A 132777-nucleotide genomic window follows, 5' to 3' on the forward strand; every position below is an offset into this window, starting at 1 on the left:
CGATGTTTGCTCTACGCCATTCATCAGGTATCTGACCGTGATCTAAGGAAAGCTGGAACATCCTTGTCAGATATGGGGCTATGGACTCTGCACTTTGCTTCAGGATGAACGCTGGAATCTCATCGGGTCCAGTAGCTTTGTATGGGCGTAGTCCCTGTAGTAGTTTCAATATTCCCCTCTCGTTAATGGTTATGCTGTCCATAGTAGGGAAGGGGCTAGGTCCTAGATCGGGTAGAGTACTCAAGTCCTCTTGCGTGTAGACAGATTGGAACTGCTCATTCAGAATCGAGGCTTTGCTGGCAGTATCGCTACGGAGGAAGCCGTCTTTGGACTTCAGTGTCACAATCTGGGATGAATCCTGCTTCCTATTTTTAATATAAGTCCAAATCCGTTTAGGATTGGTACGCAGGTCATCGCTGACGACATCCTCCAAATAAGCTGTGTGTGCCCTCCTGGATTCTCTCTGTAGTTGCCCTTTGAGTGCCTTGTATCGCTTGTTGTCTTTTGAGTCTTTACTGCGCTTAGCACGTTTGTAGGCTTTCTGTTTCCTGTTGCTTAGGCGTCTTAACTCAGAGGTCATCCACGGGTGGGTATGTTTAGCCAGAGTACGTCGAGATGGTACATGATGTTTTACAGCTCCTAATATAAGATCCTTAATGTACCCCCACATGCTGTTGACATCTTCAAAGTCGGTATGTGTGAAGGTATCTAATTGACTCTCGAGCTCGTCTCTAATGCCGTTGGTATTGGCTTTCTTCCACAGATAGATGGTTCTCCTTTTTGGCCGTGGTCGAGATATGTGTGTTGTGAAGTCTAGGAGTACCACATCGTGATCGCTGTTTCCAAGTGGTGGGATGGTCTTACATCGACTAAGTTGTCCGGGATGGGATGTTAATAATAGATCCAAGATGTTCTCTCCTCTGGTCGGGATATCTACTACTTGCTGCAGGTTTAGGTCGGCAGTCATCTGCATGAAGGCGTTATTTATTTCCCTTGATGTTTGGGAGCCATTGATTACATATTTATCCCAGTCGATGTCTGGCAGGTTGAAATCACCTCCTAGTATAAAGATGTTATTCTTGTGTTGAGAGCGCAGCTCACTTATATTGTGTATAACTTTATCTGTTGTATGCTGATCTTGCCTATTTGGTGGACGGTAGAGGCATGATAAAATCATTTTCTTTCGAGGGCTTATGTTGATGCTGCCCGAAATAAGTTCCGAGTCCCCACTGGTGTGAAGGTGATTCAGGCCGAGTTCAGTTGTAGCAGCTATAAGAACCCCACCGTGTGCATCCCCTTCGCGGTCTCTACGTATTACATCATACCCAAGTTCAGGAGGGAATACCTCAGATGTACATATCTTATCACTCAGCCAAGTCTCAGTCCCAAGGATAACATCGGGTTTCGTTGATTCAATCATGACTTGGAGATCGTTGCGTTTGTTTTTGACACTCTGAAAGTTGGTAACAAGAATACGTAGGTTCTGCCGTGTGTTCCCTCGTTGTTGTTGTTTTGGCTGCTTTGTTGGTGGTTGGGGGGATGATGTTGCCATAGGTTCCCCGATGCTGGTATCTGATAAGCTGCTGTAGTTTGGATCTGCGTTGCTAGCATCTCTTGTAGACAAAACTGAAAAGGTGTTGCTATCAGCAGAGTCAATTAAATCAAACAATACAGTAGAGTGATTTGGGGCATTACAAACTACACAGTACCATGAGACAGACTTGTTGGATAGGAATAAATATTCCTCTGAATCTACCCATGTGCAGGGCGCATGGTACCAATGATTGCATTCATCACATGCAATGGCTCTTTGTCCCCAGTCGCACGGTTTATCGCATATAGGACACATATAGCTTGAGTTAGAGGGGCCGGGGTTTGTTTCTACGCCTCCAATCACTAATAGCATAGATAGAAAGTCTGAGGTATTACAAACCACACATGGCTGGAATTTCCTCTGTCGCGATGTGTTTATATGCCAATAGTAAATACAGGTGTTTGCACAGATCTGACTGGACTGTTGGAGGGAGAATGAAAATTCCTCAGACACATAGATGTTTTGTGTCTTGCGTGGGTAGTGTATAGTTTTACTTACCACAAAAGTCATAAAACATATAGTAAACAAAAGGTGTTTCATTGTGGTTAGTCTACATTTGCCGCTCAACCGGAAGTAGAAATATTCAATTGTCAATAATAAGCTTAGCTGTAAAAAAGCCCAAAATTAGTGGATCCATGATTTCCCATGACGATGGAGTGAAGAAAGTTAATATTAGGAAGTCCCAATTGTTCCTCACAAATCCAGGCTTGTGGGATCAGTCAGAAAATGTGAAATTTTATAAAATTTCAAGAGAGCTGAGAAGAAGCGTCCTGTTTTACCGAGCATGCGCAATGTACTCTCCAAAATGCTGGCCTTTTTTTTCGTATTAGCAAAATTTAACACCTTCAAAAACAAAACATAGCGTATGTATGTCAAACTGATAAAAAGTCGATTTTTTGTGTGAATATGAGGGAGTAATCAAACATTTTCACAGAAATATTAATTCAAACAAAAGGGGATTCCAAAATGGCGCCGCTCGAGGTAAGACGCGTCGAGTGAGGGAGCGTGGAGCGGCCGAGCTGACAAGTTTTTATAGGACTGAAACATGGTCAAATTGTGAATTCAGACTTGCTCAGGGCGGATACATGCAGTGGTTTCCTTATTTGAAATCTAGGAGTGGTATTTTTAAGGAATTAGATCGAAACGATAGTGCAGTGAGTAAAATCTATTTATAGCCTGTAGATCTACATGAGTACTATTGACAAATATTTTAAGATGCCTTCTACTGGTGTTACTACTCGTAAAGGTTCTACTCCAGCTACTAGCAAATCTCCAAAAGACAGTCAAAAGGATAGCCACAAGGGAATTCTTTCCTCTGAGTCTTCTCCAAAACGTACGCAGGAAAATCCCATGCAAATAACAATGGATTCAATTCAAACACAGCTGACCGAGATTAACAACGAACTCAAAAAGACAATAAAGGTTAGTGATATTCAAACAGTCGTGAGAAGTGTTGTAGAAGAATTATTTAGTAGTTACCAAGAAAAGTTTGAGAAGAAATTGAACGATGAAGTCGTAAAACTCAGAGAAGAGAATGAGAAACTACATCAAGAAAACAAAGATTTGCAGAAAGAAATTAGGGAACACGAAGAAGTATTAAACGACTTGCATAACAGAACGGAAGAAAACGAATGGATGACAAGGTCAGCAATGTCAAAAGCAAATTTCAATGAACAATATTCGAGGAAGAATAACTTAAAAATTCATGGTTTACCAGAGAAGAAAGGGGAAGAACCCTTACAGGTTGTGAATGAAGTGCTCGAGGGAGTGGGCGAACAGATTAAAGAAGATGACGTTTTAGCAATCCATAGGATTCCAGGAAAAAAAGACCAACATCGGCCAATTATAATAAATCTTAAAACCATGGAAGCCAAAGTAAAGGTCATGAAGAAGCGATCGGACATTAAAGAACTAGAGTTACAGAATGATGTCAAGGTCAAAGTAACGGATGACGTGACACAAGAGAATGCAGCCCTTATAATAAGACTCCTGCAGGACCACAGAATATCCGCGGCATGGTACTTTAATGGGTACATTTACGGAGAATGCGGGAAACGAAGAATCAAATTCGATTTATACGATGATATTGACAAGAAAATACGGAAAAGATGAGGCGATTCGGACTTGGTTCTTTAGTTAGTCGTGGACGCATGTATATCCGGTGAAATAAATTGGACATGTCACTGTCAGTGTCACTGTGATGACAACGAAAACAAGGTATAAGTAACATTAAACTTGTCAACTTGTGAGCCATCCAGGAATTATGCAAATATTTTTGTTTGTTTGTCTGTGTTTGTCTTTGTGTGAAAGATGTATGTATGTTTGTTTGTTGGAAAAGAAATTATATTCCGATCGAAAATGCCTTGAACGTACAATTTTGTTTTTAGACAATATTTACTTGTCAAAGCATAGTTATAGATTGTGTAATACAGGTGGCTACGGAATAGTGAAATGAGTTTTAATATTTTAACATTTAATTGTAGAGGGCTTGGGGGAATAGAAAAGAGGAGAGACGTGCTTAACTATTTAAAACAGAAAAATTTCTCAATTACTTTTTTACAAGATACTCATTTTACTCTTGATGATTACTCACAAGTTAGATCTCTTTGGGGCTATGATGTTTACATATCACCTGGTCAGTCAAATTCTAGAGGCGTCGCAATTTTGTTCAACAATAATTTTGAATATAAAATACTAAATGAACAAAAAGATAAAGAAGGTAACTTGCTTGTTCTGGAGATTAATGTATTTAATAAATATGATATTTTATTAGTAAATGTATATGGACCGAATAATGATGATCCAAAATTTTTCCAATCAGTATCTGACATAATTTCAAATTTTCAAGGAGAATTTGTAATTTGGGGTGGAGATTTTAACCTTGTACAAGATGCAAATTTAGATTACTTTAATTATAATAATGTAAATAATAAAAAGGCAAGGGAAACAGTTCTGAATATGAAAGTTGTGCATGGTTTGACCGACCCTTGGAGAGTGAAATATGAACAACGTAAAAGGTATACTTGGTTTAAAACCAATCCTCTTAAAAAAGCTAGACTTGATTTTTTCCTATTATCTAACGAACTTTTTGCGTTAATAGATAACGTTGATATTATACCTGGGTATAAGTCTGACCACTCAATGGTTTCTATAGAAATTAAATTGACCAAATTTGAAAAGGGAAAAGGATTTTGGAAGTTTAACAATTCCTTACTCAGGGATCAGTCTTATGTAAACATTGTAAAAAATACTATACGAAAAGTAAAGGAACAATATGCTGTCTCTCCGTATAATCCAGTATGTATACATAAAATTGAAAATCAGGAATTATCTCTACTCATAGATGATCAATTATTTTTTGAGCAACTTTTGATGAGTATAAGAGGTGCTACAATTCAATATTGTTCTATAAAAAAGAAATTAAAAAATGAAAAAATTAATTTACTTGAAAACGAAATAAAATATTTAGAATCACTGAGAAATATTAATAGCTCAACAGAAATTGTAGAAAAATTAAATGCTGCCCAAAATAGTTTAGAAGAAATAAGAAAAGAATATATAAAAGGGCTTTTTGTTAGAACAAAACTTAAGTGGATTGAACAGGGTGAAAAACCAACAAGATATTTTCTTAGTTTAGAAAGAAGAAATTTTATTAATAAAACTGTGAACCAACTCATGCACAGCAATGGTAATATTATTACTTCACAGGAAGAAATTTTATCAGAAATTGAGAAATTTTATAAGAACCTATACTCTTGCTTTGATAATAAATTACAAGATGTGAATCTAGAACATATAATTAATAAAGATGATATTAGGGTTCTGGATGACAACATGTGCAATAATTTAGAAGGATGTATAACATATAAAGAAGCCCTATCTGCGTTAAAAAAAATGAATAATGATAAAAGTCCAGGTAGTGATGGCTTTACAGTTGAATTTTTTAAATTTTTTTGGAAGGATCTTGGAAGCTTTCTTATCAGATCAATAAATTTTGGATTTAATGAGGGAGAATTATCCATAACTCAGAAACAAGGAATTATTTCTATATTACCGAAAGGTGATAAACCAAGAGAATTCCTTTCAAATTGGCGACCAATATCACTTCTTAATACTACATATAAAATTGCTTCATCATGTATAGCAAATAGGATTAAAAACGTTCTCAACTATTTAATTCATGACAATCAAAAGGGCTTTCTTAGAGATAGATTTATTGGGGAAAATACACGAATGATCTATGATGTAATTAATGCCACATATGAAAACCATATTCCTGGTATGATATTACTAATAGATTTTGAAAAAGCATTTGACTCCATATCATGGAAATTTATGTACAATACGTTGCAATTTTTTAATTTTGGCCCTGACCTTATTAAATGGGTTTCAGTACTATATAATAAAGCTAAATTATGTGTTATTCAAAATGGCATTTTTTCTAAATTTTTTGAGATCGGTAGGGGGTGTCGTCAGGGTGACCCGATATCTCCTTACTTATTTAACCTTTGTGTAGAAATTCTAGGACATATGATACGACAAAATAAAAATATCAAAGGCATTAAAATAGGGAAGGAAAAAGTCTGTCTACTACAATATGCAGATGACACAGTTCTTTTTTTGGATGGATCAGAAAAGAGTTTAAAAAGTGCACTTGATCTTCTTTTTCAATTCTCAAAATTCTCTGGATTAAAGCCTAATATTTCAAAAACAAAAGCAGTTTGGATTGGATCTAAAATTAAAACAGAAAATACTTTATGTAGTGATACAGGATTAAAATGGACAACTGAACCATTTACTGTTCTAGGCATAACATACACTGCAAATCTTGAAAAGATGGAAGAGCTTAATTTTGATAATAAATTTAAACTTATTCAGAAAGAAATAAATCATTGGTCTAAAAGAAATATTTCACCTTTAGGAAAAATAACGGTAGTAAAAAGTTTGCTTTTATCAAAGTTTACACACTTATTTATTTGTCTTCCGAAACCAAGTGTGCAGTGGATACAGCAGCTAGAAAAAACTCTGTATAAATTCATATGGGGAAATAAAAATGACAAAATATCCCGAAAGACGTTACAGTTAGACTTTGAGAAAGGTGGATGTAGAATGACTAATATAGAAACATTTATTAAATCCCTAAAACTAACATGGATTAGAAGAATATTTACAAATAATTCAAACTGGATAAACATTTTCTCTGAAATTACTGGTTGTAATATTAATAAACTTTGTCAGGTTGGATCTGAATATTGTAAACAAAGGGCAAAAATCATACAAAATATTTTTTGGAAAGAAACTTTGCTTTATTTTGCTGAATTTTTAGAAAGTTTTAATTTTCATGATGTAGATATATTGTTAGAACCATTGTGGTATAATAATAAGATAAAGATTCAAAATAAATGTGTATTTTATAAGACATTGTATGAAAAAGGGTTCCATGTAGTACATGATATATTTGATACAGAAGGCAATTTTATTAGTTATGAAAGTATCACAAATGATTATTTAGTTAAGTTGCCATTCACTACTTATGAGGGACTAAAGCAAGCAGTTTTATACTCATGGCCAAATGTCAAACAATTGTCAAAAACTAATTATGGTAAACCATACCAACCTGAATTTTTAAAAATACTTTGTCAGAATAAAAAAGGATCCAGAAATATTTATGATCATTTAATGTCTAAAATACAGCACAGACCTATTTGTGAAAACAAATGGGCTATTGATTTAAAGTTGGAATCTGATTTTATGTGGAAACATATTTATACAAACTTGAAATACTTAACTAAAGATTCAGCACTGATATGGTTCAATTATAGAATTATTCATAGAATTTTAGGTACAAATAAATACTTACACTTGTCTAAAATTAAAGATTCTCCACTTTGTTCAATATGTGAACAAGAACCAGAAACAATTAAACATTTATTTTTTTACTGTCCACAGGTTTCTGTGGTTTGGCTGGCACTGTCAGATTGGATTTTTCAAAAGTCTGGTAAAAGAATTGAATTTGATGTAAAGAAAAAGATCATGCAGCTATAAACTTGATTATTCTGTTAGTGAAGAAATATTTATTTCAACAATCCAGAAACAACTCTTGTATTGTTTTCAAAGATATTTTGAGAGTTTTATATAATTACTATACTTTAGAAGAAAAGTTGTCAGAAAATATTTTTTATAAAAAAAGATGGTCCAATTGGAAATGTCTATTTAATGTGTCAAATTTTGAAAATGTTCTTGACTAATTATTGTTAATACACTTAGTGTCTTCTTTTCCAACATGTATGAAAGGATGTGTGAAAGGTTTTGTATATTTGTGTGTTTGTTATGAAAATAAATTAAAAAAAAAAAAAAAAAAAAAAATTACTTCAAACAAAAGATTAAATTAGACAAAAAATACAATAAAATATATCCATTTAAATTTAAGTCGGCATTTGTGATTTGTTTAACATTGTCTTACTTTCAGATGAACTTTATAACATATTTTCTCTCTCTAATACCAGCCTAAAATGTGTGTGAAAACTCGACACGGATAGTTAATGATTATTACTTTCAGCATATCTAATTACGCCATTCACATCTGCTTTATATTATGTTTATTTAAGGACAATAGGCCAGTTATTTATTTTACTCCTATTTCTGCAACCTAAAAGTACCCGAACTTTAAAAGAAACTTTTGAAAAGTATCAAAATACATCTACGGTGCAATATAACTGATGCACGATGTACGACATAAAACCATTAGTAATGTAAACCGTCATGTGATCTTTTGTACCTAGGCCTTTTGGATAGCGTTTGATGTCAAGTGCTTTTATCTAAATCAATTATAACAATATCTTTTTTTTTTTAAAGTAGACCTAATTTTACACAATCCTCTTTTTCTTATATGAATGTTGCAGATTTTTTGTTTTAAGAAAGAAAAAAAAAACATTAGCCTGTAATACCTAGTCAGACAAAAGCAGACTGTTATAAAAAAAAAAAAAAAAAAGATATCATTGAATGCGCTCAAGAAATCTATTCTATTCACTCTCACTTATCTCTCGAAGCCATGTAAAAAATTCTTTAAAATGTAAATGCAAGATAACTACTTTTTATATAATCTAATCAGTCGTATTTTTTTGTTTTAAATAAAAAGTCCTGGAAACTGAGTAACGCATACTAGCCTTCAGTTTGCAAAACAAGACTGAAATAAATTCACTGTTGAGTATATTGTTGTCGACGACCTAAAGATTCAAGGTCACTTCTCAAAGGTCAGCGTTATTAGGCAATATGACCTTGAAAACTGCAATGTAAATGTTCGCAAAATTGTTTATATAAACTGGCATTTCGACTTTAACGCATACAACTTATTATGTAATAACTCCAATGTAAATTACAGGTGAAATAAATGTAAACTAGTGCTAATTGTAACGGGGACCGTTACAGATGTTCCCCAAACGCTCCCCAACTCCCTTTTGGTGCCATATTCCCTGTTATCTCTATTAAATAAGAAATACTTTATGGAATTTAGACAATCCAGGTCTTCCAAGAAAAATACAAAATATATTAAAAAAATAGGCATTGCACGCGTGTTCATGTGCGTAACGACCATATTATCTTGTCTACACTATCTTAAATTTTAATAATATCAAAGCATTTAATCCAAAAGTATTAAAAAATGCACTCATTCGAGTGTATTTTTTATTTTACTCATTTCACGTGCAAGCACGTGCATAATGACTACACCTTCTTGTAGGAGTCCCTTATATTTATCCAAGTTCTAAATCTCATCCTGTTTCGTTGAAAAACAAGAGAGTTATAGCCATTTGAAGTTTCAGCCAATCAGATTGCAGCACACGTGCATGCGCGTGATTTCATGAATATTTTCTATATCATATTTTAGGATATCGTAATGCATGACTATGTTTTAAATTTCAAAGCATTTCGTCAAAACACAAAGGAGATATAGCCATTTAAAGTTTTAGCCAATCAGATTACAGCACGTGCGCATGCGCATGCTTTTATTAAAATTTTAATATATCATGCTGTAGATCTTCATAATGTAGGACCATGTTCAAAATTTCAAAAGATTATGACAAGAAACAAGAAAGATATTGAGACTTTAGTTTCAGCCAATCAGAGCGAAGCGCACGTGCATGCGCGTGAGATCTTGCTATTTTGACCATGCCATCTTGTCTATACTACTAATGTATCCTTACATTATGAGTTTCAAAGCATTTTATCAAAAAATAGAAAAGTTCCGACTATATCTATTATATTGGTTATTTGAAGTGTTGCACGTGCGCGCTCTTGCAAGCACGTGCGCGCAAAATGACCTTGATTCCGCAAATCTGCATAACATGTCTACTTACCCTAAAAAGGTTTTACCTACCTCGGACGAACAGTTTACAAGATCATTCCCGGACAAAAAAGTACCCAGGAAGAAGAAGAAAAATAATAATAATAATAATAATAACTAGTGCTAATTGTAACGGGGACCGTTACAGATGTTCCCCAAACGCTCCCCAACTCCCTTTTGGTGCCATATTCCCTATTATCTCTATTAAATAAGAAATACTTTATGGAATTTAGACTTAATCAAGGTCTTCCAAGAAAAATACAAAATATATTTAAAAATAGGCATTGCACGCGTGTTCATGTGCGTTACGACCATATTATCTTGTCTACACTATCTTAAATTTTAATAATATCAAAGCATTTAATCCAAAAGTATTAAAAAATGCACTCATTCGAGTGTATTTTTTTTATTTTACTCATTTCACGTGCACGCACGTGCAAGCACGTGCATAATGACTACACCTTCTTGTAGGAGTCCCTTATATTTATCCAAGTTCTAAATCTCATCCTGTTTGGTTGAAAAACATGAGAGTTATAGCCATTTGAAGTTTCAGCCAATCAGATTGCAGCACACGTGCATGCGCGTGATTTTATGAATATTTTCTATATCATATTTTAGGATATCGTAATGCATGACTATGTTTTAAATTTCAAAGCATTTCGTCAAAAAACAAAGGAGATATAGCCATTTAAAATTTTAGCCAATCAGATTACAGCACGTGCGCATGCGCATGCTTTTATTAAAATTTTAATATATCATGCTGTAGATCTTCATAATGTAGGACCATGTTCAAAATTTCAAAAGATTATGACAAGAAACAAGAAAGATATTGAGACTTTAGTTTCAGCCAATCAGAGCAAAGCGCACGTGCATGCGCGTGAGATCTTGCTATTTTGACCATGCCATCTTGTCTATACTACTAATGTATCCTTACATTATGAGTTTCAAAGCATTTTATCAAAAAATAGAAAAGTTCCGACTATATCTATTATATTGGTTATTTCAAGTGTTGCACGTGCGCGCTCTTGCAAGCACGTGCGCGCAAAATGACCTTGATTCCGCAAATCTGCATAACATGTCTACTTACCCTAAAAAGGTTTTACCTACCTCGGACGAACAGTTTACAAGATCATTCCCGGACAAAAAAGTACCCAGGAAGAAGAAGAAAAATAATAATAATAATAATAATAATAATAATAAGAAACAGAGTAAAAACAATATGTTCCCCAACTTCGTTTGGGGAACATAATAATAATAAGAAACAGAGTAAAAACAATATGTTCCCCAACTTCGTTTGGGGAACATAATTACCAGTGAAATAAATATTAATTAAGAATATTTCATTTATTTCCTTATATTTTAACACATGTTGAATATTCCATGTACGAGTGAATAGGTCTGCTAGTGACGTAATACGCATATTATGAACGATAACTCACGTTCGACTACCTGTACATTGTACTATCTAGCGTTAACCACATTTTTAATCAATAAAAAGTTGAAAGCATGCCAAAAACATCAGTGGAACCAGGTGCCAAGAACAAGCAAACATCCTATCTCGACAGGTCACATCTACCTTAATTCTTTGTTTTCTTTATTTTTCTTAATTGTGTATACAAAAAGTACTCTGTTGACAATTCAGAAATGAAAAAAATGTTAATCAAGTCGGTCTAAATTCAATCCAGTGACAAGATGCAATATATTGCAAACAAGGTTATTGTATTAAATAAATAGCATCAGTGGGGTAGTTTTGTTTCTGTCGTTTCCTTTTATGTTAATTATATTATAGATATTGACTTCGTAATGTTTTGATATTTACAGTCAACTTGTTAAAACAAAACAACATTGGATATTAAAGTAGGATTTTTTTTTCTTCAATCGTAAAAGGTTTTTTAATACTTGTAGCCTTTTGGGAATTTTTAAAATAATCATAGGGATTGTTGACTTACATTTTATATGCTAGTTACAACTTGAATATGCGGCAGTACAACGCAGCATTGTTAAGGCTTGAAAAAGAGGGCGGGGCCTAATTTATACGGGTAAAGTTTACTGTGACGTCACACAAAATATGACTTTTATGTATTTTTTCATAATACCTGAAAATGAAATAATTTGCAACTTTTAAATATTAGCATAATAAACAACAATAAAACTTATCAATGCATTAAAAAAACTTGCTAGATAAATCCCATGTAGCTGGTTATAAAGAAAGCACTGATCGCGATGAACTTGTAAACATGACGTTATTTTGGTAAAAATGACGTATTTCATGTGCTGTGAGAGGCATTAAGGAATTTTTTAACAATGAAAAATGCGTTTTATTATTAAATGGAATATCATTTACAGGTTTTAAATAGTCGATTAATACCAATTTATATCCTTTGTTTAGTATGATTATTCATTAACTATCAAGAGAATGTATTTTATTAATTGTGTCGTGTTTTTATGTACAGGTTACGTATATTTTACATATCGATATGAAAATAAATATCATAAAATTGTACTTTCGCAAGGGCATAAACTGAATAGATCTTAACCATTTTTTTAATATAGGTAAAGGATATTTTTCTTAATTTGAAAAGTGCTGCTGCTTTCTTTAAATCGAGGGCGTGATTTTATAAGTACGCAGAATATTTGGTAAAAGGCAAACATATTTCGACATAGGCTTATTTACCTGAAAATTTAACTATTAAAACGCGAATTCTAATCAAAGCAGCAGCACTTTTCATAAACTACAAAGTATGCAGAAACAATTAATAGCTTGAATTTTTAATTTCAACTAGGGTATGCCCTTGCGATATAGAAATTTGTAAATGACCTACATTCAGTACACGAACTATGCATTCATCACCTGACTGTCCATTGATGGGACCAAACTTCATACTATTAGTTACACAGTCAGTTAGTGACCTAATACGGATTCATACAGGGTGTGAAATGGGCGAGGCGAAGCCGAGTCCCAATACGGATTTCCATTTCACACCCTGTATGAATCCGTATTAGGTCACTAACTGACTGTAACGAATTTATCCCGCTGAAGACCTTTTTTTTCAATATAAAAAAAATATTTGTGCATATTATGAAAATATTTATTTTAATCCAATAACAATCAACATAAAATATCGTTTCGGTAACAAGAAATTTAACTAAACTACCTACGTTATCCGTTTCTTTGCCGCCATTTTTATTTACAATAACAACGCTTCGAACGGAATCGCGTGCCCGATTTTCATATTACGCCTTGACGGAGACGTAATATGGAAACGGAGACGTAATACGGAAAATTTCAGGGCGTCATGTGATTAGCTTTTATCCAATCAGTAATCGACAAATTTGTCTGAAGCGGGATAAAGTACAGAGTGGGTTATACTATGCTATTTCCATAAGTATTTAAGTTCTGTGATAATAAAACAGATTAATTAAAATAAATTCAGTTTTAAAACATCCCCCCCTTTTTTTGCACGTCTATTTTCCGTTGATTTCTCATAGTAGGCCTTAACAGTGCTGCGAACATGAAATGTGAAACCTTGAATATGGCACAAGTGATGAAAACTTGTTTTGTTTAAAATCTCATACATGTGGAGTGGTGCATATAAATAGAGAGTCAATGAAGAAAAGATTTCCGAACTGATAATAGATTAGAGATCAGCATATCAAAACATTGATGAATAATTTATTGAAAGAGAGAAAAAAAGTCGTTATGCTTTTCTGACCAAGTTATTACCTGACCAAGTTACAACTTATTACCAGGAGGGTTAGGGTGCAGTGTGTCATGTCGCCTGTCATGAAACCCAGTCTCCGGTCTACTTCACTTGATACGCTGATCGGGTGCTCCTCATATCCAGACAATCTTGTATCCTTTGATACCAAATATGTTTCACCCAGTAAAATGGAAAAAGGTGAAGTACAAAATATTACTTTTAGACTAAATGGATTTTAGAAATATGTCCTGATAAAAGAAATAAAAGGGACTGTGAAATTCGAAATAGACCAGAAACGGTTGACAAATTGGGATCGACGGGAAGTTTTTATTTCTTTATTAAAACGTTAATATTACATTAAGTTTATATAAATACAGAAAGCAAAATCTACGAACAATTAATAAGTTGTGACAATGGGGATAGCTGCGTTTTGTTTAAAATTAATTGTATTCGTACATTTGCACTATGCATTTTCTTCCGTCTATAGAAATTGTGGCGGAATTCTTCGTTCAGAAAAAGGAATTATACAATCTCCGAATTTCCCAAAAGAATTTCCTACGCCTATCCGTTGTGAATGGGTGATCCATAACCAAAAGACACCCGTAACGTTGATTCACTTCACTCAGTTTTATTTAACAAATTATTTCACCGTTCAGTTCTTTCAGGAATACACGAATTCTGAAAACTACCGGAATGAATCCAAAATGGAGATAATGAACGCTTATCACGACGTTTATTCTCTGGAAATACGGGCACCGTTTGTCGTCCTGCGATTCGGGGTGTATCAAATGGGAGACATTAATATCCGAGTTCTTGAGCACATGATTGATGTGTATGGTTTTAACATAACATATGAATTCGTAGAAAAGGGTGCATCTTCAGAAAAAGTCACATGTACTGCTTACCATTGCTCCTATCTTGGTAGTTGCTTGGCCTCTGCCGATTTTTCGGAATACAGATGTCATTGTGCAGAGAATTTCTTTGGTGAGTTCTGTCAATATGGACCGGACTGTAACCCCTTGACGAAAACCAATCGCTGCCAAAATGGAGGAATATGCAGGTAATTGGGATGTATATTTATTTTTTTATTTCCAGGGATGATGTTCTAAACGTTTTCTCATCTTAAATTTTCCTACCCTATTTATAACTTATTTTTTTTCTGTATTAATTAAAATTATCCAACTACTGATATTTCTTTTACACACAAGTATTTTCACCATTAGATATCATCATATGTTCAGCGTGTAATTTAAATGACTAACAAAAGCAGTTTATAACTTGTGGAAATATATATAATTAAATGGGATAATTTTTACATAAAGAATTCATTACCTGTAACACAGTTTTTCTCCATAGTTCATCTTTTCTCATATCTGAGTCAGTAAGGATGAAATGAACTCTGTCTTATCTGCACCTGAAAAGTGAATCTCTAATTAGGTAGCCACATTTAATTATCTCGAAGGTAAAAGTTTACGTCAAATGTAGGCTAAATGCGAAACAACATGTCATTCAAAAAAGCTTGGGTTCAAAAAGTAAGCTAAGATCTTTCAACTTTATTTTGTAGACAGAAGTTCAATGTATATCAGTGCTAAATCCCCATCAAAGTTATAGTGTGTATGCTTTTCCGATTAAAATAGAACTGTTTCCCCAAAATTCAGTATATTTTATTTCTGCAAATTTTAATAATGTGTAATCATGAAATTAATAGGTATCATTAGTCTTTAAACAATAAATACATCCAACCTGTGTTTTATCTAACCAATATGTTTCACTTTCTCACTGGATATAGAGGGGGGCCAGTCCAACCCCCTTTTTGTGTTCAAAATATATGATCTACGTATGAACAATTTCTAAAACGAGGTAAATTATTGTCATTGTATCGACCATAGAACTTACGAAATGATGACTTTAAACGAGACTGTTGATATTCTTGTTTCATCAACTTGTTTGTCAATAATTTACCTCGTCTTTCATATCGTTCAATGAGATATGTAGAGCCGACACATAATAAGGGTCATAATAATTATCCATTTGTACACGTCTCTTTCTTTTTATGATTTTTTCACTGTATGATTAGAACACAAAGGAGAGACAAATGTTAAAAGAGGTGTTCAAAACATTAAAATAGCTCTTTTCCATGTTCAAAATTTTCTATTTCTTTAAATATAATAAAAAATTTCTTTTTTAAAGCTACTTGAATGGGTCCTTAAATTATGTGTGTGAATGTCCATACGGATATACTGGGGAATGGTGTGAAGTCAAACAAGATGGTATGTAAATTTTATTATACATGTATACATGTATGTAAATGCAGATACAATATATATATATATATATATATATATATATATATATATATATATATATATATATATATATATAAAGAAAAATGCTATGTTCTAAATGCCCAGCTGATCAAAATTGATCTATATACATGTATTTTTATTAAATTTTAAACTTTAACATTCATTCCTTTTAAAATTTATGAAAATAACAATGATTTTTCTCCTTTGTGAAATCCTGGTCTTTCCCAGAAGTCATATACGGAATTCTTAATTCAACAAAAAAAAAGATCACGCAGAGGGGAAGTTGTTTTATATCAATAATTGAAACATATATGTACTTTAATTAATACAAACTTAGATTGATTTAAAAAAATACAAATTATTTCTCCCTTGAGATAAACCATAACAAAACTTAAATAATAGCTGTTTCTTTCAAATAACCAATCCATTATGGTTAAAAAATTCTATCAGAATTTGAAAAAATCCAGGTACAGGCTATTGTAATTCTCAGATGACAATATTAATTGGATCTTATTGAGCAATCTAAATATTTTTAAAGGTGTATAAGGTATATATGAATAAAATAGAATATATTCATGAATGGAAAGGGTAAGATAACGAACAGCGGTCGATATCATAAAAACTACAAACAATTATACAATTCCAATACAATTCAATACAAACAGGTCATACAGACCCTAAAAAATTCCATAGGTGGGATCAAGTGCCTATAGGGGGAGGGAGCATCCTCTGTCTACCTGTCATACCCGACCTAGGTTTTATGTAAAGAACAAGTAGACATTCATTCCTTCATTTATTCGCTCAAAAAACATATGAACGGAACATTCTGTAGTCAAATCTAGTACAAAATCAAACGCCTCACAATTTGCATAAAACAAGTTGGCCAAAATACGACAATATATTTTAAAATGTACTGATTTCCTTTAAGACAGTGCAAATCAATATAATCAATATATTTCAGGGAGAGATTTTTTTAAGTTGCAAGAGCTTGTAACCAATCCCATTGTATAAATTATACAATAAAATATGTTCAAAACAAATCAATATAAGAAAAATAGAATAAGTCATGAGAAAATAAGATTATTTTTCTTGTATTACATAATTTAATTTAAAAACGAACTTTATTCGATTACAAGAAATATGAAAACCTGGATTTAATACAATAGAGAGTACACTACTTTTTTGTTTAGAATGCTACTTCCTAGCATGTGATCAAATTTGTGTGGAAATACTTCCAGGGAAAATGGGTTGTGGCTGTCAGGACGGATATCGCCTGAACACTGATGGACAAACGTGTTCAGTTGAAGGTATCTTTTATTTATTTTTTTTTAAACAGTCAAGACTTAGTGATTTTTTTGTTATCGGGATGAAGGAATAAGACTGCTGTAGGTATAAATTGTCTTATATACTGCGCATGTCAATTAGATGTTTTACATGTGAAAAACATACGATTTAATTTTTTGGTATGTTTCCAACTTTCTTTCTTAAAATATTCATAACATAAAAAAATATACTTTAAGGCAAAGAAATCAATAATTTACAAAGTTGTCGCCTGGTACTTTTATCTATGCTATTTGCACCTAAGGGATGTTTATTGAAATAACAAATTAAGAATCAAATGAAAATGTACCGAAGCATTAATTTTTATTTGATATACTTTGCTCTCACTTGCAATATGTTATGAGATCTTAATATGTTATTTATTATTTAATATAAATGCAAACTGTTTGAAAAAAACTCAATGCTAAATATAAAATAAGATTGTGTACCTAAAGGCCTTTAATCTGTTCGCGTAAAAAGAATTGCAGAAACATACATTTAGAATTTTAATCTCTCGTAACATTTAAATTAGGAAAACTTGTCCTGTTGTGTAACGATTATATATTTAACAAACTGTACATAAATATATTACAGAAAAAGTGATTGTAAATATACATATCGAATGGAGAAACCAATCGCCCAACGAATCAGCAAATATTAAAAGTGATATTTTTTCTTATGTAAGTATTTCATATCCCTTGTTTGAATTCAGTATCGAGTTAATTCTATGGTATGTTTAAATTACTTTGTACACCAATTGCTGGGAATCTAGGCCGGCCTTTTTAAGATATATTTCACTACTGATTGTCCTGTCTACTGAGCAATACAAAGGATTACGACGTGCATAACCGGTCAACAGGTGATGCTTACTCCCCCTAGGCACCTTACCCGAACTCTGTAATTCCTGGCAACTTTGAATTTTTGTATCTTTTCATTGAGATGGATGATGTTTTTTTTTTTAACATTATTTCCCGATCATGATAGGGAGCACACGGCGGGTGTTACCGGTCGGCAGCGGATGCTCACTCTTTCATGGCACTTGATCCCATCTCTGATGTTTTAGAGGTTGTTTGCTCTGCTCCAGATTTGTGTTGACTTTTGAGCTTGAATACTATTTGTTATCGCAATTTCATTCTTTACTTTTTTCGATTCAGTCGATGAAGATTAACACTAGGACTGAACCACAGTGCGTTGAAATAATGCATCTTCATCCTTACTCTTCCTTTTTAAAATTTTTTTTATTGCAGATTTCAAATCAACTACGTCGGTACAAAATTAAAAGCATGAACAATTTTACCAAAGAAACTCAAAGGTGAAATTGTTTTTCATTTTAATTTCAGTCATTATCATGAGCTTTGTAATATATCTGAAAAATTGTCATGATTTTGAATTATTTATCTTTGTTGATCACTTCCATAACACAAATCCATTTAACTGATTGTATTAAAAAAATCAATCAAAATTCTTTTATTTTCCTTAAAGACCTGTAAAAATAAATACGATTTCCTGTTTCTAATTATAACGATCAGAGAAAAATGTATTCTTTCTTTATTATAGATCAGGAGGCATCCAAATGGCAGAATTTACTTTTATGATAGAAATTGGTGACAAGAATAAAACGATGGACGTAATTAACAGACTTCGAAATAAGTTACCCAAAGAGGAAAATAGGAATACATTAACTTATTCAATAAAAGAAGGTAAATTGTACTTCGTTTTAAAAGCTTACATGATTTTGCTTTTATTACTTAAAACTCACAAAGATGCATATTGTAGATATAAAGAATATTTGTGTAAATTTATTTCTCTAGTGAGCTCTGAAAATGTTCAGAATTATAGATATTTCTCGAAAAAATTACATACCATTCCTAAAATGAATTTGTTTCTCTCTGAAGAATTGCAAATCGTTGACATGGTAACAGGGAATGGTGGAGGAGGGTATGAAGCTTACACAAATGAAAATCAGTTTCTAACAATATCATGCATTGTAAAGGGAGATAATTCCACCAGATTCAGATGGTACAAGGATGGCATGCTAGTAGACTTTTCAATCTCTCCTCGTAGTGCCTACCATAGAGTGTTTATGTCCAGTACAGAAGGAATTATACGTTCGGTGTTATATTTTGCTCAAGTAAAAAAATATGACGAAGGTAAGTAAGTATATAAATAGCTTTTGAAAGACGTGAATTTAGCAGGAGTTCTTTCCCGTTGGCCACTTCATTGGATGTTAACTAGCATGCTCAGAACCAATTTTAACGTTATTATACTGACCATTTAGGTGTTAAAAAATATAATTATATTTTTTAATAATGAATATAAATTTGTTTAAGCCTCTTTTGTTTCCTTTTTTTATATTGTAAAGATGGCTTACAATATATATTTGCTGCACGTTTCGTTTTGTTTGCGAGTTAATTAAAGTTAGTAGATCACTTGCAGCAGGTTGACCTCCAAGATGGCGGTTTATGGGAATAACTCTGTGCGTGGGAAATACATCATACAAAGTTATCTTTATCTGTAAATATATGCAGTTGTTACCTAAGACATTCTTGTCAACTCGATATAAGTATGACAATTAAGCATTGTTTGTACATTCCTGATTTATACCAAATCAGAAAATAAATAGGGATTTTATTGAATCAGATATAACTCATTTTAGAAGCTTAGAATAGCACTACTATTTCTTCCATAAATTTTTGCTCGATCTCGTCGTCTTGGAAATTTTTATAAAAGGCATGTTACACAGAAAACGTATTACTCTGTTTTTATTCCCCCAAAATAGGATACTTCACTTGTGTAGCTGCTGCTGATACAACAGAAAAACGTCGTTCTACATACGTAGCTGTTCAGTCGACTCCTCTGATCTATGTACCAAAAACAGAGCTAGTAAAATCACCTAATGCCTCAGTTCGAATTCCATGCTTTTCCATCAACGAGCCATACAACTCATTTCTATACAAATGGTTTGAGAATGGAGTTCCAATAAAATGGCATACACCTAACCGCATACCAGAAACGCTGTTACCAGCTGGGAGTCAGCTGGTTGCTAAAGGAATTACGAAAAACACAAAATTTACATGCCAGGTGACGAACCGAGTAGGAGAGAGAAATGTAACAATACATGTCTTTATCGCCAAAGGTAAAGTTTTCAATCATTTAAAGACCAAGAGTAAAAGAATGTGAACTCCAAAGTTGCATTCCTTTGGATTTCATTATTAATACATCACCAACGAAAAAGTTCAGGGGTTGAATTGAGGGTGACAATTATTGGTCCAGCTACACGTTTGTCTGTAGAAGTCCTTGCAACTGACTTGGACAATCATAATGAAACTTAACAGTATTAATATTCACCAAGTTTAGTTTGCAAGCAAGATTTTAAATTCACAAAAAGGCACCGATTGCACTGAAACAGAGACTGTATGAAATCCCGATTTTTCTTTTTAAAAAGATTGAAACTCTTAAAGCTTTTTCTTTCATTAGTGATATTCCACAATCACGTAAATTTCATATAGCATGAATGTCTTATAGCAGTGTTGCCATGGTTAAAAAAATTTCAAAGAAATACTTTCAAAATGCTACTTTTCCTACAAATTTGGTCTGATTTCAATATAACTTGGTATACAAGAAGACTTTACTATTAATACTCTTTATCAATGTTTGATTTCAACGAACGATGTCTCCATGATTCTAAAAGAATAAAAATGTCTGTGAAATACTTTCAAAAAGCTACTCCTTCTACAGTTTTGGCCTATTTTCATAAAGCCTGCACACATGTAGACTCTAAGGAGTTATATAAATGTTTGCATGAGTCCGTCTCCTTAATTATTTTATGAAGAACTTTAAATCAACAACTATAGACATTTTCTCAATATTTATTAATATGTGCGTTGTATATTTGATAAACACTTATCTGAATGCCAAGGCCGATGGCATAAAGGACAAGACAAATATAAGTTTATATATTGAATAATAAATAAATTAATTTTAAAGATTCAGTTACCTAGAAGACTAAAATTGCAAATAAATCATTACATTGTGTGAGACCATTCACACCTACAATCAATTAAAAATATTTTTACAAAAGACAACCTACAATGTAATTTAATTGTATAAAATGGAACGATTATGAAAGCCTAGAAAAATAATACGTTTTATTGTTAACAGACATACGTCTAATACATTTTTTTGTGTTTCTAGACATACATCTCGTTTGTCCATCAGAAATTTACATAGATATTCTGTGGCCGGAAACTGAGAAAGATCATTTTACAAAACAGAGCTGTCCTCCCAAATTCGGTGGTATTGTTTTCTTTTTCTAAAATTTATATATTCCCTCAAAACAACTGTACATTTATTTTGGGAAATATTGAAACCTTTTGAAGCCCTTTCCAGTTATAGGTAATGACACTGCTGCACTTTCATATAGTTTGATTTTTTCTTAAATATTCGGTTTTATTCTTAGTTCAATAATTATTTTTAGGTTTTGCAGAACGCTCCTGTATTTATGACAATAGCAGTAAAATATGTAGATGGACGGAACCAAATCTCCTTAATTGCCAATCCAATGAATTGATTCAAATTTATGACAAGGTATAGTGAAAATTGAGATGAAATAGAGCATTTTTATGTCACTATTTATTGAGAAACATACTTTATCATATCAAGCTTATCCATGTCAATATGTGGATAAATATATTGCATACATTTTTAGGTGGAAGTACTACGTCAAGGATATCGTTCGACAACGATCACGAAGATTCTAAAAGAACTACACCTCTTTGCTCAAATTCAGAATGCGACAATAAATGTCGGTGATGCCGAGCTTCTAACAAGTGTTTTACGTCGGATTTTGGAGTATATGTGGGCTTTTCCAAAAGTAGCCACAACTGATGAAAGAATTTCATTCGAAGTGAGTAAGTTGAAGAAGGGAAACCTTTATACGTTAATATCCATTTATTGTAAACTTTACCTTGCATAATTGAAATTGTTTTAACAAAAGGTGTATTTTTTCTCAGGATATCATCAATATAATGGATCGTCTACTGACGGTAACGAAGGATTTGTCATCGAATATAAAAAAGGTACTAATGAGAAAATTACAGTTCTGAGTAGAAAAGATTAAAAAAATCTATTTGTAGAGTATTAGTATCTTTATAAAGTTTTCAACTCACTGCAAAAAGACAAGATAAAAAAGATAATAAAATATTGTTCTTCCTTTTACAGAGATTGACCCTTGGAATAAATATTTTAAATATTTCTGCTTTTTTCGCCCGAAAATTCTTTAAACAATTGTTCCATGTGGAGATTGGGGATGGAATCATAACAGAAAATATTGGTAGGGCATTGAAACCTTTTACCTTGCCGTTACCTGACATTTAATCCTGTATAATTGTTTATGATTTATCTTGTTTTCAGACTTTCAGGAACTTGGAAGCCAAAGAAGCAAGTCTATCGTATCAAACAAAGGTTACGTACAATAGACTGTTATTAATAAAATTGTTTTTATGACAATTAAATGCATGCTTGTATATTTCATCAAATTTTTTTTCTCTCTGTAAATAGGTGTGACTTTGACGTCATTTAGATTCCGAAATCTAGAAAGTCACCTGTCTGCACAATCTTCCTTAAAGTACGTTTACTGAAAAAAATATATACTATCAAAAATTATCCTCTTTGTTGCTTAAATTGTTAGAAATGAATATTAATTCATACTTTATGAGAAGACAAAAATAAATCAACATATAAAAGTCATTAGAATTTGATTTTAATGTACGACAAGTAGATGATATATTTCAAATTAATACAATCTTTTGAACAAAAGAATATGCAAATAAGAAATTAATGTCCACTTTGGCAATTAAACTATTCCAATTTTATCAACGACTGAATTCTATATTCATGTTGTCGTAAAATAGAATTCCAGGCATGAGTTTTATATCTGATATTGAAGCTGTGTACACTGAACAAAGCTTATCATCAGCATTATACCAGCGTTTGGATATTGTTTCAGCAAATATATCAATGAATATTGTAAGTTTATGATTGTAATGCGATTAAAAAAATTCTTGAAATCTATTTTAAAACTTAAATTCCATCAAAACGAGTTATCCAATTGCATGTATTCTTTTATATCTGCATTCTAAAAATAATAAAATTGATAATTTTAAGGGAAAACAGAGTGATATAAAGGAATATGCTTGTTTTTCATGGGAAAGAAATAAAAGGTAAGTTATTTTCGACAAACTATTAAGTAGACTTGAAAAAAAACCCTTAAATTTGAATAATTTAATGGAGAATAATGTAATTCATTTGTGTATTGACTAGGCAGCCTCAAAAATATTCGTGGAGAAATAATAGCTGCTCAATAGTTTCTATTGCGACAGAAGCTGTCACGTGTCAATGCGATCTTCCAGTACTATTAACCATAGCTGGACTTGTACCTAATACGACAGTGCGTATTTTGGGGGATTATAAAATTTCATCAGTTGCTCATATGACATTTTAAAACGTGACTTCATTTCTGTTACGTATTAGTTGATCAATCTTAAATGATAAGAGTCATTATTTCTTAATACAAACCCAATTTTTCAGATACCTTTCGACAAATCGTCGAGTCAGACATCATTGGTTGTTATTTTGAGTCACGTGATCTCAATATTTGGATTACTTGTCTGCATTTTCATCTTCGCAAGAAATTGGAGGTAATAAATGTGCAAGGTTAATATTAATATATTTGACGAAGTTCATGCAAGTTATATAACTAGTTATGAAAAGATCTTTGACGAAATATCATATATGTTATGCAAATAAATAATATGCATATCCATAAATATAAATACTGTATAATGATTAATAAAAACTATATTAAATAATTTTTTTTAAAACTATAAGGAGGACAGGACAAAAGAATAATCATCCTAATCTGAATTTAGAAAATTGTTTAGTAAATAATCTGATATTACCATTTCTTCTAAATAAGAAGAGGTTGATATAATTTTCTATGGACTTAACACAATTTTGTGACATATTTTTATAGATACTTAATTGGTGAACATTATGTCTTTTACCTGAGTTTCAACATTGTCTTGTTCCTGAACAATATTGTTTTCCTAATGTGCCACGTGGGCATGGAAAATAAGGTAAAATCGATTCACATTATTTCAATCTTGAGGGAGAGTAAAAAATAAAAGTTGCGTTTAAAAAAAATCACTGTCTTATGTATCACGTATCATTAAAAATAATGCTTATTAAAATGTAACCATGGTTTTAAATAAGTTTTTAATGCTTCAATTTATTGACAAAATAGATTTTACATGTTTTACAGCCAATGTAGTTAATCATTAAATTGTATTTATTTCTTTCCTTAATCATCTTATCACTAAAAACAGCATTATGGTACCTTGATACTTTACTTTAAAAAATAACTAGATTAATTTAAATATTAATTTTCTTTATAAAGGATTTAAAGAGTTATGAAAATAAAATCTGTAGAGAGGATAGCTTAGGATAAGTATTTGGTTTTAAAAGTAATGTTTCCTTTTTATATAAAAAAAAATGATGTCATTGATAAATGGATCAATTGAAAACAACAGTCTGGAATTTCATAGTAAAAATACTTTATTAAGTGACATGATCAGAAATTTAAAACTTTGATTTCCAATAGAAAAAAATACCAGTACTTCAAATTTAAAAAAAAAAACAAAAACAAAAACCAAAAAAAATAACATTTGATTTCAGTGTTCTTTAATTTACAATGCTTGAAAACTAAATTTTTATGTTTGCTTTGCTACAAATTTGTATTGTTTCAATACACTTTTGCAGTTGAGTAAAACTACTGCATGTTTGTTTAACTTGTAACCTTTCTACATCCTATACAAAAAAAATTAACAATACTAGTAGTTAATGGTTTGTTTATAAATTTTATTTTGTTACTGAAAAAAATAATGAACACATCGTTTCATATAGAAAGAACAAGGAAATCAGTAAAATTTTAATTTTTTAATTCAATTTATTCTTCGATTTTCTTCATTTGTAGATTCTTTGGTTAATTGGTGAAATTGCAGCTTATTTCTTTTACATATCAGCATTTTCATTTGTATTGTTGGAAATATTCCACTTTTTCATCTTGACATCAACTTCAAAAGAATATAAAGCCGAGAAAAGATGTTCTAGATTCATAATCATTGGCTTGGGTAAGTTTCTATAATTTATATTAGTGAGTATTATGGATATCAGTCAATATTTACATTTGCTGTGTTTTTCTAGTGAGTCAACTGTGAAATTGATTAGAATACCATATTTGTGAAAACTCATGCATAGAAATGTACACGGAAAAAACTCGCGCTAATATGCCGTCACAATGAGGCTGCAAAGGCGTAAATGAAAATTTAATAATGTAGGACAGAGAGAAATTCAAACATTGAGTAAATATTTAGCTCTACCTGTCGGAGACCAGAAGAGCTTATGCGATGGTTTGAACATATTTTATTGTTCAAATACTCTACAAATGATTTGAACACAAGTTCTAACAACTTACAAGGTTCTCACCATAAAATGTTACAACTGTCAATGTCTATACGTAGGAAAAAAGGAAAGAAAAATATTGATATACAAACATGTTTGCTTAAAAAATAACACATTCGTTACACATGATAAATATATAACTATCTGGAGTGTAAGTGTTTGGCTGTAATAATTAATTAAATCTACCAGAATCTCTTATTTATGTTTGAACTGAATGAAAAATATATATTTATTGATTTCCACATTTTGTGACTCATTTCCCCACAAAAGTAAGTTTTTTCATTCATTCATTCTTTATTTCCTCCATTTTGAGATTTGAACTACAACACATCAATTACAACATATATACATCAATGAGAATTAATAAAAAAAAAAAAAATAAACAATCAATAATATTCAATTTAATATTTGGTTTAGTAAGACACAATAGATTTCTTATTTGTGGTTCTCTATCATGTTGGTACTCATTGCAAACAAAGAAAAATTATATGCCGATTGGGTCTTCTGGTGTACCACATGAACAATTAGGACTCTCGATAATGTTTCTTTTTAAAGATCATAATTTAAAATGCAATCGTGTCGTAGTTTAGTATGTATGATGTTAAATCGTCTATTATCATGGGAGAAATAAGAAGGGGGGTCTGCTGGGTTTTTATATATGTTGTTTTTAAAGCTTCTAAAGGATATGCTGTTTCTAGTGGTAATACTCAAACTATTCCATTGGTTTATTGTATCAGGAACAAAAGATTTCTTAAATATTTCAAGTCTACATCTAGGAATAGTGTAGTCCTCTCTATTGCGCGTGTCGTACTTTGATTCATTACTTCTTGTTGAGGGAAAAATCGGGTACCAAGCTGTGATGTACTTTAAACATAGTATTTAGTTTTGCTACTTTTCGCCTATTTGCAAGAGGTTTCCATCCTGTTTCTAAATATAATGCATCCCTTGAAGCGATGATTGATAATCCTGTAATTATTCTCGCAGCATAAAGCTGCACCTTTTCTAACTTTTCAACATCTTGTAAAGAACACCGATCAAAAACTACAGAACAATATTCAAGTCGTGGTCTAATAAAAGTTATGTACATTTTAGATAAAGTGCTTCTACCAATATTGTATTTCAGCTTTTTTAGGAGACCTAATCTTTGGTAAGCCTGTTTAACTATATTGTCTATATGATCAGACCGATTAAGATTTTGGCTCAAAAGTAATCCTAGATGCTTATGAGAGGTTATGTATTCTAGTTTACATCGTTGAAATTGTAATTTAGGAAGATGATAATTGGATTTTAATGTGAAGAATAATGCTTTTGTTTTGGATGGGTTAAATTTCATAAGCCATTTGGAAGACCACTTATCAAGAATATCTAAATCATTATTTAAAGTATATTCAATAGTAGCAACATTAAAAGAGGAACTTTGCAACGAGTTGTCATCTGCAAACAATCTACACAATGAAATCGTGTTTTCTGACACATCTTTCACGTAAATAAAGAAAAGTAAAGGACCAAGAACTGATCCTGTGGTACACCAGCGTTAATGTTTCTACTAGACAAAAAATATCTTTGTACATGACTTTCTGCCTTCTATTACATAAATAACTCTCAAGCCAGGTGAGAATATTTCCACATAAACCGTATGTCTTTATTTTAAAAAGTAAACCCTTATGCCACACTATGTCGAACGCTTTGGACAAATTGATTGGACAGATCACAAAATACCATGCAACAAAATTTTCCTTCATCGATATTCTTAATTATAGTGTGATAAGTTTCAAGTAATTGATAAACAGTTGAGTGACCTGGCAAAAAAACCTGCTTGAAATTTATAAAATAAATTATTCTGATGAAAGTACCGGTAATTGTACACATGTTTAAAAACAATGCTTTCCATGATTTTGCTAACACAGCTCAACAACGATACCGGTCTGTAATTAGTCGCTATAGAAGGATTATCTTTTTTAAACAAAGGTAATACATGAGCGACTTTCCATTTTTCTGGGAATACATTTTCTGCCAGCGACTTATTAAATGACCAACATAGCGGTTTACACACAGAATAAATAGTAGATTTTAACATCTTGTGGCTTATTGCATCAGTACCTATTGCTTTATTAACAGGGATTATTGATATTATATCGACAACTTCTTGCTCAGTAATTAAATTAATATATCGCTTAGTGTGTCATTGCATAGGTAATACTCTTCTGGTAATTGTTTATTGCTAGCGCTCTCGAGCGCTAGCAACTACGTTAGTCCAAATTCCTTGAATACGCATGCTCGGCTTTACCGTCGTGCATTCTGGGAAACCTGTGAAAACTACTATAGATAGACCGTACGATAACAATTTCGATGTATCATGTTGTAGTATTAAATAACTATGTTTATTTATTGTGTAGCTTACACTTTAAAGAAAACTACGTATTTGTAATGCTTAAAATTTTCCGGGTTTTTTTCTGACGGAAAAGCCCGAGTCATTATCTGATTGTTCTAAACAAAGACATGGGAGGGTTTGTTTTTTGTTGTTTTTGTTTTTTTACATCTAAGCACAACGAAAGATAGACTCTAATTTCTGATTGGTCAATTCAGATTTTACAAATTCCAGAAACAAGAATTTACACTAAAAATAACGAATAAATCCAGTACTTATATAAAAATAATCTGATGTGTCTAGTTTCTTTACACCTTCTGGTAGTACTAGATTATTTGTAATGATTAGAACAATCTCATTTGTGTTCTCATTTTCTCTCTCCGGAATTCCAGAAAATTTCAAACAGGTTTTTCTGGAGTATTGTTCCAAATCATCAAGACGAGACTCTAGATCTGATGTTTTAATCTTAAGTTTATTTACTTTAGTTGATAATTCCTCGAGAATACAATTTTTTATTTCGAGTTTTTCCAGTATAATGCTTGTAGCCTGTTTAAGAAGCTCTTTGTTACCAGATATGTTGTCTAACAGGTTACTAAGCTCAACCAGATCTTGTGATAGGTCGGAATCTGAGTTTGAGCCAGGTCTGAATCTTTTTGATGACTTAGGTTTTTGTGATGACTGTTGAGTTGAGAACGGGAGAGAAACAAGAGGATCAGAATGAGTATTTCGAACATTAGATGATTTGCCACCTCTACTGCCTCTATTGCCCCTGTTTAAATTTAATGTGCGATAGTAATGTGTCCGTCGTCCATCCGTCTAGCTGTGTGACCATCTGTTTGCCTGTCTGTAAACATTTTTTTCAAAATGCTACACTATACTTCTCTTACAGTTTTGGTCTGATTTCAGTGAAACATATGGAGATAACGAACAGTATTCACAATCAAAGTCCATTGATTGATTGATTGTATATTGTTTAACGTCGAGTCGGCAATATTTCAGCCATATTTCGGCGGAAAATCAAAACTCTATAAAACAATACAAAATAGGAGCATATAACTAAGCACACAAGTAGACTACACTAATTTTTTGTATCGGTTTTTGATTTCGATGAACGGTGCTGCCGTGGTTATAAAGAAATTTCTGTGAAAATACTTTCAAGATGCTATTTCTCCTACAGTTTTCGTCTGATTTCAATATAACTTGGCACACAAGTAGACTACACTAAGATACATGATTCTATTTATCGGGTTTTGATATCGATGAACGGTGTTGCCTGGTAACTAAAAATAGAAATTCCTGTGAAATACTTTCAAAATGCTACTCCTGCTACAGGTTTAGACTACACTGATATTCATAATTGTCTTTTTTTAAAATTTTGATGAATGATGTTGCCATGCTAGCTAAAATTGAAAATTCTGTTAAATTTTATTAAAAGCTACTCCTACATTTGTAGTCTTATTGAAATTTTGCCACAAAAAGAGACTTAAGGTAGGATTCTTCTCACATTTCTTATATTTAAAAATTGATGAAATTTTCACAGAATCAAGAGGACAATATCACTAAGTGATGGTATCAGTGAGATTAAATTTGACCGTTTAATATTAGAGGCAAGGTCAGGTCAAGGTCATTACCTTTTTCCTGGACATTAAGAATAAAAAATTACTGTTTCCATTCATACGATCCCTACTTGTAATTCAAAAGATTGAATGTTTTTCTACTACCATATAGAGCCTAATAGATGATATTACCAAATTGACATGGATAATTTAAATAAAATGGATATTTGCTAATCCGAATTTCCTCTACTTTTCTTAAATTTTTAGGATTTATTAGTTATTCTTATATGCTTCCTATATTTAACTTTTTCCAATTTTCACATATAGTAAAGTTGTCACATAAAGGTACAAAATGATACAAAAACTAAAAGTTTTGATCGTTTATTAAGAGAGAAATAACACTTTTCACAGATTTTTGGCTCAAATCTGTACTTACATTTGAAGCATTTAAAAGCCAACATAGTTCTAGCATGTGTGAAAAATCTTATTTATTTGATATATTTTGAAACTTTATTCTCTTAATATTAGTTTAACTTAAGTTTGAAAATTTCGTCTAGTCTTTGATTGCGTAAAAATTATAACTAAATTCAATGTTCTATAATAATTTTGAGAGGCAGAAAAGAAGATAATTTCATACGCCACCATTCCGCCAAAAATATAGTCCCTGCAAACGCAGTTTACCATTTCTATTTAAAGTTGTATAATTGTGATGAGTAAAGAAAAATATGGTCTTTTAAATCTCATATCTAAATATATAAGACATATAAACAAATGTACTTTGAATATTCCATCTAGTCAGAAACCAGAGAAGAATCCTACCTTAATCAAGGATCATTATTCAACTTATTGCCTTTGTAAAGTTTCAAGTCCCAACAGCTACGTTTCTCTTCCTTTATTATAAGTACAAACCAATAGAGCTACAGTCTGTCTCGAAAGAGACTTCTAGCCGATGTTTTCAGACAAGTAAAATGTAAAAATTATCAGTTTGTAAATAATGACCTATCAATCAGTCTGAAAAAAAATCAGCATTTGACATCTTGATAAATTGTATTTGCTGACACGACCATATCGACCATAGAACTCACAAATGATGACTTTAAACGAGCGTTTATTCTTGCATCATCAACTTGTTTTATCAATAATTAACCTCGTTTTAGAAATTGTTCATACGTAGAACATGTTCTTCCGTATCGAATCAACTGAGAGATAAAAACTCTGTAGGCAGGTGGCAAAGATATTATTACTCCAAAGTAAGGGAAGTCGACGATTGAAAAGTTAAAGTCACCACGTTTATCATAAACCTTTATTGTTAGGTAATCATTAACCCTCTTTTCAAGCAGAAGATCCAAATATGAAACAGATGTGTCAGACTCAGTGTTAATCACACAGTCTTGCACGTAGGTACGTCGCTAGCGCGCTTCATGAAGTATACCTACGTGACAAGTTTGATTTAGACACCAATAACTCACAAAAAAACTTAAAAACATTCCTTAAATGAACTAAGAACAAATTTATACAGAAACTCCGTGGATATTTGTTCTTTGAATGACATCTTGACATGTCATCAATAGGAAAATATTTAATGATAATCTTAACAAAATAAAAAAAAAAGGAAAGTACCGAACAGTGACAAACCTCGTAAAGTCCAAAAATATATGAAGAGGGCATAAAACATGGACCCCTGGAAATTCCTTAGGTGGGATCAGGTGCCTAGGAGGAGTAAGCATCCCCTGTTGACCAGTCAAACCCGTCATGAGCCCTATGTATTGATCAGGTACACAGAACCACTCTGAGGTGTCTTTTATTTCATGCTGAATATATCAAATCGACATACCGGTATATGCCTGGAAAACTCCTTATCAATCTTATTCATTTGGGTTTATTTGATTATATACCGTTAAAGAATGGGTATGAGGGAAATACTACATGTAGTAGCATAGTTATGATTTCCCGAGTGAGGAAACATGTCCCTGATGAAACTACTGGACTTGAGATCCCCTGATATTCTGATATTTTTCTGAAAATTTCCCGACAACCTCTGTACATTTACTGTATATTACTGTACTTACCTCTGAATAACACAGTACATTACGGTACATCACGGTACAGAAGCACAGGATTTCATGTGACCTCCCTGAACTTTACACTTCGCTCTTTCTGTACATCATTGTACTTCACTATATTTCACAGTATGCAATCACAGACTGCTTTCCACTGTACATCACAGGTTTCATCTGGACAGATTACTGTACTTTACATTAGCTGTTATTCTCATAATCCCCATACTGTACATCACAGTACATCAAAACACTCTACAGTATATTTTTTGAATACTGTAGATCACTAAATATTCGCGACACCTTATTTTCGCGAGATAGTCATTGCCTCCTTATAAGCGAGATAAAATTTTCACGAATTGTGGTGATTGCTTTATATAATCCATAGGAATACTAATATACGCGAGAATCATATTTTCGCGAGCACTCTGCCTCGCGTAATTACGCGAAAATAAAGTTCTCGCGAATAAAAAGTGATTTACAGTACTAGTAAACAAACAGTCTTACTCCAGAACGTCATTTCCTGAAAGGTTTGTATCCTAAATAATATTTGTTTTAAAAACAAACCATGTTTTAATTCATATTTTGCTTTAGAATAATCCTGAAAGAATTTTTTTTTTCAAAATGATAAGAATATCCTTGATTCCATGTAAACTTGAAAATGCTGTTTTAAAATTTTCTTTATGTTTTCCTTTTTAAATTATTACTATTAATTCTCCAAATGCCATTGCATGTTTTCAGTACTGCATTTTTAGCTCTACTGGTCAGAGAACAGAAGAGCTTATGCGATAGTAAGGTGTCGTCGTCCGTCCGTCTACCTGTCTGTAAACAATTTTTCAAAATGCTACTCATCCTATAGCTTTGGTCTGATTTTAATATAACTTGGCACACAAGTAGAATACACTAAGATACATAAAATAGTGCATTGGTTTTTGATTTCGTTGAACGGTGTTGCCATGGTTACTAAAAATAGAATTTTCTGTGAAATTCCTTTAAAATGCTACTTCTTCTACAGATCTGTTTTGATTTCAATATAACTTGGCACACAAGTAGACTACACTAAGATACATAAAATAGTGCATCGGTTTTTGATTTTGATGAACGGTGTTACCGTGGTTACTAAAAATAGAATTTTCTGTGAAATTCCTTTAAAATGCTACTCCTCCTACAGTTTTGGTCAGATTTCAATATAACTTGGCACACAAGTAGACTACACTGAGATAAATAATTCTGTGTATCGGTTTTTGATTTCGATGAACGGTGTTGCCGTTGTTACTAAAAATAGAAATTTTTGTGAAAATCATTCAAAATGCGACTCCTCCTACAGTTTTGGTCAGATTTCAATATAACTTGGCACACAAGTAGACTATACTGAAATACATAATTCTGTACATCGGTTTTTGATTTCGATGAATGGTGTTGCCGTTGTTACTAAAAATAGAAAAAAATTGTGAAAGTCATTCAAAATGCTACTCCTCCTACAGTTTTAAACTGATTTCAATATAAGTTGGCACACAAGTAGACTACACAAAGATACATAATTTTGTATAGCGGTTTTTGATTTCAAAGAACGGTGTTGCCGTTGTTACTAAAAATAGAAATTTCTATGAAAAACATTCAAAATGCTACTCCTCCTACAGTTTTGGTCTGATTTCAATATAACTTGGCACACAAGTAGACTACACAAAGATACATAATGTTGTGTATCGGTTTTGGTCATTATTCTATTTATTGCTTTTGTAAAGTTTTATATCCCAACTGCTACTTTCTCTTTCTTTATTATAAGTACAAACCAGTAGAGCTTCAGTCTCGACAGAGACTTCTGGTTTTATTCACAGGGAAACTGAATAAGACAGTACATTGACCATGCAATGTTATGATTTGGATTTCTGATTTACAATCAATGCAACGTATTTTCATTTTGACTTATTATCTAATACACGTGACTGTGTACTTTTATTATGAAAAACCACTTGAAGAAACAGATCCTTAATCTCCAGAAAACTTTTAAGATTTTCTTTTTCCACTTCTACTCTGAAGGCCAGAAGCGTATATTTTTTGACATTCTCACTTCTGAACAGTGACTGTACAGTGCTTGGTCAGAGAAATATACAGTGCTTAGGCAGAGTGGATAATAGAGTTTATCAGAGATTTTTCAGAATATCGGGAAATAGTCCAGTAGTTTGAGGAGAATCATGAATTTGCTATTTGCTGAGCACCCACTCCATAACTGTTTAATTATATTTAAAACAATCTAAGAAGATTTATAAACCATATATTCAGTCATTTTAGACAATTGAAAGGTATTTTAATTAACACAAAAAAGTCTACATGAAGCAAACATTTTGTAAGATATCCAATGCATCAATACCGAAGACAAAAATAACTTTACAAAGATTTTTTCCATGAATTCATCGTACTCTTCATAATTTATGGTTCACCTAGACAGAAAACTATCACAGTCCTCTCCTTTGGCCTTTTGAACCCTTTTGTTAAATCCCGTAGTCATACCCATTTTATAACTGTTTACTATTGATTATGATATACATTGGTAAATTACGTAAATGATGATTTGTATAGTGTTAAGACTGATGAACTCGTTCTGCTAAGATTGATGACCTCTTACTTATTTTAGGCCGTATCTAAAAATGTAACTGAGATGGGACCAATGACCTTTATGTCCCTATTTCAAACTAAATTTCTGTTCATATAAAGTACAGTAATGAGAAGAATAGAATACGTTGAACCCTAAAATTTCTTACATTTCGTAGGCCTCGGAAACGATTGGGGTTAGGACGAGGCGAACCTCATAACCTCAAGAATAAGAATCCATTTTAGCAGGTCAATGTAAAGGTCCATAATATGCACAAAAAGCACTATTCCACACTTTTCATACCAATTACTGTCATATGTGTATATACTGTAATATACTGTCATATATTTATAAACAAAGAAAATGAAGAATAATTAATCAAATCTTTAAAATAACAGATTTAACATAAAACATGAAAATTGATCTCAACAAGACCAAATAAAATCTATCTCTTGGATAAATGTTGTTGTAATCATATTTCTTAGTGTCAGATTATGTGGAATGGAAATTTTCCCCAACCCCCGATGTTTATGATCTTCTGGAAGTATGTGTCAATCTATTTTTTTTTTAAAAACATACAAAACTGATTTTGGGGGAATTTTTCTAGATAGAGCAGATTGAGTATTCACTGATTGAATCGAACATATATATAAACGAAACCTGGTTTTGACTTTTGTAATTTTGAAATTGAACGAAATGAAAAAAAAATGGAAATAAACATTATGAATATGAGTAATACAAGCATTCTATCTGTATCACTCACAAGTCAGTGCATTAAAAGAAATGTCGATCAAACAGGAAGTCCATTAGAAGTAGCGGTTTCACCGGAAGATGACTGATTACACAGGAGCAATAGACCTTGGCAAAATTCTATTTGGGGACCCAAACTTGGGGCAACAATATAATACCAACATTTTTAAAGCCGTACATAAGTTGATAAAAGTTCGAAAAGATTTTTATATATATCTTTTACAACCCCTTCCTTCTTTCTTCTCTTCTTGCACTCCTTTCTCATTCCTCTGCACTTTGATTTTGCATTGAACATTTGTTGGTTGTAAATCACATGTATATGTTTTTGTTATTCTGTTTGCGTTGGAGAGGACAATCTAAGTTGGAATAACATATGTCCAATCCCATTGATTATGTTTCAATTACATGTAGATATGTTAAATTCATATCAAATCATTTTCGCCAAGCAAATTACTTAAACGGCGTATTAGTTGTTACTATTTACTCTTGCTGCTAAGTGCAGGGAACGAAAAAGCGAAGAAAGGGTTAAATACCACGAAAGCTTGGAAAACATACACTGTACATGTATAACAAAAGTAGTCTCCTTTGTTTTGAGATTGGAAATACGTTTATCCAAATCGTTGCCTTCTGTCGTCTTCCATGAATTTGAAATGAAAAAACAATTAACTCACAACTCGTAAGAAAAACTGTATCTTGTCAAAATCAGAAATGATAGGAAATCATTACATAATTTTATGTAATCTAACGTGGTTGTTCAAAAGATACACACTCTCTCTATCTCTCTCTATCTTGCGTTTTCTATATCTCTAATGAAAATCCCATTTATTTTTAACGAAAGTCTGTAATTGTACGTGTTATCTTTCAGGAATCCCAATGATTTTGACCGTTTTCTTCTCAACTACTTCGACTGTTTTTCCCAAGTTTCCATCTGATGAAAAATTAATGATGTAAGTTTTCTTTAGACTTAGTTACTGTTCTGGAATTCATTTTTTAAAAAATCATTTTATACTTATAAAGGTAGGTTTTATTCATAAACTACATTTTCTACGGGTTTTTCATTTTTACCGATCATTACAAGAAGCACACGGTTGGTGTTTCCAGTCACAGGGAATGTTTACTCCTTCATGGGACCAGGTTCACCCTATGATGTTTTGAGACCCCCTTGTAAGCTCTGCTCCCCCTCTGCATTGCCTTAATGGAGTTTTTAGCTGACATAACGAATATACATGTTCGTTATCTTCATATTTCCTCAGAGTATAACGCATTCTAGATATAAAATAATTGTTATTTAACTTTTTCAGTTGTTGGATCTCAAAATCAGCCTGGCAGTTTTATGTCTTTATGCTACCAGTGACATTTATAATTATGGTAAGTTTTTCTTGCTAATTTGCATCTGAATTTTGAGGGTTATTCGATTTATCGTAATCAGGATTTACATGCACCCTGTTATCAAAGTTTAGAGCGTCCAGTTTCTCTAACGCAATTCCTCGTATTTTTTTTTCAAGCGCAAGAAAAGAACTTGAAAGAGACTTGCATTTTTAGCAAGACAAAAAGAATTTATTTTCAAATATAATACTTTGACGTCAAATGTCTTATTACCAATCCAGAGGCATTATTTTCGAAGAGTATTTTTCATTTATGGCTCAATTAATTCCACTGACGTCGCTTCGTACTTCTCCACTTCTAAAATTAATTGGATTTCACTTTTTGCGTCATTTTATGTTTCAAACACACGTTACCTATGTCTTCCTTAATACATTATTAAAAAAACAAATATTAATCAGATGCCTGTATGATAAACACAAAGAGCGGATAATATATAGCAAATATTTTCAATTAATGTAAAATATTTCTTCTATGAACAGGCTTTCCTTGTTTTCACTGCCGTAGTATGGAGAATCCGTGTTAAACTAACAGAAGAAAGCGAAGTTCTGTTCAAGAGACGATTGAGGTGTGTACCTAGAATTTTACCATGATATGTGGTTAAGGCTACTTCTCAGTCCCAAACATTCTTTATAAATATGTTTTATCCTTTAGAATACGTTTAAAATTAATAATGTTTTTTTTGGTCATTTTCAGATTTATTTTCTTGAAGTCCTTGATATTGATGTCACTAACTCTGACAGAGGCAGTACTAGGAATGGACTTGGCCAATGATAATTTGTCTCAGATTGCTCTCTACTTCACATCCAAGATTTGTCTGGTAAGTTACCCGTCATCCAACAATAACACGTATAAGTGCGTGCATACATTTAAAATGGTTTATTCCCACTTAGCCAACATTTTGAAAAAACCTATTCCCACATAGCCAACATTTTGATTTTTACACCTGAGTGACCAATAGGCTATAGTCTGTTTTCAGGTATGAGTATATATGGATAACTTGAGAATTAATACTATCATTGAAATGTGTAAAAATACATATTAAATCGAAATTAAAATTTTAATTAATATATTTTAAAATCAGAGTAATAAAATTAAAGTTCCAGAATTTTTTTGTAAATATTGTAAAATCTGCAATTTTTAAAAAATTAAATATTGATAAAATTATAAAATTAATTTTATAAGAAATGAAGTATTTAATGATGAAACAAAAAAGAAAAGTGAGAGAATTTTGAATATTCTAATATAATTAACATTTGAGATTAGAAATATTATTCTATCTGAGTATGTAATATTTGATCATGGTAATTTATGAATACAGTAATCAAAGCTGATGCAATGTGATTTATTATCTGATAAAGACACCAGCTTAAATATTCATTTTATTTGTATAGTTTTACTCTACTATGGAAAATGCCCAAAAATTATTAAATAATTTTGGGGCATTTTCTAGGGCTGTGTATTGAACAAAATATTTCGATACGATACGATACAATATTTTTTAAAGCGATATGCGATATATTGGATTATAGAAACAGTTAATCAAAAAAGGCTTATGAATCATTTAAAGCATGAATTTTATAAAAATTAAGTGTTTTATTACCCATTTTAAAGTTCTTGTCTCATTGTCATTACAAAATAACACTTCAAATTAAAACTTTTAATGACTGTAAAATCAACAATAAAATAAATTTTTCTATGTATTTTGTAATAATTATAAAAAGTGTGTTATTTTCTTAATAATTATCAGTGATTATATAATTATTGATCAGTTTTGATATAGAAAGGTGAAATATAATCTTTGGTGATTAAAATTCCCATATTTTTCGAAACGATATGATTCTTGAATATCGATACGTATCGATGTATCGATATACTGATACAGCCCTAGCATTTTCCATAGTAGAGCAAAACTATACAAATAAAATGAATATTTTAATATGAATTAAAAAATTATAAAATGAATCAATTAAAAATACATGTATCAATGTTTGTACATTTTAAAATAGGCATGTTGCAGCATATTTTGTCTTTTTCATTTTTAAAACAATAAAAGAAGGTACTCTATACAATCTAAATATAACCAATGAATTATGCATTTTTATTTTATAAGAATTATACCTAAATCTACATGTTTATATGGCATATCTGAGCTAAAATATGAAAAGGGATTAAGTGTAAATATACAAGTGTAAATATACATGGTAAAATTAATCTGATATATGTTTAAATTCAAATTTTCACCAATTTTGAACTTGTAAAACCTAGCGTTTCTAGAGTTTAATTGACATAAATTTTTTCTCCTCTCTAAATGTAAAGTCGACAAATAAATGGGTTATTGTTAAAAATCCTTGATATCTTTACTTTGAAATGTGCATGATTATGTAATTTACAAAATAACCCTATCTTTACATAAAATAATCAGAAAGTTTTTTTTTTTAATTTTGATTATCTGATGTAACTGTTCTTAAATAAATACATCAAATTAAAATAGACATAAATTAATAAATATTTTATTCATCTTAAAACAGACTATAGCCTACCTGTAATTAATTTCTTTTGTTCTCCTCCTGTACCCCATTCACACTTAGCCAGCACAGATTTACCTGTGTTTTACCTGTATTTTTTCAAAATGTTGGCTAAGTGGGAAGACACCTTTAAAATACTTTTTCCCTGGCAGAATAGTAGAAGAACATGAAATGGAAATAACAGTATATTTGACCTTATTTTCTGATTTCAATATGGAATATTTATTTGCGCTGAATATAAATGTGCAAAAAGGAATCCGATTATATTTTTTTTATTTCAGGTTGGTTATATATATCTCATACGATGCGTTTGGGAGAGCAAGGTTTGGGAAAAATCTGTATTCAGATTATCTTAATGATTATAAACTGTGTTTTAATTAGAAACTTATAATCCATAGTTACTAAAAAAAACTAGTCCATATCTACTTAAACTAGTATAATGTGTATTTTGCTCCAGAAATAACAAAAATGGATATATTCTAAATTTTACAGATCATACACTGTACGCCACGTTGTTTCTCAACAGAACGAAATCTACTAAATGTAAGTTAGCACTAGACCTCGGAATTTCAGGTGTTGTATACTATAGCTGTATGAGCGTGAGATAAAGAGATGAATTTTATTCTGTAGTGAGATTAAATACACAAGTTCTCCCCCCACACCCCTATGCTGATTTGTTATTTCCCTTGGCTGAATTAGTCTAAATATCAACTCCCGAAAATAACGTTATTTACGAGCACTAGTAAGACAGTAAATTACCCAAGTTTTCCTAGTATATAAAGTGTAAATACAAACTTATTGGGACACTACTGAAACAAGCTTTGTTTTCTAGTAAATTTAGCATTACTGAGGTATCCCTCCACCCTTCTCGGTTCCTACAAGCCTGCGGGCCCGTTTTACAACAGAACTTAAGACTAAAACCAAAAACATCAGATGATTGTAAAATTTTGCAAAATTAATAATTCTCTTTGAAATTGTTTGTGTAAAAATATCTTACCACATTCCTTTTAAGAAGTTTAAAATAATTTTCGATATAAAGTTTATTAAAAAGTTATATGAAGAATTAAATTTGGTCTTAAGTCGTAAGTTCTTTTGTAAAAAGGGATCAAGATCCAAAAGTGTGGGTGCTTTTCGTCTGGTAGAAATTATCAGTCGAGAACATTGACTCCTAAATGGTTATTTAGAGTGTTCCGAAGGGCAATGTTTTCCCAAACTTTTAATCTTCTCAGATAGTCGACTATCTAGCCCAATCAGAATACACGTTTGTAAAAATATTCTAATATAAATTATTATATATTTTGAACAATCGTCGTAAACAAATGCACCTTATGCTCAAATAAACTTTTTACCACAGAATGTATAACTTGAACATTCAATTTTGCAATAATGTTTTTGTTTTAAATTATATATGAAAACATCTCTGACTACAGTTATATTTTTTCATACAGAGTATTCGGCAGAAGAAGTGGTTTAAAGGTAAATTATACATGTATTTACCTACATGAACAATTTCCATTTTCTACATAAAACTCTTTCTGAACACTTCATACATGAAACATAGCTATGTTAAATTCTCAATCATCCCATCACTGTTCAAGGTCTTTTCTTATCTGAGGATAAAAAGTATCGATCCGAAATGGAAGCAAGGAGATACTACGACGAAGTGAACAGAGCGAAGTACACGAGAGAAAAGAAAAAGGAGTTATCTTTTCTGTTAGGAAGTTCCAATTCCAATTCCAGATGTGAAAAAAGACAAAATGGCGCGGACAATAACGGTACCGGAAGTAGTAGAACGACAGATACATCCATGGACACTAACATTACTGATGTAAACTCCGATAGAGAAGATAATAACGAAAGCAAAGAAAATACAAGAAATAATGTTGAGGCTCAAAATAGGGAATTAACAATAGAGGGTGTCTTTTCTAGTCATAAATTACCAATGGAGAGCGCATCCAAAAAAGCAGAGGAGAGGACTTTGAACTCAGACCTTACTATATTGGAAACGGTAGAAGTCACAGCTTTAATACATTACATTGACAAAAATGTTGATGTGATTTAAATTGATTGATAATTTATATAATTCATTTACTACTGAATATATAGTATATATTGCATTAATTTTTCTACATACATGTATATATTTCTTTAGTACGCGTTATTACGGTAAAACCTGCAAGCAATTAGGTGGAAATTGGGGCAGACTGATATACAGATGGATGGAGCTCAACAGACGAACGGACAGACGCGTTACTTCTCCAGTTTCACTGGTAGGGGGCTAATCAGTTAACCTCATCGCTCTCTTTAAAAATTCTACCTTAAATCATTGAACATGCTTTTCATTAAAGTGTTAAAAAATACATTTGCATATATTCTATATTTGAAAAAAAATGTCTGTACTGGTGTCCATTTAGAGAATTGTTTCTTAACATCAACAGGCACCCCTAAGTAAACCTTAGCATGTTTCAAAACAAGAATGATCATAAGCACATTTAATTACATGTACTAATCAAGTGAATTAAGGCTAGGTATAGGCGTTTCTATGCAAATTGGCCCATAAAAATGCGTAATTTGTGTATTTTTAAAAAATATATTTATCGCGTTAAAATTCACATGGATTGTTTCAACGCTTTTAAAAACCCCTTTAAGATTAATAGATATATGGCACGTTGATCGATAAAAAATACTAAAAATTAAGTACATTAAGAAAAATATAAGTTAAATTACAAGATAAGCTTATTATCTTCCATGCCAGTGCCAGACGTGTAAATATAGTCAAGTAAGAAGTAAATAACTGCTGCACTTTAAGAAAAATCTAACCAAATTCTTTGATCATGATTTTTGCTCATCTCGTTTCCATGCATTTAAAAACCGCTTTAAGAATAATAAACATTTATAACACGTTGACAAAAAGATTCTTAAAATTGTTTTAGTGAAGTATTAGTTGATGTATACTTATTGTCTTCCATGGCAGTACCATACGAGTAAATATTAACATTTTAATTTCAATTCGAACCAAAAAGGCTAAAATTTTAACCTGAAGTAAACTTGAACAATCAAAAAATAAGAAGTTAAAACAATCGAGGCTAAAGTTGGGGATTAAATATTGTGTTGTATTTTGGACAACAAAGTACATATAAATAATACATTTTATCTCTGATATTCTATTGTTTTATAGATAAATGTATGTACATGACCTACTCAAACCACCGCTCTTCATGTATATTTGTATTTTTCATAGTTGCTTTGACCTGCAGGCTACTATCAAAATGTTGAACTGACTCTACACTTAGGGTAGAACTTGAGAAAACGGACTTTGTAGTGGAAGCTTTTAAAAATAAAGTGACATTATGAAACATGTAATGAAGACCATTATGTTCAAAGTGAGGAAATTAAAACAAAAATTTATATTATTATATTGACAGCAGTTTTTTTTCAATAAAAATGTAACTTGTTAATTGACTTACCTTGTCATTGGTCATTTATTAAATTATTTTTAAAAAAGCAAAAAACAACTACAATATCTCTGAAATGATATAAAAAAAGATGCTTGAATTTCTGATTAACAATATCTATGTATTTCAGGAGACCACTTCTTCCAAAAATCTTTTTGAATTTCCATGGGTACCTATTGCGCCCCGTTAGAAGCAGTCCTTTTTTCATATGAACAGAATTTGTTCAATATCTCATAAGTGAAAAATTGATTGATTGTATATTGTTTAACGTCCCTCTCGAGAATTTTTAACTCATATGGAGACGACACCACATGCCGGTTGAGAGCTGCAAATTTTATCCTATGCTCGGCACTCCGGGTCATTAATCAGTGAGGGATCTTTTTCGTGCCAGCACCTACTGCGACACGGGACTTCGGTTTATACGGTCTCATCCGAAGGACTGGTCTCCATGTCTCACAGAGGGATTCGAACCCGCCACGTAAGGATTGACTCCTTGCTTTGCAGACGCTCTAACCACTGCGATACGCGGGCGACGGTATGACAGGATGAAATGCTGTCATTATGTTGTCTTAAAGGTTACAGAAAGTCCAAGGGCCATGACAATCAATGGTTTTCCAGTCCTTTCAGTTGCCTGGATACTGTGGGTTCATCCTACAGTCCGAGAACTACTAGTAAGTAAAGAAACTAGAAGTCTCTGATGAAACTGTAGCTCTATAGCTTTATACTTATAACAAGGTTCTTTGGTTTGAATTTTTGCAATAGTAAAAATACATTTGTCGTTTATCTATATCAGTGTAGTCTACTTGTGTTTCAGGTTATTTGGAAATCATACCAAAAAATGTAGGAAAAGTAGCGTTTTGAAAGTATTGCCCAGAAATATCTATTCTAATAATCATTTCAACACCGCTCATCGAAATCAAAAACAGATACACAGAATTATATAATGATTCTACTTGCGTGCTAAGTTGTATTTAAATCCGGCCAACCTGTCGGAGGAATGGCAATTTGAAAAATTGTTAACAGGCCGACGGACAAAATTTGATCTTACTCAGAAAATATTCTTACAGGCCAAATAAGTTGGGAGACATGAACGCCATGTGTAGATGATAGTTGAATGTTTTCATTATAAGGAAAGTTGATGATGAAATAGTGAACAAGAGATGTTTGTAAAACACTTATGCCCCCCTTCCCAAGTCATGATCAATGGGATTTTTATTTCTGAGTCAAAGTGGCATAACTCTATCCAAAATGGCTCGATCGTACCCAAAATAAAACTTGACCTAGATATTGTTAAGATAAATCAGTATACCTAATTTAATTTCAATATGTGCAACCTCAGCAAAGAAAATGAACGAAAACTGCAAATAATTGTAATTTTTCTAGGTCCAAGGGGAATGATTCTGTTCAAAATGGCTCGATCGTACCCAAAACAGAACTTGACCTCGATATTGTTACGATAAATCCGTATACTAAATTTTATTTAAATATGTGCAACCCCAGCGAAGAAAATGAACGAAAACTGCAAATAACTGGAATTTTTCTACGTCCAAGGGACATAACTCTGTCCAAAATGGCTCGATCGTATCCAAAACAAAACTTGACCTAGATATTGTTATGATAAATCAGTATACCAACTTTCATTTCAATAAGTGCAACCTCTGCCAGGAAAAAGATCGGAAACTGATGTTGGAAGGACAGGCAGCAGCAAAGCAATATGCTCTCCCTTCTTCGAATGGAGGCATAAAAATCATCTTATTCTACCATATTCGAAAATACTTTGGCCCTGTTTGTTCGTTTGTCTGTCTGTTTATCTGTTTGCTGGTTAACATTGCCATTAATTTTTGATTGGTTGGAGCAATGACTCATATTTTACATGTGTATTCTTGATAGATAAGACATTTCTATAGATATCAACAAAGAATGGGCGGACTTAACTGGCCGGAAAAAATGCCGTAAATTTAAGTTTAATTTAAGTTTCACAAAATGTTTATTTTTTTCCATCATATAAACTCCCGATATCTTAACCGTGTATTCATGGTACGGATGTGAATTTTAAACGCTTTTTTAGAGGTAAACTAAATAAATATCGAAGGCATAGTGCCTGAAGATTTCTTGAATATCAATAGATAATCAGGGTCACGCGTTTTTCATCGTCTGAATACATAGTCAGCACATGTTTGTCGGCTGTTCTTAAGAAAACTGTAGTTGTATATTGAACAAAATAATGTTATATTAAAAGGAGAAGAGCCGACAAAAGTGTGCTCACACTTAATTTAACAAAAAACATGTTCGAAAGAAACTTCTAGCTTCCATTGTTATGTCTTCGATTGACCTGTTTAATATTACAATTCATCACGTGATGTCCACCTGCGAGTGTACTCGTGAAAACAGTTACATTGTATTCTTCAACCTGACCTCGATCTAAATTATGTCTTTGAGCGTGTTTTGTTGCCGTTTTCAGAATTCGGCAAAATAAATATTGTTTTAATTTTGCGTGTCATCACATTTTTAAACCAGAAGTCTCTGTCGAGACTGAAGCTCTACTGGTTTGTACTTATAGCAAAGGAAGAGAAAAGTACTTCAGCAGTTGGGAACTGAAACTTAACAACAGCAATAGATAGAATAATGATCCTTGATAAAGTCTCTTTATGTTCTTAGTGTAGTCTACAAGTTTGCGAAGTTATATTGAAATCAGACCAAAACTGTAGGAGGAGTAGCATTTTAAAGGAATTTCACAGAAATTTCTATTTTTAGTTACCACGGCAAAACCGTTTATTGAAATCAAAAGCTGATAAACAGAATTATGTATCTTAGTGTAGTCTACTTGTGTGCCAAGTTATATTGAAATCAGACCAAAACTGTAGGAGTAGTAGCATTTTCAAAGAATTTCACAGAAATGTCTATTTTTAGTAACCACAGCAACAACGTTCATCGAAATCAAAAACAGATATAGAAAATTATGTATCTTAGTGTAGTCTACTTGTGTGCCAAGTTATATTGAAATCAGACCAAAACTGTATGTGGAGTAGCAATTTAAAGGAATTTCACAGAAATTTCTATTTTTAATAACCAGGGCAACAACGTTCACCGAAATCAAAAACCGATATACAGAATTTTGTATCTTAGTGTAGTCTGCTAGTGTGCAAAGTTATATTGAAATCAGACCAAAACTGTAGGAGGAGTAGCATTTTAAAGAAATTTCACAGAAATTTTTATTTTTAGTTACCACGGCAAAACAGTTTATTGAAATCAAAAGCTGATAAACAGAATTATGTATCTTAGTGTAGTCTACTTGTGTGCCAAGTTATATTGAAATCAGACCAAAACTGTAGGAGGAGTAGCATTTTCAAAGAATTTCACAGAAATGTCTATTTCTAGTAACCACAGCAACAACGTTCATAGAAATCAAAAACAGAGATAGAAAATTATGTATCTTAGTGTGTCTACTTGTTTGCCAAGTTATAAATATTGAAATCAGACCAAAACTGTATGTGGAGTAGCAATTTAAAGGAATTTCACAGAAATTTCTACTTTTAGTAACCAGGGCAACAACGTTCATCGAAATCAAAAACCGATACACAGAATTTTGTATCTTAGTGTAGTCTGCTAGTGTGCAAAGTTATATTGAAATCAGACCAAAACTGTAGGAGGAGTAGCATTTTAAAGGAATTTCACAGAAATTTCTATTTTTAGTAACCACGGCAACAATGTTCATCGAAATGAAAAACTGATACAAAGAATTATGTACCTTAGTGTAGTCTACTTGTGTGCCAAGTTATATTGAAATCAGACCAAAACTGTAGGAGTAGTAGCATTTTAAACAAATTTCACAGAAAATTCTATTTTTAGTAACCATGGCAACACCCTTCATCAAAATCAAAAGCCGATGCACTATTTTATGTATCTTAGTGTAGTCTACTTGTGTGCCAAGTTATATTGAAATCAGACCAAAACTGTATGTGGAGTAGCAATTTAAAGGAATTTCACAGAAATTTCTATTTTTAGTAACCAGGGCAACAACATTCATCGAAATCAAAAACCTATACACAGAATTTTGTATCTTAGTGTAGTCTGCTAGTGTGCAAAGTTATATTGAAATCAGACCAAAACTGTAGGAGGAGTAGCATTTTAAAGGAATTTCACAGAAATTTCTATTTTTAGTAACCAGGGCAACAACGTTCATCGAAATCAAAAACCGATACACAGAATTATGTATCTTAGTGTTGTTTACTTGTGTGCCAAGTTAAATTGAAATCAGACCAAAACTGTAGGAGGAGTAGCATTTTAAAGGAATTTCACAGAAATTTCTATTTTTAGTTACCACGGCAACACCATTTATCAAAATCAAAAACCAATACACAGAATTATGTATCTTAGTGTAGTCTACTTGTGTGCCAAGTTATATTGAAATCAGACCAAAACTGTAGGAGGAGTAGCATTTTGAAAGAATTTCACAGAAATTTCTATTTTTAGTAACCACGGCAACAACGTTCATCGAAATCAAAAACTGATACACAGAATTATGTATCTTAGTGTAGTCTACTTGTGTGCCAAGTTATATTGAAATCAGACCAAAACTATAGGAGGAGTAGCATTTTAAAGAAATTTCACAGAAATTTCTATTTTTAGTTACCACGGCAACACCGTTTATCAAAATCAAAAACCGATGCATTAAACTATGTAACTTAGTGTAGTCTACTTGTGTGCCAAGTTATATTGAAATCAGATCAAAACTGTAAAAGGAGTAGCATTTTGAAAAATTGTTTACAGACAGACGGACAGCTAGACAGACAGACAGACAGACAGACAGACGGACGCCGGACGCATTACTATCGCATAAGCTCTTCTGGTCTCTGACCAGTAGAGCTAAAAATGACATCGCTGTAATATGCTTAACTTGCACGTATTCGAATTTATGGAGAGAGAGAGAGAGGGATAGAGAGAGAGAGATGTCAACAATGACGCCGATCGATAGCCCCGCCTCCTATAAATATTGATTGTGTGACATAAAATCCAGTTCGGGTACATGTCGAATTCCGGAAGACGATACTCATGTATCGTTGCTTCAATTTTGATACATGACAACATGGCATTGTTTTTCTACAAATGATCTACCTAATATAACCAAGTATATGTAGCTCTTTCCATTGCTCGTAATATATTTTGGATTCACTTCATTAACAGCTTGGTAGTGGAGTCGCAAAAAGATCCAAAATAGGGCGTTAAGTCCACCCATTCTTTAAACTCATGACCTTGGCGTTTGACCATAATTTGTTAGAATTTACCAAACTATAACTTTGATCATAACTATTATTTTGAACAGTTTGTGATAAAGCTCTTATTCTTCATATGTAGATTAATTGTAATAATTGGATATAATTGTTTTTTTACATTGACCTTTGAGATTAACCCACTATAACAAAAACCTTTAATATTGGATATAAATTTAACCTTGACTATAACTTTTTAAAGTTGGTGCAAGGGCTTTATTATTTTGCATGACTTTTGTAATTCAAATGACCGAGTCTTTGCCTGGGTACCTTTAATATGACCTTGATCTTAGAGTTTCACCAACATTTAAAACAAATAAGATAGGCCATAAATTTTTCATGGTTAATGCTAAGGTTTTCATATTTGCAAGGCACATTTATTGAAAACAAGTCATCTCGTTGGCACCCCTACTAATATGTTCGGAACCTTTATTTTTCGGTGTTCTGCAAATTCAGAGAAGCTCTGGCAGTGGCTTTGGTGAGAGTTAGCGAGACTACAGCGAGATAGGGTAAATTATTCACGGAAATGTGGCTAGGAAGTGACTAGCACGTGGAGACATGGTAAACAGAAAAGTTATGTTGCGTTTCAGTTTTCAACGCCCTATAATATCTTTAGAAAAGTACTCCAATCGATCTCTGTTGAATAAATCTCTCTTGAATTCATTCAAACTTAAAAAAAGTATTCTCTTTGATATAATTTTCAACAGTGAGGAATTAAAATTTCTTTTTTGGACAAATATTTTTGCATGGGAACCGGGGTTATATTTTTTAGCGTCAGATTAGCAAATGAGGCACCAGCATATGACTTTAACTGACAAATTAGCTGAATGACAATTGCATTATGGGTTACTACGAATACTACAGGAATTTTACGCTTGAAAAAAGGAAAATCTTATGGCGATCGGAAAGGCACAAAGACAATTTTTTCCGTCCATTTCTTAAATGAAAAACATTTTTAATTCTAATATTTTCATGCTCATAATTACAAACAGTTCATTTGTTTAATAAACGTGGAAGTCTATAGGTTTCTCAAAGTCATATAACGCGATCTGCGTCTGTATTAATTCCCTTGTACTATCGGTGAATACAATATTGTCAGGTGGATTCCCTGATCAAACACGTGATCAAGAGTATACATGTAATTATGTAAAAAAAAAATGTTTTGTCCGTTTAAATGCACATTAAGAGATGCTGCTCGTTTTCTGTACCTTTGAAGCGCTGGTGTTCGTAACTTGACATCAACTACATCTAATCTTAATTTGTAATTTTATTTCATAAGAACATTTTTTGCACTCCATTGATATGACCATAGATTGACTTGAACCACGTGTTCGAAGTAAAATGTAAACATGTATTTGGCGTAAACGATGCTATTCATTCTACGATTGGTCAGTTGCTCGTGGTAAGATCCTCTGTGCGCATTAATAACAACTAGATATCATTGAGATGGTGGCCATCTCAAAGGTCCCCGCTTTTAGCAATGAACATGAAAATGTAACATAGCTGAAAAGCGTTTATTTTGAAGGTGTTTGAGATTAAAGGGGACAAAAAGTATTACTCCCTGAAAAATAATACAATTAAAAAACTTTTCGAATGTATCCTCTATGAAAATTGTTGTATACCCTATATCATAATATGGAAGGAAAATCACAAGTGTTCCAAATCCAGTCAATTTGTTTGAGGCTGAGGGACTTAAGGGAAAGAAATTATGCAGCGAAGAAAGACTTTAAAAAGAGAGGGTATTTTTGACCTTGACCCTTGACCTAGAAAAGTTGTTCAAGGACACTGCACATTCACTGACCAAAGGCACTCTTGTGAGTGAAGTATGAGCAACATTGGACTAATAGGAGAAAAAATATGCTCCGAACAAGGATTTTCACATAATTCTGATATGGTCTTAACCTTTGACCTAGAAACATGGTTCAAGGTCACTGCACACCCTTCACCCAAAGGCACTCTGTGAGTGAAGTATGAGCCTAACTGGACCAAAGGGAGAGAAGATATGCTCTGAACAATGATTTTTATATAATTTTGCTATGACCTTAACCTTTGACCTAGAAACATGGTTCAAGGTCACTGCACATCCCAAAGGCACTCTGTTTGTGAAGTATGGGCCAGATTAGGCCAAGGAAAGTAAAAATATGCTCCAGACAAGAATTTAAAAAGAAAGGCTATTATTGACACTTGGCGCTTGAAACTTTGCTCAAGGTCACTGCACACCCTTTACCCAAAATGTATGAGCCAGTTTAGGCCAAGGGGAGAGAAGATATGATCCTGACAAGGATTTTTCATATAATTCTGCTATGACCTTAACCTTTGACCTAGAAACATGGTTTAAGGTCACTGCACAATGGTTACGCAAAAGCACTCTGTGGGTAAAGTATGAGCCAGATTGGGCCAAGGAGAGAGAAGACATGATCCGAACAAGGATTTTTCATATAATTCTGCTTTGACCTTGACCTTTGACCTAGAAACATGGTTCAAGGTCACTGCACACTGCTAACCCAGCGGCACTCTGTGGGTGAAGTATGAGCCAGATTGGGCAAAGGATATAATCCGGACAAGGATTTTTCATATAATTCTGCTATGACCTTGACCTTGAAGCATGGTTTAAGGTCACTGCACACCGGTTACCCAAAGGCACTCTGTGGGTGAAGTATGAGCCAGATTGGGCCAAGGAGAGAGAGGATATGATCCGGGCAAGGATTTTTCATATAATTCTGCTATGACCTTGACCTCTGACCTAGAAACATGGTTCAAGGTCACTGCACACCGGTCACCCAAAGGCACTCCGTGGGTGAAGTATGAGCCAGATTAGGCCAAGGAGAGAGAAGATATGCTCCGGACAAGAGATCTCAGACGGACAGCTGGACGGACGGACAGACTGACCACTATAGGGCGCCCGCCGAGCGGGGCCCTAATAACCATATATGACAAACAAAGGTTTGTCAGTGTAGATGATATTACACATTTTTTACCAGCGTATCGGTCGCTAGTGAGCTCTAATTTTCGCCGTAAATAATCACAAAAACAAAGATAAAGTATAAAACTATATTGTCATTTACCCCCCCCCCCTTTTCTGTTGAAAATCATGAAAGTCTTTCAGAAAGGTCTGGAGACATATTTTTCACAGGACATGTTTTCAAAAGAAACAGACTATGGCGATTTCCTGTTTACTGCCAATTTTATTTATAGAACTTTATCTTTAGTATGTGTGATAAATAACAAAAAACTTAAGTGACATTTCATTGCCATACTCACAGGTACTTGTGGACAGGACCCCCCCCCCCCCCACCCCTCAGCCCCCAATATATGACCCCTACCTTGTAAAAATTTTTTTTTACAATTTATATTTATTACACTTCCTTTTCAAATATACAATGCGAAAAAATGCTCTGACGTTGTAAGTAAGAAAACACGAGAGAATAAACAACTCTGGTATGGAGGGTGTATTAGATCAACACGGGTTGCTAGTTTTGCAGTTCAACCCAAGACACACACCCCTTTTAATATGCTATTGCAGTTGACGAAGATCTTGCAATGATAGAGGATATGGATTTGAAATTGTATTTTTTTAAGGCAAACCACACTGTTTATATTTAAAAATAGAAAAATATTTTTCAGATTTTATTTTCTTTAGATCAAGTCAAAGTGCAGAAAACGTAAAAATTATTATGAGGAAGATCTGATCGCTGCTTATTGTAAGAAATACAGCCTTCAAACTCAATGTCCCGCGTACTATCTTGTGGGACGAGGTGTTAAAAGGAATTCGATTCTCTATCGGCAAAGATCGGCACAGGATGGTGCAAAACCCAGGTTTTACTTGAAGATGAGAAGGAGCCAATTGATTTTGCACAAAACCATGCATGTAAGGCGAAACCGCTTTTCTGGGAACTTGGCCAAGAAAAGTGGTACGCATTTTAAGAACGGTTGTCTTACAGAATGTGGCGATTGTTAAAGAAGAGAGGTAATAATCTCAGTTTGACAACTCCAGAGTCCACGGCCTCTATCAGACATATTAAAAATGATGTCTAGGGAGAGAGCGAGACCCTACTTTATAAGCCTCAAAGCTGGGCTGGACAACAACGAATTTGCAGGGAATTTGGCGCATCTTATTCGAAATGTGGATGATTCATTCATAATACGAGGGGTGATCAAAAAGTTCGCGAACTAATTGAATAACTTCCGTAAAAGGTACAATGTTTGGTTTCAGTGTTGATTATATTTTAAATTAGTCCTCTCCGATTTTAATGCACATCTGTCACCGTTCTGCTTATGCGCAAATCACGTGATATAGGCGGTCACGTGACTACCTCCGTAGCGTTCTGTCACAAAAGCTGAAAGATTTTTCTGAGTTTTATGTTTCTTTCCATGTAAGTTAAGTTAAAACAAGAACCGTTCATTTGTCAGAAACGGTCAAACCTCGGCAACAGAATGGGTGGATAAGAATATCCTTTCCAAAAATAAGCATGACGACCATCAAAACCCAAATCTTCTGTCTCGGGAAGACGTTTGTTCAAGGTGGATAGAGAATGGGTGCCTCCTTTTTATTTAAAATCTAAAGTAAACGATATCTTAGGTATTTGATAATTATATTATTGTTGAAATATTCAACTATTTATCAGAGTGAAAATTGGAGGTCTTTGATAGCAACTTGCTTACTTAAAAACATCTCTTTTCAATCTTGCTCTCACTGGGCAATATAAGTATCATTTTTAACCATCTGCCTTCTATCACTAAAACGATCAATCCAATCATTGATTGAATTTATAGGAAGTCATTTGTCTTAATAAGCTGTGAACAAATTATTATACGCTACTTCAAAGGGATTTCTATTAAATAAACCATAAATTTTACAGTCGTTTCTTGAACGAGTTCGACTGAGACAACCATTTTTCGTCACAAGTGACCTACATAGTGACGTCATTTTTACATTGTGACGTCACAAACAAGGAGCAAAACTTTATTCAGCATATGCTATTTATAGAACTTGTGTATGGCTATGTGTGTACCATTTTTTTTTTCTAATCCGTATTGTGGTTTTTAGATATAGGGATAGTTCGCGAACTTTTTGATCACCCCTCCTACAAGCTAGAACTATATGGGTTATCAAGCTTTAACCGAGGAAGACTAACTGACAAAATTAGTCATATTTTTATCTGTTGTAGTGTTGATGATATACAAAATAAATATGGGCGGTTATAATTCGACACAGACTTTTTATGTCAACATTAAATAAATTACAAATTATAAACTAAATAACATCGGTAGTAATATTCGCTGTAAAATAGAGCAAAACCGTAAAAGAAATCCTAGATGTTGAAATTTAGAACTGTTACGTTGATTCATATTATAAATTCTGGCTTAACGTTTTGCTTCGTCGAAAAGAAATTCAAGAAGATAGGCAGACATCATTGAAAACGATGACATTGTAGAAAGTCACGAAGCAGATCTCGATGCAATTTTGTGTTATACTCAAGGTTAATCCCGAATAAAATCTAAGAATGTTGGAGATTTTGAAAAAAAAATACCCCGGGAGGCGTGCTTGTGTGATTGATTGTATGTTGTTTACCATCAAGGTGGAGGTGGAGACGCCACCACTTGCCAGTGGAGAGCTATAAATTTTGTCCTATACCCGGCATTCGGGGCCATTGAGCAGTGAGGGATCTTTTTCTTGCCAGCACCTTCTGCGACATGGGACCTCGGTTTATATGTCTCATCCGAAGGACCGGTCTCCCCGTCCCACAGTGGGACATTCTTAAGACAAATGTTCATTTCAACTGCACATGTTTTATGCGTGTTTCTGATCTGATAATTTTTTGATGACGTTCGTGATTTATCGGAGAATAATGTTCGCGGCATTTCTTTGATCTCATCAATAACCGTAGTAGAATTCAATATATTACACAAGAAGGATTAAGGCTTTATTTGATTTTTTTGTAACCTATGCATTATAAGAAAGAACACCATTGATTGATACAGCTAATACACTGTGTTAACGTCTCGACGCCTGATTGGAGCATTGTTTACAACGTTAGGTGAAAGAACTTGATCCTAACGTCGTTGGTTCGAATCCGAAGAAGGGACGTTAAGTCTTTCCTTCGGATTTTATACCTATAAACCGAGATCCTGTGATGCAGCAGTTGCTGTCACGGTAGAGACCCCTGAATGCTCGAAGAAGGGACGTTAAGTCTTTTCTTCGGATTTTATACCCCGGTACCTATAAACCGAGGTCCTGTGATGCAGCAGATGCTGTCACGGTAAAGACCCCTGAATGCTCAAAGGCCGTAAGTGTCCAGCATACATGTAGGTCTAACTTTGCAGCCCTCAACCGGCAAAAGTTCGAAAGGTTCGTGGACGATATACTGCTTTCAGGAAATTCAAAATAAGCACAATATCATGTGTAAACAAACTTAATTTGTTGATTTGTGTATTTTCATTCCATTCGATTTCAAGAAATCAATTTACTTCATTTTAAAATCAATATATATTTTGTAACCACAGAGCATACTTAACGGCAATGTAATGTCAAAAACATAGCGTCAAGAATATCCAGTCTCATCGACTTGTTTGTTAATAGCCTGCTAGAAATTATTCGTATGTAGATCATTCTCTATCCTTTCAAATCAACTGTATAAAGTAAATACATAGATATTGTCAATCAGAAATTCGTGTGTTAAATCAGATTGTTTTGAACAAAATATTTTAGCAAACGAACAAAGGTAAGTAAGTTTACAAGTTCCGTTTTATTTTAAAGAAGTTATGGTCTATGACGCCAAAAAAGCTCTACTTTAAATAATTGTGGGAAATATTAATGTATAAATTATTGCTAAGTCGAAGGTTTTGATAATTAATTTTGAAAGAAAAAGTAATTAAAAATGGTTTTAAAGTTCTTCTGTGTTTTAAAGTATGCGCGGTGTTGTACAGTAAATAAGGAATTATCAATGTATTTAAATTAGGAATTTTTCTTTTCTGCTGTTATTATTTTAACTAGAAGTAAACACAGATGCTTGGGAAAAACCCGCTTTATCCTTTAAAAGTTTTAAGTTTATGAAGATAACATGTAGTTATGGTAATTCAAATTCATTTCAGCTGTTGTGAATTTAAAAACAATACTTAAAACTGACACAAGACTTTGAAGAATATCTTTTTAAAAAAATAATCTAAAATTTCTTGTACCTGCTTTGTCAGGTGATACCAGAGCATATTTATCTAATTTATCTAATTTTTTTTTCACTTCTGAATTATTGAACGCATAGAGATATTTTTTTTAAAACTGCCCCTAAATCGTGCAATGAGATTTTCACATCCATTTGATACATTTACCTTTTAGACGTTGACAGAAGTATAACTAGAACAATTAATCTGGGTAAGAGATTAAGGTCACGGATCCCACTGTGGGGCGTGGAGACTGGTCCTTCTGATGAGACAGTATAAACTGAGGTCTCGTGCCGCAGTGTTGGCACGAAAAAGATCCCTCAATGCTCAATGGCCGAGTATAGGTCAGAATGTTGTAGCTCTCCACGGGTAAGTGGTTGCTTCTCCATATGCCCTTTTCTTTACTCCTCATTAAGATATTAATGCCCTGTTCACACGGAGAGTTTAATTCGCAGTAAATTAATGCGAATCAAACTAATGCGAATTAAATTGTGTTCACACGACAGCTGATGCGAAGTAAGTTAATGCGAATTAAAATTTTACTTCTGCAGCCCGGCGTCAGTACGGCTATCATGACGTCATTTGCAAATCACGTCACCCTCTGCAGAAGCAGATCCATTTGACATAATGTCACAGTGTCTGTACACACATTTTAATGATTAACAAAATTTTCCTTAGTTTTTCACTCAAAAATAGCACAAGTACCTATAGCTGACCATCGACAAGTGGTATTTGACTAAATTTTGCCATTACGCATGCGTCAGAATTTAATTCGATTTAGCTTCGCTTAGAGTTCACACGGTGCTAATGCGAAGTAATTTAATGCGCAGTAAACTAATTCGAATTAAAATAATTCGCATTAAATTCTCCGTGTGAATGCTGAGCGAAGCTAATTCGCAGTAACTTTACGTTTAATTCGAATTAAACTCTCCGTGTGAACAGGGCATAACAGTAGTGAAGTAGAAACTTCAAGAGTACTGTGAAACAAAATATTCAAAAACTTTAAAAGTGGTGTATATCAGATGTGGATACTTAAAAATTCCAAGGAACTTTTGGACAATTTGAAATCACAAGATTTTAACAAAATCAACAGCTTCAAAAAAACCATAATTAAAATCCAGCCTTTTTGATATCATAGGACTGGTGCTTTTTCAATAAAAATGAACTCGTAAATTTACTTACCTTGTTAATGGTCATTTGCAAAATTATTCATTGTTAAAAACATTCTGATTGTACACACAAGTATTCTAAAATTGACATCAAAAAGATGCTTGAATTTCTGACTGACAATATTTATGTTTTTTGGAGACCTGGTCTTCCAACAATCTATTGGAATTCCCATGGGTACCAATTGCGCCCCGTTATTAGCAAACCTATTTTTGTATTCATATGAAGCAGACTTTGTCCAAAATCTGGTACGTGAAAAGAAGAAAACACTTGCTGTAGCCTGTGACCAGGTCTTCCAACAATTTAGTGGAAGAACTGCGAACGCTAGTATTGTTCTCCCGCCTACCTCCAAGTCAATTTTCAAAAGTTTTAATGTTTTTTAAGATAATTTTATGGATTTTCATAAAACATTACTTATTTAGGAAAACAGATCTAGAGAGAGATAAATTCTAAAAATTTGGTAAAAGTTGTGTTTTTACTATAGACACAAAAATTCATTTTTACAGGTAATGTGGACTGTTATTTCACAAATTCATACCAAAGCTTTTTGTGTTTCACGGGGGAAACATGTCTTTATTGACAAAAAAACGACAAAAATGTTCATTTTCCACCAATTTCAAAGCGATTTACAACTGAAACATAATTTACTATTTAGTGCTGGTATTAAGACAATTCATCAATTACCATTGAACTGTTCTTTGTATTAAACAAAGATTTTATGGCAAAATTGTCATTTGTATTGAATTATATGGGTGCAAAATGTAGGCGGGAATCGAGAGCTAGCGTGCGTTTTTCTTTCAGGGGTACTAATCTATTGCGCCCCGTTATTAGCAGACCTATTCATATGATGCAGAATTTCTGCAAAATCACCTGCGTGAAAAGAAGAAAACACCTACTGTGGCCTTCAATTCGACATTTAGATGTAACTAAACATTTAGATATATCGATGACGTATTGTCAATTAACAATGGTAATTTCCATTCTTATGTCGATACGATATATCCTGGTGAGCTTGAGATAAAAGATACCACAGAGTCTGACACATCTGTTTCATATTTGGATATTTTACTTGAAAAAGACGATATTGGTTATCTAACAACCAAGCTCTATAATAAACGTGATGACTTTAACGTTTCTATCGTCAACTTCCCTTACCTATGCAGCAATATACCTTCATCACCTGCATACAGAGTTTATGTGTCTCAGTTGATTCTATACGCAAGAGAATGCTCTTCGTATGAACAATTTCTACAAAGAGGTAAATTATTGACAAACAAGTTGATGAAACAAGAATTTCAGCAGGCGTGTTTAAAGTAATCATTTCGTAAGTTCTATGGTCGATACAATGACCTTGTCAGCAAATAGAATTTATGAATGACGTTTTTCATACTAATTGTTAGTCCATTATTTATACACTGAATTGACGACGACAGATTTTTCCCATTATGATGACAAGGAGCACCAGTCGGCAGGGGATGCTTACTCCTCCATGGCACCTGATCCCACCTCTGATGTTTTGGAGGTCCGTGCTAGCTCTGCTCCTATTTTGTATTGTGTAAAATGGACTTTTGATCTTGAATACTGTACGTTAACTCCATGTTTCATTTTAGAAAAATGTTCGAGAGGGACTAATAACAACAATCCATCGATCTTCAAAGGAAATAAGAATTTTAACTTTAAAAAAAATCTATTATGTATATTGGTTACATTATTTGAAATGTCTCATAAATTATAACAAAATATTTACAACAATTATCAGGCATTCCATTACATGATTTTATATGTTTCTATTCTTGCTTCAAGTATAATGATGGGAGAATTGCATTTTCCCTTAATGATCTGAAAAAGAACAGAGAGAAAAATTATTACAAAGGAAACATTTTGTAAACTGAATTTCTTTGAAAAAATTCGTATGTCCATATATGATGACATATAGCAATTTAAAGTATTAAAGTTTACCTAGTGACGTCATCGTTTGTCCCATACTTTCCACGGCCTCCAGTTGCCTTCAATATATTCTGTCAAAAGCAGTAAGTATGATATCAATATCAACAAGATGTGTTTGTGAAACACTGATGCCCCCGTATGAGAGCTTTTGGTACATGCTGAAGTTTCTAAAACGCAAACTTCAGTGTATCTCAAGGTCAAAATTGTTGGTATCAAGAGAAAGGTCTTTTCAGACACACCTGTGAAATATGAAAGCCCTAATACTACAATTGTAACTTTTTAAAAGTAATGGTCAGGGTTGAAGTTAAAGTGGGTCAAACTCTAAGGCTAAGCTCAAAAATATTTTACCCATTGAAAAGTGTTATCATAATAAATAATCCTGTGAAGTTTGAATTAAGCCCTAGCACCAAATGTTCAAAAGTAATGGATAATTTTATAGGTTGATATTTTTTGTAAAACTCTGTCAAAAGGTTAATTTTCGTGGTACCCAATGAAAGGTCCTGTCACATGGAATACACCTGTGAAATATGAAGGCGACAGTCCCACCTAATCAAAACTTATGGGCAAGTTTAAAGCCGGTTTTTGCAGACAGATAGATGGACGAACAAAGCAAGGACTTTATACACCCGAATCTTCGATTACGGAGGCATTATAAAACGATTATAAAGATTTTCTCTAAAATAAAATTCATTTTCATTTATACAAAGGATAAGATAAATGAAACGAATTTTAATGACAAGACTTTATCTAAATGAAACGAATTTTAGGGACAAGATTTTGATCCCTTGTTTGTGTTGTATCAACAAAGGATCTACAATTTCATATCATTTGTGTTGTATCAACATATGATCTACAAGTTCACGTGTAGGGGTACAAAAATCGCTTGAAGATCACAAAATATATCAATATTGGGTTTCCTTATTTTTTTCGCAAAGCAAATTATTATCAATTTGTAGCACAGAATACACAGAGCACAAGCTTGCCTACATGTATCTTAAGAAATGTTATGTTTTATGCACGAATCTCTGACAGGTACACGTAAATCAACCCTAACAAATATTTACAATAGTTTATCACATTTTATCTTAGTTAACAATAGTAAAAATTGTTAATCACTATGGAACTTTACTCAAGAATTTTATAGCGTAAAATTTCTTACTCGATAACAGTGATGTGCAAGTCTGAAATAATGTACCAACTTACAAGTGTCATATAACCCTAAAAGAGGTGGAAAAGTTGGCCAGTACGTGTAACATAACTTGTCATTTATTTGTAGAGAGAGAGAGAGAAAGATTTATTTGTAGAGAGAGAGAGAAAGAATGAATTACAGAGCACATCTTAAATGAGACTGGTTTACCTTTCAACTTCTCTCTGTCTTGGTCCACTCGCCGAGATCGGTAAGTTTTCCTGAGAAAGGTAAATAATTCATGTTTATATTCCTTTAAAGAATATTCCCAGCTAGTAGGATAAATGTAATGTATTCTAAATTTTACATAAATTTATCCTAAAACTACACGCGCTTTTTTTTAAATTTATATATTTTAGGGAACATTTCAATCAGTCCTTTATGAATTATTTTTCCATTTACATGTTTGTAGTCACGTATATTTAAATTTAAATCTTGGGGGAGGAGGGGTGCTGTTATGTCTATTATGATCAAACAATAAGGTGGGTCGGGAGAAGGCAAACCGTTTTTTAAAAGACGGCTTAACCCTGATACAAATATCATTCTTAGACTTGTATATACATACTGATATTTCTTGAATTGGAATCCGTAACGTATGCACATGTAAGTAATTAACCCGATCGTAAGAGCAAGGACAATCATGGCCGCCGTGAACCACGCGATATTCCGCGGATCCTCGAAGAACGTCTGAGCCCTGTCCGTGGTGGTGGTTGTAGTGGTAGTGGTAGATGGTATTATGATGGTAATGGAGGCGGTGTCCGATAAGAGGCCACCGTCACGTGCCGTTGCAGTTATAGTGTAAGCTGAGCCAGAAGAAAGTGACGTAATAGCTGCTTTAACGTATAATGACCCAGTACTGGTAACTCCAAAATAATCACCGCCTAGAGTCAGTTGATTCAATTCGTATGTAATTGTTCCTGAAATTAAAAACTATTAGAATTTCAAAAAAATACATATATCTACTTCATCAAGGAATTTTTCTAACTTTGCGTTTTTCAGCTTGATTATGAAGATTCCAATAATTTTTAAAAAGTACAAGTATGTGCAGTAAGACTCTGATCTCAGACGCTATTATCAATGACTTTGGGGAAAGTCTTTAACCACAAAGATAGAATGCTAATAACCGAATGAAGTGGAACTAAGATCTCCGTCTGTGGCTGCTATAGAGCCTAACGTCGTCCCCACTGCCACCGTGTTTGTGGTTGTAAAGGTGTATGCAGACTGGCCAAACGAAGGCGTATTGTCATTGATGTTGTTCACAGTAATGGCAAGAGTGGCTGTATCCGTCAAAGATCCGTCACTGACCGTGATTGGACAAGTAATGGTACCAGATTTTCCCGCTTCGTCCATATCGTAAGCAGACGTGAAGCTGGCAGCCCCTGTGCTGGAGTCGATACTTATTTCTGTGCATGTTGTGCTATATGATAAAGTTGATGAAGTATCCGGATCGATGGCCTGAAAATTGGGATTACCAATGGAGGCTCCTGCCTAGGTAATTTAAAAAGAAATGTACTCAATGTTTATTCATATCATCAATTTCAGATTGACATACAATGTATTATATAAAGAAATGTCTACAACATTACCCCAGCCTCGTTCGTAACGAGAGTGTACGAATCTTTAGGAAACACTGGAGCCTCGTTTTGATCTATAATGCTGACGGTGAGGGTTGTCGTGTCGGATGCTGCCGCTGCGTCTCTGACGATGACTGTGATTAGAACTGTTCGTTCTGCTACAGATAACGTCTCATAATTTATAGAACTTGCAGTCTTCACTATACCACCTATATTTCAGAAGAAAAGTAAAGAAGGTTAGATTTACAATCATATATCGGTTTTGTATGCTGCAAATAAGAAAGAGAAACTTACTGACAGGATATTAATAGTATAATATTCAACATTTTATAAATGTACAGAACATGTACATGTACTGTAATGACAAATTACAATTTAAGTTAAATTTGGGATGGAAAAGCTGCTTTTTAATAAAAATAGACATATTCAAGGCATTGCCGTACTTGTTGACTCGATGGTGAAGTAGGTTCCTCCGGAGGCGGGACTGTAGGTAGCAGAGTAGGTCAGTACTCCTCCATTCACGTCAGTGGTAGTGTATTGTCGTACAGTGGTTCCCACCACAGAGTTCTCAGTCACGGATACAGGGGTTGTCAGTTTGTTAGTAATGGTGGGAGGCGAATTAACATCTGTCAGACGGATAAATAGAGATTAGGGCATTCAGATTACAGGTAGCAACATTGTCTTTGTTTGTAAGGCTCATTATATAAATTGTATTTTAGAAGAACTTTGATTTAATTCTACAAGTGGTAATCCAACTAATATTCATAGTTCACTTTCTAAGGAAGAGGTTCTTCAAAATCACATGTCAGTTCACAGGTACTTATGTACAGGACCCCCCCCTAATATTCAATCCCGGGGCTTATTGGACTTTTTTTCACAAATTATATTTAGTACACATATTCATCATGTCTACAACATGAAAACATAAATATATAAATATAACTTGGCACAAAAGTAGACTACACTAAGATACATAATTCTGTGTATCGGTTTTTGATTTCGATGAACGGTGTTGCCGTGGTAAATAAAAATAGAAATTTCTGTGAAATTCTTTCAAAATGCTACTCCTCCTACAGTTTTTGTCTGATTTCAATATAACTTGGCACACAAGTAGACTACACTAAGATACACAATTCTGTGTATCGGTTTTTGATTTCGATGAACGGTGTTGCCGTGGTTACTAAAAATAGAAATTTCTGTGAAATTCTTTCAAAATGCTACTCCAAATACAATTTTAGTTTGATTATAATATAAATGTGGCATGCAAGTAGACTGCACTAAGAACATAAAGAGACTTAATCAAGGATCATTATTCTATTTATTGCTGTTGAAAAGTTTCAATTTCCAACTGCTGAAGTACTTTTCTCTTCCTTTGCTATAAGTACAAACCAGTAGAGCTTCAGTCTCGACAGAGACTTCTGGTTAGATTTAGTTACAACAATCAGAATGAAAAACTTCCGTAGGAGGAGAAAATGAATAAAAAAAAAATTTGGACAAATTATTGATTGACATTTGAACATTCATTTTTGCTTCTTTTTATGCTATCCTAACAGACTCTTTGCCACTGGACACATAATAGTTACAAATAGGAAAATATAACATTAATTTGTTTATTTGATATAAATTTTGTGATGATCAAAATATATTTTAAAAAATCAATTCTTTTAAACTCTTTCAATATATCTTCATTTTTAAAATATGTGTTAGGTGAATGTGTAGACATTGTTCTAAAATATATTTGGTACCTAAAATTATAATTACTATCATAAGAAAGACAGGGAAATTGGGGAGTAGGGCGAACATTTTTTTCAATTACGTGTAAAAATAATTTTTTTGGCTGCATGCTACATGCCAGTATATATTTGTATATACTTGCTTTTTAATAGTTAATTTTTTTAATTTCTTAGGCTATTGAATATTGTTTATTTCTTCCTCAAATGGACTTAACTTCTCCCATAGTTTTATTCATTACATCTGATGCATAAGCGACCCTTTTCTGAAGAATGATGCTTAGACTCTTAGCTATAACAGACACCTAAACAATGTTGCTGGCAATAGCTACTGCGGGCAGTTTTAAACTAGTGGCAGGAAAATATAATTTACAGACAGATACTTTTGAATACGAATACATCTCACCAGCATATCATTGTGCAACAAAGTCGTCAGCATTTTATTTGTCCTCTGAACGGCTGAAATATTTTAAATGGTACTCCTATTGATAAATTTTTACACTAAACCAAGCTATGGTGCTGCTATGGGCAGGTGTCACAACAGTATTAATTTCTACTATAATATATTCTTACCAAAAATGCGCAAGTTTGAGTAGATGTAACTAATTCAAAACAAACTTCTGAGAAGTTTCCTTTTCAGATCTTGTAAAACCATTCTTTATAAAGATTTTAGTACCAAAAAATACATAGCCATCCAGCAAAGCACGCAATTTTATTTCGGCAAAGGAAAAGATGTTCAAGGAAATGCATCACTATATAAAAAAAAAGAGCCCCACCCTAACAGAAGTCGAGCAGATGCTTGAAAATCTAGTCCAGGGCCTAATCACTCCCCACTCTTGACAGTATACAGAAAAATCAGCACGCCCTAAATTTTAATAAATCTGATCAATACAGGAAGTTTACATGTTATTTTTCATCTCATAAAAAAAATTCAGCTCCAGTCTCGTATCAAAATGCCCGAATCGGAAGGGAAGATTCCGGGATTATTTTGCGTCAGCCATGATTTGACGTGAACCAAAGTGTAATACTGTTATAACACCTATGAACTTTGCAGATCTAACTTTATTTACCCGTCATGTTCATCTTAAACCGGAACTTCGACTTCGTAAATTTGAAATCTCGATCCCTACTCAAATTTGACATCGGAAAGAAAAAAATCCTTTTTTTCCTGAAAATTCTAAACCTTGAGCGGCGGGTTTGTCAACCTGATAATGAAAAAAATGCTGGCCTTAAATATGTTATTTGATCATGGGCATATTAAGCAGGAGGAAAGGAAAAGATGTTCAAAGAATTCATGCATTTCACTATATAATCAAAAGAGCCCCACCCTAACAAAAGAACCCCTGATCCAGGGGCCCTGAAATTCTCAGAAGAGGCAGCCTTATTCAACATAACTATGTACTTGGTTAGTTTGTTTAATGCTTAGGAGAAGAGAAGAAGATTTTTAAAGAATTAATGTATTTTCACTATAAAATCAATAGAGCCCCACCCTAACACCAGAACCCCTGACCACAGGGGGCATGACATTCACAATTTTGGAAGAGGCATCCTTATTCAACATAACCGTGTACTTGGTTAGTTTATTTAATACCAAGGAGCAGACAAGAAGATTTTCCAAGAAACAATGCAATTTCACTATATAATCAATAGAGCCCCGCCCTAACAACAGAACCCCTGACCCTTTGGGCCATGAAATTCACAATTTTGGAATTTAAGAGGCAGCCTTATTCAACATAACTTTGTACTTGGTTAGTTTATCTAATGCACAGGAGCAGAGAAGAAGATTTTCAAAGAATTTATGCAATTTCACTATGTAATCAATAGAGCCCCAAACCTAGCACTAGAACCCCTGACCCAGGGGCCATGAATTTTACAATTTTGGTAGAGACAGCCTTATTCAACATAACTATGTACTTTGTTAGTTTTTCTAATGCCCCGGAGCAGAGAAGAAGATTTTCAAAGAATTTATGCAATTTCAATAGATAATCAATAGAGCCCCACCCTAGCACAAGAACCCCTGATCCTTGGGCCATGAATTTCACATTTTTTGGCAGAGGACACAATGCTGATTACAGTTTAACTGCTTGATGTCTAGGAGTAAAAAGGAAGATTTTTAAGAAATATTTAATTTTAGTGGTTTTGGTTCCACCCCTTAGGCCCCAGGGGTGCAGTGACCATGAAAATAACAATTTTTGTTCTCCTTCACCCAAAAATGCTTTGTGTCAAATTTGGTTGAAATTGGTTGAGTGGTTACAGAGAAGAAGCTGAAAATTTCAAATGTTAACGCACGACCGACGACGCACGACGACGGACGAAAACGGATAGCAATAATCTATAACATTTTGATTATTGTCCAACCATTTGCACCGTGAATTTTACATTGAAGTCTATTTGGAACGCATGTTGATAATTGTGAAAAGAAATTAAACGCACCCAATAAAACGGTCTCGTTTGATATACACTTTCGTTCCACTCTGTACACTATTGACTTCGATAGAAGCCACGAATCAACAAACGAGGTAATTTTTATTTTTTCTTGAAGTATTTTTTTACGAGATCCTCAAAATAGATTTCAATAGTGAAACCCTGTGAATAACTACGCTCCCTGTAAATGAGTGCATTGTACATGTAAAAGAGATTAACTGCATTACAGTTTGTTTTCACTGCAATTACTTCCATGTTATACAGAGTTAAGCAAAAGTAAATATCATATTGGTTGGACTCTGTGTATAAATTTCCGCGGGATTGTTTTTACGGGATTTTGAATGTCATGCTTTACTTGAATTCTAAATTCTGAACACGATACAGGTGTGATTTTGAATTATAGGATAAATTTTATTGGTTTCGGCGTAAAAGAGACAGTTAAGCCAAAATAAAAATGTCATTGTTTTACATAATCAAATAATCGTGGAAGGGCTCCTTGAAATGGTTAATAACAGAAAAATATCACAATATTTACCATCCAGATTAAATGAACCACATTTTATTTTAATTTTGAGCAACTCTGTAGACAGGTGAGAATATCCGCTAAATCGTACTATTGCAGAGGCCTTGTCAGTTAACCTTTATTTACAATTTACGTTTAATTGATATTTAAGTTAAAGTAAATTAAAATAATGACGTTTAAATTTTTTCCAGAAAAAGTTAACCCTCATGTCGCATTCCGCAGCTCGTTCCGTTCATTTGTGGTTTGATTTACCACAGAACGTAAAATGTGTTTGTAACGAAGTCTGTGTCACTGAATCTCAAAAGGGAACGTATTTCTGTGTCATCGGATTTAGTCGAGGATACAGCGGCATACAGGAGCTTTATGACGGAAAGAAAATGGCAATTTTTTCTGTCTGGGACAGCCAAACGAATACCGACCCTTCTGAGGATAAAAGAGTCCAGGTTATTCATAGCGGAGAAGGGGTTGAGGTTTCTCGATTTGGTAATGAAGGAACGGGTGGTAAAACCATGATGCCTTACAAATGGGCAGTCGGCGAGCCGGTACAATTCAAACTGGAGGCCGAAAACCTTGATGGAGTTTGGACAGCATATTCTTGCTACCTTAAAAACAGTTGTTTACCAGATTGGTTTCACATGGCAACAATGAAAACGATCACAAATGGCGAATTGATAAAGGGAGTGTACTCTTTTGTTGAAGACTTCCGGCGAGATGGCGCCAGTCATTGTGAAATCCGTTCTGCAAAGTTTGGGGACTGCTGCTGTATGCAGGATGATTTTCACAAACTATGTAACCGTGCACAATTTACTGCAGATAGTTCTACACCGCTAAATATTAATGCTGGGTTAATTGACAATAAATTTTATTTAGTTACTGGTGGTGGAACTGAAAACACGAGCACGCCACTCAATGGTTTTATTACCAAATCTGATGACACGAAGTGAAGAAATACGACACAAAGCTAGCAGTGGTACTGGTATTTTATGAATTATTACTTAGGTGGTTTTTCAGCTGGGTATAGGGATGAGGGAAACTTAAATATATATATTTATATATACCGCAATGAATAAAGTTGAAAAATAAAATAAATCATGTTTGTGGTTGTCCTTAGTAAATGGTATATTTAAATTTTAGAAGACTTACTCGTGATGGAGACTGATAGAACTTTTGGTCCGACCTTTGATCTGCTGTCGTTAACATAAACATTGATGTCATATCCGCCAACATGTGTTCCCTCCAGAGAAGCTGTTGTCAAAATGGCGCCCGCTGTTGATAAGACAATCATTAGTTAATGAATAGCACGCGCATTATACTTCAAGTTACTATTATTAACATTGATGATGAGCACAAATTTGTCATTTGGGGACACTGCAAGGCCTGAATGATTCGCAGATTCTAACACTTGAAAAGAAAACTATATCTCTGCTTTTGTACTTTGGCTATCAGTGCTATAAAACTTACAGGCAAATACTTCGAAGGGGCATCCGGTTGGGTCACACACGATTTCAAAATACAGCTGATCACCCTCGGCATCTGTTGCCGTAATGGTAAAAATGGTAACGCCACTTCCGGTGGTGGTACTATCGACACTGGTAGAAGCTGTAATGATAATAATTATTTAACAACAATTAATATCTCTGGGTAAAACCTTACGGTAAATGTTATTTCCTTAAAATTTAGAAGGAAACATAACGCTTTTTGTATTTTAATTTCAGTTGTTTGACATAGTTTCGACTACTAGTAAATAGAACAGAGAGGTTATTTTGCATGAGATCTTTATTTCACACGTCTTTATATATATCGATCAGATATTAAGCTTGGTAACATTTTAAAAATAAAAATACATCTTATATATTCAGTGGAGGATCTTAGGATCAATAAATGGTGGTAACATATGTGTGATACAAAGATATTTTCATGTTGATAAACATGTATTTTGGATGTAAGAAAAAGGTAACTAAGAAGTTGGACAATCATTTGATTATTCATACATCAATACTTCTCTTCCTTTTTTTTCCTTTACACAGGAGAAGTTTTTGAAGTGATCTTCTGGGGAAAATGCTACTGTATAACCTTTATCTGAAGATATATGTTTATAGTAAATACCTGAAATTTGTCCTTAAGAACAATTTCAACAATTAAGGTATAAGCTCCTTCCTATGATGTCAAAGGTTTTTGCAAAAATTATTTTTAATTAAAATTCACACCTAGTTGTATATATAACAGAAAATATGTTCAGGAAAACATGTTTTTCAACGGGTTTAATGAAAAATATTAAGTAAACGTGCTAATATCTTATCGGTTTTAATCATTTATTCAATCATTTAAAAGGTTACTTGGGTAATATTTCTTCTTCATTTAGACATTTTCTTTTTTGTACTCTTATTGACAAATGTAAATTTGCTCTTCCAGATAAAACAATTAAAACATAATTATATCAATTGTTTTAGACTTTTTATCATCTGCAATACGTATTTGAGTAAATTTTAATGATATTGTTTAATAAGAAAGTACTCTTTTAATGTTGGCATATACATTGTACTTCAGTTTATTTGTGTCTTACATCTTAAAATTATATGGCACCTTATTCATTTCTTGCGATTTATTTAAGAAATAAAGTCCGCGTTTTCGTGAATGTTGCAGAATAACCTCCGAGGTCGAGAAATGTTGTTTGAAAGATAAAAGCCGAGGCGTTAGCCGAGAGAGGAGGTTATTCTGCATCATTCACGACAACAAGGACTTTATTTCTATTCTACCATGTATAACTACAATCTATAGAGAAACGAATTAGGTCACCATGTCTCGATTACGCTGTTTCATTTAACACCAGAGGTAAAATTTGTTTGCTTACCTGTGTATAGAATGCAGACGATTTGAGCTTTCGTTACATTAAAAATAGCCTTTTAAAATTACAAATTTGTTCGTAATATGTACTGATCAGTTAAAATGAATATACAATAACAAAATCATGTTCCTGTTTTACTGCTAAAATCACGTTGTTTAATGTGTAGGGAGGTCCGTGGAATAGCCCCGCTTAGCTATAAAAACCGACATTCATCAGCAACTTGATGCAATTTACAGTGTTTATACTGCAAAAGACGACACATCGATGCGGTCTAAACAAGTATTTTATTCTACAGCCAAATATGCATTTGAATTGTTCAGATTTGATACGTGTTTCTGATCTGATAATTTTTTGATGACGTTCATGATTTATTGGAGAATAATGTCCGCCGGTTTCCTTTGATGTTTTCAATAATCGTGGTAGAATACAAGTTAATTTCAACTTCAGTCAGTGAAAATAAATGCAGTTTATTTACTTTGAACAATTTAATTTACGAGAGCAGAAAGACTTAAAACATGCAAGACCTTTCCAAACAGGATCGATTTATTTCCATAGCCCGATTTTTAAAATCTTTCTTTTAAATTCAAAACAATTGTAACATAAATGTAAATATATATCTGAATCTTATGAAAACAGACGAGCATCATCATTTAAGGACGCCTTACCGGGGACATTGGTGATGGAGGGTGGCGAGTTTTGGGTGATATGGACCTCCAGATTCTTCGAGTCGGTGCCACCTGAGGGTGACCCCGTGCAGGTTACCGTGATGGTGTAGCTGCTGGGGTAGGAGAGACCCGCCGGGTTAGCAACGACATACACACCATAATTAGCTAAAAAGAATAAAACAATCAGAAATGAACTTCTTTTCAGATTTAGCGACTCATTACCCCCCTCCCCCATTATTTCGTTCAATTTGATCCCAAATGGGATCGAACTTCATCATAATGATTTATGTGATAAGAATAGACTGTTATGTCTTTATGTCATTAACCATGCCAAAACATCAAAAGAAATGTTATGAAACTAAAGTCATAACACACTATTTAAAAGTTCGCCTAAGATATTCAATTATACGATGTAATATCAAGATGCGGCCATCTTTCAATTTTTTTTTATTTTACAAGAAACAAATATTTTGAAACAGAATCTACCCACCAACCGATCCATTTTCAAAAAAAATCTGTTTCGGGAGGGAGCAAACAATCATAATTTGAAAGATAGCACAAGATTATTATTACTAAGTATTTTTAAAAGGAGAACCGATCCTCTAAGGAAGTTAAAGATGTATGTCAAGCATAAATAAAATTGTGATCCTTTTCTGACTTGAGCAGCAGGGGCCTGTTTTACAAATGAACTTACGACTAAGACCAAAAATTTCAGATCATTGTTAAATTTTGCAAAATTAATAATTCTCTTTGAAATTGTTTTTGTAAAAATATCTTACCACATTCCTTTTAAAAAGCTAAAAATAATTTTCGATTGTTAATTAAAACGTTATATGAAAAATTAAATTTGGTCCTAAGTCGTAAGTCCTTTTGTAAAACGGCCCCTAGGGCTTTATTTCATTTATGCTCTCATAATCTAAGATTGGTGGGTATATAGTTTTTTCCCTGTGTGTCCCTCTGTCTGTCTGTTTGTCAGCAAAAACATGTAACCTTGTAAACTCATTACTTTTGTGGGGTTAGGTGGGGTATGGCTTTTGTATTTGACAGTCATCAGTGTTTCACAAATACATCTTTCTTCTAATTTAATAGGTACTTAGGTATTTTCTCGTATTTGTCTCATCATTGAATTTTATGTTGTGATAATCAATATTTACCCTTCCTTTTTTCATATTATGATCGGACAAAATCATTTCTGAATTTAAAAAAAATATATAACGCCTCATACCCCAAACTATTTTTTTTTTCAATTTCATACTCATTCTTTAGCTGTTGATGAAAATCATTGCTAGGAATATTTTTAAAATAATTGTAAAATTTAGAGCAGAGGGTTATTTGCCTTAAAGTCGGGGTTGACATCCAGAAACATAAGCCCGAAAGAGCAGTCTTTTTACTTCTAACATAATCATAAGAATTGTTTACAGTGAAGTTCTCATTTTTAATTATAATGTACACAAACACTTAAAGCAATATGAGCTGCATATTTGAAAATTTTATTTTGCTGTTAAAATGTGTTATTATGATAAATTTTATGTAACTTAAGCCTTTATGATCAATTTGACTTGAATAAAGCAGAAGAAATACTTCTTTATGCAATCTAATATACAGTTTTATATAAGAAAGCATTATTGTACAGGACGACAATAATGCAATTTTGATGCAAACAAGGCTTATAAATAGTTTTTCCGTCGCAAATATGAACAACAGAAGTTTGTTAACGTAATTTTTTTGTCATTGAAGTTGTTATTTACAATTTTGCAACAAAATATTTTTACATCAAAGTTGCAGCTTATATTGCTTTAAAAGTAATTAAAAATTGATTTTATATCGTATGACTACTTTTGCTTCGATTCTGCTCTCTGTATTGTTAATATATACTCACTTGAGCCGGTCACAATTTTCATAAAGAAATTTGTCACCGTGTTCATACTGCAGGTAACGGTGTCCCCCGCGGTGACCCCGGTGTAAGACACGGTGTGGAGTAGAGTCTCCGCCGTGGTGTCCTCGCGAAGGTCGACGGCTGTCGGTAAGTTGCTGATTGTTAATGCTTCAAATGAAAGAGTTTTAAATTACTGGATAAATAAAACAAACGTAGTTGGATATGAGTAAAGGGGGGGGTGTTAATTCATTCAAAATATTTTACTAAATATGCATGTATGCGATAATCTCTGAAGACAGTACTATGTTTATAAATAAATAACATAAAATTATACTTTTATTATATACGATTAGAAGATGATAGTTATTATTTGTACAAACATTTTATGTAAAGATTGGTTAAAATACTAAATATGTACTGCCCACATATATTTAAACTTGTCTAGAATGTATCTTTGAAAGACAAGATTTTCACCTTCATACTACCAGATGTAATGTTTGTTATGTAAAACATGTGTTCTAAAACTCAGACACGAACTTTCAGAAAGTATAGGTCAAATAGTATAAACCTAGGAAATGTTTTTAAAATTGATTATAATTAAATTTAAAAGTTTGGACGCAAACAACTAGCAATTATTCACACAAAGTAAAAAAACAGGTATATTTTCGAAAGGAAACATCTTGAAGATTTATTTAGTATTTGTTTTTATAACAACTATATAATAATTATATAGAACCCCTTATTCAGTTATTATACCATAGTTTCAATCAGCACTCAACTGTATTCATAAAAAATTGGAAAGAAAGGAATTGACGAAGTAAAGCAGTTTGTCTCATAAAATGTTTAGTTACATGTATAATTGCCTTTGTGCTTCACTTGATTAAACATCATATTAATAAACAACAATGGATTTGTAATTTTCTGTATTAATTAACGCGCGATTTCATTGTTGATCATGACAAAATCAAACAACTTTTTTTCTTAATTAATTAAAATGGATTTTGTATTGAATATTAACTTACCATTGGTGATATGTATGACACAGAAAATTACTATCAGAATAAATTTACACTTGAAAAAAATTATCTTCCTGGCCATTTCAGTTGTTGAAATTTAGAATCAAAATAAATCATCAAAATGTTTTAAACACATATAAATGCGTAATAGCTGATCATATTCGATCGATTTTAATTGAAAAGATCCTTACTCGATTTCTATAAGTTTTTGTCAAAAGGCAAATAACATATTTAAAAGGAATTCAGAAGCAATGAATACAGCTGAAATCTTACGGTTCAGAGCAGTTGAAACGAGCCCGAGGTTTGTCAACCTTTCCTCACCTGATTGTTAGAGCATTCAATAGCACGGTATACATGTATGTATTATTCTCCGTCAATCATTTTAAAATGCGGTTAAAGATGAGTATATCTTATACATGTCGGTAAAAGGATCAAAATTGTGATTTACGGGGAGAGAAATTATTGTTAAATACCTTAATTTTAAATTAAAGAAGATGAGAATGATCAGGTCTATATTTTCTACACTCTAGTTTGTTCTAACATTTCTGAAAACCAGGGCTGCCACAGCAATTAAAGGGACTTGGGAAGGGTCGAATGAAATTTGGAAATTGTACACTTTTTGTGGAATGTGTGGAAATTTGACATTTTGTAAGAAATATATATATTTATCGCATATTACCAATGCGAGTAAAAAAAAGACCACTCTTCCCTCAATCGATCCGTGCAAATTCGGGTTGACATCCCCCTAATCTTTTTGTATAGGTTATTTAAGCAATGTTAAAATGTACCGACCCCTGTGGAAAGGATCCCTCATTTTGATCTTTGAAATACAGTGTACACCCTATATAGATTTGAAGTGATTAAAATGTGATAAGCAGTGCACAATGTGATAAGATATTCGCTCTATAATTATAAATGAAATTAAATGACTTTGCACCTTGTTTAAATACTGCATTGACATCGCCTGACACCCTAATTTAAAAATAAACACGTGATGTTTATGCAGATATACACGTACATGTATATCGAATTCTTGATGCATCTTGAAATAAAAGCGATACGTGCAAGAACGCCTGAGGTCGCGAGGGAGACAAGCCACCCCCCTCCTCACAATATAACCCCAACTCATTTAACACCTATATTTCAAGAAATTATCACGTACTTTGTTAATCATGCAGTTTAACCTATTATTGAAATTTAAAACTATTTCGTAAACATAGTGAAAACAAAGGGGTTTGTAACCCTTACTGAAGTTATTGCTCCTCGTTAACTCTATGACAATATTCTGCTTTACGCGTTACAAATTAATTTTATTTCGAGGATTGGAGTTGTTTAGTATGAGAAATTTTGTTAAGGCGTTATACATTATAGTAGCATGTCAAGGTTTCGTTTTCGTGGGTTTTATTGTTTTTGTTATTGTTTTTGTATTCTTTTTCCCCTTTTCTTTTGCATCATATTGATAAGTCCATCATGAAAATAATAGTGTTGGTATATTACTCGCGGATCGTCTAGTGTTTTATAGCATACGTGGATTTCGAGAGACTGTAATCCCTGTACTGAAACTTTATGTTGGATTTTCTTTTTTTCTAAGTTACAAGCTGCAGAACTGTAGCGTTATGGTTATGTACATGTATATAAGTCTAAAGTATTTGACCATAACGCTACAGATCCGTAATGCATAAAATGTGCAATTTACGGCACAGGATTATTTTGGGGGGGGGGGCACTGTTTGGTAGAAATTCTCCACTTTCTAACATTAATAAATTGGGAAATCACCCACCTTTTACCCCCCAATTCCAGACACGTTCTTAAACCAATTTGTACATTTTATACATATCTCTTCGAATGGGGGCATATTTTTTTTTAAAGCATCTGGAGAACAGCAAATATATATTTATTTATATATTGATATGGAGGCATCCTTAAGTAGTTTAAAATTCAAGCCCCCCCCCCCTCCGTAAACTTTTCAATACTGAACTGATTGGTGCATTTTTAGCTCTACTGGACAGAGAGCTTATGCGATAGTTATATATCCGTCTTCCGTCCATCTGTCTGTCAGCAATTTTTCAAAATGCTACTCCTCCTACAGTTTTGTCTGATATCAATTTTACTTGGCACATAAGTAGACTACACTAAGATACCTAATTTTCTGTATCGGTTTTCGATGAACGGTGTTGCTGTGGTTACTAAAAATAGAAATCTCTGTGAAATACTTTCAAAATGCTACTCCTCCTACAGTTTTTTACAGTACTTCGCACACAAGTAGACTAAATTAAACATATGGAAATAACGAACAATACCCCAGATCAAAAGTTCATGAAACAATATAAAATAGGAGCAGAGCAAACTCGGACCTCCAAAATATTAGAGGTTGGATCAGGTACCATGGAGGAGTGAGCATCCCCTGCCGTCCGGTCACTCCCGCCGTGTGTTCATTGTTATAATCGGGAAGTTACGGGAAAAACCCGTCGTCACTTCCTTGTATAAATAATGGACTAACAATTAGTATGAAAAAACGTCTGTCAGCATTTGACTCAATGATATCTAATCAACTGAGATATGTAAACTCCGTATACAGGTGATGAAGGTATATTGCTGCATAAGTAAGGGAAATAGACGGTAGAAAAGTTCAAGTCATCACGTTTATCATAGAGCTTGGTTGTTAGATTACCACTAACGTCTTTTTCAACGAAAATATTTAAATATTAAACAGATGTTTCAGACTCTGTGGTATCTTTTATCTCAAGCTCACCAGGATATATCGTACCGACATCAGAATGGAAATTACCGTTGTTAATTGGAAGTACGTCGTCGATTTATCTAAATGTCGAGTTGAAGGCCACAACAAGTGTTTTATTCTTTTCACACATAAGGTTTTGCACAAATTGTGCTTCATATGAATACAAAAATAGGTCTGCTAGTAACGGGGCGCAATTGGTACCCAATGGAATTCCAATAGATTGTTGGAAGACCTGGTCTCCAAACACCACTTAGATATTGTCAATCAGAAAATCAAGCATCTTTTTGATGTCGACTTTAGAGTACATAATTCTGTGTATCGGTTTTTGATTTCGATGACTGTTGTTGCCGTGGTTTCTAAAGACAAATTTCTGTGAAATACTTTCAAAATGCTACTCCTCTTACAGTTTTCATTCGATTTCAATATAACTTGGCACACAATTAGACAACACCAAGATACATTTTTTTCCCGGTTTTTGATTTTAATGGACGGTGCTGCCCTGGTTACTAAAAATAGAAATGTCTGTGTAATATTTTCAAAATGCTACTCCTCCTACAGTTTTCATCTGATTTCAATATAATTTAGCTACACAATTAGACTACGCAAAGATACATAATTCTGTTTATCGGTTTTTGATTTCGATGACGGGTGTTGCCATGGTTACTAAACAATAGAAAATTACGTGAAATACTTTAAAAAATGCTACTCCAAATACAGTTTTAGTCTGATTAAAATATTTACATGCATGTAGACTACACTGATATACATAATTGTCTTATTTGTTTTTTGATGAATGATGTTGACGTGGTAATTAAAATTGAAAATTCTGTAAAAATTAAAAGCTACTCTTACAGTTGTTGTCTTATTGCAGTGTTGCCACAAAAAGAATTAATCAAGGATCATTATTTTATTTATTGCTGTTGAAAAGTTTCATGTCCCAACTGCTTCTTTTCTCTTTCTTTTTTGTACAAACCAGTAGATCTACAGTCTCAAACAGAGACTTTTGGATCCTAGCTGATATGCTAAGGCGAGCGATGTGGTCCATCGTTCTCTTGTTATCATAATGTAATTTACATTGACTCTTTCTTTTTATTCTCAAAATTATAAAATTGTTATACAATACAAATTTTATGAGAGATGCAGGGTACAAGATTTCTTTTTGTCTACTGTAGATCACCTTATTTTCGCGACACCTTATTCTCGCGAGATAGTCATTGACTCTTTATTAGCGAGACATAATTTTCACGAATTGTGGATATTCCTCTATGTAAGATTTCGGAATACTATTACACGCGAGAATGAAATTTTCGCGAGCTCGCTGTTTCGCGTAATTACGCGAAAATAAAGTTCTCGCGAATAAAAAGTGATTAACAGTATTAAGATTGATTCAATTTTTTAAGGTAACTTTTGGTATGTTTATAAAAAATGATTTTCCTCTCATTGCAAGCTGAAAGAATCGTCATACATGTTATACTGGTATTCATAATCAATATATTATAATTTTTTTTTCTATCAGACTGCTCGCAGAGATGTATTTTCGTACATGCATAAAAGCAAGTATAAACAATTTTTACTCGATAAACTCGCTAGATAAACGTAATTTTAATTATCTTGCGTTGCAATGAGCTTTTCCTGGTCGTCTTCATTTCCAAAAAAACTGCTGATCACTTGTTTACTAAGATTGTTGAGTAAAACGAACTTCATTCGAAACTACAGGTTGGAATATTTACTCAGGTAGTAATTTTGAAAATTCAAAGTATACCATTGTGCACGTGACTCAATAATTCAAACAGTAGTTTCATAATGTTCGTGTAATAGGAAATAACAGGAGAAAATTAAATACCACAATGTCTGATTGAATAATTAAAGATCATTACTGAGTTTTCACTTATTTTCAACAATACATGTATATGACATGCGCAATGTTTCTGACTCCGTGGATATTTTCAAGAAACAAAGGTTCCAGACAGCCAATTAAAATGAGACCTTTACTTGAATATATAATATATAAACAAATATGACAACAGATCAGCAAACATGCAAGATGAACAAGAATAGGTAGGTTTGATCTCTCTTAACTATGTAAAAGATTTTAAATTACTTTCAAAATTATCTTCATAGGAAAATACACTGAATTGGTAGTAATTGCTATACATGAATTTACACACTTTGAATAATGTTCAATTTCCAAACTACTCTGAAAAATTGCCTTCTATATTGGTGGTGATATTCAAAGCACTTAAAAAACAAACTTGAAATCACGGGATAAAGAAAAATTTTTAAAAAAACTGTGATATATTTTCTTTTTACAAAGAATCTTGGTAAACGCATTGTAATATATACTCAAAATAGCAAAAAAGCTTACAATTATATGAGATTTATCTCCTTTGCAGGACCGTTTCAATAGAAAACTTCGTATTTTATGACTACAAGAACATGTCGGTTATTTTACAACGTCTATTTGATTACACAGAAAACAATAACGCATCGTCTTCTGTACTGGAAAATATTAACAACAAGTTACAGGAGATGTTAGCTTTAGCGGAAAATCCTGGTTTTAATGACGTAGTCTTGAACAACTGGGTTCAGAAATTGCAACATAACCTTAAAGTATACATTCCTCCCTTTTTATTACTGTTGGGGATAATAGGAAATATTCTTACCATTATCATTTTGAGATACAGACGCACTAAGAGAAATACTGTAAATGTATATTTGTCCGTGCTTGCTATGGCAGACACGGGTGTTTTGATTTTCGGACTGTTGTCTACTTGGATTTACGAAGTGAGTGGAGTAGATGTATTTCGAAGTGTAGATGTGCTTTGTAGAACCTGGAATTTTTTGGCTTACGTCTTCAGTATGTTTTCTGTTTGGTTGATCGTAATCATAACCGCTGAACGATTTATCGTCGTTTGTCGTCCTCTTTTAGCACAGCAACTATGCAACCAGAAAAAGGCACATCTACTTATAATGTGCTTTCTTAGTTTCAGCATCAGTTTCAACGGTCATTTACTGTTAACAACTGGAATAGTTGACATGAATGGAGTAACCCAGTGCGATGCTTTGGAAAGATATCGACATTTCCTTACAAATGTTTGGCCATGCATGGACGCCATTGTTAACTATGTTTTGCCTCTTTTCGTTATATCATTGCTCAATGCAGTCATCATTATTAAAGTCGCCACAGCATCAAGAAGGAGGCGATCAATGCAGAGCACACGGTTCGAGGGCAACAGTAATTCACACAAGAATGTAAAATTGACAATTATGCTACTTACTGTATCCGTGACATTTTGCATATCTACCTCTCCTATGGCCATTTTAATGATGACAGGCGTTTTATTTAAAGAAAATGCCACCCCTTCTAGACTGACAACTCTTTTACTAGCAAGAACAATCTGTGAGTTGCTCATGTACCTTAATCATTCTATCAATTTTATACTATATTGTCTTAGTGGTCGAAATTTTACTACAGCATTAAAAGAAATGTTTTGTAGATCTGCATATAACTCAAGAACCTCCTTTAGGAAAAACTCTAACATGATTGTAACATTAAGAGAAACAAGTTGTTAGAACAATATTTTTATCAATAAAATGCAAGTTTCTGTTGTCTTTTGTTCGATAAGTTTCCATCTCTTCTCGACATGTCCAGCAGGTCTATAGTTGTAAGGCGAATAAGAACATGAACACGTTGAAGAAATAAGTTTCGGATGTTCGATATATAGGCTCTGTAGAGCCTTCATGTGTAAAAAAAAAAAAAAAAAAAAAAAAAAAAGATTGGAAGAAATAGTCGTTTATATATATCAGAAAACTGTTTATTGACATCATGTAGTAATTAATCAAAGACGATACCGTGTAAGATCAATGTCCATCCTGATGCCAAAGGCTCTGAGAATTGTTAAATAGTCCGATCCCTTCACATTGTAGACAGGAAAGATACCCAAAACTTTCGACATTACATCCATAGGGGAAGGCTGTCCCTAGTTTTTTTTCTAATTCAGAATTCTTCTCGTTGTCTACAGAAAATTGTACTCATCATTAGCGATGATACTAACTTCCATCGATAAAATAGAATGATCAGGCAATTTAAAGATGAGTGAATTTGAAATCTATGCCCCGATATCCTTATGTATAATTTGCAGTTCCGATTTCCCCAAGTTTTGGTAAAGAAGCACTGTCCAGTAAGATACATGTAAGTAGTAAAAGAAAAGTTAGTAATCAAACCATCAAAGGTTTTACAGATTTTATATAACATATTTATAGAAAAGCCATGGGATTTGAAGGGTAATTTTCAAGTATTTCTTTGTTAGACATCTTACATTTTTTCAATATTTTGTATGAACTACTGATTTTAAACCAAAACTGGAAATCAAGACTGCATAGATGACATGTGTTTAAAATTCCTGAGGATTATTCACGCGTCTGTTTGTACCTTTTCGACAAACAGTGTACAATTCATTAATGGATAAATTAATCTCGGGGACGAAGTGTCTACTAGCAGGGATACGTTTTCGTTGGTTAAAGTAATGCATGTATATGGAGATAAAAAAACAATTTTTAATCTCATACTAGCAGGGATACGTTTTCGTTGGTTAAAGTAATGCATGTATATGGAGATAAATAACAATTTTTAATCTCATGCTAGCAGGAATACGTTTTCGTTGGTTAAAGTAATGCATGTACGAAAGCCTACAAGGGTCAAATTAGAAAATGAAGAAAAAAAATTAAGTCGTAATAACGACTTTTTATCTCGTTATTACGACTTTTTATCTCGTAATAACGACTTTCTTAAGTCGTAATAACGACTTTTTATCTCGTAATAACGACTTTCTTAAGTCGTAATAACGACTTTTTATCTCGTAATAACGACTTTCTTAAGTCGTAATAACGACTTATTATCTCGTTATTACGACATTTTATCTCGTTATTATGACTTTCATTAGTCGTAATAACGACTTTTTATCTCGTAATAACGACTTTTTATCTCGTAATAACGACTTTCTTAAGTCGTAATAACGACTTTTTATCTCGTTATTACGACTTTCTTAAGTCGTAATAACGACTTTTTATCTCGTTATTACGACTTTCTTAAGTCGTAATAACGACTTTTTATCTCGTTATTACGACTTTTTATCTCGTAATAACGACTTTCTTAAGTCGTAATAACGACTTTTTATCTCGTTATTACGACTTTCTTAAGTTGTAATAACGACTTTTTATCTCGTAATAACGACTTTCTTAAGTCGTAATAACGACTTTTTATCTCGTTATTACGACTTTTTATCTCGTTATTACGACTTTCTTAAGTCGTAATAACGACTTTTTATCTCGTTATTACGACTTTTTTTAGTAAGATAATTTTCGAGGAATGTAAAAGTACATTTGAACAACAATTTAAACCCCTTTTTTGCAAAGAAATACATAATGTAGTCTACATAGGCATTGATAATTGGGGCTTACTGAGTAGCCCCCAAACATTTTTTGTTGGTTTAGCCCCCCCCCCCCTTCAGTTTGCTTTCGACACGCGCTTATGTATCATATATAATATTTTAAAATGATTTCTGCGATGTGCAACACTGATGTCTTCAATTTAGCGGCATAATGATTTAGATTATAAGTGTGTAAACAAAACAAGTCCAAATATTGTCAATAATTACAGATTATAATAAATATAAATAAATTAATTGTCAAACTCTGGCGCAACTGTTTTGACAATTTTATAACTAAACAATCATCGCGTTTTCTGCTACACGACACCGTTATACCGGGCACGTTTCCGTTTTATCTCCTAGAAGGATCAAGTTAAAAAAATGTTTCAAATGGAAAAAAAAGTCGTTATTACGACTTAAGAAAGTCGTAATAACGAGAAAAAAAGTCGTAATTACGACTTAAGAAACTCGTAATAACGAGATAAAAAGTCGTTATTACGACTTAAGAAAGTCGTTATTACGAGATAAAAAGTCGTTATAACGAGATAAAAAGTCGTTATTACGACTTAGGAAAGTCGTTATTACGACTTAAGAAAGTCGTTATTACGAGATAAAAAGTCGTTATTACGACCTAAGAAAGTCGTTATTACGAGATAAAAAGTCGTTATTACGACTTAAGAAAGTTGTAATAACAAGAAAAAAAGTCGTTATTACGAGATAAAAAGTCGTAATAACGAGATAAAAAGTCGTTATTACGACTTAAGAAAGTCGTAATAACGAGATAATAAGTCGTTATTACGACTTAAGAAAGTCGTTATTACGAGATAAAAAGTCGTTATTACGACTTAATTTTTTTTTCTTCATTTTCTAATTTGACCCTTGTAGGCTTTCGTATGCATGTATATGGAGATAAATAACAATTTTTAATCTCATACTAGCAGGGATACGTTTTCGTTGGTTAAAGTAATGCATGTATATGGAGATAAATAACAATTTTTAATCTCATCAGTCCATTTAAACAATAAAAATCAGAAGCAGAGCGAACACGGACCTCTGAAATATCGATATCAGAGTTAGGATCAGGTGCAATCGAGGACTGAGCATCCTTTGCTGACCGGTCAAAACCGTCCCGTGGGCTCCATATCATGATAAAAAGAAAAACCGATAAAATCTGTAGAAAATTTTAAAAGTACGTAGATAATGGCTAAAAAAAGCAATCCATGAAAAAATTCAGTAAGTATTCGACTTTATTATAGATTGTATTTTCTTAAAAGGTCTTAGCGACCAAAGAACTTGTGATATGGTGACTTGAAATGAGATTTTTGAATTTCTTGTTTCATCAACTTGTTTGTTAATAGCTTGTCTCGTTTTAGAAATTTAGAAAGAAAGGGGAGTTGATAACCTATTAAGTTTATGATAAAAAGAATTTTACAATACGGGTTACAATCGTGCCCATTGTGGTGATATGACGAGAGTGTTGAGCGACTATCCCCTGCTTGAGTAATCATACTTAAGAGATTACTTCATGAAATCGCATATCTCCCTTGCAGACTTATTGAGGACCCTCTTTTCATCAATAAAGTTTTGGTTTTTTTTTGGACATCGAGAAAAATATTTTGAATATGAATAAAAGTCATTAAGTGTAAATATTGAGCTTTTCGACTTAATTTCCAACGTGGCATTTATCCCGAGGAAAAAATGTTCAAACACACCACAGTATCAGTGAACAGGAATTATCGTTGCTTATTTCCATGAAGAAAATACATGTAAATAATTATGTTCTTTTAATTTATCTTGGTCTTTTAAAAGTTTTGAATTGATTACAAATTTAGTAATATACTTTGGGAAATCCAATGGACTTTCCGACATATTATTAGGTAACATTTTCTATATACTAATTTGCATGTGTATAGTTTACATCGTTCGAGCAATAAAGTTTCATTTTCATTTGAGACACGCACTAATCTTACCAATACACTACACAACGAGTCTAATTATTTCTACCCTAGGGATTTTGATAATTTACGTTAATTATTTTTTACTCTTATATTTATTATTTTAAGATGAAAAAATCTAATTTTCATCATTCCGATTTCTTAGGGGGCCATCTCAAAAGTTGTCATTTTACTATTGGACCCTGTGGAAATTAGTTGGAAAAGCGCCAAATTATCACCTTTTCCACATATTTTTTTACTTCTGCCCTTGAGATTTCTTTTTCAGTCAAGTCGATGAAAGTTCATGTAAAACGACAACAAAGTGGGAAAATTTTAAAAAGTTGACCATCTAGGTTGGTCTAGGAATTAATTATAAAGTTTATTTTTTTAATGCCCATTCCCTCTAAAATTGCCATATTGCGGTATAAATTGGACGTCTTTAACATGTAAGCGAATCATGTATTGCTTTCAAAATCTGAAAAGAGTAACGTCATTAGAGCCATTTAAGCGTATTTTCGTAAAAACACATTTTCAGACCCGTAGGCGTTACAGATAATGTTAATTATGTATTATAATCACAATATTTGGGAAAGGTTTACTGTCGCTCAAAAGACATCATAAAATTAAAAAGCTGCACAAAGTCTGCATTTGAAGAAATAATGTATTATGCACATTACTAGTATTTATAGTAGTATTTATAGTGCAATTTTGGGGGTATTACACATTACAAGCATTACTTTGTGTTCATGCAAGTAATGCATTGCAGCATTACCCTCTCTCTCTATCTAATTATATATCACCACAATCATTATATACTGTTAGGTTTTCTGGTGCACTGCCCGCATATCAGTAACTTTTTAGCTCTACTGGTCGTAGACCAGAAGAGCTTACGCTATATTTAGGTGTTCGTCGTCTGTCTGTCTGTCTGTCTGTAAACAATTTTTCAAAATGCGACTTCTCCTACAGTTTTGATCTGATTTCAATTTAACTTTATACAAACAAATGAAGTAGCCCATACTAAGCTAAAACCCTTTATCGGGTTTTTGATTTCGATGAACGGTGTTGCCATGGTTACCGAAAATAGAAATTTCTCTGAAATAATTTCAAAATGCTACTCCTCCTACAGTTTTGGTCTGATTTCAGTAGAAGTAGACTACTCTAAGATACATACTATAGTAATTCTATTCTTCGTTTTCTTTTATTTCGATAAACGGTATTGTCATGCAAAAAAAAAATTTCTGTGAAAAACTCTCAAAATGCTACTCCTCCTGCAGTGTTGGGGTTATTTCGATATAACTTGGCACATAAGTAGTCAACACTAAGAAACATAAATTTTTATATCGCGGCTTTTGATTTCTTTGATCGACGTTTTGTGCGTCTGCTTCACTCAAATTACGGAATAGAAATTCTAGAAGACATGCGCATTCAACAAATATTTTTGAGCACCGAACCCGATGAATTATGAACGTAATGATTAGGAGTTATCGATCTTAGCATATGTAAAAAACTAAGCTGCGCGAAATAACCAGGTTTATCCATATTTGATAAACTCCATTATTAAAAATACTTTAAAAGTTTGAAGTCCAACTGCTACTTTTCTCTTCCTTTCTTAGCTCTACTGGTCAGAGACTAGAAGAGCTTATGCGATAGTAATGCGTCCGTTCGTCTGTCTGTCTGTCTGTCTCTCTGTAAACTATTTTTCAAAATGCTACTCCTCCTACAGTTTTGGTCTGATTTTAATATAACTTGGCACACAAGTAGACTTCACTAAGATACATAATTCTGTATATCGGTATTCGATTTTGATGAACGGTGTTGCCGTGGTTACTAAAAGAATAGAAATTTCTGTGAAATTCTTTCAAAATGCTACTCCTCCAGTTTTGGTCCGATTTCAATATAACGTTTCACACAAGTAGACTACACTAAGATACTTAATTCTGTGTATCGGTTTTTGATTTCGATGAGTGATGTTGCCGTGGTTACTAAAAATAGAAATTTCTGTGAAATTCTTTCAAAATGTTACTCCTCCTACAGTTTTGGTCTGATTTCAATATAACTTGGCACAAAAGTAGACTACACTAGATACATAATTTTCTATATTGGTTTTTGATTTCGATGAACGGTGTTGCCGTGGTTTCTAAAAATAGATGTTTCTGTGAATTCTTTCAAAATGCTATGTCTCCTACAGTTTTGGTCTGATTTCAATATAACTTGGCACACAAGTAGACTACACTAAGATACACAATTCTGTATATCGGTTTTTGAGTTCGATGATTATTATTGCCTTGGTTACTAAAAATAGAAATTTCTGTTAAATACTCTCAAAATGCTACTCCAAATACAGTTTTAGTCTGATTATAATATAATGTGGCATGCAAGCAGACTACACTAAGAACATAATGAGATTTAATCAAGGATTATTATTCTATTTATTGTTGTTGTAAAGTTTCAATTCCCAACTGCTTAAGTACTTTTCTCTTCCTTTGCTATAAGTACAAACCAGTAGAGCTTCAGTCTCGACAGAGACTTCTGGTTAAAAGTACAAACCAGTAGAGCTACAGTCTCGACAGAGACTTCTGGTTATTGGTTACTGCAGCAGCACACTTCAAACCGTCATATGGTATTTGCCATGCAATACATTCACAAGACATATATATTAACATCAGTCTGTATTACAACTGAAAGGATTTTTTTTAATTATATCATAATGATTATGTTTTATTTAGTTTAATTGACGAGTAGTTTTTTGTTCTGTCTGTCATATGTACATGTACATCATAAGTGTGTTAGACATTTTCCTGTTTCCTGTTTGACGATTACGTCAAAATCGCATACAAACATATGGGTTAATGGCCTTTTCCTTGTTTCCTACCTTAAAGAGCCTTCATTCGACTTGTTCCATTAACTGTGAGAATAAAGAACGACACAATCGCATCATCTCGGGTCTTTCCGTCAGAGGTCGGAAAAACAACCTCGAATGTATTAACATCACCGGATGTTAAAAATTTATACATCTTCCTGTTTATTCAAACACAGGATAGACTGAGTTAGAAGCAGTGGCGGATTTAAGGGGGGGGGGCGCACCCGGCGCGTCCCCCCCCTAAAATCGCAAAGTTAACGAAAATCACAGTTTCGTCTAGAAAATGTAAATATGTCTTAGTACTTAGTAAACCTCATTTTTACCCTACAAAATCTCTAGAACCCAGGAGCTTCCGGGGGCTTCGCCCCCTGCACCCCCACCAGGGCTTTGCCCTGCACCCACTGGGGGCCTCAAGGCGGCCCCAGACCCCTTGCCTACACTTGGCGCCCCCTCTAACTTCAATTCCTGGATCCGCGCCTGAGAAGTAACTTCTATAGTATATTTTAGGTATTATCATTACATTGAATAAAGTAAACTCCATATTCCACAGATAAAAAGTCTCCATGCATTTATTTCAAAGATCGTGAAAAGGGAGGGTTGTAATGGCGTCTACCATATACATTCGAGGTCGTTTTTCCGCTAGTCGGAAAGGCCAGAGAACTTGGGATTGAAGAACAACACTTGAATCAATCTAAAAATAGCAATGGAGGGGTAAGTGAATTCAAAAATTCTCGCATGAGAGAAGAAGTTCTAGACCCATAATGTCGTTCTATGAGAGATAACCCTAACCTTCTGCAGTACTAATACTTAATACTTTAATAATATAGTATTAGGACTTTAGGAGGCCTTGTCAAATAAAACCGAAGATTGTGCTAAGAAATTATACAAGAAGTTTGTAGATCAGTCTGTACTGGAAATAGAGGGAACCATCGGAAGACAAGAAACTGGTAACATAAACATGTGTACAACCTGTTGTTGTAAAGTTCACAAAGTTTCCTCAAAGAGAACTTGTCCGTTAGAATGCTTATGACATGAAAGAAACAGACCGATCAATATCGGAGCGATTTCCTAAAGAAATCCAAGAAAGGTGGAAAAAATTATTACCCGTGTTTCAACAAGCTTAGGCAAAGTTCGATAACAAGAAGGCAACTTTCGCAAAAGATATACCGGTCACTCGTGTATATTGAAGGGAGGAGTTACAAAAGCATGAAGCAAAGGAAATACCAGAACACAACCAATAAAAGCGAAGTAAGGGGATACGAAAGAATAATCAACCCCTAAAAATAATTGGATGGAAGATTATGACATATTTTTATAAGGAAATAACTTTCTTATTTTATGAGACTTTAACAAGTATAAAATAGAAGGAAATTAAACTGAAGATTATATGTATGAGGAGTAACATTTTAAAAATGTTTCATAGAAATGTATCTAATTTAGGAACCAAGACAACGCCGTTCATTGAAATCAAAAAACGATAAAAAGACTTTTGTACTTACTGTAGGCTACTTATATTGAAATCACACCAAAACTGTAGGAGAAGTGGCATTTTGAAAAAAAAAATGTTTACAGACAGAGAGACGGACGGATGACAAACACCTAAATATAGCATAATCCCTTCTGCTCTACGACCAGTAGAGCTAAAAAGTTATTGGTATGCAGGTACTAAATGAAAAAGACTTTTCCTATGTATTTCTATTTCTTTTTTAAAACTTTTTCTAAGAACCACTGGACCAGGAAAGATAAAACTAATGTGGAAGCATCCTCGTGGAGTGTAGAATCAAGTTTGTTTAATTCTTGACCCCCTAGGGATAGGGCGGGGCCACAATGAAAAATCAAAGTTTTACATAGGAATATATAGGAACAATTTTAAAAAAAATCTTCTTCTCAAGAACCACTGGGCTAGGAAAGATATAACTAATGTGGAAACATCCTCAGGTAGTTTAAAATCATGACCACCAGGCGTAGGGCGGGGCCACAACGAAAAATCAAAATTTTACATAGGAATATATAGGAAAAATCTTTATCTTCTCAAGATCCTTTGGGCCAGGAAAGATAAAACTAATATGGAAACACCATCAGACAGTGTAGAATTAATTTTGTTAAAATCATGACCCTGGAAGCATCCTCAAGTATTTTAGAATGAAGTTTGTTCAAATTATGACCCCCGGGGGTAGGGCGGGGCCACAACGTAAAATCAAAGTTTTACAAAGGAATATAGGGAAAATTTTAAAAATCCTGTTTTGGAGAACAGCAAAGCCATGATTGGTCATATTTAAATGGAAGTTTCCTCAGGTACATGTAGTTTAGAATCAACTCTGTTGAAATCATGACCGGGGGGTGGGGTTAGGGCTGGGCCACAATAAACGTTCTCAGTTTTTTTATCGGAATTTAAAGGGAAAATCCACTTCTATAAAATGGAAAGGCAATAGTTTAGTTATATTGATATGGAAGGTTGTTTAGATTCACATTAGTTCAAATAATGATTCCAGGTATATGGAAGGGAATTACCGCCAAAAGTCTATGTATCTTGCTTTTATTCTTATTCTGCCTACTTCTTTATGCTTTGTTATTATTGTAACTATATGTCACTTTATTGTTTTCATATTCGTCTTTATTACATTTCACTTTGAACTTTTATCATTCTTCATTTTGCCCTTACTTCTATGTTGCTTTATTCTTGTAAATTCATTCTACTTTCTTTTAAATTGAAGCAGTTTCTTAAATAAATTATTAGGATTATCTCTATTACGAACATTAATTCAACCACGCAAACAATGAAGCATATTCAATGAAGGCGAATGGAAGTTGTCAAACCGTCAAAATTTAGTGCGGTATTATAACGCTAGGTGGCAGGGGTGTTCGCTGCGAGTGTTGGTAAAATTAGGTAAGCAAACCCGGGCCGGGGTTATTCTAGATTTTTCAATTTTCTGCCTCAATACTTTATCAATCGAACCCCAATTTTCAAATGATGTTTGTCATAAGTTCAGGTATGTACCCGATACACGCCATTCCCTCGGGAGTCTTGCTAGATGAAAAGATTCATTGGCGGATCCAGAGGGGGGGGGGGTCCGCGGGGTTTGGCCCTCTTTATTTTTGTACACAGACAGAGAGAAATATAGAGTGAGAGATTTTTCCTGTAATATAGATATTTATATGTCAAATAATTTGAATAAATGAAATATCTCTGTCCTCTCTGGTCGCTAGATCTGTAGATTTTCGCGTATTTGCTTTCCTCCCTGTACCTTCACAGCCCCAGCTAAGGGCTGACCACCCACAAGTAACATACGCGAAATTTATCTTTACCATTTTTGGAACATACTCAGAAGTAACTAACTTTTAGAAGTATGCATAAGATAATTAACGAAAAGAATGGTTTAAAATGTTCCCGTAGTATGCAGCTGGAGGGTCTCACTTTTTCTAAGAATAATCTTTTGCTGTAATTTTAATAATTTTTTTTTATTTGGAAGCTCCCTCCACATTTTTGTTGCCGGAAAAAAAACGCAAATTAAAGCATTTTAAAGTAATGTACGGAACAGAAAAGTTACAGGAAGCCCCCTTTACCCTCCCCCCAAAAAAGGATTTTAGAGTGTGATGCATAGGTTTTTTTTTTGGCTTGTCAACTGTTTTTGGAGGTCCCCCTTCTTATAAATGTAGCTACGGAATAGAAGTGGCCGTGGTATGATTCTACGTATGAGTGCTGGGGGTGGGGGGGGGCACCGACCTGGACCCCCCTTTCAAAAATTGCTGGATCCACCTGAGATTTCCCCTGGAAGACTGACTACATAGTGATGCTTCCTTCGGAAGACTATATAGGGAGACTTCCCCCGGGGAAGTTTTAATATATAGCTAGTCTTCCGTGGGAAGTCTCGCTATATAGGGTAAGTTTCACTGATAGAGGGGAGGATGTCCACGAAACATTTTCCTAGACGTAACTTTTAACTACTGGTAAAGTTTAGCAAAAGGCTTGTTGCCCCATCCCTCACACTTTTTGTTGCAGTTCTAGTAGTCAATAAATACATATATTTTTAAGTCATGTACTTAGTGGCGTTTGAGTAAAATTTGGTGCTGAAAAAAAGTTGACGACCCCCCCCCCCCCAAAAGAATTTTCGAGTTGTAAGATTTTTTCCCTTCAGCTGACTCATTTCAAAAACAATGCTACGTCTCTATGTTTTAGGTGTATTGTATTCGCTGTAAAATTGCAAATACAATATATTTATGAATTTATATTTTGAAATATCAATACTTTTTTTTTTGCCAAATGAGACATTGACAAAATAGTTTTTTAGCTCTCCTGATGTCAAATACGGTGCGCTTACTAAAGATATTTATTTCTTTATTGAAAAGTGCTATATTTCTATATAAAATATTAATGCCGAAAAAAAACTGGGGGAGTTTCTAGTATGCCTTGATCTAGCCTGGTTTCGACTTCGGCTACCCATAACGCTCCTCACTCCTTTGCAAAGCCCTGTCCCTAGAATCACGCGCATGGGCAGTTACTACATGTATCTGTCGTGAAATAACGTTCAGTTCCTAACGAAGGTTCTAAAAACAACTCAATTTATAAGGGTTTACAAGTAATTATCAAAAATATTTAACATTTTCATATCAATTAAACTGGAACTCCATTACCTAACAAATAACTTTAATATTATATTTTTCAGGTGAGAGAACAGTGACGTAGCATCGTTTTTGAAAGGGGGGGGGGGGGGGCAACAAGAGAAACATAATCAACCTACCTGAAAACAACTTGACAAGCAAAAAAAAAAAACACTCTAAGAATCTTGAATAACCCCGGACCGGGTTTGCTTACCTAATTTTACCAACACTCGCAGCGAACACCCCTGCCACCTAACGTTATAATGCCGCACTAAATTTTGATAGTTTGACAACTTCCATTCGCCTTCATTGAATATGCTTCATTGTTTGCGTGATTGAATTAACGTTCGTAATAGAGATAATCCTAATAATTTATGTAAGAAACTGCATCAATTTAAAAGAAAGTAGAATGAATTTACAAGAATAAAGCAACATAGAAGTAAGGGCAAAATGAAGAATGATAAAAGTTAAAAGTGAAATGTAATAAAGACGAATATGAAAACAATAAAGTGACTTATAGTTACAATAATAACAATGCATAAAGAAGTAGGCAGAATAAGAATAAAAGCAAGATACATATATAGACATTTGGCGGTAATTCCCTTCCATACAGGTAGGGAGTGGCCACAATGGCGATGAAATGTTTTTCAAAGGAATATATAGGAAAAAATCTTTTCAAGAACAGTAAAGGCATTGTTGTTGATATGATAATATTCTCACAAATAGTTTATAATTCAAGCTCTACTTTTTAATACTTAACTGATTTGTGCCTTTCTCTAGCCAATATCCTCAGGTGAGCGATGTGGCCCATGGGCCTCTTGTTTTTTTTTACTGAAGGAATTATTACGGTCTTAATCTTACGATCAGAAGCAACAAAATCCATTATAAAATGTTGAAAGATAAATACTATCCAGCTATTCACTGCACTTCAAACACCGTCTGTATATACGTGAACGACCAGGGTCCGAATCCCATGTTGAGTAATTAAAAACAGTAGACCAGTTTTGGATTTGATTTCAGAATATGTCGGGATGTATATGGAATTTCGGAATGAACTTTGGTAGAAATGTAAATTGTTTATATAAATAGAGAGTAAAATTTTTTAGCATTTTGTTTTAAAGGAATTCAAAATGAAGTCCCATAACTTCATTTTTTTATACACACCAATTTTTTATGATGATAAAAGCGATTTAAGCGGGCCTATGGTTTCAACCCAGAATAAGAGAATTTCTGGATTAAAACATTACTTCAAGTTAGATATGTTTAAAACAGCTTCAGAAAGATAGTGTATGGATCTTCAATTCTATCCCTTTCTGTTTCAGAATGAATATTTTTGTTTTAATTTTCCAATTCTGTTTGATTAGTGCATAATATTCTATTTATACCCCACGCAACAAGTTGCGGGAGGTAATTATATATAATGTTTTTGACCCGTCCGTCAGTGTGTTAGTCCGTCTGTACTGTTTTTTTTGTCAGCGCAACTCCTCATAAACCGCTGCATAGAATTTAGTCAAACTTTGCATATATTTAGAACACAATGTGTAGATGTGCATATTACAGGAAAATTCCGATTCATTTTATTTTTTTCTGGAAATTTCGGCACTTTTCAACTTAGATTTTTGGCCATATCTTGATTATAGAGATAAACAGTTTGTCAGCGCAACTCCGGTCCTCTTAAAGAAATTCCGATTCCTTTAATTTTCTGGGAATTTCGGCACTTTTCAATTCATATTTTTGGCAATACCTTGTATAGAGAGATGAAGAGTTTGGCAGCGCAACTCCTTTTAAATCACTGCACGGAATTTCGTCAAACTTTGCAGACATACTCAGTATAGAACACAAAGCGTTGATGTGCATATTACCAGGAAATTCCGATTCCTTTATTTTTCTCGGGAACTTAGGCACTTCCAGTTTTGGGGGAGCGTGGGGTATGTTAGCTTTCTCACTTTTGCTTTCTTTAGTAGAGTTAACTAAGAACAATCATTGGTGTTGGCTGAATAATCACATTTTTTTGTTCGATAACAGTCCCAAGAGGGGGAAGGTATAATGCCCTGATAGTATAATGCCCTGATTGACCTGATTTCATATATATGCTGAAATAAAGAGTTTTTTTTGTACATTAACAATATTATTTTTATTAGAAATTATGAATATTATCACAAACTTTATAAAGTGGGCCTGTTATTATACCAATTAATTAACCAGAGTTCCACAATAATCTGTATCAAATAATTCATACTATAGATCATTCCTATAAGATATAGTAGTAGAACGAATTATTTGAAACAGATTATTGTGGAACTCTTCAGCATCGAAGGTTTAAAGACGTACAACACACTGGGGGAGATAACTCTTGCGATTTCAATTGAGCGTTTGACGTGACGTCAAATTAACGTCAAAAATAAAGCGTCAAAATGACGAGTAAAACGATCCCGATGTATTTCAATCATTAAAGAAAAATGGGATATGGGGCTTGGCTGTGATTATGCGTACCATACTCAATCAATAAGTATTTTTTTTAATTAACCCGATTAAACTCCGTAAAAAAGCAAGTAATAGACATAAAATACCATCCCTTAATGTTTATTTCATTTCATTCCATATACAATAAATTTTAAACTTGATCAAAGCGCAGCATTTTTTTTAATTCTGAAACTTTTATTTTACATTGCCGAAATTCTCATTATGTACAATTGGCTATATAACATTCCGATTAATTAATGGTCTTCATTACAATCTGTGCATTTACGATATAGATATTGTTTTTCTTCTTTAATTAAATAAAACAACAATAAACAAACAAAAAACTTTTTACAATGTAAAATCGATGTTGTTCTCAGACATTTACTGATCAAAGAGGAACAACTCTGAAAATGTAGGAGATGTTTATTTTCCTCCCTTTATTCACGGTTTTCCACAGAAATACATTTACAGCAAGACCTGATAAATCCGAGAATTGAATACTATAGACCTCATATACACAATGTAAGTATAGAATTGCGAAAAGAATTGTTCACTAGTACTGAAATTATCTGCATTTATGAATATCGGCTATTTCAGCAAATCGTTTGACTTTCTGTCACTGCCAACAATGCAATGTCGGTTCGCATTTCCTCGAATCAAAACAAAACGTAGCCTATAAGATTTTAAAAAATATCAATGTGCGATTTGATATAAATCAAAATAGATGAAGAGTTTAATGTTTGATATTTTGAAGTTAATGTGGACGAATACGGAATTTTCCTTTAAACTTTAGAAGCAACGATATTGAAAGAATGCGTACAATATCATGAGGGGTGTACATCTATACAAATGTCGATGTATCCCCACGGCCACATACTGTCTCGTTTGAAATTATAATGACATGAAAGAAACTACAATTATTCCATTTATATCACAGGAGAATTGAACATACACCATTTTTTTTTTTTAAATTAAAGAAATAAAATTAAAAATCAACATATTCAAGTTCAACATAACTTGAATTCGTATCTAGGTTTCATGTGATATGGAATGCATAACGCGTACATATATGGACTTAAAACTAAAATCATTCAGTAATTTTTTCCTGATACATATAAAAACAGTTGTCAATATTTATCAATATTTATTCTGCATTCATTCATTTAAAAACTAATGCATACCTCCGGGATTCAAATAACAAAATACTAGTATATCTGCACTGTTTAAACGACGTTTCGTCAAACGCTAACATTGGTCTGCGACGCAAAAAAGGAAGGGGTGGGGGTGGTAGGGGTATTCAAAAAATTGCCTATAAATCTACATTTAAATACGCTTTACATATGAGAACTTTTTAATTTGTAAGTTAATATATTTTTTAAGCAAAAGCAATATTACAATTTGATTTTTTTTTAGAATGTGTATTTGTAGATAACTTATTCATAGCAAAGTGATCAACCCCCGTCTGAAAGACGCGCGGGAACGTGATTTATTGAGAAAGGGGGAGGGGGTAATTTTCCGCTATTAAATCAAAACTGGTCGTACAAAAATTATACAAAAAATTATTAAGATTGTTTTTACTACCAGCTACCTAAAGAAAGTTTTTTACCAAAATTAAACGACGGGTTTTTTCACAAAAAAATAACGAATTTGAAAAATACACAATTTTTAAGGCAGAGATAATTCATAGTTTTTCAGTTTAAGGTCTTTAAAAATTGTTTTGATGATATGTATATCAAAAAGATGACTATGTTTTTGTGTTAAATGGTTAAAGGAATAAGTCAATGAAATTTGACATTTATATCTAACCTGGCTTTTTTGAAAATCAAGGTTTAAGTAGTTCATTGATTAAAAATTTTCTCTCCTTGTAAACGACTAAAGGGGGGCAACTTTTGGAAGTTCCTGCCCAAAAACCACTCGAACGATTTTGTCCAAAATGTGCATACATGCAGTAGATATAGTCATGTACTAAATATACAAAAATAACGAAAAGTAAACGACAGGAATTTTTGGGGGTAGGTGTGTTGTACATCCTGAAATGAATAGCAAACAGGCATTATGCTGCCAGGAAAAATAAACAACTTTATATTTTGCTGGATTTAAACCTTTTAAAGGTAAGAAAGGAAAGTTTTATAGTGATAGAGACTTGAAGGGATGTTCAAAGGAAAAAGTTGAGGCGGGCTGCTAATTCATTTCAGCCCGTATTCATTGAAACGAGCGGCCGAAGTCGGTGCAAAAAACCCGAATCACGTTGTGTGGGAATGGTCTGAGATGGGTAGTTGACGTCAGACCAAAATTTTAGACTCTACCCATCTCGCTGAGATTAGCAGTTCTGATTTTTCAGAAATTAACAGGGCCAAAAAAGGCCGAGGGTTAACCTTGGTCTTTGGAGGATATCAAACCTAAGGCAGTCTGATATTCACTTAACAATATACTGCTTACTAGTATGGGACTGCCATATGTATTTTTCTTAGACTCTAAGGACAACGGACTGACATCACAGCAATGACAATATACGAAAATAGATGCGTATTGTTTGACTTCAAAATATCGAAAATAGTGAAATGCTATTAAAAGATGTAATTATTCGGCAATAGCTGCAATGTTAATTTCCATACTAACAAAGAAAGACAGACATATTTTGTTACTATTTATATGAAATAAAGGATACCACCGAGTCTTGGCACATCCACCACAGAGTCTGACACATCTGTTTCATATTTAGATATTGAAAAAGACGTTACTGGTTATTCAACAATCAAGCTTAATGATAAACGTGATGACTTTTACTTTCCCTCAATTATGCAGTAATATACCATCACCTGCATACGGGGTTTATATCTCTCAATTGAATCTATATACTAGAGTATGCTTTACGTATGGAAAATTTCTAAAACGAGGTAAACTATTGACAAACAAGTTGCTGAAACAAGAATATCAACAGCCTCGTTTAAAGTCATCATTTCGTAATTTCTTTGGTCGATACATTGATCTTGTCAGCAAGTACAATTCATTAAGTCGGATTTTTTCATTATTTCCCGATTATGACAAGGAGTACATGGCGGGTGTGACCGGTCAGCAGGGAATGCTCACTCCTCCATGGCAACTGATCCCACATCGAATGATTCAGAGGCCCGTGTTTGCTCTGCTATAATTTGTAGTGTTCAATGGACTTTTGAGCTTGAATACTGTTCGTTATCTCCATATATTTAATCTTTACAAATAAATGTGTAAATTAGGATTAAGTACGTGGAATATTGTATGTATGTCATTGTATTGATGGAATAGATGCGCAGAAAGTTTGTAGAGAGAATATGCTTGGCGGTGCCCCATGGCTGATATTTTTAAGAATTAAAGATGATATTCAATTTCATTAGGAAAGGACAGGAATTTGAAGATGGCATGTGATAAAATCTACAGTAGAGTTTAGCACGTGATAGCATGGCATAACCAAATAGCATGATAATATTGATAAGCAGAAGATTGATTGAATGATTGTGTACTGTTTAACGTCCCTCTTTTTGAAAATTTTACTATCTTGAACATCTAGCTATGAAATGATTTTTATTATAAATGCAACTTGAAATATTAGAGCGTCTGCACTAGAGTCGCGAAGTAAGTAGTTGATCATAACGTCGTGGGTTCGAATCCCACTGGGGGACGTGGAAAACGAGCATTCGGATGAGACCATATAAACCGAGTTCCCGTGTCTCAGTAGATGCTGGCAGGAAAAAGATCCCTCATTGGTCAATGGCCATTAGTACCGAGTATAGGAAAAAATTTGCAGCAAGTGGTGGCGTCTCCATAGGAGTGAAAAATTCTCTCCAGAAGGACGCAAGACAATATACAAACAACCAAAATATAATGGGTAAAGGTTTAACAAATAAAATAAAAGAAATAATATACATTTTGATGTAGAATATAAGTACAAAAATTTACATATTTTGCAGACTCTGTATATAGTTTTCCACACTTTGTGTGAAAGCAACAATTTTTAGTTTTCGAAAACGTTGATGTGGCGGTTTCTTTGTATTTCAAATGTCTTCAGGAGCATTTGTAACAGTTTCTGATTTTTCCAGGATAAAATATGCATTATATTCATCAGGAACAAACGGTACAGAGGGTGGGAAGCTTGTGCTCGGAAATGGATCCACAGACGCTGTATTCACCATTAAATATTTTTCATCGATTTCAAATGGATTTTCCTCATTATCTGCAACATCTTTGATGTTTCTACAAGATGAAACCCTTCTTGAATAATAAATTCTGTTGGAGTGTAAAAGTCCCTCGGCTTCATTAGAAATTGTAGAATAAAGTTGGCTCATTTTTCCCATTTTCTCGTTTTGTGATGGTGTATTTGGTAGCTTACTTACAATTACAGTTCCTGTTTGGTTCATTGCACTATCTGCAAACAGGAAATATTTAGATGAATTTGATGAAAAATGTTTTGAACAATTTCAAATGTATTTCCATTTCATTCTACATGTACTCTGAATGCAGGATTCACGTTTGTCTATGCTCATAAATGGCATAGCTAGACGTACAAGATGGTAAAATTTTCAAAAAAGAGCTGAAATTGTAACATATATTTAGAGAAACCATTAAAAAATATCGTGTTTTGAGTAAAATTTGAGTGTAAAAAAAAATCGATCAATAAATTGCTGTTTGAGTAATCATGTATGGGAATGGCATATAGGCTACTTTAGTTCCAGTCTAATTAAAATTAAATGTTAGACCCGCTCGCATAGCATACTCAATACACTAACGTTAGTGTAGCGAGTATAAGCGGATCTAACATCTAATTTTAATTAGATAGCTTGAGTTCAGGAACTGTTTTGTACATGTATACTGTACTGTTGTAGACTTTACTGTACCAGCCCCCAGAGATCTGACAGAATCCACGCGCAAAACGTTGACGTCACACAGATTGCTCTCATAAATTCTTTACCGTTCACGGTAGCTCAGTCGGTAGAGCGCTCGCTCCATGATCGGGAGGTCGTGAGTTCGCATCTCGGCCACGACCGACCTAGTCGTTAAAATGGGTAGCAACTGTTCCTTCGCCATGCGCTCGGCACTTTGAAGTGAAAGTTGCGGGTCCTTGGGATGAGACCTTAAAAACCGAGGCCCCGTGTCAGCGGCTGGCGTTGGCACGATAAAGATCCCTCACTGCTCAATGGCCCTGAGTGCCGAGTAAAGGTCAAAATTTGAAGCCCTTCACCGGCATACGGTGACGTCTTCATATGAGTGAAAAATTCTCGAGAGGGACGTTAAACAATATACAATCAATCAATCAATCATAAATTCTTTAGAAATCTTCTTTTTCGACCTGGGTATTAACCAATGAACTATATACATAGTTAAGAGGAGGAAGGATGCCTCTTTGAGATCTGTGAATTTCAGGCCCCTGGGTCAGGACTTCTTGTGTTAGGGAGGGGCTCTGATGTTTATATAGTGAAAATGCATGAATTCTTTGAAAATCTTTTCCTTTGCTCCTGGGTATTATGCCAATGATCTTAGTACATATTTATGACGAAAAAAGCTGCTTTTTCCAAAATGGTTAATTTCCCCCCTGGGACAGAGGTACTTGGAGGGGGGGGGGGGCATAGTTCTGAAAAAATTTAATGCTTTGAAATCTGCATTTTCGTACATATGTATTAATCAACAACATGATGAAATAAAATTTCCAAAATTTTGAAGGTGTGGCCCCAGGGTCAGTGGAACCTGTGGGATGGGGTGCACTACTGATTAAGTGGAAATGCATTTTCTCTTTGTAACTCTGATCTACTTCCTGGTATTAAGTAACCAAAGTAAGCATGCTAAGTGTATAGTTTTGATAAGCAATGGTGCTTCTTTCAAAAATGTGAATTTCATGGCCTAGCTCAGGTTTAAAACAAATCCAATTCAATTGCCGGAAAGTTGTTACATGATACTCAGGTGACCTATAAGGCCCATGGGCCTCTTGTTTATATAATATAAACCCGTAAGGCGTTTATATATTTAGGGGGGACAGGTAGAGTAAAGTCGTTCCCAAAAAAAAACCAGAAGTCTCTGTCGAGACTGAAGCTCTACTGGTTTGTACTTATAGCAAAGGAAGAGAAAAGTACTTAAGCAGTTGGAAATTGAAACTTTTCAACAGCAATAAATAGAATAATGATCCTTGATTAAGTCTCTTTATGTTCTTAGTGTAGTCTACTTGCATGCCACATTATATTATAACCAGACTAAAACTGTTATTTGGAGTAGCATTTTGAGAGTATTTAACAGAAATTTCTATTTTTAGTAACCACGGCAACACCGTTCATCGAAATCAAAAACCGATACACAGAATTATGTATCTTAGTGTAGCCTACTTGTGTGCCAAGTTATATTGAAATCAGACCAAACTGTAGGAGGAGTAGCATTTTGAAAGAATTTCACAGAAATTTCTATTTTTAGTAACCACAGCAACACCGTTCATCGAAATCAAAAACCGATACACAGAATTATGTATCTTAGTGTAGTCTACTTGTGTGCCAAGTTACTTTGAAATCAGACCAAAACTGTAGGAGGAGTAGCATTTTGAAAGAATTTCACAGAAATTTCTATTTTTAGTAACCGCTGCAACACCGTTCATCGAAATCAAAAACCGATATACAGAATTATGTATCTTAGTGTAGTCTACTTGTGTGCCAAGTTACTTTGAAATCAGACCAAAACTGTAGGAGGAGTAGCATTTTGAAAGAATTTCACAGAAATTTCTAGTTTTAGTAACCACGGCAACACCGTTCATCGAAATCAAAAACCGATACACAGAATTATGTATCTTAGTGTAGCCTACTTGTGTGCCAAGTTATATTGAAATCAGACCAAACTGTAGGAGGAGTAGCATTTTGAAAGAATTTCACAGAAATTTCTATTTTTAGTAACCACAGCAACACCGTTCATCGAAATCAAAAACCGATACACAGAATTATGTATCTTAGTGTAGTCTACTTGTGTGCCAAGTTACTTTGAAATCAGACCAAAACTGTAGGAGGAGTAGCATTTTGAAAGAATTGACTTGAGTCAAATTCAGGCCCCTGGGTCAGGACTTCTTGTGTTAAGTGACAGAAATTTCTATTTTTAGTAACCGCTGCAACACCGTTCATCGAAATCAAAAACCGATATACAGAATTATGTATCTTAGTGTAGTCTACTTGTGTGCCAAGTTATATTGAAATCAGACCAAAACTGTAGGAGGAGTAGCATTTTGAAAGAATTTCACAGAAATTTCTAGTTTTAGTAACCACGGCAACACCGTTCATCGAAATCAAAAACGGATACACAGAATTATGTATCTTAGTGAAGTCTACTTGTTTGCCAAGTTATATTGAAATCAGACCAAAACTGTAGGAGGATTAGCATTTTGAAAGAATTTCACAGAAATTTCTATTTTTAGTAACCACGGCAACACCGTTCATCGAAATCAAAAACCGATACACAGAATTATGTATCGTAGTGTAGTCTACTTGTGTGCCAAGTTATATTGAAATCAGACCAAAACTGTAGGAGGAGTAGCATTTTGAAAGAATTTCACAGAAATTTCTATTTTTAGTAACCACGGCAACACCGTTCATCGAAATCAAAAACCGATACACAGAATTATGTATCTTAGTGTAGTCTACTTGTGTGCCAAGTTATATTGAAATCAGACCAAAACTGTAGGAGGAGTAGCATTTTGAAAAATTGTTTACAGACGGACAGACAGACAGACAGACAGACGGACGGACGACGGACGCATTACCATCGCATAAGCTCTTCTGGTCTCTGACCAGTAGAGCTAAAAATCAAAAAATTGCTATTATAGTAATCGTACATATGAATGGCATATATGCTGTTTTATTTCAAGAATTGTTGTATACACAATAAGTTTCTTCGTATTGTTGTGCAGAGAGTACGAAATTGAACACACCCTGCAAAACATAACAGAGCTCATCTCTTGTTTACAAAAATAATTACGTTTCAATGGACGTTTGTTCATTTTTTAGGGTGTGTTCGGTCGACAGGGGATGCTCAAATACTCCTCCAAGGCATTTGATCCCAACTTCGATTTTACAATTTCGCATGTGTTCTGATTCTGTATAGTTTTTATAGACTTTTCATTAGCTTCAGAACGGTTCGCTATCTCCATATTTCATCGATCACAGTGGGTTATCCCTCCCCCTCCCCAGTTTCTTTGCATTTATGGACGTATCTCGTAAAACCAATTGCAAGTGATATTCACCTATATCATTTCCCTTACTTTTCTGACTTGAAAAGGGGTTACACTATGTTTAAGTAAATCAAGTATAATCAAACTGGAAATGGCTCTATGAATCTCGAGAAAATAAAAAAAAATTCTTGCTACTTAGGGAAAAAAGGAGAACATAAATAAATTACTGCACCGCTTAGTGATGAACTTGTTTTGCAGGAGTTGTCCTTTTTTGTCCTTGAAACTTTTCTGAAAAATATATAAATATATAATTTATGACTTAATTTTGGGCGAATATCTGGTAATATTTCAACACTAAAATGCACGAGATATGAAAGCAAGTACATGTTTAGCCAAAAGAATCGGAATTGATTCTGAAATTGTATCTTTACTGCTATATATGTTATTTTCATTAATGATATGTAAAATGTAGGTTATAAATACACCTACCTTCTTCTGAAGATTGCAATAAAAATACATAAAAACAAGAGACTCCCTGTTACAAGGAAGGAGGAAATCCACAGAGATGGTGGTGGTTGGTCGAAGCCAATACTATTAGTCTCTATGAGAGAATTTATTTTGCAGATTCAAAAGAGGAACATGTTCACTATGACATTTTTACAGTGACATATACAAGCCATGAAAAAAAATGTATTGTACATATCAGGAAAGAAGGGTGCCTCTAATTCGTTTTTAGAGACGTTTGCGTTTGTGAAATATTCTAAATTTCCGTTAATTTAGATTCATTAATCATTAAACATCGCTAATTATACATCTTTACATATTTCTTGAGCAGAGGCTCTTTCATCACAGAAGCGTACAGTGACTTGCATATCAAAAATTCAATATAATATTCAGTCTCCGTTATCTTTCGTTCGATGATTTATTTTATTAATAGAGTAAATAATGAAATATCTCTTATTGTTAGTTAGTTTGAGAGTAAACATTAAAACTATTGCATAAAAAATAACAGAACCTTCGTATTTAAAGGTTATTGGTGCAGATAAATTGTATGCTGTACAATTTTTATATGAAAATTTAAAAATCGAGCTTTACACAAACCATTATTCGAAATACATCCATACTCAGGATCACATCCTTGTGCACACTCCAGGCAGCTGTTCCGACACCCGAGCCCAAATTTACCGTTAGGACAAGGCTGTGAGCAATTATGTCCAAACAGTCCAGAAGAACAATCTGTAAAACAATTTTATCTAATGTAAAAGGTGAAGTGATCTACTAGTACCTAAACAAAACAAGGAATCGGGCCCTTCGAATTTCTAAAGACGGGAAAAGTAAATATCCCCATGCCTGTGTTTCACGATGTACTGGTTCATGAATCAGATTTCAGGTACAACAGCAAGCATGCTTTTAGCATAGTTTTTTTTTAGCTCTTTACTGGTCAGAGACCAAAGAGCTTATGCGATAGTAATGCATCCGTCCGTCTGTTTGTCTGTCTGTCCGTCTCACAGGCCTTTAGATCGCTTAGAAAAAAAAAATTGAGGTGTTGAAAAAAAAAATAAAGGTATGGAACTCTTTTCATGGGGTACCTACTTTTGCCAATAAAATTCTTTTAAATCAAACGCTTTACAATTTTACTTTCTATCCATATCAATTCAAAAATAAATAATCTTCATTACTACCAAGTTCATTCCGTAATTCCTTATACTTCTCGAGATATTCTGAAATCAATTCCCAAATTGACAATAATTTTTTTACTCGACATCAGCTTGGGCCTTCACTAATTGTAAAGCGGGAACGACGGGACAAATTTTCCCCGGAATTTATTCTAAACTCAATGAATATTTGCTCATTTGCATTCAAGCTTTACAAGGTTTTTCTTTAATTTGAACATATGGTGTAACTAAGTCATAAACAGCATTTTAGCGGTCTAATTGTTTTGAAAATCGAACGGTATATAATGCATTCCGGGAAAAATTCGTTCTACCATGGCTTCATTTACATTCGTAATCAACATGGCGGTAGTTGATGATGTAGACGTTTTCAAATTAATTTTTCGCGAATGGAATATTATTACGGACTTAACATTACAATCTGGAGTAAGAAATCAACTTTAAATTGTTGAAAGATTTTGCAAATACTATGCAACTCTTCGCCGCACTTCAAACACCGTCTGTTTACATGTGAATGGCCAGGGGCCCAAGCTAATGTCGAGTAAAAGAAAGTAGGTCATTTTTGAAATTGATTTCAGAATATCTCAAGAAATATATGGAATTTCGGAATGAGCTTTGGTAGAATTGAAGAATGTTTATCTATGAATAGATTTAAATAGAAAGTAGAATTTTAGAGCATTCGAATAAAAAATATTATTTTATTAGCGAAATTAGGTACCCAGTACCTTTATTTTTTTTTTTACACACACAATTTTTTTTTAAGCGATCCAAAGGCCTGTGGTCCGTCCGTAAACAATTTTTCAAAATGCTACTCCTCCTACAGTTTTGGTCTGATTTCAATACAACTTGGCACTCAAGTAGACTATATTAAGTTAATAATTCTGTATCGGTTTTTGATTTCGATGAACGGTGTTGCCGTGGTTACAAAAAAGAGAAATTTATGTGAGATTCATTTAAAATGCTACTCCACCTACAGTTCTGGTCTGATTTCAATATAACTTGGCACACAAGTTGACTACACTAAGTTACATAATTCTATATATCGGTTTTTTAATTAGATGAACGGTGTTGCCATGGTTGCTATAAATAGAAATTTCTATGAAATACTTTTAAAATGCTAATAGTTTTAGTCTGATTTCAATATGATTCACAGGGGCTTGTCACGAAATATTTATCTTCTTTTAATAAAGTTACCCCTACTATAAAAATACACAAGGGAGGAATCTAAAAATAGGAAATTCGCTACCACAAATTTTGACCGGACTTTCTATCTTGTTTCTGGGCGACTTTCGTTGCGGACCAAGTAGGAGTGAGTGGAGTAGATTCCATTTTAATATTCTTCAGTCAAATTCTAATCAACGCGTACCGTTAGTCATATGACTAACCTCTTTTCTCGATATTTGGATCTGGCGACAGTTCTTTCCATATGCGTCAATTGAAAGCAGCGCTCTGATTAGTTGCTTTCTGTAGATAACTCGTACACAAAATATAAACTGTAAGGATTGACATGCTTAGTGAAGGATATTTAACATGTTTATATAAATAAATATAACCAAATATAGTAAAATGCGTACAATGAAACCACAGCTGTATTGTTCAGTGCCATCACGACAGTTTGATTTTCCCTCCGTTTTGGTGCACTAAATTAAAGAGCTACTTTGTGTACGAGTTATTTACAGAAAGCAACCAATCAGAGCCCTGCATTCAATTTACGCCGGAAATTCATATGGAAAGAACTGTCGCCAGATCCAAATATCGAGAAAAGAGGTTAGTTATATGACTAACGGTACGCGTTGATTAGAATTTGACTGAAGAATATTAAAATGGAATCTATACTCCACTCACTCCTACTTGGTCCGCAACGAAAGTCGCACAGAAACAAGATAGAAAGTCCGGTCAAAATTTGTGGTAGCGAATTTCCTATTTTTAGATTCCTCCCTTATGTATTTTTATAGTAGGGGTAACTTTATTAAAAGAAGATAAATATTTCGTGACAAGCCCCTGTGTATAATTTAGCACACAAGTAGTCTACACCAAGATACATAATTGTGAGTATCGGTTTTTGATTTCGAAGAACGATGTTGCCGTTACGGTAATAACTACAAATAGAAATTTCTGTGAAATACTTTTAAAATGCTACTCCTCCCACAGTTTTGGTCTGATTTCAATATAATTTGGCATACAAGTAGACTACACTAAGATACATAATTCTGTTTATCGGTTTTGGTTTTCGATGAATGATGTTACCGTGGTTACTTAAAATAGAAATTTCTATGAAATACTTTTAAAATGCTACTCCTCCTACAATTTTGGTTTAAGTTCAATAAAACTTGCCACACAAGTAGACTACACTAAGATACATAATTCTGTGAATCGGTTTTTTGATTTCGATGAACGGTGTTGCCATGGCTACTAAAAAGAGAAATTTCTGTGAACTATCTCCTCCTAGTTCTGTAAAATGTTATTAAAAGCTACTCCTACAGTTGTAGTCTTATTGCAGTCTTGCCACAAAAAGAGACTTAATCAAGGATCATTATTCTATTTATTGCTTCTGTAAAGTTAAATGTCCCAACTGCTACTTTTCTCTTCCTTTATTATAAGTACAAACCAGTAGAGCTACAGTCTCGACAGAGACTTCTGGTTTGCTTCAAATTTTAATCCACATATGACCAATCATGCAATGGAGCTGGCATTGTAACATGCAATATAATGATAGGGAGTAGTCATATCTTGTATATTCAAAAAGAGGCCCATGGGCCACATCGCTCACCTGAACACATTGGCTAGGAAAAAGCAGAAATCAGATTTACTTTGGGGGGGGGGATAAACTTTATCCTACCTAAGGATACCTCCATATCAATATTACACAAAACTTTGCTGTTGAGAAGATTTCCTAAAAAAGTTTTCCTTCAGATATATTACTTTGTTAAAAAAAAAAAAAAGACCTTACATGTCAGCCTAAATACGACCCAATGAGAAGTTGGTTATTTTGTTTTCAAGAAACAAGTCAGCATTTTACTAAATGATATATTTTATTTGACAGAGACAAGTTTTGAAATGCTGACTTTGAGACATTGTTTGAACATAAACTTAATCAAAGTATCAGTGTGTAGCATGCCTCGGTTTTAAAATTGATCTACTCATAACAACCTCTTGAATAGCCAGTAAGTTGGGGGACATAAACACCATAAGCAAGTTACTAGTATAGTGGAATTTAATTACTGTAATAAATAAGGAAGGTTGACGATGAAGTAATCTCGTTTGTCATACAATTTGTAATTTTTGTTGTTATTTGGCCCTTATTGTCTATAGTCAGTAAAATATCTAAATACGAAACAGATATGGAAGAATATGTGGTGTGATTTATTTAATGATAACTTGGATATATCGAATCGACATACATGTATGAATGACAATAAGTATTGTTATAATTAATTACAAAAAAATCGTTGATATATTTGAATATCGAACTAAAGACCACAGCGGGTGTTTTCCACTAAGTGTATGCAAAACACTTTATTACCAATTTAAAAAGGTCAGTTGTGTACTCACTGTTGTATAAGACACACCCATGCACACGATCACATCCATGTGCACACTGCAAACAGTTGTGTAGGCATCCATAGCCGTACTTGTCATTTGGACAGCGCTGTGAACAATTGCGATCAAACCATCCAGCTGGACACTCTAAAATTAAATTTACACCCACAGATAATTTCATTCACTGGACACACACACATAAACGTAATTCATTTTAAAAGTAAGTAAATGATTCGCAAATTCATTCAGAAATTATTTTGAATACTAAATTTTATCAGGACAATACTCTTGTTTACTTACCAACACACTGTCCATCTTTGAAGTGGTAATTGTTACAGCATCTGCTTCATCATCAGAAAAAAATGACAAAAACGGTTAAGGCTAACTGACCCTTTAAAGGGGGATAACTCACTTGATCAATGACAATGCTTGAAAAGTTCTAAAGTTTAACTGCATATTCCTGTCAATTCTTATTTTTCCAGTAATGATAAAGATTAGGGGGGGGGGGGTGTTAAACAGAGGGATGACGCACCTTTGTACAAAAGTAATACTCATGGCAACACAGTACGGCAGGGAACTAACTTTTTTACAGAATTGATTTTGATTTAAATGCTTCCGGATTTAATGCTCGTAATCCTTATCCTGATGCCCTTTTATAATTAAGTCAATGCTACCTAATTTGCATCATGCTACCGGAAGTAAATATAATTGACTTTTAGCGTGACCATTTTTAAATCTTTAAAAAGCAATTAAAGTGCCTAATATATTCATTTGATTATCAGATTTCATTATGTATAAATAATTTAAATAATTAGCCCACTTTCTTTCTTTGATTTCAATTTTTTTTACTGACCTCTGACTGTTAGTAGGATAAAGCCGATTTTAAGTAGGCCAATGCAAATTCTATCCTTTGCTTGAAGATGCTTATCCTGATAATGCTATTTTTTAAGGGGGCCGACTATAGTTTTATTGTGTGAAAACTACAATTGCGAAACTCTTCATTTATATATCATATATAACTTACATTAACTTCAGTGTACATGCAAAGTTTGGGGGAAATCTACTGTCCAGGTATTTTTGAGGGACCGTCTCAAAATACAGGTACATTTACTATCTATAGGATTATATAGGAAAATGCCACTTTTTAGCACTTTAAAGCAAATTATACAAATACTACAATAGACATTTTGTTCAAACTGTAATATGATGAGTAATACTATATTATACAATATATGCAAGAAACAAAATTCTACCGTCTTGTTACCAGAGGGGGCATCTCAAAATGCAAAAAATAAGCAAATTTTACTATTTTTATAGAGTATTACAAAATATGACGTACACAATGGATTCACATGAAAACATAATAAAAATATTGCGGATATTCTTAAATTTCTCTGTTTTAAATTTCAAGAGCGTACGTTTAGTACTTTTTCTTTAATAATATTTTTCTTACCCCTTTCTTAAAAAAAGTTTCTTTAAGAGCTACAGGTTATCATAACGTCAAAAACACACTGCAACGACGTCAACCTACCTATCAATTGCAATATCGGTTAAAAAATCAGTTATATCAAATTGTAATTACATTTTAATACCTGTAATTTCTTAATTTTGTTTAATTTTAATAATTAAGCGAAAAAAGTTGCATTAAAACAGTAAATACGCTTCATTTTACGATGATGCGCGAAATATTGCGCAATGGAAACTATAGTCGGCCCCCTTAAATTCTGATCCTGATACCAGCTAAAATTTTATCCTGATGCTGATTAATGCAAAATATTTGTTCCTCACACTGTAATCAATCAATTTGTGGTGCTGAATTACTGTTCAAATCACTAATTTTCAGAAAGGGAGGGGAATTAAGTTTTTGATCGTTTTCAATCTAATTTATAACAATTTTATTTTAATCAAGAAATCAAATTTCTCCCAGTTTTCTTACCTTAAATCACCAATATTTGACCCCAAAAGAATATATATATAATTGATTTTCCAATATTTAATTTCATTTACAAAAAGAATAAAAGCAATTTGCTGTTAAAAAAATGAATCTTCAGATTAAGCTTAATGAGTAATCGGATGATGTTATTTAGCTGACTTATCTTCCAAGCTTAGCTAATAAATTGATAAGTTAGTGAGCATAATGAAATCTCAATGTAAATTGTATGTATGCGACTGAAAATGAAATTTACTTTCAATACAAATTATTTAAATGACGATAGAGTGACAAAAAGAATTGATTATAAATTTTATAACACCTGGCCTGGGGCTATAAAACTTAGACAATTAAGCTCACTTTTGATCTCAGTCTTACTTTTACCAAAGGAATACATAGTGTTAAAGTGAGACCGAGATCTAAAGTGAGTACTTAAACGAACTCACTTTTGATCTCAGTCTCACTTTTACCAAAGGAATATATAGTGGTAAAGTGAGACTGAAATCTAAAGTGAGATCGTCTAAGTTTTATGGCCCCCAGGCCTGATGTCATGTTAATCTTACTGGCTAAACACTTACCCTTCTCCACAATATCCACTTTCTTGAGCAGAGATAAAAACAACGGAACACTTCATGAAAATTTCCAACACACGAATAAGAAACATCATTGAAACTACGATTATCCTTGTAAAATGAATATTGAGGAAATATTTACTATTCCTGTTTTGTTTACTAGAATGAGGAAATGAAATTCGCGCTGAGAAAAATTTTAAATTTAAAATATAGTTGTTGAAAATCGATAATTAAATTTTATATGGCGTACAAAATATTCTTACAACAGAGATGAATTTTTTTGTTTGCTCAAATATATTTAAAACTAGACTGTTTACTTCGAATATAAATTGCTTTAGTTTTACATCATTGCTATTAATCAGACATCAATCTATTTTTTGTTTTAAAATTAGACACAAAAAACTTGGTTACTTTAATGAAGAATTGGGTTTCTTTTGTTAGTGTTACGGTTATTAAGCTGATCACATGAGCTGTTCAAAAGCTACTCTGCGCTTTTCTGATCACCCGTCGTCCGTCCGTCAGTAAACTTTCACATTTTCAACTTCGCTGTACTCAAGAAACACTAGGCCAGAATAGATAAAACTCTTACTTGGAAGCATCCTTGGGTAGTGTAGATTCTAATTTGTTAAAATCATTACCCCCCCCCCCCCCCGGGGGGGGGGGGAGGCACAATAGGGTATCCAAGTTTTACATTGAAATAAATCGAAGAGGAAAGCAAAGGAGTTTCAATATTTTTTTAAAAAAAAGATTACGACAATAACATGTACTATGCGATATAAAATTTAATAGACTTCGTTGATTTATTTCACTATGGTAAAATCAAGGACCTATATACTAAATAAATGTATAAAGGTACCTGGTAATATTTTGTAAGTATAAACTCTGGTCCAGGTTTTCTGGAGTTAATTTCCAAAATCAATTTATATGTTAATTCAGAGGATTTTTCATGTTCGTTTGTCGTTTTATTTCTCTTTCGAGAATTTATCAATCATAGAGAAATGCAATCACTTACAGATGGAGTAAGTACTAAAGTTTAAATGTAAAACATCAATTTTCAATCATGTAAAAGGCCATACTTTGATATTTTGTACATAAGAATTTTTGTAATATTAATTCCCAGTTTATGTGATATTTTGATTTTCCTTTCCACGTTTAAACAAGTTTTGAACTTCAGCATATTGCCGTTTAAGTGTCATCTGTGTAGTGTCAACTCTTTTCCTGATTTCCGTGTGAAAATGCGCTTTTAATTAATTTTGATTTAAACTCCATTTTCGTGTACATTCACAAAAAGAACTATAGACAGACTAGCACCATTCCTTACATTTAATAATTAAGTGGAAACAAAATTATTGCAGATTTTGTTTATAATAAGATAGGTATCAAATTTTAACAAAAAACTTAGTGGTGATTCTAACGATATTTCAAATTAAAAAAAACACTTCAGTTTTTATTTCTCCCTTCTCCAAATAAAGGAAATATTGAAAACATTTCATATCTATTTTTTCCTCTTTGCATTCGTTTTGGGAAAAGTTTTGTTCATGTGCAATGCACAAATTGTTGTTTAGTGTATGAAATACATGTACCAGACATTGACCGAAATTTAATTACAATTTAAAATTTTGCACTTTAGTATCATCTTAAAGAAATTCTTTAAAAGAAAACTCTCCAGCAGCAGAGAAGAAGGTTTTCAAGGAATTAATGCATTTACAATATATAATCAATAGAGACGCGCCCTAACACCAAAATCCCTGACCCAGGGGCCATGAAATTCACAATTTTAGGAGAGGCACCGTTCCTCCTAATAACTATGTATGTAGTTAGTTCGTTTGATATCCAAGATCGGAGAAGAGGATTTTCAAAGAAATAATGCATTTTCACACTAAAATGATCTTTATAGCCCTGACCTAGCACAAGAATCCCTGACTCTGGGGCCATGATTTTCACAAATATAGTAACTGTGGAGGACTCATTGCTTATTGTGCGAACAGTTTGACAGCTTGATGCCCAGGAGAAAAGAAAAATATTTTTAAAGATTGCATCAATTTTGGCCCAGCTCCTGGAGCCCCATTGCATCAATTTTGGCCCAACTCCTGGGGCCCAAGGGGGATAGGGTCCATGAAACTCCCCCTTTTTGTTCCCCTTCACCCATAGATGCTTTCTGTCAAAATCGATTGAAATTGGTTGGGCGTTTGCAGAGAAGCTGAAAATGTTCAAATGTTAACCCACAATGCACAAGGACAGACGAAAACGGATAGCAATAGGTCACCTGAGTTTACGAACTGTATCCAAGCTGAAAAGTCCATGTGGTTGGATCAGGTGCCATGGAAAAGTGAGCATCTCCCTGCCGACCGTAACAACCGGTGTGAGCTCCCTGCCATGATCGGGAAAAAAATCCGTCGACAATCCAGTATGTATATAATGACCAAACAATTTCTATGAAAAACGTTAGCAAGGATAATTATTTTTTCATCACAAGTAGTCAAAGCGCCATAACTCTGAAAAAGGAATTCCCCCCTTAGGTAAAGAACAAATTGATCTTAACACGTAATTGAGTAACATAAATATATGGAGATAACGAACGGTATTCAATATCAAAGTCAATAAAACAATACAAAATAGGAGCAGAGCAAACACGGACCCCCAAAACATCAGAGGTGGGATCAGGTGACATGGAGAAGTGAGCATCCCCTGCCGACCGGTCACACCCGCCGTGTGCCAAAAAAGAATTAATATTCGCTGTGATGGGAGAACTACAAAGTAATAAGGATAATGCCAAACTAACAATATTTTGCCACTTGCTATTGGGTTGCACATTTAGACCTTTACTCGGCACTTATGACCTTAGCGCAAATCAGGAAGCAAAACGAAGGAGAGAGGGGTCCCATAACTAATCCAGACAACTCGAAAGGAAACCGAAAGTACCTAAAGATCAAGAAGTCAGTCCCTGTGGAGAGGGAACTGTAATTATCACCAGTAGACAATGGGGCAAATCGTGTCAACCTCAGGTCAAACTTTCCAAATTAGAGTGAAAGAAAGGAATACTTATAATTAATCAATTTTACTAGTTCAATTGCACTAAACATTTTATTTATTTGATATTTAGAAGTTGAAAAATATCTCTTAACTTCTTCCTAAAATATCGTTACTTCTTACTAACTACACTATATAATTAAAATTTCCTGCTATGCTTTGTATTATTTGAAATAAATGTTAATCCTACGGAGGGAAGTATGTGTAGCAGGAATGGACCTCGCATTTATGCCGAAATATTATGTTACAGTAACTGTTGATGTGTTCCTGTATGTATTTGTAAACTGCCTTTTTTCTCCATGTCATTTGTTTATATTTATAAACACCGACATCCAGCAATAATGTACATTTTACAATAACATGGATTGTGATTTTCTAGAAAGATGGGGGGATAAGGCGGGCGAAGTGCCTATAGATCGACAGATAAGAAGTGAAAAATTAAATCTCAATTATATCCAAATTTTATTTGATATTTCATCTAATACCAAAGTATACTAAATGTAAAATCTCTACAATTTACAAAAATCCCATAAAAACTTAAAAGTACATGCCTACATGTATGGAAAAGCATACACACACTAAAAAGAACAAAAAACGATCATTTTCTCATACTTTAACAATTTTTTATAATATGAGTGGGTCTTCGCTCCATTTTTTTTGAAAGGTAACTAAAAGTTTGCAATAATGTATACATTTTTTGGTTTACAAAAACATGGAACGAAGACCCACTATACCTTAAAAGTACACTTTTATGGCAAAGCATTCGCATATTTCCGAGAAATACTTCAAGTCCATTAAGTCAAGGGTCATATCACAAACATGATTTAAATACCCATAACCATCATAAGCCATGTAGCATAGTGGTTAGCGCGTTTGTCTCAAAGCAGTATGATTCTTCGGATTTTTATTATTAGAGTTCGAATTCCACGAATACCATCTAATATTTTTATAAAAGAAACATTTTTTACGAGATTTTTTTCTCTCAGAAAATTTTTTTTCTCATAATTTCATAAATTTCCATAATGAGAAGTTAATTTAAATACTCAATTCACATATTGAAAATGATTTCTTAAAATCTGACGCTATAGGCATTCTGCCCGCCTTGTCCCCCCATCTTCTTTAACCAAAAGCTTAATTAAGGATGCATGTTTAAACAAGTCATCAGATATTACTGGATTTAGGAAAGCAGTGCTACAACACGTGGACTTTTTGTCACTTGATGATTTAAAAAAGAAAGATTTATGCTTGCTCTGTTCATAGATGGAAATTACGGGTTTATTTAAACAATACAGCCTCGTTGCAAAACATAAAACAAGGAAAACTTTATAGAATACACATTTGCCTCTCAAAGTCTACTAATTTAAGCTTTTATTTTCTTTTTTACATTGTTAGTTTTGTTACAAAGAAACAAACTGTGACTGCCTTTCAATTCGATCCGAAGGGAAACATTGGTACACAAGGACAGAAAGGACCAGTGACTGTATCTCACAGTCCACAAAAGAATAGGCGTAACTGATGTCATTTGAGATAATTATAATGAGGAATTCTTTTTCCCTGTACATATTTTTCTGTTTTATCAATTTACTAATAATTAGTACTAACACATGTAAGTTCTACTGCTTTATTTAAATACTTGTATTTGAAATTGGAAGAAAAACCAGAGGCCCATGGGCTACAATGCTCACTTGAGTCACTTTGCCCCCACTTCAACCAAATTTAAAATGTACATGTATTCTTTTATAAAATGTTGAATGTATCAAAGGTCCGCATTTGGAACAAATTAGAATCTACTCAGCTCTAAAAGCTTCCACGTAAATTACAGTATTAAAATGAAAATAAATATATAAAATTTCAGTATAATAATTTTTTGATGACCCCACCGCTCCTTTGGATGAGACCGTATAAACCGAGGTCCCGTGTCGTATGTAGTAGGTGCTGGCACGAAAAAGATCCCTCCCTGCTCAACGGCCCTGCATGAGTACCGAGTATAGGACAAAAATTTCAGCTCCCCATCGACAAGTGGTAAGTCTTCGATATGAGTGAAAAATTCTCGAGAGGGACGTTAAACAACATACAAAGAAACAAGCAAATTTCGTGTATCGCCTGTGAAAAGACCTTTCACAATACTTCATTAATTTTTACCTTCAGACCTTGAAGTTTGATCTACAGTTATTAACAAAAAAGTTGTATTTCGTTATAACCTTTGACAGAGAAGAGATGGGGCTTTCATATTTGGCATGTGTATTGTCTGTACAAGTTACTATAATTTTGACCTTGATCTTTATGTTTAACTACATCAAAATTTCAACAATTTTAACTTTGGTGATTGCTTTGCAATGGCCTATGAGAGGGCGAACATATTTGACACAATATGTCATATATAATTGTATCCGATCCACAAAGACAACGAAAACGGGGGGGGGGGGGCATTTCGGCGTTCAGATTTTAGAACGCAGTTCGCAGTTCGTTATTCGCAATTCAAAAGTGAACTGCGTTCTAGAACGCAGTTCGCAATTCAAAATTTAAACATAAGCTGGTGGTCTGAAATTTTGTGGGTGGGGTACTAGGGGGTCAGTTACCACTTCTGTGAAAAAATGGTGATGGTACCATCTCTAGTTTCTGAGATACGGCCCTCCAGTTTTTAGCCCTACTATATATTACTATACGAATAAACATCGGGCTCGGGGTCATCGAAGTCCCCTACCCTGGGGTCTGAAATTTTGAGAGTTGGGTACTAGGGTTCAGATACCACTTCTTTGAAAAAATGGTGATAGTACCATCTCTAGTTTCTGAGATATGGCCCTCCAGTTTTTAGCCCTACTATATATAACTATACGAATATACATCGGGCTCGGGGACATCGAAGTCCCCTACCCCGGGGTCTGATATTTTGTGGGTGGGGTACTAGGGGTCAGTTACCACTTCTGTGAAAAAATGGTGATGGTTCCATCTCTAATTTCTGAGATTTGGCCCTCCAGTTTTTAGCCCTACTATATATTACTATACGAATAAACATCGGGCTCGATATTTGGAATATATCTTTTACAGTCCTATAAATAGCAGACAAATCATTTTGTCATTCTTCTCTTTGGAAAAACCCCTGGATTTTATACGAAACTATGTTTAGCTTCCCTATGTGATAACTGTTAATAGTCAACTGCATTGTCTCTGTATTTACGTCAGAAATTGGGAAAAAAAAGCTCGATTTGTTTTCCGATTGTTTAGGTGTGAATATTTTGATTTTTTAAAAATATTTTATTTCAATAATTGTAATGTTATTCACTTCTGAAATTTCATTTCAACTATTGTCATTTCGGATATATATTATTTAACAAAAATATGTCAGCTAAAAATTAACTGATTACATGTGCATAATTTAGTAATTTGGGTTTTGGGGGTTTACCATTTTAATAAGAATCCTGCAATTAAAAAAGGGGGGGTTACAGAGGAAGAATTTAAAAATAATTATAGTGAAAGAGGATATACAATAGTTAGAAGATATCAATGCATATGATTAATAATGAAAATGGTCTTATAATTTTAGATTCCTTTCTCCATGAATATGAAAATTTTTTACAGCAAGATTTAAAATCTAAGTTCATTTTTTTTTTAAGTTGTAAAAATTTCATTATCAACTTTTGTTTGATATTATACAGATAAAGCCCTTTCATGATGTTTATCCATAGATACAGTTGTGTATATATAGACTTCACAGAAATGCAAAATACTCCTTTTTATGAAGTCGATATATATATGGATTGACCGTATGAAAGGACTACCCTGTAGGTTTGTTAACTTTTTAACTGAAAAAATAATTTGTATAAGCCATAACTTTTCTCTTTCATCTTTTTATTCACCAAACGAAGTTTTGAGGTGTATATGCGAATTAACTTGTCCGTCTAGCTGTCTGTCCGCGTCTGTATAGCTGTCTGGTTGCATGTGCAACCGGGTCCGGTCCACATATATCTTTTGATGAAACTTAAGAATTTACTTCTTCTTACAAAAATTGCTCATGGCCTAAGGATATGCCATGACTTTAACCTAAGGTAATTATTGCAAGTTCAAGGTCACTGGAAAAAACTTTTTCATAAATCGTGTCCGGCCCATATGTTATGTATACACTTAGTGAGTTCCCATTTTACACTAGGATTGCTTATGACCTGAGGTTGTGCCATGGTCGACTTGACTTAAGTACATTTGTGCAAGTTCAAGTTCAACTTTAAGAAAAGGTTCATAATTATATTTCCTGTGCAAAAAACCTGAATCTACCACTTTACACAAAGATTGCTTATGACCTGACGGTGTGTCATGACCTTGACCCAAATTATTTTGTGCAAGTTCAATGTGACTAAAAGAAAAAGTGCATAATTTGTGGTCTAGTCCATATCTTACTTATGGATAAATTTTTTGGGTTTTTCTTTTATACAAAGATTGCTTATGACTTGAGGGTTTGACTTGATCTTTATTCAAGGTGTTTTATGCACGTTTAATGTCACAGGAAGAAAATAGAAATATGTCCATAGGACATGAATGCCCCACCGAAGGTATATTAGTAATACAACATAAAAATTTGTATGAAATTTGTTTAGAATATCTTGAAAAGTGATGCATTTGAATTGCTTACAACAGTATGTATCAGGATATGAAGTTTGACACTAATTTCAGAAAAGTTAGGTCAAGTTCAACTGAAAGAACAAGGTCAAAAATGTTGATGCAGTTGAATTGCTTACATCAGTATGGTACACCATATGAAGTTTGACACTAATTAAAGACAAGTGAGGTCAAGGTCAAGCAAAGGCCATGGTCAAAAACTTTTGATACATTTAAAAAGCTCTCATCTGTATGTATCAGCATATAAAGTTGAAAAAAAAAACATTATGAATAGTTTCTTTGAAATTGACATAAACAAAATTTTATAATAGGGAGGTCCAGGTCAAATGAAATGTCAAGGTCCAAGTGTTGATGTAGTTGAAATACTTACATCAGTATGTATCAGCATATTAAGTTTTACACTAATTTTGGAAAAATGAGGTCAAAGGAAAGGTCAAAGGTCAAAATTTTTGATGCAGTTGAATAGTTCTCATCAGTGTATGAAGTTTGATAAAATATCTTGGATGGTTTCTTTAAAACTGAGCTTAACACTAATATAAGAAAAGTGTGATCAAAGTTCAAAGGAAAGTTCAAGGTAAAAATGTTGATGCAGTTGCATAGCTCTCATCAGTGTGTATCAACATGTGAAGTTTGATAACACCATCTTGAATGGTTTCTTTAAAACTGAGCGAAACACTAATATAAAAAAAGTGGGGTCGATGTCAAAGGAAAGGTAAAAAAAATGGTAATATGGGCTGTGATTTCACAAATTCACACAAAAGCTTTTTTGTGTTTCGCGAGGGGGAACATATGTTTATGGACAAAAAACGACAACAATGCCTTTTTTCAGCAATTTCAAAGTGCTTTACAACTGAAACATTGTATTTTTACTAATTAAATATATATGCTTCTTTTGGTATGCATCAAACATATAAAAAGATTTCAGGAACATTTATTCATATCCAAGACTATTTCAGAATATGGTGATGCTCTTTAACCCAATTTCAGTGGAAAATATCGCCTACTCCCTTAATTTCAAAAGCTGGAACAGGGATGATTTACTTTTAATTTTTAGCATTGGTATTAAATAAATGATCAATTATCATTGAACTATTCTTTGTATTAAACAAATATTTTATGGCCAAATGTCATAAATATTGAACTAAATTGTTTTAAAATGTAAACGGGAATCAAGAGTTAGTGTGCGTAGTTCTTTTATTCCGCGGTATACGAGGAGTTGCGGATGTGTACCCTTTAATATTATAGAAAAATGGCACTGTCAATGCTTTGCCTTGGAAAACCAAAAATATGTGTTTAATCAAAAAGTAAAATAGGAGGCCACAATGGCACTACATGTATATAACAAAAATTCTGTGAAAGTCTCATTAAATATCATTAAGTGGTAAAAGGAGAGGTGCGGATAAGAGATAGGTACCCCAAAGCTTTACATAAGGACGTACAAACAGATGGACATCCCGATTACTATATAACCCCCCCCCCCCCCGCTTTTCTATTAAGAGGGGGTATAATAATACGTTGTTTACTTTAATTGATTTTCCATTTTTACTCAACTGAGTTGAAAGCTCGAATGAGCTTTTCTGATCACCGTTGTCCGTCGTCTGTCTATCTGTCTGTCTGTCCTCAAACTTTTCATATATTCAACTTCTTCTGAAGAAACACTGGACCAGTTTTAGCCCAATTTGGTAGAGAGCATCCTTGGTTAAAGGGAACATTAAATTATTAAAATAAAGGGCCAATCCCCTTGCAAGTGGAGATCACGAAAAGGCAAGAATAGGGTGCTGGAGACTCTAAAGTGTTCAAATCATAACTCATGGGAGTAGGGCAAGGCCAGAATAGGGAATCAAAATTTGCATTGAAACATATGTGAAAATCCTTTAAACTCTTCTCAAGAACATAAGGGCCAGATAAACTGAAACATAGATGCAAGCATCTTATGGTACATTGTCTAAATCATGACCCTTGGTGGTAGGGGTGTGGTTACAACAAGCATAAGAAGGGGTAAGGAACAGCATGGTTAAAATAATTCAGGTGTGTGATATTTAACTTGTACCCCACCCACAAAATTTCAGACTCCGGGGTAGGGGACTTCGATGTCCCCGAGCCCGATGTTTATTCGTATAGTAATATATAGTAGGGCTAAAAACTGGAGGGCCATATCTCAGAAACTAGAGACGGTACCATCACCATTTTTTCACAGAAGTAGTAACTAACCCCCGGTACCCCACCAGCAAAATTTCAGACCCCGGGGTAGGGGACTTCGATGTCTCCGAGCCCGATGTTTATTCGTATAGTAATATATAATAGGGCTAAAAACTGGATGGACATATCTCAGAAACTAGAGACGCTACCATCACCATTTTTTCACAGAAGTGGAAACTGACCCCTAGTACCCCCACCCACAAAATTTCAGACCCCCGTGGTAGGGGAATTCGATGTCCCCGAGCCCGATGTTTATTCGTATAGTAATATATAATAGGGCTAAAAACTGGAAGGACATATCTCAGAAACTAGAGATGGTGCCATCACCATTTTTTCACAGATGTGGTAATTGACCCCTAGTACCCCACCCACAAAATTTCAGACCCCGGGGTAGGGGACTTCGATGTCCCCGAGCCCGATGTTTATTCGAATAGTAATATATAGTAGGGCTAAAAACTGGAGGGTAATATCTCAGAAACTAGAGATGGTATCATCACCATTTTTTCACAGAAGTGGTAACTGATCCCTAGTACCCCAACCACAAAATTTCAGACCCCGAGGTAGGGGATTTTGATGTCCCCGAGCCCGATGTTTATTCGTATAGTGATATATAGTAGGGCTAAAAACTGGATTGCCATATCTCAGAAACTAGAGACGGTACCAACACCATTTTTTCATAGAAGTGGTAACTGACCCCTAGTACCCCACCCACAAAATTTCAGACCCCGGGGTAGGGGACTTCGATGTCCCCGAGCCCGATGTTTATTCGTATAGTTATATATAGTAGGGCTAAAAACTGGAGGGCCATATCTCAGAAACTAGAGATGGTACCATCACCATTTTTTCACAGAAGTGGTAACTGACCCCTAGTACCCCACCCACAAAATCTGTGATCCCGGGGTAGGGGACTTCGATGTCCCTGAGCCCGATGTTTATTCGTATAGTAATATATAGTAGGGCTAAAAACTGGAGGGCCATATCTCAGAAACTAGAGATGGTACCATCACCATTTTTTCACAGTAGTGGTAACTAACCCCCTAGTACCCCACCCACAAAATTTCAGACCACCAGCTTATGTTTAAATTTTGATTTGCGAACTGCGTTCTAGAACGCAGTTCACTTTTGAATTGCGAATAGCGAACTGCGTTCCAAAATCTGACTGCCGGACATTCCTTTCAGTTTGCTTGTTATAATTGTACTAAGTTGCTTTAGAGCAGGAACCAACGTGGAAGCTGTAATGTGTTTCTACTGTAATTCAGTTTCAAACATCTTCCATTTTGTAAAAAGGCATTACAGATTATTTTTAATGAGTTCATGATTTATTTATTTAATTATTTTAAAAAAAAAATCAATATTGTCGTTAAATCGCTTTTACAAGTTTGTAAATTCAATATTATCTCTAGGGAAGCTCTTAACTAGGGAAGCTATGAACACTGCATACTAATTGTAGGTTATTATTATGCTGTTAGAGTGATCTGCCCTTAGAAGTGAGATGGATAAAATGGTCATTTTTTAATCATTCCCGTTCATGGAGGCTCAGTCGGTAGAGCGCTCGCTCCGTGATCGGGGGTTCGTGAGTTCGAATCTCGGCCGAGACTGACTAAGTCGATCACAAGAGAGGGACTCGTGAGCCACATCGCATGATTTGGCTAGTTCCGTATTTTATGAGTAGTATCAGTCTATCCTTATCGGGAGGAGGCATAATTTGAACAAACTTGAAACTACACAAGTATGTTACCATATTTCTTTGACAAATCATGGTTTTAAAAAGATTTTTTCTCTGTAAGCTTCTATTGTGCCCCCATCCTACCCTTGGGGTTCATGATTTGAACAAACTTGAATCTTAACCACCAATACAAATATGACCAATCATGGCTCTGCTGTTCTTAGGAAGAAGTTTTTTCAAGATTTTTCATATATATTTCTATGTAAAACTCTGATCATCCCTTGCGGTCCTACTTTACCCTCGGGGGTCATCATCTGAGCATAATTAAATCTTCACTACCTGGCCTAGTAGTTGTTGAGGAGATTTTTAAAGATTTTCCTATGCAAAACTTTGATTGTCCATTGTGGCCCACCCTGCTCCCGGGGATCATGATTTAAACAAATAGTACAAGAATATAGATTCTTGAGTCTTGGAATATTGCAACATAATTTGCTGCGACTAGTTTTTTTCCCCCACTAATTTGAGTACATTTACCACTTATACCACTATCTTTCAAGTTATTTGTAATCCGGCCTCAAAATGCTGTTACAAGAATCAGTCAGTGATTAAGTTCAGAAGTAACTGATCAAATATACAGCCAAACTTTTGCATTTTTCACAACTACAACAAATACAAAATAAATTGCGATTATAAAACCTGGATCGAATTAACTGACAAAATATTGTTAATCATCATGAACATATATGAAGAAGAAATTGAAAAGTTGCATCGTAATGAGACATTTACCGTTTATGGATCCCAAATGAGAGTCAAACATCACTTCCTCTGGTAGAATGATGTCATTTTGAATTTCAGAAATGACTTTTGAGACCATTTCTTCCGAGACACTAACAGTTTTATTCAGTAAAACTTGCAATGATATTGAATTCTGTTCAATTTCTTCTTCAAATATTGCCTTCAAATAGTGATGAACACCAAAAATTACAGTGTATGTGATTCAACCCACACATCAGTTGGAACTTGCATGGACATTAGCCTTTCAAAAGAAAAACTATATAGGAAAAAAAATAGTCATATTTGGAAACATTAGATTATTCCTGTATAATTGTAATCCTTGATTCTTAGCCTGAACTTTGAAAGAAGTTTTCTATTAATTCATTCTTATATTAAGTAGACCATTTATCATTGACTTTTCTTTGATAAATGTGCGTTTATTTCTCCGTTCTCTTTTATGTAAATCCATACATTTAAGTTTAGATTACCATAATAAGGTTAAGACCAGTTTTTTTGGTCACCTGAGTAAATTCGGGTGACTATTGCTATCCTTTTTTGTCCGCCGTTGTGCGTCGTGCCTTAACATTTGAACATTTTCAGCTTCTTCTCTGCAACCTCTCAACCAATTTCAACCAAATTTGACATAAAGCATCTATGGGTAAAGGGGAACAAAAAATTTGAATTTCATGCTCCCTACCCCCCTGGGGCCTGAGGGGTGGGGCCAAAATCACTAAAATTATTGGAATCTTTAAAAATCTTCTTTACTCCTAGACATCAAGCATTCAAACTGTTTGTATGATTGTTATCGGCATTGAGTCCTCTACCAAAATTGTGAAATTCATGGCCCCAGGGCGATGGGTTTTAGTGCTAGGGCGGGGCTAAATAGATTATATTTAAGTTAGTGAAAATGCATTATTTCTTTGAAAATCTTCTTCTCTGCTCCTGGGCATTTAATAAACTAACCAAGTACATAGTTATGTTGCATAAGGCTGCCTCTTCCAAAATTGTGAATTTCATGGCCCCGGGCTCAGGGGTTCTTAGGTGCTAGGGCGGGGCTATATACAGTGTAGATTTTATAGTGGAAATGCAATTATTTCTTTAAAAATCTTCTTTGCTCCTGGGTATTTAATAAACAAACCAAATACATAGTTTTGTTGAAAAAGGCTGTCCCTTCCAAAATTTTGAATTTCATGGCCCCGGGGTCAGGGGTTCTGGTGTTAGGGCAGGGCTCTATTAATTATATAGTGAAAATGCATACATTCTTTGAAAATCTTCTTCTCAGCTCCTGAGTATTAAACAAACTAACCAAGTACATAGTTATGATAAGCAAGGATGTCTCTTCCAAAATTGTGAATTTCATGGTCCCTTGTTAGAGGTTCTGGGGTTAGGGTGGGGCTCTATGGATTATATAGTGAAAATAAATTCTTCTTCTCTGCTCCTGGGTATTAAATAAACTAAACAAGTAAATAGTTATGTTGAATAAGAGTGCATCTTCCAAATTTGTGAATTTCATGGCCTCAGGGTCAGGGGTTCTGGTGTTGGGGTGAGGTTCTATTGATAATATAGTGAAAATACATCAATTCTTTAAAAATCTTCTCCTCTGCTCCTGAGAATTAAACCAATGAACTATGTACATAGTTATAATGAGGAAGGATGCCTCTTGAAGAATTGTGAATTCAGGGCCCCAGGGTCAGAGGTTTTGGTGTTAGGGTGGGGCTCTAATGATTAAACAGTGAAAACGCATGAATTTTGCGAAAACTTTTTCCTTTGCTCTTGAGTTATGCCAATGTTCTAAGTACATATTAATGATGATGAAAGGTGCATCTTCCAAAATGGTCAATTTCAGGACCCCTGGAGGGTACTTGGGGTGGGGTGGGGTTACATAGTCTGAAAATTAATGCCTTGAAATCTGCCTTTTGGTATTAATTAACCATTTATGATGAAATAAAATTTATGATAAAGTTTCCAGAATTTTGAAATATGTGCCCCAAGGGTCAGTGGTTTCTGTGGGGTGAGGTGCACAACTGGTAATAATGTGGAAATGCATTTTCTCTTTGTTACTCTGATTTACCTCTGGGTGTTAAGTAACCAAAGTAAACAAGCCAAGTGTATAGTTATGATAAACAAAATTTTGAATTTGATGGCCTTTAATTTCAAACAAGAACCAATTAAATTGTTGGAAAAGTGTTACATGATACTCAGGTGACCCGTGGGCCTCTTGTTATCAGTTAGGGCTCAAGGGACCGCCACTGGGCGAGCACGTCTTACAGATGTACGTATTCACCAACCCCACACAATAGTTTAGTTTAGTGTGTCACATTGCTGACATTGTCGCCAGCTGTTCTTAATTCATACGTTTTCCAGAATAAACCCGTTTTCCTATGATGTATTTCGCTTCGGAGGTATTTGCCTAAGCCGCCCTCTTATAGGGCAAAGTAGTGAATTCAACTCTTTAAGCAACCAATTTTAAACCTGCATGAAAGAAACATTTGAGGGGAAATATTTATAATCTTAAAATTATGAAATAATAAAGGCTTTTACAAACGTATATTCATAAGAAAAATAGTGTTCTCTTTACCTCAGTAACCAGTATAACAAATTGAACTTGGTTGAATAATGAAGGGATTTGGGAATGTTGACCTATAATACGGCGGCCATGGGGAATAACTCTTGCTAAAATCAACTCAATGGAAACACTCTAAATCAACATGATAGCTTGCGAAGAAAAAAGGATGTAGGCGAAAATTGCATGGAGGATGCATCTCCAGTCTTGCTTCAAACGTTGGAGTTGACTAACATGTTACTGATCTGAGAACGGCTGGTTCAATTTTTTCATTAATTGGAGGACTTTATTACACATTAGCAAGATAAAATATTGTTAAATTCGCCTTAAGGAAGCCGACTATAGTTTTATTGTGTGAAAACTACAATAGCGAAACTCTTCATTTTTATACCATATATAAATTACATTAACTTCACTGTACATGCAAAGTTTGGGGGAAATCTACCGTCCAGGTATTTTTGAGGGACCGTCTCAAAATACAGGTACATTTACTATAGGATTATACAGGAAAATGCCACTTTTTAGCACTTTAAAGCAAATTATACGAATACTACAGTAGACATTTTGTTCAAACTATAATATTTGATGAGTAATACTATATTTTACAATATATGTAAGAAACACAAAATTCTACCGTCTTGTTGCCAGAGGGGGCATTTCAAAATGCAAAAATTAGCAAATTTTTAAATTACTATTTTTATAGAGTATTACAAAATATGACGTACACAGTGGATTCACGTGAAAACATGATAAAATATTGGAGATATTCTCAAATTTCTATGTTTTGAATTTCAAGAGCGTTTGTTTATTACTTTTTCCTTAATAATATTTTTATTACTCCTTTCTTTAAGGGCTACAGATTATCATAACGTCAAAAACACACTGCAACGACGTCAACCTACCTATCAATTGCAAAATCGGTTAAAAAATCAGATATATCAAATTGTAATTACATTTTTATACCTATGATTTCTTAATTTTGTTTAATTTTAATAAATAAGCAAAAAAAGTTGCATTAAAACAGTAAAAACGCTTCATTTTACTATGATGCGCGAAATATTGCGAAATGGAAACTATAGTCGGCCCCCTTAATTATAGATAACTATTGTCGGAGGGAACTTTGTAATCTTTGATTATCTATTTTCTCCAAGTGGAGAAGACTCTCAAAAACAAAAAGAACGACATCAGAAAGCGCTGTAGGGTAGCACTTTTATTGGACGTTGACTTGCATCATTTCGAAATATGGAAAGACCTAAACGAAGGAATAGACAATAAACAAGATGATATATAAGTGTTTGATGACAGGAAGATAGTTAAGCAATTAAAAATGTATAATAAACATTGTAAAATAATATCAATAACAAGTATGCTTAAATTATTAAGATTTTATTACTATAAATGCATAATTTAAAAATTTGTTGTAATAAATATTACATTGAACAAAATTGTTCTCTTTAATGTAATGATTATTTTCTTGTCTGTAGGAGAAACACCTGCAAAAATATGCAAAAGGAATCAATAGTTCTTTATACCAATGAGCTGACAAGGAATAAAAATAATAAAACTTAAAGAAGGATAACAGCATGAAAAAAAAAATGTTGGCATAAACTACCAGTGTTTTAAAACGCATTTTGTTCTATTGTTTAATTCTGAGGAATAGGATTAATAATTTTTTTTCGAGTCGGAATATTATACATTTATTGCATGATAGTGAGGGAAATATGAAGACTTATTCAGCCAAGAAAAATCATATTCCCCGAGGGCTTGATGTGATATTTCTTGGCTGAATAAGTATTCATGTTTCCCGAACATTCATGTAATGAATTGTTTATTTTACCGAAACAAGGAAAAACTTTGAAATAAAAATAAACTTTCAAATTCGGCACCGCTCTCAAATTCACTTTCATTTTTAACGTACTTTTGACACATAGACCGTTTCACGGTAACTGCAGTACTGCTCTTTTGCAGGGCAAAATGATATATTTTGGTGAAATATGACGTAAAAGTAATTGTTTAAAATACGTCATTTGATTATATATCAACAAAAACACCGCCAAACGTTATTATACCTCATTATAAATATTCTAAACAACGCGTTATCTGATTGGTTCTAATTTATCACGTGATCGGGCCGTAAAACTTCATATTTCCCGGCCGTTGGCTCGCTTTTCATCATATTCCACCTCTTCGGAACACTAGTGTATTTTCCCGCAATATAGTTCTCGTTCGTTGAACGAAAACTCCCGAGAGAAGTAGACGTCACAATGGCCTGGAGCGGGATTCATGAAGACTTTTAGATTTTTCTTAAAATTTGTACTTAGGCATTGAAAAAATTCTTAGCTAAGAAAAATTCTTAAGTTTTAATTCATAAAGATTCTAAGTACAATTCTTAACTAAGATTTATTTTAAGAAAAACAACATACTTAAGTCAAAGCTCTATGACAACACTAGCAATTTGCCGTAGTTTTTTCAACAACAAACGCGCTCTCTTGTGAAGGAGATAATCAATTCAATTGACGTGACGTAATATTAGCAGACGGGAAAAATGGAATCGCAGACAAAAAAGGAAGCCAAATTGGAATGCCGATGAAACCCTTGCTTTGACTAATTTGGTTGACGAAAATAAGCATATTCTTAGAGGGAAGTTAGGTCCAACACTGACGTCGGACATGAAAACTCGGACGTGGCAAAGCATTACACAAACACTGGCTGCAATGGGCGTTGGTCCGGCTAGAACAGCTGCAGAGGTGGAAAAAAATGGCACAATATTTTTTCCAAATCGAAATCAGAAATATCTGATCACAGGCGAGCTACTTCTGGGACAGGTTGGTCATTACACACACTTTCACTTGATCCGCGATCGTGTTCAACTCAATCATGTCTGTGTATTAGAAAAGATTGAAATTTCTGCAGTTCGGTTTTTCCGCATACATTCATATAGTTTACATGTAACCAAGGAGAGATAAAAGGGGAATAACCCAAAGTAAAATATTTTCATTATTTTGGGGTGCCCCACAGGATAATATCAATAGAAGTAATATCTGATCATCTCTTTTCATTCAAAATGTTAGACTTATCAACTCACAATTCAAAATCAAGGTGAAAAGTGTTTTTATTCATAATACTTAAACATTAGGAAAGGTAAATAAAGAGTGGGGGAAAATTATGCTGAATCAAATATTTGTATTTTAAAGGTGGTGGTCCTCCTCCAAAAGCACTAAGTGCAATTGCTGAGGCTGTGTCCAGTGTTGTGGGGGAAAATAACACTTGCCTGACTGGTATTGGAGGAGGTGCAGACACTATACTCATACAGCTAGGTCTTCTAGGAGAGGAACCATTGTAAGTATAAATGAGGATATGCAAGTATTTAAATTCTAATTTAATAGAATCATCAATAGATGAAGGAAAATGTTGTTTCCACCTTCAGGCTTTAAAAAAAATATTGAAAGTAGGTAGGCAATTTTAAATTATTTTTCTTTAAATCTTTGAACTGAATTAAACAAATCTAGGTTTACACCAATGAAAAAAAAAGCAAATAATGACATAGAAAAATTGTCATAAATTTTATGTTAAATAATAATTAAGCTTATAGCACAAATACATTATCATAAACAATTATGGGTGATAGACAATATTCAAGTTTTATCAAAATAGATTATACAAAGTAATTATATCCCTTTTTCTTCCTTCATGGATCTCCTGGCAGAATTCAAAATTATTTAATATTAATGAATGTTCACAAACTTTATTAGGAAAAAATGTTTCGTGAAAATAGAGAAATATTACAAAAATTAAAATTGATTATTTTCAGGGGCATTCGTGTTATTGAAGGACATCCGACACAGTGTCATGTTTTGCGACTCCATCACCACCTCCTATCCTAGTCTCAAGGACCTCCAGCACTTCTGGGAGTATAGACCTAAAGAGAAAAATTGATGAACTTACTGTGAGGAAGTTGGAGCTCGAGGTGGAATATTATACGCTCAAAATCAAGAAAGCAAAGGGGGAAGAGTAAATCACATAATATTAGCTGCGATTATCCCTTATTTGCATTGGACTTCAAAGCCTCAAATATATGAAAGGAAAAAATGCAGAATAAACTTGTAAAGTAATTTAATGTTATTTTTTTCGTATGTATTTTCCAGAATTGTTATCTATCATTTAAAATGTTATAAAATAAATATTTATCTTGAAGTATTTGACTTGTGTGCACACTTTGTTGATGTATATATCACACAAAAAATTTATTTTACGTAAAATTGGATCTTTAAACCCATCACTTGAAATATGAATTCAGAATTTAAAAAATGTTGCAATTTTTATTAAAAAAATAAATAAATGCACCATCCTTCTTGGTATGTTTAAAATTACTTTATAATTTCTGATTACACGAATTATTTAACTTCAAATTTTTTAAATTTTTATAATTCTTAAAGAGATGGTTTATAACCAACACATATATTAATACCTCCAGTACAGATTCAAAATAGCTGCAGATCTGCAGCTCTCCGAAAAAATATATATTGATAGACCGGAGAGCTACAGAGCCACCCAATGAAAAAACTGTATATTTATTGCGCACAAAAAAATGCGCTCGGTTCTCGATTTATTTCTCTATGTTTTTAAAGCTGTAATCTCAAAATATTACTAACCGTGTGTTCCTAACATATTCTTTGACTCTTTCCACGACAAAACATTCCTCATAATTGTTGTTAATAGTCCTCCTGGTCCTGATATTGCAATCATCGGACATTTCGCTTATTTATACTGCCATTTTGGTTTCAAAGATAATTCGGTCCGATATGCTTCGTTCAGATGTCAACTACGAGAGAACTTGATAGAGGAGGGAGTAATTTTTTGAAATCTTCCATTTTTTGAAAAATTAATCAACAATCGAGCGCACTTTTTTGTGCGCAGTAAATATACAGTTTTTTCAAAGGGTGGCACTGTAGCTCTCCGGTCTATCAATAATTTTTTCTGCAGCTAAGATTCAAAAGTGAGTGTCAGCAAACAGTTTTCTGTATCTTGTTCCATCATGATTGCAGTTGTTGTTGTTGGCATTTACAATCTGTTGATGATCATCCTCTTCCCCATCTTCATCACCTGGCAGGGGGCATGCAATAATACGGTCCTTGCAGATGTTGTGAAGGACGGAACAGTCTAATATCACCTGGCATGCATTTTCTGGTGAAAGGCGGATCTCACCATGCAGGACATGAAATCGCCTCTCGATCAGCTCTATCCCTCTCTCCACCACACTTCTCGTCTTCTTGTGGGCTCTGTTTTAATATCCATATTGAAAAAGTTTAGAATAAAACAATTTCTTAGTATTATGATGAGGTAATAGTTCTTAAATTTTAAGCAGGTTTGATTTTCTTTTTTTTTTCCAAAAAAATTTCAATTTTGAGAATATTGTGAATAATTAAGAAATAAGTCTTAATCATTCTAGCTCTTAACTCAACAGTAAAACTTAGTAAAATTAAGACACAAGTATTTCCAAACTTACCTATTTTCATCAATTTAAAATTTTAAGTGGAAAGGGTACAGGGCCCATACAAAATTTAAGGGTCTATTAACTATTGAGGGGTATATACATGTACATGTTTCTAAGCTTCTGTCATTTACAATATTTAGTATTCATATGTAACATTCATGTATACTGCAGAGAAGTAAAAATAGTTTTTTTTGTTTTTTTTTATTTACTATTTGGATCCACCTCGTAGATTTGTCTACAAGGGGGCGCTGGACAAGAGAGGGCGCTCGAAATGACCTAAAACGAAAGTAGCCTAAGTTACAGTTGTTCGTGAATTTTAATTTTTTAACTTCTAAATAGCTAAAGCAATGACAATGTTGTAGAAATTGGCTAGAGAATAATATTCATTACCTGTTGTAATTCGTCTGGGAGCCCTGATTTGGTCGCAGAAACGGAGTTAATAGCCAGCGTTTGGAGGGGTAACCACTGTCTCCGAGTAAGTGAGTATGGACAGGGAGATGATTTTGCTCAAACAACACCTTGAGACCACTCTCATTAAGGATGCGAGAATCGTGTGTTGACCCTGGCCATTTAGCAACAACATCAATTATTCTGTAGTTTGGATCAAAAACAACCTGAGTGTTACTGCTATGAAAGTGGTGTCTGTTTACATATTCATTTTCTTACTCACGTGGGGCATAAATCTGAACGTGTCACTGTGTGCCGTCGATAGCCCCTACAACGCCTGGGAATCCAGCAAATGAGCAAAAATCTTCTTGGTTTTTACGTATGGCCGCATGATCCAGTGGAAATTTAATGAATTGTGCAACAATTCCGGGGGAAGACAGACTTTTAATGGTTGCAGTGATAGCCCTAGACACAGTAGGCTGTGAAATTCCCAAATCGTCTCCATTGCATAGCTGCATTTTTCCGGTGGCAAGGAATCTGGAGTCAGCAAAATTTTCTGTACTGGGGATATAGCATGATTTCTCCTTGAACTACTTACAATTTCATGTCCAATTAACCTTTCTATAAAAAGAATGCCAGCAGAATCCAATCTAAATCTTTCAACAAGTTCAGCATCACTGTATACTGGTAAACAATCCTTTCTTTCCCTAAAAACCCTTCTATGTAATCTAATGGCAGCCATTTTTATTCAGTACTTAAGTTTTTCTTAATATCACTTTAAGACTACTATTTAGGACTCTTAGATTTAAGAACCACTTAAAAATTTTCTTTAGAAGTTTTATGAATAAAACTTAAGCTAAAAACAAAGTCTTAGTGTTATTTAAGTATTTTTTATTGGTTTAAGAAATTTCTCACACTTAAGTTCATTTTAAGTCTTTATGAATCCCGCCCCTGGTTTACGTCACAAAACTGATGATATTGTGTTGACCAAAGGGTTTTATAGTAACTTAAAGTAAAAAATGAAAGTTCTATTCATCATATACTGAAAATGCATTAATTCTTTGAAAATCTTCTACTCTGCTCCTGGGTATTAAATAAACTAAGTACATAGTTATGATGCGATAAAGTACTTCTTCCTAAATTATGAATTTTATGGCCCCTCATGGGTTCTGGTGTTAGGGCGGGGCTCTATTGATTATATTGAAAAAACATTATTCTTTGAAAATCTTCTTCTCTGCTTCTGGGTATTAAATAAACTAAGTACATAGTTATGATGAGCAAGAGTGCCACTTCCAAAATTTTGAATTTTATGACCCCAGGGTCATGGGTTCTGGTGTTAGTGCAGGGCTTTATTGATCATATAGTGAAAATGCATTTATTGTTTTAAAATCTTCTTCTGTGCTTCTGAGTATTAAATAAACTAACTAAGTACATAGTTATGATGAGCAAGAGTGCCACTTTCAAAATTGTGAATTTTATGGCTCCAGGGTCAGGGGATCTGGTATTGGGACGGGGCTCTATTGATTATATAGTAAAAATGCATCAATTCTTTGAAAATCTTTTCCTCTGGTCCTGGATTTTATGCCAATGAACCAAGTATACATGTATATATTTATGATGAAGAAAGGTGCATCTAGTAAAATGTTTCTTTATGCCCCTTGGGTCGGGGGGGGGGGGGGGGGGTTACATAGTTTGAAAATAAATTAATGGTTTGAAATCTGCTCTTTAGTATTAATCAACCATTTGATGATAAAATTTGCAAAATTTTGAAATATGTGACCCCAGGGTCAGTGGTTCCTTTGGGTGAGGTGCAAAACTAGTTATAAAGTGGAAGTGCATTTTCTCTTTGTTACTCAGATCTACCTCTGGGTATTAAGTAAATAGAGTAAGCATGCTAAGTTTATAATTATGATAAGCAATGGTGCCTCTTTCAAAATTGTGAATTTCGTGGCCTCTGGTTTAAAACACGAACCAATTTTAATTGTTTGAGAGATGTTACACGATACTCAGGTGACCTATAAGGCCCATGGGCGTCTTGTTTTTTAGCTCTACTGGTCAGAGACCAGAAGAGCTTATGCGATAGTAATGCGTCCGGCGTCCGTCCGTCTGTCCGTCTGTCTGTCTGTCTGTCCGTCTGTCTGTAAACAATTTTTCAAAATGCTACTCCTCCTACAGTTTTGGTCTAATTTCAATATAACTTGGCACACAAGTAGACTACACTAAGATACATAATTCTGTGTATCAGTTTTTGATTTCGATGAACGGTGTTGCCGTGGTTACTAAAAATAGAAATTTCTGTGAAATTCTTTCAAAACGCTACTCCTCCTACAGTTTTGGTCTGATTTCAGTATAACTTGGCACACAAGTAGACTACACTAAGATACGTAATTCTGTGTATCGGTTTTTGATTTTGATGAACGGTGTTGCTGTGGTTACTAAAAATAGAAATTTCTGTGAAATTCTTTCAAAATGCTACTCCTCCTACAGTTTTGGTTTGATTTCATTATAACTTGGCACACAAGTAGAATACACTAAGATACACAATTCTGTTTATCGGTTTTTGATTTCGATGAATGGTGTTGCCGTGGTTACTAAAAATAGAAATATCTGTAAAATTGTTTCAAAATGCTACTCCTCCTACAGTTTTGGTCTGATTTCAATATAACTTGGCACATAAGTAGAATACACTAAGATACATAATTCTGTGTATCGAATTTTAATTTTGATGAACGGTGTTGCCGTGGTTACTAAAAATAGAAATGTCTGTAAAATTGTTTCAAAATGCTACTCCTCCTACAGTTTTGGTCTGATTTCAGTATAACTTGGCACACAAGTAGACTAGACTAAGAACATAAAGAGACTTTATCAACGATCATTATTCTATTTAGTTTCAAATCCCAGCTGCTTAAGTACTTTTCTCTTCCTTTGCTATAAGTTCAAACCAGTAGAGCTTCAGTCTCGACAGAGACTTCTGGTTTCAAGATAGTGAAGGACATATTATTTAATAATTTTTCCTTTTCAAGTGCTAGTTTTTATACAATTGATAAAAATGTTTCCAAATTTTCATTGTAAACAGTATTTACTATTTATTATTATTATTTTTGGGGGGGGGCATGCAAGTAAGATTTAAGTTTTCATGAATTACATGTGTTTTGTCCCCCGATTTCGCGAAAGCGATGAGACGTTAAGGGTTAAATTGTTGCGTATAAACTGGTTCAGGTTTTGGTTTATAGTTTGAAACTAGTTTCCAAACTGGTTTCTAACGTCCCTCTCGAGAAATCGTCACTCATATGAAGACGCCACCACTTGCCGGTGTAGAGCTAAAAATTGTGTCCTTTACTCGAGACTCAAGGGCCATGGAGCAGTGAGGGATCTTTTTCGTGCTAGCATCTACTGCGAAACGGGCCCTCGGTTTTCACCGTCACGGTCTCAACCAATCAGTCTCCATGTCCCATAGTGGGATTCGAGCCCGCGGCATAGGATCAACTGATTTTTCGCGACACACTCTAACCACTGTGTCAAGCGGGCCACGGGGTACGTTAAAGAAGATACAACCATCTAGTTTAAAAAGGGTAAAGAAAGCAAACTGAATTGCAGCACCATAATTAAATTTCTAACAAAATCATCCGGAGGGGGGGGGGGGTTGTGTTCCATTTTTTAACAAGAATCAAAGTGCATAGGACTTAGTTGGCGGTGGAGGCATAAGATGGATACCTAATTTTGGGTAGTTAATTTTAAAATGAAGAAAATGAAATGTATTTCAGCACTAATTATAATTTTTTGAAGACAACAACCTTCCAATATCTACCAGTGATGACTTAAATTGAAGACATATTTCCTCTATCCACCAGGGATGACATCTAAGCTCTCTAAAACAGACTGGATGATCATGAAGGAAGAAATTTCCTGCAAGGGCGGAAAGCTGTCTCCCCGACTTTTACCGTCAGTCCTCCGGCGGTGAAGGGGTTGTGGACCTATTGTTTCTTTACACGCTTTTCATGACAAAACGCGGGAACGGCGAAAAACAATATTACAGAATTGGCTAAAAAGAAGTACAGTAACTTCATTCATGCGAGTGTAATGCAACGTTCTGTTTTCTACTGACAGTGCAAACTGCACATTTTACAAGTACAATGGTTAAAATTACACCACATTTACCATGCAAATGTTTCTATACATTAGACTTAATAACGGATATCCATTTGTCATATGAACTCTCTGATGTTTTCACATAATTAAAAAGATTGCTCTTATTTATTTTGCACGTTTTCGTCAACAACAGGAAAATTATAA

General features: G+C 33.7%; 5 protein-coding genes and 1 pseudogene across 5 annotated transcripts; 3 read left to right on the top strand and 3 right to left on the bottom strand.

Moving 5' to 3' along the window:
- The first annotated feature begins 14049 nt into the window (after nucleotides 1-14049).
- LOC134245546 (uncharacterized) lies at nucleotides 14050-41079 on the top strand. The gene is made up of 24 exons (XM_062727828.1): nucleotides 14050-14696; nucleotides 15827-15906; nucleotides 17133-17249; nucleotides 19158-19412; nucleotides 20042-20398; nucleotides 21457-21558; nucleotides 21740-21849; nucleotides 21971-22168; nucleotides 22275-22340; nucleotides 22483-22594; nucleotides 22675-22725; nucleotides 22822-22888; nucleotides 23175-23289; nucleotides 23428-23483; nucleotides 23584-23710; nucleotides 23851-23960; nucleotides 24296-24398; nucleotides 25295-25451; nucleotides 35972-36053; nucleotides 36408-36474; nucleotides 36972-37057; nucleotides 37186-37309; nucleotides 40466-40493; nucleotides 40616-41079. Exons 1-24 carry the CDS (start codon nucleotides 14050-14052, stop codon nucleotides 41077-41079), a joined length of 3681 nt encoding a protein of 1226 aa, XP_062583812.1.
- A 16656-nt stretch (nucleotides 41080-57735) lies between these two features.
- Nucleotides 57736-72089, bottom strand: LOC134245539 (protocadherin Fat 3-like). The gene is made up of 12 exons (XM_062727820.1): nucleotides 71860-72089; nucleotides 70841-71005; nucleotides 68962-69126; nucleotides 66913-67050; nucleotides 66595-66717; nucleotides 61218-61400; nucleotides 60787-60983; nucleotides 60325-60688; nucleotides 59766-60117; nucleotides 59372-59421; nucleotides 58027-58085; nucleotides 57736-57906 (listed from the first exon to the last, which is right to left on the bottom strand). The coding sequence occupies exons 1-11, from the start codon at nucleotides 71933-71935 to the stop codon at nucleotides 58036-58038; spliced, it is 1863 nt and encodes a 620-aa protein (XP_062583804.1). The 5' UTR covers nucleotides 71936-72089; the 3' UTR covers nucleotides 57736-57906; nucleotides 58027-58035.
- On the top strand, nucleotides 64992-66504 carry LOC134245526 (uncharacterized). The gene is made up of 2 exons (XM_062727807.1): nucleotides 64992-65023; nucleotides 65643-66504. Exon 2 carries the CDS (start codon nucleotides 65658-65660, stop codon nucleotides 66393-66395), a length of 738 nt encoding a protein of 245 aa, XP_062583791.1. The 5' UTR covers nucleotides 64992-65023; nucleotides 65643-65657; the 3' UTR covers nucleotides 66396-66504.
- A 23342-nt stretch (nucleotides 72090-95431) lies between the features above and the next one.
- LOC134245547 (multiple epidermal growth factor-like domains protein 10) lies at nucleotides 95432-107852 on the bottom strand. Its single transcript, XM_062727829.1, has 7 exons — nucleotides 107767-107852; nucleotides 105559-105602; nucleotides 105271-105405; nucleotides 101147-101281; nucleotides 100535-100646; nucleotides 100278-100333; nucleotides 95432-96280 (listed from the first exon to the last, which is right to left on the bottom strand). The coding sequence occupies exons 1-7, from the start codon at nucleotides 107850-107852 to the stop codon at nucleotides 95910-95912; spliced, it is 939 nt and encodes a 312-aa protein (XP_062583813.1). The 3' UTR covers nucleotides 95432-95909.
- A 922-nt stretch (nucleotides 107853-108774) lies between these two features.
- LOC134245548 (uncharacterized) lies at nucleotides 108775-126618 on the top strand (annotated as a pseudogene).
- A 975-nt stretch (nucleotides 126619-127593) lies between these two features.
- LOC134245549 (putative nuclease HARBI1) lies at nucleotides 127594-129226 on the bottom strand. The gene is made up of 3 exons (XM_062727830.1): nucleotides 129102-129226; nucleotides 128488-128724; nucleotides 127594-127882 (listed from the first exon to the last, which is right to left on the bottom strand). The coding sequence occupies exons 1-3, from the start codon at nucleotides 129224-129226 to the stop codon at nucleotides 127594-127596; spliced, it is 651 nt and encodes a 216-aa protein (XP_062583814.1).
- Nucleotides 129227-132777: the final 3551 nt, after the last annotated feature.

The sequence above is a fragment of the Saccostrea cucullata genome, unplaced genomic scaffold (assembly GCF_032062105.1).
Source record: "Saccostrea cucullata isolate Sc308-1 unplaced genomic scaffold, CSIRO_AGI_Scuc_v1 ctg71, whole genome shotgun sequence".
Lineage (NCBI taxonomy): Eukaryota > Metazoa > Mollusca > Bivalvia > Ostreida > Ostreidae > Saccostrea > Saccostrea cuccullata.

Coding starts and splice junctions, on each gene's coding strand:
- LOC134245546 (XM_062727828.1), top strand. CDS start 14,050: ATGGGGATAGCTGCGTTTTGTTTAAAATTAATTGTATTCGTACATTTG. Junction 23,290..23,427: donor CAAATATATCAATGAATATT/GTAAGTTTATGA, acceptor GATAATTTTAAG/GGAAAACAGAGTGATATAAA. Junction 25,452..35,971: donor ATTCATAATCATTGGCTTGG/GTAAGTTTCTAT, acceptor GTTATCTTTCAG/GAATCCCAATGATTTTGACC.
- LOC134245549 (XM_062727830.1), bottom strand. CDS start 129,226: ATGGCTGCCATTAGATTACATAGAAGGGTTTTTAGGGAAAGAAAGGAT. Junction 128,725..129,101: donor GGCATTCTTTTTATAGAAAG/GTTAATTGGACA, acceptor CCACTTTCATAG/CAGTAACACTCAGGTTGTTT. Junction 127,883..128,487: donor TCCCAGACGAATTACAACAG/GTAATGAATATT, acceptor ATATTAAAACAG/AGCCCACAAGAAGACGAGAA.
- LOC134245526 (XM_062727807.1), top strand. CDS start 65,658: ATGTCGCATTCCGCAGCTCGTTCCGTTCATTTGTGGTTTGATTTACCA.
- LOC134245547 (XM_062727829.1), bottom strand. CDS start 107,852: ATGTTTCTTATTCGTGTGTTGGAAATTTTCATGAAGTGTTCCGTTGTT. Junction 105,603..107,766: donor AGTGGATATTGTGGAGAAGG/GTAAGTGTTTAG, acceptor CTGATGATGAAG/CAGATGCTGTAACAATTACC. Junction 96,281..100,277: donor AACAAGTTCATCACTAAGCG/GTGCAGTAATTT, acceptor TCCTGTTTGCAG/ATAGTGCAATGAACCAAACA.
- LOC134245539 (XM_062727820.1), bottom strand. CDS start 71,935: ATGGCCAGGAAGATAATTTTTTTCAAGTGTAAATTTATTCTGATAGTA. Junction 71,006..71,859: donor TGTCATACATATCACCAATG/GTAAGTTAATAT, acceptor TTTCATTTGAAG/CATTAACAATCAGCAACTTA. Junction 60,689..60,786: donor TCGTTACGAACGAGGCTGGG/GTAATGTTGTAG, acceptor TAAATTACCTAG/GCAGGAGCCTCCATTGGTAA.